This window comes from Pleurodeles waltl, chromosome 6 (assembly GCF_031143425.1).
Source record: "Pleurodeles waltl isolate 20211129_DDA chromosome 6, aPleWal1.hap1.20221129, whole genome shotgun sequence".
In the NCBI taxonomy this organism is placed as follows: Eukaryota; Metazoa; Chordata; class Amphibia; order Caudata; family Salamandridae; genus Pleurodeles; species Pleurodeles waltl.
Genome location: NC_090445.1, coordinates 1,147,487,733 through 1,147,631,911, shown reverse-complemented (window position 1 = coordinate 1,147,631,911; position 144,179 = coordinate 1,147,487,733). Strand labels below are relative to the sequence as shown.

The 144,179-nt window shown below is 46.1% G+C and overlaps 1 protein-coding gene across 1 annotated transcript; it reads right to left on the bottom strand.

The window, feature by feature from the left end:
- Positions 1-24,570: 24,570 nt before the first annotated feature.
- Positions 24,571-108,892, bottom strand: NDUFB8 (NADH:ubiquinone oxidoreductase subunit B8). The gene is made up of 5 exons (XM_069240361.1): positions 108,719-108,892; positions 104,769-104,895; positions 88,958-89,057; positions 66,930-67,085; positions 24,571-24,771 (listed from the first exon to the last, which is right to left on the bottom strand). The coding sequence occupies exons 1-5, from the start codon at positions 108,831-108,833 to the stop codon at positions 24,679-24,681; spliced, it is 591 nt and encodes a 196-aa protein (XP_069096462.1). The 5' UTR covers positions 108,834-108,892; the 3' UTR covers positions 24,571-24,678.
- Between the last annotated feature and the right edge of the window lie 35,287 nt (positions 108,893-144,179).

Below are 144,179 nucleotides of genomic sequence, written 5' to 3'. Positions count from 1 at the left end.
AAAAAAAAAAAAAAAAAAAAAAAAAAAAATTTTTTTTTTGCTCTGGCGCCTAGAGGTTTCTGCCCCCCTGGGGGTAGAAATGGCCTAAAATAAATTGCCCCCCCCCAGGGAGTGACCCTTGCCTAAGGGGTTGCTCCCCTTGCGTGAAATTCACGCAAAGAAAAAACTCCCTGGTGTCTAGTGGTTTCTGCCCCCCTTGGGGGCAGATTGGCCTCATCAAAATAGGCCAATCTGCCCCCAAGGGGGGCAGAAATGGCCTAAATATAATTTCCCCCCAAGGGGAGCGACCCTTGCCTAAGGGGTCGCTCCCCACCTAAAAAAAAGAAGAAAAAAAGTTTTTTAAATTTTTTTAAAAAAAATTATCCCTGGTGCCTAGAGGTTTCTGCCCCCCCTGGGGGCAGATCGGCCTAATAATAGGCCGATCTGCCTCCAGGGGGGGGCCGAAAAGGCCTTCCCGAAAAAATGCCCCCCCCTGGGAGCGACCCTTGCCCAAGGGGTCGCTCCCTTATGACAATTTCAGAAGAAAGAAAAAAATCCCTGGTGTCTAGTGGGGTTTCAAAAGCCGGATTGCAAGCAATCCGGGTTTTGAAACCCTCGGAGAGACTTCAAAGGGAAGGAAATACATTTTCTTCCCTTTGAAGCCCGTCCGGGCCTCCCCCACGTGATTGAAAGAGAAATGCTTAGCATTTCTCTTTCAATCGCGCTGGAAGCTCTGCTTCCAGCGCGATGGAGGAGGCCCCTGTGACTAATCAGCGCGCGCTGACGTCACAGTGGGGGGGGCGGGGGTGGAAGGGGAAGGTCTTCCCCTTCCATCCCCACCTTGGGGGGGAGGGGGGTGCACGGGGGGCGCGCTAGCGCTCCCCCAAGTTCCCCTGTGCCTTGGACGAGATGATCTCATCCAAGGCACAGGGGAACTGTAGCCTTGGACGAGATCATCTCGTCCAAGGCACAGAACAGGTTAAGGACTTTGTTAGGAAAAGAAGGTTTAGGTTCAGTCTTAGCAACCTGTTTGATTTTAGAATGAGGCAGTATGCTGAATAGTTTCCTTAACTGATTTCTGCTGCAGGCACCCTCCCCTATTGCTCTCCTTTGCATTAGTTCCTAAACTTCGCCTTATAGGCAGCACCTTTCCTCCTCAATATAGACCTTTCTTTGGTTTGACTCCGGGTGGCTTATTTAAAAGTTCTATGCAGTAAACCTTTTGTGTGATGTTTCTGATCCACTTGACTTCCCTGACCCCACCCCCCCTCCACTCCTGTGGGAAGGCCTTTAGTCTGCCCACCACTGGTGTTATGTGGTGAGGCGTCTGATAAGTGGAGTCATTTGCTGGAGGAGCTGACTCTTATGGAATGCTGTCCCCTTCTTCTGGCTCCTCACCGGAAGGGCTGTTGATGGTGTCCTGGGAATTGCCACTGCTGTTGAACACCTTGGTGTTGAGCCAGTTGCTGGAAGGACAGATGTGGGTTTGCACCTTGAAAGTTTACCCGCCCTGCGGATCTTCATGCTGGTGTTCCCCTCCATGGCTGACCATGAAACTGCAATGCCTTTGCTGTGTCATTATCCTTCTTAATTTGCTGTAGGCTGTCCCTTTAGAAGGGTGTGTTTATGATGTTTGCCTGAACTCATTTTTAAATCCAGACACACACAGCCAGGAGGACCTCCTCATAGATGTTCCAGTTACCTATTGGCTACATTTGCTTCATCCAAAGCTACTTTAATTCATGTGTTGTGCATTGCTCTATCGTCTACCAGTGCATCACCCCTCTTTTGATACTCTTCAGGGAGATGTTTCAGGAGTTCTCCAACCTCCTCCCAATGGCTATGGGCATAACGGTTTAGGAGCATGTTCGAGTTTGTGATCCTCCATTGTGTTGCAGTCCTCTCTTTCAACTTTTCAGCCCTGTGAATGTTGGTTCATTCACTAACTTTCTTGTTGTGTCCACAATGATGGATATTGCCACTGCATTGCCCTTGATGCAGACAGGATCTTTTGAGGAATGTTTACATTTCTTCTCAATCCTTGGTATTGTCACCTTGCAAGATGCTGTTTCTCTAAAGGCATCCCTCCCCTATCTAGAATGCTTGGCATCATGGGGAGGTGTTAGATTTTGCTCTAAGATGGTCTCTAAGATGAAACAAGCCTGAGTCCTCTCCTCCTCTAGTTGTAACCCGTACTTGTTCACTACAGAAGTGTACACTGTGGGTGGTGAAGGTCTAGAGGAATATGTGATGACAGCCTCTTCCAGTGAGTCTGTTTCGAGTTCTTCTCACTGTTCCTCACCGCTTTCAGCGTGTTAGAAGATCCCATAGTCCTCCATGTCCCCCTCATAGAGGAACATCTGTTCCTCTTCTTGTGGTTCAGAAGTTTTTTGGCAGGTTGAGCTCGCCGTGCTAGTCTTCCTCTTTGCTCTTTTCCCGTGGTGACCTTGAAGGGATTTTGAATTCCTTCATGGAGGCCTTGAAATCCTTCTTCTGAAGGATCGCTGTCCTTTCGGCCATGAGCCTTCTCTTCTTTCTCTTAAATTTGAAGTCCCACTTTTCAACGTTGATAGGCTTTGACGCTCTTTTCTTCTGGTCCGGTAGCTCTCTCCTCTCAATTGTATTGATCTTGAAGGCTTCTCCGAGGGGCAACCTTAATTGGAGTCTCACGATCAGATCCAAGGGGTTCTTCTTTGCACTTCAACTTTCTTTCGGTTGCTGAGTGCCTCGATGCCGACGTAGTCTTATATGACTTTGAGTCCGAAGTCTTCGGCTCGGCCCCAGAAGGATTTTTTCATTTTTTTTCAATACCTGTTGTTTTTGAGGTTCCCCATCCCTGGGTTTCTTTGTCAGCTCTTTCACCTCGATTTCGCCAACCTCTTTCAACTCTATGCCAGAGCCTTCTGCCTGGGCCACTTCTGCTTCCCTGACATTGTCTTCATCACTCCTGAGGCCTAGGTTCCTAAGCAACGGGTGGTCACATCTCTGCCTCTCTCACTTTCAAGGTTTTAGGTCTAAACTCAATGCACTCTTTACAGCTCCTGTCATGGTTCCCTGGAAGGCAGAGGTTACATATCTCATAGCTTTCTTTTTGAGCAGCCTTGTGGTAACACCGTGGGCAGAATCTAAAGGCAGTGTTCTCCATATCCCTTAGTGGCTTTCTCACTTCTTCTATGCATTCACCGACTGCATGGTCTACGACTTACCTGATCCGTTTTTTTCCCCTTGGTGATCCTTTGACATCTTTCGGTGATTTTCAGTGTTGTTTGGTTTTCACTTGTTCTTTATCTTTCTCTCCTTCCATTGACGATCCAACACTTTACCTTCTGTGGTTCCGTAGGCTCCCACAAAGCTTCAGCTATAGACCCAAAGTCTACAGCTTTCAGACCCAAAGGCAGAAAAAAAAGAATATGAAGATGGCAACCATGCACACAGGCTTTCAGAGTGCATGCCTGATGCCATAAGAGAAGGGACATAGCAGTAAATGGCTGCAGAAAATGCCCAAAGGGGAAAAAATAAAACTAACAAGATATTTTGGACCCCAAGGGGGAAGTGTAGCCTTTGACTCCCACGGCAAAAAAAATGCAAGGTTGAAAGAATTTGAGTAGCATTTTATGTCATTATTAACATGAGCATGAATCAACATATTTAGGTGCTCCCAAGATAACGACGCAGTGAAACGTGATCATGACAAAAGTCATATTTTATAGAAACAGACTAGAAAGAGAATAGTTGACGTCCGTCTCTTGGCCAACAAGCTGGCGGTGGGATTGACTTTGGAGTTTTACAACAATTCCTATGGATTCGACAAGGCAAATACAAATAGACAGATAAAATATTATTGCAGAATAGCATATTTGAACTTGGGATCAAGGGGGAATCATTGATTATGAATCGGACATATTGAAAGAAAAGCATAAAAGTGTTTTCATTTGGTGTAGTGAGGGTGCTACCTAAGAAATTATGACTTTTGTCCTATTGATGACCCTTTGTCGATTGGTTCTCTTTGTGGGTTTGAAACATCAACATTAATTCTTGTGGACTATACTTTATAATGCGATGAGTGACTTCCGGACACCTGGATTGAAGGGATCCCATTGAAGATCACTCCATATACATTTTTCAACTACAATTTGTATGTATTGTAGATAGCACTATTTTTATTTCACCTCTCACGTTTCACTGCGTCGTTATCTTGGGAGCACCTAAATATGTTGATTCATGCTTATAATTAAATAAAATGCTACTCAAATACATTCTTTCAACCTTGTGGGTACACAAGGTGTTTTTTAATTTTAAAAAAACTGTTTTGCCGTGGGAGTCAAAGGCTACACTTCCCCACTTTGGGCCAGACATTTCTTGTTAGATTTATATGCCCAGGTCCCCAGGTTTCTGGGTTTGCCTCATTTTCTTTGAATTCAGAGAGAAAAAAAGAAAGAGACTAAGAAGATTAACAAGTTTCCGGGCCCAACCACTAGATGGTGGAATAATGCACAGCACATGTATCCAGAAAAGGATTCATGCTGCAAAATCTTGAGCACCCTGAAGGTTCATACATTTTTGTTGCTTCATCCTCTCTTCTGGAAAGTTCTTAACTAACTTTGCGAAGCTGCGTTCCTCCAAGAGTTCAAAGTCCATCTTCTTGCACTCAAAAAGCCATTCAGCTGACAGCTGTGGGTTTTTACCCTTGCCTAACATTTTAGGTCCTCTGCTCAGACCTAAAGGGCATACCTCCACAACAGTTACTGTTTGTATAACCCTACCGTTTGTATAAAAAAATATAAAAAAAGTTGATTGTTTCATGGTCTGTATGAATATGGGTACCACTGCTTAAACATCTTTGATCGTATGTTCTGTAGGTTATTACCACTCCGTTGGTTGTCTCTTAAATACTGTCTGGATGCTATACCCTGCACGTCCGTTAGAAGGAACTCATGATCAATAAATACAAGTTGACACACTTGATTACATGCTTTCCAAGCTCCCAATTATACATAGATTTTCCCTTCCTGACGTTTAACATCTTAGTTTTGTAGTGGTTTATCTTACTCTTCTTAAAATACCTGTAATGCACTGAACCTGTTCTGCTCTAAGTGTACAATCCTAATACACTGCTGTCTACATGCAATAAGGATATATATATATATATATATATATATATATATATATATATATATACACACACTGCATTATTTAATTTTGGGGGAGCAGGAGGACATCATCCATCCCACTGATCTTTATATTCTTAAATGTATAGCACAAAAAAGATATGCAGCACTTAGCGACCTCACCTGTGCACACAAAATGGTACAGCAGTTATACCATCTATTTTTTTTTATCTTACTACTGCTCTGAATAGTTTAGTGGAAGGCATGGATCAAGGATATCTGGCATGCTTCGAATCCCACAGCATCAAGACTTCCTAAAGGAGTTCATGTTGACAGAACTGAAGGTCTGGGCCGGGTCCAATAATATCCACCACAGATAACCGGCCCCCTAAAACCATTGTATGACTGGACATTTGTAAGACCAAACCACAACAGATATAGAAGCCTCAATTAAAACCTGCAGATGGTGTGAAATCATCTTTTATTCAGAACACCAATTTTTTAGAAACCATTTTGTGAAAATCTTGCCTACTATGTCAAGCAAAGTTATTAAGACTATAACATTTTTACCGGGGGAACTAGAAGACTTCTGTCCCACAAGTTGGGAATGTTCTTTATTATATTTATGTATCGCTCACTACCCCTAATGAGGCATTGAAATTTACTAACATGAAATTAGCCAGCTCCTCCAAGGAAGGCTTTTACTCACGAATTAACAGTTAGGCAAAACTTAACAGAGTATATCCTAGCACACCCTGGAGTTTTTTTGCTAGTGTTTACCGATCTGATGTGAGCAGCAATTTCCCTTGAACATTGTGGTGTTTATTCTTTGATAAATCCACCAGTGTCCCTGAACTTCCTGGTTACCTTACTTAGTTGGGCTGAGAAGATACTTTCCCATAGCCTACTAGTACGTTGTGTAACAGAAGCTATACACCTAATATCTATTAGCCTAATTGTTTAGTTTAACTAGACTAGTGGTGTGGTATTGGCAAAGAGGCACTACTCTGGTTTGCCTTATTTTTACAAGCTAGAACATTTCAGATATTCTTTAAAACCATTCCACTCAACGGTCTTTCTGCTACAACGAGAAGTTCCTCTGTGGTCTTTCTTAAGTCCTATTCTTCTTAATGTTTACATTCGGATGCTGGCAGACATTGTTGAAGCCTTTGGCTTCTCCATAATTTCTTATGCTGGTGGCATACAAATCATTAGAACCCTTTCCCAAAATCCACTGTAATTGTCCCCCAGCTAAATGTGTGTCTTCTGGAGGTGGTTTTGCTACTTTGGAACCAAACCAATGTCTGGTCCCTCGTTTGTTGGTCTGCACATTTAGGTCCTTTTCTTCAATAAAAAAAAATCTAGGAGTATGGTTAGATTGAAAACTGACATTTCAAGATCAAGTAAACTATCTAGCAACCAAATGCTTCAGAAAAATCAGAGTTCTTAGGAAGATACTACCATTTCTACCCCCTTTGGCCAAGAATATCATAATTCACTATCAGGATCGCAACTTCACTCTCTGATAGTGGAGCAGTGCCGGTCCCTTTGTGGTTGACACCAATCGCATATCCATTTTCCCTGATTTCACAATAGCTGTGCAGCGACAAAGGGCTTCCTTATATGCCACAGGAAAGGAGGCTCAAAGAGCTTGGATTCAAGTATGCTCTATTGTTTACGGCTAGGCCACAAACCTACTAGGATGGGAAAACTGCATTTAAACTACTCTAGAGGAAGCTTGAGAGTAACTGAACACATATGACTCTGGGGCCACTTACAGTCAGATCCCCTGGCAACCGGGGTTTAACTGTGCAGAAATTCGTTTCACACAATGCGTGGAGGAATACGGCCTACACTGCAGTAGGTCCGCGAGCCCAAGAGGGGTGCAGTAGCCACAGTGGCAACACAGGTGCAGGGTGGCAGTGGTTGGGAAAAATGAGTTCAGTCTTCACCTACCCAAAATCACCCCGGGCTCCGCAGATGAAATAAGACCAGCAGGTTTATTTCTGTATGGTTCATTCTCGTATTCAACAAGACACCGAAATCTATGGGGGCTCACACACCCACTGATATAGCCCGGGGTCAGGGCCCTGCAAAGTATCGGATCTATGGGCCATCATCATCAATGGCATACCAGGAGCTTGGCGCGGAGTCTGCTTCTGCTGCCACACTGAGTTATATTGGGAGTTGAGCAATTTGGACATGGTGATTGTCCTGAGTGGGTACAGTTGGAGATTATTTGGTTCTTGATGGTTATTCCTTGTTCTTCCTATCATCTAAAACAAAAGCTATACCTGGGATGCTGACTGGTGGAGAGAAGGGCAGAGTAAAGCCCAGGGTGTTAGGTGAACAGAACAGATCATAATGACTAGCACGTGCTCCACTATAAAGCTTACTTACCTGGAATGTATGGGGCCTTAACTTTCCTAGTAAGAGATACAAAGTCCAGGCCTACATTAGATGACAAAAAGTACAGGTTGTCATGCTGCAGGAAATGCACCTCATCAAGGCAGAAGGTTTTGCCCTTCAAAAAAGATTTTGTGGGGGTTTACTACACATTACTCTACCTTTTCTCAAGGAGTGCTGATGTGGATCCTGCAAGGACTACCTCCTTGACCACAATTAGGGATCTATGATCCAGAAGGGCGATATATTGTACTTGGAGTTAAGCTCAGAGGGAGGGGGGATGTGGCATATTGTCAAAGCCCAGCTCACCTGAGTCCTTGTTCAGTTCTGATGGAGGTTGAAGACAATCCGACCCCACCCTGAAACTGCTTATTCCAGCACACTAGTTTTTAAAACAGTGCACTAAGAACAGAAGCTCAAGGGAAGGGGGGAAGTGGATAAAATAAAATAAAGAGACAACACCGTTCTTGCGTTTCCACTGTTGAAGTGCTGCACAAATCTGCGGCCCTTTCTGACTTCTGTAGAAACTGGTGCCTAATGAAACATAAACAAAGAACAGATAAGTACAACCTATTCCTAACTGGGTTCCTGACTATCACTTTATTTATTAGAAATTCTCTTCTAAAAGTACCTCTTGGATCCTGGTCTCTAGTTTCCAGGTTTGGAATGTGTTACTGCTCTGGGATGTGCTTTGTATTACTCTAAAGCTTCTAAAACATTAAACAAATACCGTTATCAGAATTATCAATATCAAACATTCATCTTAATATAACTAAAGCCTAAATTCTCAATAGCAGACTCACTTTTCCCATATTTCCAGAATCTTTTATAAAACAAATACTGTACTTTTACATCAAAATACAGCATGTAATTTGTGCAAGTCCTTGATTTACTGTTTGCCTTGTTGTTAATGGTTTCCACTGTTCGATTCTTAAAAGTTCCATAAAAAAAAAAAATGTTTGCTTCACAAAGTTCCGCAAAGTATTCTTGTAACAAAGAGTTTGAATCACAATGTTCGTGGAAGGTATCTTGTTTCAAATTGTCTATACACGAATCCAGAAATTGTTGTCAAAGTTCTTTCAGGTAATACAAAGTTTTGCACTTACTTGTTGCTGACAAGAGTTACTGATCAGTCTAACCTTGTCTTCTTTCTCTTTTGCAGGTTGCTTGTAGGAGAGAGGCTGAGGCAAGGAGGAACCGGAAACCGGAAGAAGGAAGAGCCAGCAGCTGCGCCCATTGAAGACAATGAAAGTCTGTAGAGAGCAGGAGTGCCAGCGCCGAGGGATCTGTTCTCAGGTAAGCGGGAGGTAGACGAGCACAAGCACTGGGTGAGGCTCGGGGGCTGTCTTTTATAGACAGGGCTGGGTGTGGTCCTCACATGCTGCACATGTTCTTGAAAGGTGTGCAGAGCTGGGTGTGGTTTGAAGAGCTGGGTGTGGTCCTCACATGCTGCACATGTTCTTGAAAGGTGTGCAGAGTTTCAGTTATTATGCAAATGAGTTGAATTAACACATGGCCTAGAGAGGAGTGTTTTAAAAGAAGCCTTGGTAAAAGTAAGGCCCAATGTATAAACAAAACAGCACATTAAACAACATACACAGAAGCCTAGGGGGGGGAAGGTGAGATAACAAGAAAGACTTTCAATAGTAAGTTTAAAAGGGAGCTATTACAGAACTCACTAATGCAGTGAGAGGGGACATGCTCTTTGCTGTGCACAAACCCTAACACATATAAACCTCTATGCTCCCAAATCAGACCAACTTGTTTTTCTAAAAATCACTGGCACCACACCTCTCCGCCCTCCTTCATCACCCCTTGGTGTTCAGCAGAGAATTGAATTACACAGCTGACTTATCCCTTGACAGGTCACACCCTCTTCTACCCACTTCACCAGCACAAGGGGGAGCAAGGGCCTTTCAAGACTGGAAATGAGTGGACCTGGTAGATGTCTGAAGAGTGCATAACCCCTAACAGAGGGAACATTCCAATTATTTGGGAACACCTGACCTTTTCCTGAGGCTAGATGTACTACTAAGCAGGAGCTCGCTCTATATCAGGGTAATACACTCTGAATACCTTGCCAAAATACACTCAGACCATAATCCATTCTTATTAGCGCCCCACTGGGAAACCCATAGGGCGCAGATACCAACTTGGAAGCTATGCACAGAGACCTTTGGAGACTGTTTTGTGGGAGCCCAGGCGACTGCTATCCGAGTTATTTTTCAGAGATTGAGGGGTATGCCTTGTCTGAACTAACCAATTGGAGGCATTTAAGATGGTGATCAGGGGCCACTGAGTTGCAGCAGCCAAAGGGGGATTCGAATGCAAATGCTGACAAATTACCCAGCAGGAACTGCTTGACCAGCTGGAAAGGGAGGGCCCGTCAGATGCCGCTGGGCACCAGCAGCTGCTGGCAGCTAAAGAGAAACTGCTAGAATCACTAGGGAGACTGAGAGTATAGAACTATTGCCAATACCTCACTAAGGCTCACAGTGAATTAGACCAGTCTGGCACTTGCTAGATTGGCTTGCTGACTACTCCTGAGGTCGCAAAAAAGACTGCCCCTTGTCAAAACTGATGGCGCTCGAATATATATCCAGGTAGATACCAATGCAGAGTTTGAAGACTATGCTTAATTCTACTGGGCCCTTAGGCACTGCATATGTATGTTCTGAATACATTTGTCCTGAACCCCTGGACCACCAGAGTGGTATGTGAGCTAGTGTTGACCCTAGGGGAGGATATTCAGGTGGAGGAGGTTTGAGGAGCTATTAATTCCTTGGCTAGGGGCAAGCCCCCGGAACGGACGGCTTGCCAATTGAGTTTTACTCCATGTACAATGAAATCCTTGCCCCCAGGATAACCAAGATCTTTAACCTTTCACAAGAGCAAGGATCACTCCCTCCCATCATAGTGATACTACTCTTATAACCTGGTAAAGAAGGGGACCTTGTTTACTCCTACAGACAACTCTCCATTATGAACGTGGATTATAAAATACTTAGCAAAGTTTTGGTCACCAGATTACAACCCCATTTTCAGGCTCTTATCCACCCAGATCAGACCGGCTTTGTTACGACCAGTAGTAAGGCCCCACACATAAGACAGCTAATACACGTTTCACATTCTCCTCCCACGACATATCCAAAGGCCATTGTGATGGCAGTAGACACTGAAAAAGTCTAGATGGAGTTGGGCAGAGGTTACCTGAAATGGACCAAACTCCTCTATACCGATCCCATCATCTGTGTGATTACCGGGACTTTCTCTTGGAAGCCTCCAGCAATGAAGTGGGCACTAGGCAAGAACACCCCTTATCACTGTCCCTCTTTACCATGGCGCGTCAAGCCTATCACTTTCACGCTCAGGCAGGGCGAATATATTGAGGTTTACCAATAGATAACATCACACTAAGTCTCCCTATTCGCAGTTGACTTGCTGCTCTATCTTCGTAGAGAGCCCCCTGACGTGGTATGAGCAGTACAAGCTCACAGAGTTTGACGCTTTGTTAGGACTGGGGGTCAACTGGAATAAATCCCAATTATACACTGTCCACGAATTTGAGGATAAGGCATGACCACCAGACATGGGGGAAACTTTACATTGAGAACCACACACCTTCCCCTACTTAGGAGTACCGGAACCCAATTGCTGTAGGGTAATGTACGAACAACCATTGCCCCACTATGTCATATTATAGTATTCTGGCATGCTCTACCGCTGCCGGTTGTGGATTGTGTTGCTTTGCCCCGCCTCGTGTACTCCTTTGCTACACTCCAGATTTAGAGTACCCCATACCATATTTCATGAAATAGACAATCTATTAGTATCCTTATGGAGCACACAACACTGTAGAATTTCCCTGGCCAAAGTTCACCTTTCTATGACAGAGGACAGCCCGCATTTCCTGATTTTGGACTTTATTATCTGGCTGCACAATTGGTGTGGGTAACTAAATGGAGGGTGGCTTGTTGGCTCTTCCACTCCCAAAGGTAAATGTGACCACATCCACACGCACATGGCTGCAAATAATTCTTCATCCGTTACACAAATCACAAGAAACTATACTAAATATCGTGATTGACAATCTTAAATATGCTTGGTCCAGGGCATTACAGAGAACATGCTTTAAATACCCCTATGCCAGAGACCTTCTACTAACGGCAGTTCTTCAGCGTTGGTGAGTCGAGGTTCTGAAATAGGCAGGCTGTGAATAATCAGCCCTTCAGAAGGAAGCATTGCGGGTCACGAGGTCCGTTGAACATGCACAGGCCTGGATTGCAGGATTTCTCTACGATTGATTGCACAGGAAGAATCATTCTCCCTTAGTAAGGGGGATAGCGAGACAAAACAGGAACCCTCGCGGGTAGGAAAAGGCTCTTAACTTTCCTGCCTTGCGCATGCGTTTTGCTTGTGAGATGCTTTAGGAGTTAGAAAAGGTTTCGGAGGCCCGTCCACGTCACGTCAGTGTCTTTCATTGGTTCGTGGGCTTGCCTGTTAAAATCTGCTTGCTTTCATTATTGGAAGGCACGCATATGTCATGCCTTTTCCGGTGGTTAGCCCTCCTCGAGCGCAGCGGCCAAGTACTGAAAATATGCGAGGCTCGCTGTTTCCCCGTCAGGTTGTGGACTACTTTTTATCTTTTGTTCGCAGCGCGATCTCGTTTGGCAGAAGTCAAGCGCTTTGCATAACATCGAACCTCGTCAAGATGGCAGTCGCACTTTAATAGTGCTCCGGACCCCTCCGTCATCCGCACAAGCAGCGCCTATCGCTTGCCCTCTCCAGCAGAAGGGAGAGGCTTCAGGGGGCCGCTGGGGGTTCCTGGAGTGCCTGGACCGTGCTCCGGGCCCCGCGGCTCGCCCAGGTGAGACGATCGCACGGAGCGGCCCGCGTCCAAAATGGCAGACCCGCTCATGAGCGTGGAGATGTCAGCGGCTGCACCGAGCCGTGTGAAAAAAATTGTGTTCTGCGGGTGAGGCGGCTCATAGGTGGGGACTCAAGCCCCCCCCCCCCCACCGAACGGGGGGAGCAACAGCAATAAATCGGCCCGGGTGGGCCTGCAGGTGGGCATAGCCCAGAAGGGGAGACGACCGCGGAGTGTCTGGCTGGCCCAGAGGAACCGAACGGGCGGCGAAGCAGAGAAATAGTGCGCCCGGGTGGGCAGAAACATAGTGTGGAGGCGGTGGTGGGACCTGGCCTCCCCCGGATTGAGGAGGGTGCTGGAGGAGGCGTGCCTTTCCGGTCAGCGGTTTTTCCCCTTCCCCGCCCCCCTGCTCCGGTTCCGTGCCGGAGGAGAGTTGCTGGACAACGGCAGGGGGGGAGGAGCAGAGCTGAAGAGAAGCCTCGCCCCCGGGGCGGGGGGGGGGGGGACACAACCAGGAAGAGGCGAGATGCCTCCATCCCCTCCCCCCTTTGTTTCGCTTGGCACAGGGGCCCATGGAGGCAAACAGAGCTGGTGGCAAGACTGGAACGCCGGGCACCCGGAGGCTCATGGAAGAGCCCCTCGCTGCTGAAAGGGGGCGACTGGCGTCAGGTCCAACCCTGGGGACTCCCACGGCCGCTGTTGGTGGTCTATGCCACGAGAGAGGAGGTCGTGACCTCAGGTTCTGAAGGGCGAACCTTGCAGTGCATATTTTGCAGGGGTGAAGATCCACTTACATAGGTGCCCACGGTCATAGAGCTGTGGCCATAGGTGGTGGTTTGGCAGGGACCTAGCCCCAAGGACTAACGGGGGCGGGTCTGTGAAGCGAGGAACAGGAACAGGCGTGACGGAAAGTCCCATTGCCTCGGTTGTAATGGGCAAAGACAGAGAGACCCGCCCGGCTGCTGCGCAGATGCGCATAGACCAGTTTGCCACGGGCCCAGGTGGAGCTCGGAAAGAAGATCAGGCGTCGAAGAGGCGGTGGGAAACAGGCGGTGACCGGCGATCTGGCGGCCATCCTTCAGGCTATTCAGGTGTCCCAGACAGCAGTGGAGGCTAAGATTGGAGAAGTAAGGGTGGATGTGGCTTTAGTTCCCCAGGACCTCCGCAATGCAACAGCCAGGATCACAGAGGCGGAGTCCAGAATCTCCACTGTGGAAGACGATCTGACTGCCCTTAAAATGCAGGTGTCAACACTAACAGCCTGCACAGCAGAACTGTATCGCAGGGCTGAAGACGCTGAAAACAGGTCCCGAGGCAACAAACTTCGGATCGTGGGCCTTTCGGAGAACACTGCGGCCTCCTCCCTGGCCCCCTTCCTGGAGGAATGGTCCCTGTCCTGGATGCCACAGGACCGCCTCACACCGTCGTTTGCGATTGAACAAGCTCACAGGGCTCTACAGGCCAGGCCTCCACCTGGCTCTCCGCCAAGGCCAGTGATTCTCCGCCTTTTCAATTTTAAAGACAGGGACGCAATATTTCAGGCGCGCACTCGAGAGGCGACTTACAATGTGAAGGAACAAAAGTCATGGTGTTCCCAGACTACACGAGGGACGTGCAGGTGCAGCGCCACTCCTTTATAGAAGTGAAACAAAAACTGAGAGCGATGGACGTGCCGTACCGCCTTCTCTTTCCTGCAAAGCTTAGGGTGGTCCACAATAACAAGACATATTTCTTTGAGACCCCGGGTACGGCCTGGACATGGTTAACAGAGGAGGTCCCGCTGGGCTCTGCTGGAGGAGAGCAGCGGCAAATCCGTGTCAAGCGACAGACGGAAAATCAAACGCAGCAACAGCGGGGCCCCTCCGGTGAACGCATTCCAGGAAGCGCAGGGAATGACGAGGCTCGCACTCCAGCTCCCCTGTGGGACCTACAAGAGAAGTATACCCCGGGCCCTCAGCGGCTGCTGAGCCCGAGAGTGCGGGGGGAGGCTCTCAGGCGGAGGACCTGGCGCAGCTGCGCCCCGAAACGGTGGAAAATACCAATCTGTCCCAGAGTCCAGTGCTGTGACTCCCTTTTGGGGGTGGAAGAGGACGAGGCCAATATGGCTCACAAACGCGATGTGGTCGCATTACGTCTGTTTATTACTTAACACTCTTTAATCCGCAGGAATGGAGGGGTACACCACAGCTCAGACAATTGGTATTTTCAACTCACTATGTTAGGGAGGGAGCTGTTTGATAAGGGCGACAGATGCTTCTTGGGGGAAGTATGGGGAGGGGTGGGAGTTGGGGGGTATGAGGGTTTTTGCCCTACCACAGGGCAGCTGTTAATGTTATCTGAAGTTAACATTGATTTGTTATCTTGCGTACCGGCAGGGGGTAGTAGAGCAAAGAGGTCATGGCAGGGAACACACACAACACAGGGGAAGTGGTATCTGTTTCAGGATATACAAGGGGAAATGAGAAAAAGGGGCGAGGTGAGCGTCCACAAACAAACGAGATGAATGGGGTTGACTCATATCATATCTTGGAACGTTAATGGTCTTCTAGATAAGATCAAACGTGCAACAGTGCTTACACATGTCCACAGACACATACCCAGTATGCTCCTGATGCAAGAAACTCACCTCCTAGGGAACCACTGCCCCTTTTTAGCCTGTAAAGGGTTCGGCAGGGTATACCACGCAGGGTTCATAAGGGGCTCGCGGGTGTGGCGATACTGCTTCACCGCTCACTTCCCATGGTGGTGGTCGAGGTATGGAGACCCACAGGGGAGTTGTGGCGATCTCAGGGACAATAGAGGGTCGCACGCTGAACGTTATTAGGGTATATGCACCTCCAAGCATGGTGCGCGGGACCCTCAGGGACCTGACTTGACTGCTGCTGGAATTACCCCCAGGGGTCACGGTGTTGGGGGGCTACTTCGATGCAGTTCCGGACCATGGGTTGGACGTGAGCGGGGTGTCATCGGCACATAGACAGGCAATGGGCGCTAGTCTATCCGGGTGGATGTCGACGGCAGGGCTCTGCGATGCTTGCAGACTATGGCATCCGCAGCGCAGACACTTTACACATATCTCAGTGGCCCGCAGTACGCAATCTAGCATTGACCTTGTGTTCATGCCGGCCACTGACTGCTGCCACCTCTCACACATTGAGATTCTGCCACTGGGGATCTCTGACCATGCGCCAATCCGGTTCATTGTGGGCCCTGCGAACTCGGTGGTGTGCCTCATGTGGCAGCTGAATGGATGGTATTTGCAAGATAAGGCTTATGTTAATCGCTTACAGGGGACACTGCCCGAGTACTTTAATATTAACAAAGGCTCGGTGGCGTCGCCTGGGACCCTATGGGCCGCGAGTAAAGCGGTACTGAGGGGAATGGCAAAGAGCCATGTCCGCGCACGGGAGCATTCCCTGACTTCCCGTGTTGCCCAGCTGGAGGTTCGGGCCTTACACTTGGAGGCGGAGCAGGAGGTCCACCCAAATGAAAGGATAACCAGACAACTCTTGCTGATACAAGAGGAGATCCGTAACCAATCTTTAGAAGCGGCTAAGCACATGTGGCGTGCATCCACAGCCCGGGTTTATGGTTGGGGAAATAAGACTGGGAAATTGCTGTACTGGCATCCCAGCAACAGACCTCCTGAATCGTCCCCGAAATTTGTAAACAGCAGGGGGAACATGTATCCAAGCTCCAAGAAGTGGCAGAGGCGTTCGCCGCATATTACAGGGTCCTGTATCAGGAGGCAGGTGCGAAGGTGCCAGGCAACTCCGATCAGTTCTTGGCAGATGTTCCTCTCCTGGCACTGTCCTTGGTGGCGGTCCGGGCATTGGAGGAACCGTTCACCGAAACGGAAATTAGAGAGGCCATTGCTGCGATGGTGGTGGGCAGGACTCCTGGGCGTGATGGGTTTCCACTAGAATATTATAAGGTGTTTCGGGACGACCTGGTGCCGCGTCTTATGGCTTTATATGCGTAGGTGGGCCACCGTGGCTCCTTCCCAGAGGGGTTGGATGTTGCCACCGTTGTCGTGTTGCCCAAGACTCAACACCCATCCCTTCATTGTGCTGATTACAGACCCATATCCCTGATTAACAGTGAAGTGAAAATTTACGCCATGATCCTCACCTCCTGCTTAAGAGGGTGATGCCCCTGCTGATACATCCAGACCAGTGTGGCTTCATGGCCGGCCACAGTACACGCCATTGTATACGACAGATTCACGTGGCCCTTGCGAGGCGTCACCGGTTGCCCCAGAATCTGGCCCTCCTATTTATAGGCTTTGAGAAGGCCTTTGACTCCATTGACTGGGGGTTCCTCTTCTTGGTACTCCAGTGGGCGGGCTTTGGGCCAAGGTTTCACCGAATGGTCCGGGCCTTGTATGCTACCCCTTCGGCGCATGTACAGGTGAATGGGACCTTATTTTCAGCCTTCACTATTCATCGGGGAACGCGCCAGGGCTGCCCCCTTTCCCCTCTCCCTATTGCTCTGGCCATCAAGCCCTTGGCACGACTGATAAGGGGAGACCCAATATATCGCGGGTGGAAGTGGGGCCCTTTGTATGAAGACAGAGTGGCCCTATATGCTGATGATGTCCTGCTGTATATGGAGAATCCTAGTGTGACGGGACCCCGAGGTTTTCATCTCCTTCGTTGTTTTGAGGAGGCCTCTGGGCTCAAAATGAACCCCGCCAAATCGGTGTTGGTCCCGCTGGCGAGGTCACGAGAATGCTTCGACTGGCAGGAGGTGGTGCCCTTGCGCCGGCTGAGTTTTAAATATCTCGGAGTATGGGTCACGTTGCTTCTGGAGCTATCCTGGGCTCTGAACCTGACGCCGCTTGTGTCTCGCATTAGGGCGGATCTCCAGCGGTGGCAAACATTGACTTTAAATGTTTTGGGTCGTGTAGCCATATATAAAATGATGGTCTTGCCGCGACTCCTATATGTGCTCCAAAATTTACCGTTTGTGATCCCTCACTCATGGTTCAGAAAATTAGAGGGAACCACTGCCTCATTTCTGTGGGGCGGTGCGAGGTACCGGGTGGAATCGCAAAGCTGTCGTAGAGGGGTGTACGATGGGGGATTGGGCATGGCCAATCCATACCTGTATTATTTGGCAACTCAACTCCTGGTCGCTCATGACTTTTTCAACGGGGATGGACGGACCCATCCTATCAGGTAGAGATGGATGCGTTGGGGTTTTCTTGTATTCTAGACTTCCTTTACAGCACACCAATTCCCCGAGTCTTAGAGCCAGTCACTAAAGCAGTCTTTATTGCATTGCATGCGGCGCTACGGCACACTGGGTGGAATAACGTTGTCACCCAGCAAACTCCAGTGTGGCAAGGTAAATAACTGAAGGAAACGGCCACACTGGGGGGCTTCACGAGGTGGGACACACTGGGCATCTCCCTGGTGGGAGACGTATGGAAAAGGAACACACTGAAGTCCTTCCAGGAATTACAGTGCGAGTTTCAGCTGTCCCCAACTCAGTTCTTTAGATACCTTCAACTCCGGCTTGCCCTAAGTACGCACCTGACTGGCAGGCACCCAATACCGGAATTCAACCCACTTGAGGCTAAACTGCTCATGGGTAGCTTGGGGAAGAAAGGTGTTTCCCAAATTTACAGAATGTTAATAAATAATGCCCCTGGGGACTTAGGCCACCTTAAGAGTGGGTGGGAGGCATGGGTGGGGCTGCTTGATGAAGCCGAATGGGCAGAGGCTTTGATGGCTCCTCGATCGCTGGCGGTGTCGGCGAGGTTGAGGGCGATACAATTCTATTTCATACACGTAGCATACTTATTTCCCGACAGATTGCATAAGATGGGCCTCCGGAGCTCTGTCCAATGGCCATGGTGCGATAGGGGCCCGGCCGATTTCTTCCACATGGTATGGTCATGTCCTGTGATATAGGTGTATTGGGGAAAGATAAATCAAGAGTTGAACAAATTACTAGGAAAGGCACAACCGTTGTCCCCAAAAATGGTCCTATTGGGTACAATGGAGGAGCTGGAGGGCTCTAGAGCGGACCGAGCATTTGTTGGAACGGCCTTACTGGTGGCAAAGAGGGACATTGCAGCTGTCTGGAGCACAGCCATGGGTCCCTCCCTCCAGAAATGGAGGCGTGGAGTGGACTGGTGCGCAGCACAAGAAAAAGTGGTGTATGAATCAAGGGGGTATCCCCACAAACATGGAAAGGTGTGGGGGAAGTGGACGGGCTTACTCATTTGAAGCTGAGCCAGTGGTTGTGTGTACCTGCATATTTGTTTTATTCCGTTAAGTAGCACTAACAATAACCCATGTGTTCTATATCAAATGGATGCATAACAGAATTGGTAATACCCACTTGCATAGGTGCAGGTTGTAATAAGTTTGTCCTTTTAAAAATGTGTTTATTAAAAAAAAAAAAAAAAACAACATCGAATCTGTTACATAGTTAATTGCACTTTTGCCGGTTACGCAGATAATTGCACTTTGCCGATAGGTTTCATTATGAGTGAACTGTAGCAGCGCGATCGTGCTGTTTTTTTTCATTCAATCTGGCAAGAAAAATCTGCTTGGGAGTTTATAACTGCTAATAGCTGTAACTTGGAGAAATGCAACCTCGAGGACAGCAGAAGTAAGTGCTGTACAACCTTGCCATACCGTGCGTTTTCATTCGAGTGCTTTTCTCCTCAACTTGTGCTGCAGATATTTCGGGGGTTCTACATATCCGCTACTGTCCTGTTGTGCAACCTGGAGTCCGGGTGCACAAAGAAAGTTAGGCTGTGTTACGTTATGTATTTCGCCATAGTGGCAACTGTTACGCCCATATTAACATTTTCATACAAACAACTGCATTTTCGTGTCATCTGAACTTTTCCCTCATGCGCTTCTGTTATACTATTTCATTACCGTGTGATAAGCACAGACAACTAGGCCAACACACCGGAGATGACCTGATCTAATAATAGAGCTTCTGGCGGGGCTCCAGGGCTCCTTAAATAATTATTTAAGTTCAATACGAGTGCTGCGCATGTCCACTTTTATGACTTGATAATTAGGCTAGCCTCTTTCAAAGCGCTTTCAGTGTTGTCAGATAAGGCAAGAATACACAAACACAACCCTGTCCGTTTTACATCTTCCTGCCTCACTCCATCTTGAACCGCAAAAGACGACCGCTGCAAATCATTTGGAACAGACATCTAACCTCTCATGCACAACCTTTATAGCAGGTGAGATGGGTACTCATTAAGAACAACACTTGATTTAGGCAGGGAGTCTTCATTTTAACTCCAAAAAGGTGTATTATTTTATCTAGCTGCGCATATTTAAAGCACTCTGTTTTCGTCCCCTTTCAGCTCTATATTCTAGAGCTTCTAGCCAGGCTCAGGGGCATCTCAGGCAGGGCTCCAGTGCCGTGTTGTGCAATCCTGGCACATGTAAGGAATGCCACTGACACGCTGTTAACCCTGCTCAGACACATATCTGCCCTAGTGGCTCACCCCTGTTCAAAAACAATTATTTGAGCAGAATACACATGCTGTACACGTCCAGTTTTATGGCTTGATCATTGGGCTAGCCTGTTTCAAAGCTCTTTTTATGTTGTCAGATAAGACAAGTAAGCACAACCACGACTCTGTCCGTTTTACATCTTCCTCTCCCACCCCATCTTGAACCGCAAAAGTCAGCCGCCGCAACTCATTTGGAATAGTCATCTAACCTCACGAGCAACCCTTATAGCAGGTTGGTGGGTGAGATGTGTACTCATTCAGAACAGCACTGAATTTAGGCGGGGAAGTCTTCATTTTTTAGCCCCAAAAAGTTGTGTTATTTTATCTAGCTGCGCATATTTACAGTTATCGTATCGCCTCAGCTCTATGTGACTTTCTCCGAGTATACCTTCCTGCTTTTATAAACCATCCTGGGGTATCCCTTTACAAACCACTTTTATCTCGTCCTTATTCAGTCTACTACTTGGTTGCAGGAAGTGGGGAAAAAAACAACTCACAACATTCACCACGTTGTGAAATGAACACAAAGGGCCAAAACGGGACGTCTCTCTTAAAATTGTGTCATCTGCTAATGACAGCTAGATGTATGTTTTTAGGTCGAGCAGAGCAGCGCACATGCGCTGCTTTTCTGACATATTTGTATGTATCTGGGCTTTTAGCAACACCCACCTCCGCCCATCACTACCACTCGTTCATGGGCTTGCACTTCAGTAATACTTTGATGACATTGGTAAATGGTTTATGTTTATCCCTCGTGGGGAGGTTTTGTTACCGCCTTGGATATCACCCCTGTTACGTGGCTAATTGCACTTTTGCCAATAAGTTTAACTGTAAGCGAACTTCTTTTTCCTTTTGTGTGTCTCCTTATAGCTGATGCTCATGGTGGCCGTAGCGCTGTGAATCGGCTCACTTATATGAAACTGTTTTACTTTTGATTTTCAAGTTATGTGGCAAAAAAAGTCTGGTTAGGAGTTTACAACGCTAGTAGCTCTAACTCAAGCAAATGCAAGACCCATTGTATTGCAAATGCTTGTTTCTCACATATTGACTTCTAGGTGGAAACCCTAACATGTTTCCTACATATTTAGTATTTCAATATATGTTTAATGGTCGTTGAAAAGTAGTTGCTTTCCCCTCCTCACTTATTCATACCAATCATTCGATATCCATTTTTAACAATGGCAGGATGATAATTCAGTCGACAGATGTTAACCTGCTTTAATTTGATTTTAGCTTTTATTCTTTTCAGCAATAGTTTTATACTCCAATGCCCACTCCCCTTTCTCCTTGGTGTTTCATTAATTCAGCCAAGGGAGCAATGACCCTGTGCTATGTTTCCTCATGGTTCTAGTGGGTCTGCTAGCGCAAACCTAATCTCCTGCCAGACACTTTTGGTGTCCAGGCACAGCCTTTCACTTTTTTTCTTCAAAGTAATTACTGATAAGAAACTAATTACCCACACCCAACCCATCTTGCTGGTTCCTCAACTCTCACCATCACAGCTCATTTTGAGACCATCCAGTCCCTCAATGCACGCAGAAACTTCTCAAACTGATAAGGAGCAAATAGTGTCAAACCAGTAGACAATCACTGTTGACACCCATCTTACTTTTTGATGCTCTCTCAAAATATGCTCAGTTGATCATAAACGGATGTAACTGTCCTCTGAAAATAAATAACATCTCAAACCTATTGAAAGTCTGGAGGAAGGTCAGAATACCAATTGCCTCAATGTACTCCCTAATGTTCAACAGAATGAGATAAAACCAATTATGTTGCAAATGCAAACTAGCTAACAGGTTGTAAGCACAAAATTAAATATCCTTATGACAAGTCTTTATCATATGACAATGTACTGACAAACATGCCACAAGACTTGACGTCATAGAAGGTTGACTCTGAGACCCAACGTTGTCCTTAACTGACCGAAAGAAACCCGAGAAAATTGAAAAGACTACTGAATGTCAAAGCCAACTGTGAAGACCTTGAAGTTAGATAATGAAATAATTTACCCCTTACTGGCACCAATGAATCCTCAGAAATAGGTAGAGTTTAAATATTTGTCGAGGCTCTAATTGACCTATTAAGCAGAATACACCACCAACCCAGCCTTCCTTGGGGTATTAGCATATGCAGCAAACTACGAGCACTAGTATACAATTGCAAAACCCACTATTATGTTATTAAGTTTACTATGGGTTCTGTTATTAATATCATTTTTGCTGTTACACAAGTAAGCCATAAGCATTCTATTCTTTGGTGAATCAGCAATGGTTGTCACTTCTTCATTTTAAATAAATGAATTTCATTACCAAAACTTGGGGCGAGATGAGTTGTGTCAATTGATTCGTGGTTGCTTCATATCAATTTTGATAAGCTTGTCTCATTAAGTGGCTTTATTTTGTTTAAAAACAAAGACACCGGGAAGATAGACTGTAGTGAAAATAATTATGTTTGACCACTGACTTTATGTTTCATCACTGTGCATATTAGTTGTTCAATGATCACCAGTAGCACATCACATTCTGTATTCTGTTTAGCTGCCTATTGGCTTTATCGTGGCGTTAGACATTGCAGTTGAGACATTGCAGATGAGCTGTGTTTTTCTACATGGTAAACCAAAGCTGTGTTTTTCGTAGATTCTCTCACCGAACACTAATCATGATAAGGAAGCACATATTTTGTGTCTTTTCGCTAGTCAGCCTTGGGAGAGACAGCCCGAAGGCCTGGCCAACCTTCGACGCTTGTTTCTTCCAACTCTGACCTACAGTAGCCAGCATGTTTTGACTATTAGGGGGAAGGGATAAAAGGTGTCCCTGGGAAGCAGTGAGGGGAATTTTCCAAGACTTCAGTCAGGAGCTGGCGTCAGCTGCATGACCTGTCTCGTATAGGTAGAAAATCTCTTTCTCGCAGATGAACAGGAGTCATCAACTTGCAGGCATAGGAAAGCTGAAGAGCAGTGATAGGCACTACAGTGATGAATTATGACTTTTATTCTTTGCTTTGAAGTTAGCTATAATACATGGGTACTCACAAACAATTTGCCTGGGGCCACAAAGTTTGGTCTGTGGTATGACCGAGGGCCGCACTGATGCTAGCAGCGTAGCGATCAAAGGGAGGAGGGGGCTCTGGATGGGAGGGGTTGTGGCGTTATGTTGGTGTAAGGGGCAGCAAAGCATATAGATCTAGTGGCTGAATCGCACAATGTGAAACCAGAAAATGTGGCATTAATCCCAGCTTTGCCTCTTTACCAAATTGTGTGATCCTAGGCAATTGTTTTATTTAACGGTCCCTTCACCTTCTCTTCATTATTGTATGTAAGAGGACCTCACAATGCATGACTTCAGTATGTGCGCTGTGCGAACCCTTCTCCTGTGTTTGATTTAATAAACTATGAAGTTGTTCATGTATAATAGCAAATCAGGCCAATCAGAGAGTGCGGCTAAGTGACTTGCCTCTTAATTCACTATTGGCATTGTTATCAAGGTGGGGGTTGAATTTATGTTTGAAATCTATTGTTCTTAAAAAATAAAAACACTTCTCCATGCACTGATATAATCTGATGTAGTAAAATGAAATGGTCCTGTGTGTAAATGAAATACACTTTTTGAATTTTTAAGAACCCTTATTATAGTTGCAGACATTTGCTTCAAGATTTCTCAAAAAATGAAAGTGTTCCTGCAGTTAAGCAGTTCAGGGCAAATTCCTAGTGTTTAAATAAAGTATTGCCTGTTGAGTCCAGTAAACAGCAGCCTAGTGCTACTGCTGCCCTGGGGGCCGCATGTAAAGGTCAAAAGGGCCGCATGCGGCCCCCGGCCCGTACTTTGAGTATCACAGATATAATATAACCACATATATTTGCTGTGCACATTGCAATTGAGAATCACTTTGATATATTTTCCTTTCATTGCTGTGACTATTTTTAAACGTGTGCCTCCAACCTACTAATCTCTCTCAGGAACCTTGTGGTGAAGTAATAATAAATGTCTTCTTTAAACTAAGAAGTGCATTCCAGAGATTGTTTTCAGCTCGGTCATTAGTGAAAGCAAAACACAGTCATGCAGTGTTCATCCGTTAATTTAGTTAGGAGACACATTAAAATGAAGCCTATGCCCTTTAGCCTCAAACAGAAACCTTCACATTGGCCTTCAGACCCCACCTTGTTACTGCAAGACAGATGCCTCTAATGTCTGTTCCTGTCGGGGTGTAGTGTTCACTATTAGTATCAAGACCTCGGAAATAAGCTAAAAAAAAAAAAAAAAAATGTTGGGCTGTTAACTATGGCTAAAAACAAATACCTGTGTTCAAGATAGAGCATGGTTACAGCATACCAAATCACAGTTCCATCTCACATGCCTTTCATAGCATATGGAAATTACCACCTCACTCGCAATTTGATAGTTAACAAAGCACTTGCAACAACTGCCCTTAGGTGTCTCCCTCTCCAGAATACAAATAAGCTCTCCTCCACTGCACGCTCCTAGAGCCACAACTACCACCACGCTAAGCCCTTACACACTGGCAACGGGTCACGGCAAAATCACAGAATGTCAAGGGAAGAACACTGACGAGTGCACTCTGTTTGCAAAGCTGTTCAACCAGTAAAATGGCTCTGTGAGGTAACCAATTTCTTAACTTGCTAAAAAGTCCGATTCAATCCTTTATTCTCCTAAAGCTGATAAATTAAGTACCTTGGAATGTACAACACATAATAGCTTGAATAAATATATTTAATTCAGATTCAGTACTGATGTATTTAAGGTAGGCACAATCTGCAGGAAACAGGTCAGTACAGAGTTTCCTTGAAACCAATGAACAACTTATATTTCGTAATGTTTCACTTCTTCTGGTGTTTTGTTGGGGTCACCACCTCTCTCCAAGTATAGGTTATTGTATGGATACTGCTTTGGTCCCTACAAAAGAAAAGATTGACAACTGGGTTAAATTCCACAAAAGGTGCATACATTTAACAGTCAAACAATGATATTTACAGTGCAATATCAGAATCACCCACGCCAGTGGCCTTTGCACCCCTAATATATCAACTTTTTTTTAAAATCAAGAATGGCTTAGAGAAAGCTTTAGCTGTTTTGCTAGCCTCAAAATTTCCAAAAATACTAACAGACACATGCAGAGGCTTTTCGTCAGCCTTGTTCTTCCATTGATTTTTTTCACATACATCATTCACATGTTGTTTCCACCCACCACAGCATACATTGTGGGTCAATGGTTGGGCCAACTTCAATCACTGCTTGCCTTGCACTGTGAGTGCCGACATTTTGCTTGATCGCTTGTGCACTGCCACCAGAAAAGGACTGCACTTAAGTGCCAAGGCTGGTGTGCCCGAAATGATAGGCCATTATTTAGTTCTATATGTTTCCATGTTTGCCGAAAAAAATAGGAGCACACTTGCCAAGGCCATGTCTACTTGCTTTGCCAGTGCACATCCTAATCTGGGAATGTCCTATCCTACTAAAATAGCACCTTGTGGTAGTTACAATATATAGTTAAGCACATTTCTCCTTGTGCCCCATCCCCAATCACCTTAACCTCCCCCAAACACACACACCCTCGACCCCACCATCTGCCCCCCCCCGTATCGCCCTACATAAGCTGTCCAACTTCTGGGCCAGACATTTCTAAACTCTAAACTCCGCATTCCAGTTTTATTGATTTTCTATCTAATCTGCTAGCACATACAAAACTGTTAGTAGGACATGGTTGGAACGCTGACTAAAATGAAGAGGACTGAGGACTAGAGTCACTTTAATATTATATATATATATATATATAAAAATATAAATATAAATATATAGGCTGAATCCTGCCTGCCACTCCACAACGCATGCGAAGACTCCAAGTATAAAGAGGTATCAGTAACGGGCAAAACACCATAAATTCAGCCAAAGATGTCAGTTAGCATGGCCTCGGTTAACAGTGCTTTCAGAAACGTGCAGCCGACCTCTATTAAAGTGAATTTTGAAAAACAACGACGCTGCTTTTTGCCTATTCTACGATCATTAATCCCCACGAGTGAAAACAATCACTGCATACTTTATTATCTGTTCTTCAAGAAATCTGCAACACATGGTTTTCAATCCTGTTTCTGGGGTGGCGCCAGATAAACAAATCAATCCTGTTTCTGGGGTGGCGCCAGATAAACAAAATGATAAACGTCCTGTAAGTATCTACATTATGGAGTTAGGAGGTATTAGAGGAACACTTTCTAGGTCCCTTCACGGTTAGCACCTGTGACTTACCAAGCATTAAGACACGGTGTAAACCCAGATGACTTTCGTCAATGTAATACACTTTAACATCACTGGAACTTAATTCTACATACCTGTAGGATTCGAGACTTTATCACATTGCAATTAGAAAATATGTGTGGTGAAGAACACCCAGAGTCTATGTTTGAAAGATTTCTTTCTGAAGACATATAGGACTGCATTCCACAAGTATAGTTTGTTTTATGTGACCACTGAGGTGTGCGGAGGTACCTCATTACATTGGGGCTGCTTAACCCCTGCGTTTTTGGTCCTGGGGTCAGCAGCCATCTAGGGAAACCTACCAAACCCAGAAATTTCTGAAAACTAGAAACCTGAGGGAGTCAAGGGAGGTGCGTGGATCCCCCAATATTTTCTTACCCCGAATCCTCCGCAAACCGAGCTAAAAAAAAAAAAAAAAAAAAAAACACATTTTTCCCCACATTTCTGTGGGTCCAAAAGGGCAGTTTGAAAAAAAAACATTTTTAGGCTGACAAGTGCAGCAGAAATTTTATCGGTATAACAGAGACAATGCTGGGTGGTAGGAATTTTGTGGATTACTGCAGATTCCGGAAGGTTCCATCACAAAAATGTGGGAAAAATGTGTGTAGGAGGCTGGCCTGGTTTGTAGTGGTACCAAGGGGTACTTACTCTCTGCACCAGGTCCAGTTATCCCTTATAAGTGTAGAAGAGGGGTCTTGCAGTTTAGGCTGATAGAAAAGGTAGCTTAGCAGAGCAGCTTAGGCTGAACTAGGAGACATGTAAAGCTCCTACTATACCACTGGTGTCATATGCACAATATCATAAGAAAACACAATACACAGATTATAAAGTACCTTTATTTTTAGTATTTTTATGACAATATGCCCAAAAGTATCTCAGTGAGTACCCTCAGTATGAGGATAGCAAATATACACAAGATATATGTACACAATACCAAAAATATGCAGTAATAGCAATAGAAAGCAATGCAAGCAATGTACAGTCACAATAGATTGCAATGAGAGCACATAGGTACAGGGGCAACACAAACCATATACTCTAGAAGTGGAATGCGAACCAAGAATGGACCCCAAACCTATGTGACCTTGTAGAGGGTCGCTGGGACTGTAAGAAAACAGTGAGGGTTAGAGAAATAGCCCACCCCAAGACCCTGAAAAGTGGGTGCAAAGTGCACCTAAGTTCCCCAAAGAGCACAGAAGTAGTGATAGGGGAATTCTGCAAGGAAGACCAACACCAGCAATGCAACAACAATGGATTTCCGGACGAGAGTACCTGTGGAACAAGGGGACCAAGTCCAAAAGTCACGATCAAGTCGGGAGTGGGCAGATGCCTAGGAAATGCCAGCTGTGGGTGCAAAGAAGCTGCCACCGGATGGTAGAAGCTGTGGATTCTGCAAGAACGAAGAGGACTAGGAACTTCCCCTTTGGAGGATGGATGTCCCACGTCGTGAAGAAGCTTGCAGAGGTGTTTCCGTGCAGAAAGACCGCAAACAAGCCTTGCTAGCGGCAAGGGTCGCGGTTAGGGTTTTTGGATGCTGCTGTGGCCCAGGAGCGACCAGGATGTAGCCAATTGCGTGAGGAGACAGCGGGGGCCTCCAGCAAGACAAAGAGCCCACTCAGAAGCAAGCAGCATCCGCAGAAGTGCCGGAACAGGCACTACGAAGAAGAGTGAACCAGAGCTCACCCGAAGTCACAAAAGAAGGTCCCACGACGCCGGAGGACAACTCAGGAGGTCGTGCACTGCAGGTTAGAGTGTCGGGGACCCAGGCTTGGCTGTGCACAAAGGAAATCCTGGAAGAGTGCACAGGAGCCGGAGCAGCTGCAAATCACGCGCTACCCAGCAATGCAGTCTAGCGTGGGGAGGCAAGGACTTACCTCCACCAAACTTGGACTGAAGAGTCACTGGACTGTGGGAGTCACTTGGACAGAGTTGCTGAGTTCCAGGGACCTCGCTCGCCGTGCTGAGAGGAGACCCAGAGGACCGGTGATGCAGTCTTTTGGTGCCTGCGGTTGCAGGTGGAAGATTCCGTTGACCCACGGGAGATTTCTTCGGAGCTTCTAGTGCAGAGAGGAGGCAGACTACCCCTACAGCATGCACCACCAGGAAAACAGTCGAGAAGGCGGCCGGATCAGCGTTACAAGGTCGCAGTAGTCGTCTTTGGTACTTTGTTGCAGTTTTGCAGGCTTCCAGAGCAGTCAGCGGTCGATTCCTTGGCAGAAGGTGAAGAGAGAGATGCAGAGGAACTCTGAGGAGCTCTTGCGTTAGTTATCTAAAGAATTCCCCAAAGCAGAGACCCTAAATAGCCAGAAAAGGAGGTTTGGCTACTTAGGAGAGAGGATAGGCTAGCAACACCTGTAGGAGCCTATCAGAAGGAGTCTCTGACGTCACCTGCTGGCACTGGCCACTCAGAGAAGTCCAGTGTGCCAGCAGCACCTCTGTTTCCAAGATGGCAGAGGTCTGGAGCACACTGGAGAAGCTCTGGGCACCTCCCAGGGGAGGTGCAGGTCAGGGGAGTGGTCACTCCCCTTTCCTTTGACCAGTTTCGCACCAGAGCAGGGCTGGGGGATCCCTGAACCAGTGTAGACTGGCTTATGCAGAAATGGGCACCATCTGTGCCCATGAAAGCATTTCCAGAGGCTGGGGGAGGCTACTCATCCCAGCCCTAACACCTTTTTCCAAAGGGAGAGGGTGTAACACCCTCTCTCTGAGGAAGTCCTTTGTTCTGCCTTCCTGGGCCAAGCCTGGCTGGACCCCAGGAGGGCAGAAACCTGTCTGAGGGGTTGGCAGCAGCAGCTGCAGTGAAACCCCGGGAAAGGCAGTTTGGCAGTACCCAGGTCTGTGCTAGAGACTCGGGGGATCATGGAATTGTCTCCCCAATGCCATGGGGTGACAATTCCATGATCTTGGACATGTTACATGGCCATGTTCGGAGTTACCATTGTGACGCTATACATATGTAGTGACATATGTATAGTGCACCCGTGTAATGGTGTCCCCGCACTCACAAAGTCCGGGGAATTTGTCCTGAACAATGTGGGGGCACCTTGGCTAGTGCCAGGGTGCCCACACACTAAGTAACTTAGCACCCAACCTTTACCAGGTAAAGGTTAGACATATAGGTGACTTATAAGTTACTTAAGTGCAGTGGTAAATGGCTGTGAAATAACGTGGACGTTATTTCACTCAGGGTGCAATGGCAGGCCTGTGTAAGAATTGTCAGGGCTCCCTATGGGTGGCAAAAGAAATGCTGCAGCCCATAGGGATCTCCTGGAACCCCAATACCCTGGGTACCTCAGTACCATATACTAGGGAATTATAAGGGTGTTCTAGTGTGCCAATGTAAATTGGTGAAATTGGTCACTAGCCTGTTAGTGACAATTTGGAAAGAAATGAGAGAGCATAACCACTGAGGTTCTGGTTAGCAGAGCCTCAGTGAGACAGTTAGTCATAACACAGGTAACACATACAGGGCACACTTATTAGCACTGGGGCCCTGGCTGGCAGGGTCCCAGTGACACATACAACTAAAACAACATATATACAGTGAAATATGGGGGTAACATGCCAGGCAAGAAGGAACTTTCCTACACAACCCCCCCCCCCAAACATAGGACAATAAGACTAGCCATGACCTGATGAGTCTTCATTGTCTAAGTGGACATATCTGGAGAGTCCATCTGCATTGGAGTGGGTATTCCCAGGTCTATGTTCCACTGTATAGTCCATTCCCTGTAGGGATATGGACCACCTCAACAATTTAGGGTTTTCACCTTTCATTTGTTTTAGCCAAAGTAGAGGTTTGTGGTCTGTCTGAACAATGAAGTGAGTGCCAAACAGGTATGGCCTCAACTTCTTCAGTGCCCAGACCACAGCAAAGGCCTCCCTCTCTATGGCAGACCAACGCTTTTCTCTAGGGGTCAACCTCCTGCTGATAAAAGCAACAGGTTGATCCTGGCCCTCAGAATTAAGTTGTGATAAGACTGCCCCTACCCCTAATTCAGATGCATCAGTTTGGACAATGAATTTTTTGGAGTAACAGGGGCTTTTCGGGACAGGTACAGAGCACATGGCCTGCTTCAGCTCCTCAAAAGCTTTCTGACAGTTAGCTGTCCACAATACCTTTTTAGGCATCTTCTTTGAAGTGAGGTCATTAAGAGGGGCTGCTATGGAGCCATAGTTCTTTATGAACCTCCTGTAGTACCCAGTGAGGCCTAAGAAGGCTCTCACTTGAGTCTGAGTTGTAGGGGGAACCCAATCTATGATAGTTTGGATTTCCCCCTGAAGTGGTGCAATCTGTTCTCCACCTACCAAGTGTCCCAGACAAACCACTTTCCCCTGCCCTATCTGGCACTTTGAAGCCTTGATAGTGAGGCCTGCCTTTTGCAGGGCCTCCAAAACTTTCCACAGGTGGACCAGGTGATCATCCCAGGTGGAGCTAAAGACAGCTATATCATCTAGATATGATGCACTAAAAGTCTCCAACCCTTGCAGGACTGTATTCACCAACCTCTGAAAAGTGGCAGGTGCATTTTTCAAACCAAAGGGCATTAATGTGAACTGGTAGTGCCCTCCAATGGTGGAAAATGCAGTTTTTGCTTTTGCATCCTCTGATAACTTGATCTGCCAATACCATGCAGTCAAATCAAAGGTGCTTAGATACTTGGCAGATGCCAGTGTATCTATTAGCTCATCTGCCCTGGGTATAGGGTGAACATCAGTTTTAGTTACCTGGTTGAGACCTCTGTAATCTACACAAAATCTCATTTCCCTTTTCCCATCTTTGGAATGAGGTTTTGGTACAAGTACCACAGGAGAGGCCCATGGACTTTCAGAGTGCTCAACCACTCCCAGTTCAAGCATTTTCTGAACTTCTTGTTTTATGCAGTCTCTGACATGGTCAGGCTGCCTATAGATCTTACTTTTGACAGGCAAGCTGTCTCCAGTATCTATAGTGTGCTCACACCAAGAAGTGGTGCCTGGCACAGTAGAAAAGAGTTCAGAAAACTGACCCAGGAGATTTATGCAGTGGTCTTTCTGCTCAGCAGTAAGACAATCTGCCAGAATTACACCTTCCACTAGAGCATCTTGTTCTGTGGAAGAGAAGAGATCAGGGAGAGGGTCACTCTCTTCTTCCTGTCCTTCATCTGTTGCCATGAGCAGGGTGAGATCAGCCCTGTCATAGTAGGGTTTCAGGCGATTGACATGGAGCACCCTAAGGGGACTCCTGGCAGTGCCTAAGTCAACCAAGTAGGTGACTTCTCCCTTTTTCTCAACAATAATGTGGGGTCCACTCCATTTTTCTTGGAGTGCTCGTGGGGCCACAGGCTCCAAGACCCGCACTTTCTGCCCTGGTTGGTACTGAATCAGAAAAACCTTCTGGTCATGCCATTGCTTTTGGAGCTCTTGGCTGGCCTGAAGGTTTTTACTGGCCTTTTTCATGTACCCAGCCATCCTAGATCTTAGGCCAAGTACATAGTCCACTATGTCTGGCTTTGGAGCTTTTAAAGGTTGTTCCCAACCCTCCTTCACAAGTGTTAGAGGACCTCTCACAGGGTGTCCAAATAGGAGTTCAAAGGGGCTGAAGCCCACTCCTTTTTGGGGTACCTCTATGTAAGCAAAAAGGAGGCAAGGTAACAGGACATCCCATCTCCTTCGGAGTTTTTCAGGGAGTCCCATTATCATTCCTTTGAGAGTTTTATTAAACCTCTCAACCAGTCCATTTGTTTGTGGATGATAGGGTGTGGTGAACTTGTATGTCACACCACATTCCTTCCACATGGCCTTTAAGTAAGCAGACATGAAATTGCTTCCCCTGTCTGATACCACCTCTTTTGGGAAGCCCACCCTGGAAAAGATTCCCAGGAGGGCCTTTGCCACTGCAGGAGCTGTAGTGGTCCTTAGATGAATTGCTTCAGGATATCTGGTGGCATGGTCCACTACCGCCAAGATAAACCTATTGCCTGAAGCAGTAGGAGGGTCAAGGGGGCCAACTAAGTCAACCCCTACCCTTTCAAAGGGAACCCCAACCACAGGTAGTGGAATAAGGGGTGCCTTTGGGGTGCCACCTGTTTTGCCACTGGCTTGACAGGTGACACAGGACTTACAAAATTCCTTTGTGTCCTCTGACATTCTTGGCCAATGAAACAAGGGAACAAGCCTGTCCCAAGTTTTCATTTGTCCCCAATGTCCAGCTAAGGGAATATTGTGGGCTAGAGTTAGGAGGAACTCTCTGTATTGCAAGGGAATGACCAATCTCCTGGCTGCTCCAGGTTTAGTGTCCCTTGCCTCAGTATACAAGAGGTTGTCCTCCCAGTAAACTCTGTGAGAGTCACTGACATCCCCATTTTGCTGTTTGACAGCTTGCTGTCTTAGACCCTCTAGTGTGGGACAGGTCTGCTGTGCCACACTCAGCTCCTCCCTGGCAGGCCCCCCTCCACCCAAAAGCTCAGCAGTGTCTGCTTCCAGCTCCTCTGGTGAAGGTTCTGCACAGGGTGGAAATTCTTCTTCCTCAGAAGTAGAATCCAGTGTAGAGGGAGGGATAGTAGGTAGTGTTTTACCTTTACTAACCCTAGCTTTAGGGAGCACTTGGTCCATTGTTCCAGGATCCAAGTCACCCTGTCCTTTTTGATTTTTGGCCTGAGCCCTTGTCAAAGCAAAAATATGCCCAGGAATGCCCAGCATTGCTGCATGAGCCTCCAACTCCACTTCTGCCCAAGCTGATGTCTCTAAATCGTTCCCTAGTAGACAGTCTACAGGTAAATCTGAGGCAACCACAACTTTCTTTGGACCAGTAACCCCCCCCCCCCCCCCACCCAAAAGCTCAGCAGTGTCTGCTTGCTTCCAGCTCCTCTGGTGAAGGTTCTGCACATGGTGGAAATTCTTCTTCCTCCGAAGTAGAATCCAGTGTAGAGGGAGGGATAGTAGGTAGTGTTTTACCTTTACTAACCCTAGCTTTAGGGAGCACTTGGTCCATTGTTCCAGGATCCAAGTCACCCTGTCCTTTTTGCTTTTTGGCCTGAGCCCTTGTCAAAGCAAAAATATGCCCAGGAATGCCCAGCATTGCTGCATGAGCCTCCAACTCCACTTCTGCCCAAGCTGATGTCTCTAAATCATTCCCTAGTAGACAGTCTACAGGTAAATCTGAGGCAACCACAACTTTCTTTGGACTAGTAACCCCCCCCCCCCCCCCCCCCCCCCCCCCCCCCAGTTGAGATTCACAACAGCCATGGGGTGGCTAAGAGTGTTGTTATGAGCATCAGTCACTTGGTACTGGTGACCAAGTAGGTGTTGTTCAGGGTGGACCAGTTTCTCTATTACCATTGTAACACTGGCACCTGTGTCCATGTAGGCCTGAACCTCAACACCATTTATTAGGGGAAGTTGCTTGTATTTATCCATATTAACGGGACAAGCAACCAAGGTGGCCAAATCAATGGCACCTTCAGAGACTAACACAGCCTCTGTGGTCTCCCTAACAAGACCAACCCCAACTAAATTACCAAAAGTGAGCCCAGCTACTCCCTTGGATTGGCTATTAGTAGGTTTGCTCCCACCACCACTGCTATTACTAGGGGCACTAGGTGTAGCAGTAGGGGTTGTAGTAGTGGGAGGCTTGGTGCTTTTCTTTTGGACAACTGGGATCAGTTGTCCAATGGCCTTTTACTTTACATAAATAGACCTGTGGTTTCTTTACTTGATTTGAAGAGGATTTGGGCCCACCACCCCCACCAGAGTGTTTTTGTGGGCCTGATGAAGACTCATTTTTAGATTTGTCCCCACCCTTGTCTGAAGACTTACCATCCTTCTTCTTGCCATCCTTGTCACCCCCTGTATGAACTTTTCTGTTCACTCTTGCTCTGACCCATTTGTCTGCCTTCTTTCCCAATTATTGGGGAGAGGTCAGATCTGAGTCCACTAGATAGTGGTGTAACAAATCAGACACACAATTATTAAGAATATGCTCTCTCAGGATTAAGTTATACAGGCTTTCATAGTCAGAAACTTTACTGCCATGTAACCACCCCTCCAAGGCCTTCACTGAATGGTCAACAAAGTCTACCCAGTCTTGTGAAGACTCCTTTTTGGTTTCTCTGAACTTGATCCTGTACTGTTCAGTGGTTAAGCCATAACCATATAGGAGTGCATTCTTAAGAACTGTAAAATCATTGGCATCACTTTCCTTAACAGTAAGGAGCCTATCCCTACCCTTTCCACTGAAAGATAGCCATAGGATAGCAGCCCACTGCCTTTGAGGGACCCCCCTGTACAACACAGGCCCCCTCAAGTGCAGCAAACCACTTGTTAATGTCATCCCCCTCCTTGTAAGGGGGAACTATCTTGTGCAGATTCCTAGAATCATGCTCTTTTACAGGATTACTATCTGTAATACTGCTGCTGCCACCATGGGGTCCAAACCCCAACCTCGGTCTTTCTTTTTCTAAGTCAAATGCTTGCCTGTCTAAATCCAGCTTCCTGAGCTTCAGTCTGGATTCTTCCACTCTCAATCTATTGAGTTCCCTTTCTAACACTCTGTCTTAAGGGTGGGTGGGTTGGGCATGCCTTGACACAGAAGAATGGTGTGAATGAACAGAGGGAGACCTGTCCCTAACAGATGGCACTCTAACAACCTGGCCTAAAGGAGTAACCTCTATACTATGATGAGAACTCACATCAGTACCAGCCCTGCTAGGTGGCCTGCTAAGGGGCAGGTTGGGAAGGTTCCCTTCTAACCCTTTTATTGGGGCTACCCCAGAATCAGAGTGTGAACCATCAGCTAATCTCTGACCAGATGTGCCAGCTATGGCCTTATCTTGTTCAATGAGCATATTAACTAACAATTCTCTTGAGGGATTCTTCCCTACCCCTAAACCTCTTTCAATGCAGAGACTCCTTGCTCCTTTCCAGCTAAGGAGGTCATAAGCAGTTCTGGTTAGATCCAGAGTTTGACCTGTACCAGACATGATAGAAAAGGTTTAAGGGACAGAAAAAGAAAGAAAAGGTTTCAGGACTTTTTAAAGAACAGAAAAAAACCTTTTTCAACTTTTAAGAACTTTTTGAAAGTTTTAGAGGTACTTTTCAGCACTTAGCAATAGAGTAAGAGAAGAAAAGCAACACTTTTTGGTTAGGTGTACATACACTGAACTTTTTTTGTATATTTTTCTCTTATGAAAAGTAAAAAATGACAAAGTGGTAAGTAGTTGCAAGTACTTATCCCACTGCTGCACAATCAATGTAGGAGGCTGGCCCGGTTTGTAGTGGTACCAAGGGGTACTTACACTCTGCACCAGGTCCAGTTATCCCTTATTAGTGTAGAAGAGGTGTCTTGCAGCTTAGGCTGATAGAAAAGGTAGCTTAGCAGAGCAGCTTAGGCTGAACTAGGTGTCGTGTAAAGCTCCTACTATACCACTGGTGTCATATGCACAATATCATAGGAAACACAATACACAGATTATAAAGTACCTTTATTTTTAGTATTTTTATGACAATATGCCCAAAAGTATCTCAGTGAGTACCCTCAGTATGAGGATAGCAAATATACACAAGATATATGTACACAATACCAAAAATATGCAGTAATAGCAATAGAAAGCAATGCAAGCAATGTACAGTCACAATAGATTGCAATGAGAGCACATAGGTACAGGGGCAACAAAAACCATATACTCTAGAAGTGGATTGCGAACCACGAATGGACCCCAAACCTATGTGACCTTGTAGAGGGTCGCTGGGACTGTAAGAAAACAGTGAGGGTTAGAAACATAGCCCACCCCAAGACCCTGAAAAGTGGGTGCAAAGTGCACCTAAGTTCCCCAAAGAGCACAGAAGTAGTGATAGGGGAATTCTGCAAGGAAGACCAACACCAGCAATGCAACAACAATGGATTTCCAGACAAGAGTACCTGTGGAACAAGGGGACCAAGTCCAAAAGTCATGATCAAGTCGGGAGTGGGCAGATGCCTAGGAAATGCCAGCTGTGGGTGCAAAGAAGCTGCCACCGGATGGTAGAAGCTGTGGATTCTGCAAGAACGAAGAGGACTAGGAACTTCCCCTTTGGAGGATGGATGTCCCACGTCGTGAAGAAGCTTGCAGAGGCGTTTCCGTGCAGAAAGACCGCAAACAAGCCTTGCTAGCTGCAAGGGTTGCGGTTAGGGTTTTTGGATGCTGCTGTGGCCCAGGAGGGACCAGGATGTCGCCAATTGCGTGAGGAGACAGAGGGGGCGTCCAGCAAGACAAAGAGCCCACTCAGAAGCAAGCAGCACCCGCAGAAGTGCCGGACAAGCACTACGAAGAAGAGTGAACCAGAGCTCACCCGAAGTCACAAAAGAAGGTCCCACGACGCCGGAGGACAACTCTGGAGGTCGTGCACTGCAGGTTAGAGTGTCGGGGACCCAGTCTTGGCTGTGCACAAAGGAAATCCTGGAAGAGTGCACAGGAGCCGGAGCAGCTGCAAATCACGCGGTACCCAGCAATGCAGTCTAGCGTGGGGAGGCAAGGACTTACCTCCACCAAACTTGGACTAAAGAGTCACTGGACTGTGGGAGTCACTTGGACAAAGTTGCTGAGTTCCAGGGACCTCGCTCGCCGTGCTGAGAGGAGACCCAGAGGACCGGTGATGCAGTCTTTTGGTGCCTGCGGTAACAGGGGGAAGATTCCGTCGACCCACGGGAGATTTCTTCGGAGCTTCTAGTGCAGAGAGGAGGCAGACTACCCCCACAGCATGCACCACCAGGAAAACAGTCGAGAAGGCGGCCGGATCAGCGTTACAAGGTCGCAGTAGTCGTCTTTACTACTTTGTTGCAGTTTTGCTGGCTTCCAGAGCAGTCAGGGGTCGATTCCTTGGCAGAAGGTGAAGAGAGATGCAGAGGAACTCTGAGGAGCTCTTGCATTCGTTATCTAAAGAATTCCCCAAAGCAGAGACCCTAAATAGCCAGAAAAGGAGGTTTGGCTACTTAGGAGAGAGGATAGGCTAGCAACACCTGTAGGAGCCTATCAGAAGGAGTCTCTGACGTCACCTGCTGGCACTGGCCACTCAGAGCAGTCTAGTGTGCCAGCAGCACGTCTGTTTTCAAGATTGCAGAGGTCTGGAGCACACTGGAGGAGCTCTGGGCACCTCCCAGGGGAGGTGCAGGTCAGGGGAGTGGTCACTCCCCTTTCCTTTGTCCAGTTTCGCGCCAGAGCAGGGCTGGGGGATCCCTGAACCGGTGTAGACTGGTTTATGCAGAAATGGGCACCATCTGTGCCCATGAAAGCATTTCCAGAGGCTGGGGGAGGCTACTCCTCCCCAGCCCTAACACCTACTTCCAAAGGGAGAGGGTGTAACACCCTCTCTCTGAGGAAGTCCTTTGTTCTGCCTTCCTGGGCCAAGCCTGGCTGGACCCCAGGAGGGCAGAAACCTGTCTGAGGGGTTGGCAGCAGCAGCAGTGAAACCCCGGGAAAGGCAGTTTGGCAGTACCCAGGTTCTGTGCTAGAGACAGGGATGCATGGAATTGTACCCCCAATACCAGAATGGTATTGGGGTGACAATTCCATGATCCTAGACATGTTACATGGCCATGTTCGGAGTTACCATTGTGACGCTACATATAGGTAGTGACCTATATGTAGTGCACGTGTGTAATGGTGTCCCCGCACTCACAAAGTCCGGGGAATTTGCCCTAAACAATGTGGGGGCACCTTGGCTAGTGCCAGGATGCCCACACACTAAGTAACGTGGCACCTAACCTTCACCAAGTGAGGGTTAGACATATAGGTGACTTATAAGTTACTTATGTGCAGTGAAAAATGGCTGTGAAATAACGTGGACATTATTTCACTCAGGCTGCAGTGGCAGTCCTGTGTACGAATTGTCTGAGCTCCCTATGGGTAGCAAAAGAAATGCTGCATCCCATAGGGATCTCCTGGAACCCCAATACCCTGGGTACCTAGGTACCATATACAAGGGAATTATAAGGGTGTTCTAGTGTGCCAATGAGAATTGGTAAAATTAGTCACTAGCCTGCAGTGACAATTTTAAAAGCACAGAGAGCATAAACACTGAGGTTCTGGTTAGCAGAGCCTCAGTGGTACAGTTAGGCACCACACAGGGAACACATATAGTCCACAAACTATGAGCACTGGGGTCCTGGCTAGCAGGATCCCAGTGACACATATCAAACACACTGACAACATAGGGTTTTCACTATGAGCACTGACTAGCAGGATCCCAGTGAGACAGTAAAAACACCCTGACATATACTCACAAACAGGCCAAAAGTGGGGGTAACAAGGCTAGAAAGAGGCTACCTTCCTACCACAGGTTTCCAGGAATGCTACTTGGACAGTCATGATACTTCTGCAGCCTCCTAATCCTGATGAATAGTGTTCTGCATAGGATTTACCTCTGTACAAAGGAAATGGAGTGTTCTGGGAAAATGCTAATTTTTTCCTCCCCAGAAAAAATCTTTCCCTATAAAAAAAAGCTCTTTCCTCAGGACGATCAGTTCTCCTTCTGGTTCTCGATGTAGGGTGTGCTGCAGCCCTTGGAAGGAGTAAAATCTCCAACTATTTCCAAGGTGGAAATGTGTCAGAGAGGAGGCTTAGAATCCACATAAATGTACACACCTGTGGCCATTATCAAAATCACTCCTCAGAATGCCCACTTTCCACCCCTTGAGTGGAATTACGAATTGCATATTTCTACCCACTTGTGTCAGGGGAATCCACATTGCAAATTCATTTATTCATGCCAGGAATCCGGCAGGCACAATTTATATCTCTCTGGCAATTACCCAATTTACACCAAAAAGACCCTTGTGAATAGGCTCCTACATCCCTAGTGATTATAGTCACATCAAGCCTTAACAATATAGTAAGGTCGACAACCAATGCTAAGCAATGGTAGCTGCTTGCCCATTTAGGCATAATGAATCTTGTTGAAAATTATTATAGTGCAATATTCTTATGCGTCTTTACCTACATACACTTCACCACAATCTCCAGATTCGCTGACAGAACGGTTAAAGCATGAATGATACAGCACAGAAATGAAGACTAGCAAGAGAAAAAGGTAAGGATTAAATGAAACAGAGGAACATTTGGATGCCCCTGCTTTAAAACATATTTAGAAGCAACTGTCTTGAAATAGACAGGAAACTAGCCTCCCGAGATCAAACGAGACAGGAACTGAGAAAGCGTTAACATGGATGCCACCTCTCAACCATATTCACTTTAATATAAAAATGGTGAAAAGCCCTGGACCCATGGGTTCAATTAGTTCAGTAAATTACTATAAACATTTTGAAGTAAACAAAGCAAATGTTCCACTACAATTGAGCACTTGCCAATATAGTGAAAGGATCTTTCTGCCAGGGGCTATAGGACAATGGACATAAGATATTCTTAATCTTTATGATAATAAAATGTCACCATAAAGAAAAAACATAAAAAATATAGTCAACCAAGAAGCAATTTGTGAGACATTTTAGTTTCTACCTGAGCTAGTGATCTTGAAAAAAAAGGAACACGTTAGCATTCATCACAACAAGTAAAAGTAGTGAAAGATGACGCTGTATAAAGCATGAAACAATTTAAAGACTACAAGAATGCAAAACTACTAAGATAAAGCACGCAAAAGATATTGGGAGCTCACAAAGAATGGGGTGAAATCCTAAACAGCTTATCTAAAAGAACAAGTTACTTACCTTCGGTAACGCTTTTTCTGGTGGATACACTGACTACCTGTGGATTACTCACCTTATGAATTCGATCCTTGCGCCAGCATCCGACGGAAAGTCTTCTTCCTAGCTGTCTACGTCGACGAGGACGTCATAATGGCACGGCTCCGCGTGACTCCGTCTGACGTCAGCGTGCCAATAAGAGGTCCCCGTCAGCGTACTAACGTCAGTTTCACCTCACTTTTTTCGTGCCTTTAAAGGAAATAGGAGTAAACCGACCATGAAAATTGATAAATAATATAGAAAGATATACACACACAAAAACCTTGATCATTTAAATAATCCATTCTTATTGAGAGCTGGAATACATAAATATATAAAATAAATAGAGAAATATCACTATATACATATAAATATACATATATAAGCGCTTTCATATATATATATATATATATAAATAAATATAAATCTAAATACTGCAAGATAAGAGTGTAACCAGGCAGGCAACGGGGAGGCGGGAGGGACCGTGAGGAATCCACAGGTAGTCAGTGTATCCACCAGAAAAAGCGTTACCGAAGGTAAGTAACTTCTTCTTCTGATGGATACAACTACCTGTGGATTCCTCACCTTATGAATAGAGTCCCAAGCAGTACCGCACTCGGTGGTGGGTGCCCACCTGATTACACTAAGAAATCTTGCAATACCGAGCGAGCAAAGTGACCGTCCCTCCTCATCTCGGAGTCTAAACAGTAATGTTTCACGAAAGTATGGAGGGACGCACAAGTTGCCGCTTTACATATATCCATCAATGGAACTCCCCTCGCCAAAGCCGAGGATGCGGATTTAGCCCTAGTAGAGTGGGCCCTGATACCTTCAGGAGGGACCTTTTTTGCCAAAGAGTAACAGATCTTTATACACAAGATAACCCACCTGGAGAGTGTCCTTCTGTACAGCTCTGCCCTTTTGTTGACCAGCATATCCAACAAACAGTTGCTCATCCAAACAAAAGTTTTTAGTTCTTTCGAGATAAAAACTCAGGGCCCTCTTAGGGTCCAACCTATGGAGTCTCTCTTCCTCTTTAGACGGGTGGGGAGGAGGATAAAAAGCAGGAAGAGTCATATTCTGCCCTAAATGAAAAGGGGTGAAAACCTTTGGCAGAAAAGCAGCCCTGGTTTTTAGAACCACTTTATCAGGGAAAAACACAGTGAAAGGGGGCTTAACGGAGAGCACCTGAAGCTCTCCAATCCTCCTAGCAGAAGTAATTGCGATCAAGAAAACCGTCTTGAAGGCTAATATCTTAATGGACATGAATGCATGGGCTCGAAAGGCGAACCCATTAAGAATGTTAAAACAATATTTAAGTCCCACTGAGGCATGTGAAAAGGAGTAGGAGGAAAGCTATTCACCAAACCCTTAAGGAACCTATGTACAATGGGAGACTTGAATAAAGACTGCTGATCCGGAAGGCAAAGAAACGCCGACAGAGCTGCCAAATAACCCTTAACTGTAGCTATAGCACAGCCTTTCTTCGCCAAACTGAGAACAAACAAAAGTACATCTGAAAGATGGGCCTTTAAAGGATCTTTTTGGTTCTCTCCACACCACAACACAAATTTTGCCCACCTTCCGGCATAAATAGACCAAGTGGAGTGTCGCCTGGACGATAGTATAACATCCACTACATCCGGTGGGAGAGAAAAAGAACTCAGGTTGCCCCATTCAATCTCCAGGCATGAAGGTGCAGGCTCTGGAGGTGGGGGTGTAGAACCTGCCCCTGCGAATGAGAGAGGAGATCTGCCCTGAGCGGGAGACGGAGTGGAGGGCACTGAGAGAGTTGAAGTAGGTCTGTATACCATGCCCTTCTCGGCCAGTCCGGTGCCACCAATATGACTTGGGCCCGGTCTTGACGAACCTTCCTCAAAACCCAAGGAATCAAGGGTATGGGGGAAACGCGTAAAACAACTGGCCGTTCCAGGACATCTGAAACGCGTCCCCCAACGCCCCTTGCATCGGATACTGGAGGCTGCCGAATAACGGGCAATGCGCGTTCTCCCGAGTGGCAAATAAATCCACCTGAGGAGTACCCCACATCTCGAAGATGTGGAGGACTAGATCCGGATGGAGACGGCACTCGTGGTCTAATGAGAAGTGACGACTGAGAACGTCCGCATGTACATTCAACACTCTGGCCAAATGATTTGCCATCAAGCAAATCTGATGGTCCTGAGCCCAGGACCAGAGTCGTAGGGCTTCTCGGCAAAGAAGATACAACCCCACTCCTCCCTGCTTGTTTATATACCACATCGCGGTAGTGTTGTCCGTCAGGATCTGAACTGACTGACCGCGAAGGGAAGGGAGGAAGGCCTTGAGCGCCAAACGTACAGCCCGCAATTCCAACAGATTGATATGCAACATCTGTTCCGCTGGAGACCAACGACCCTTGATCTCCACGTCCCCCAGATGAGCTCCCCACCCTAGAGTGGAAGCATCCGATATCACTGTAGCCACCGGAGGAGGTAGTGAAAACGGTTTTCCTTGAGAAAGGTTGCCGTCCACTGTCCACCAATGAAGAGCCGCTACAGCGTCCCTGGAGATCTTTATTGAATCCCTGAGATCTCCCTTGTGCTGGAACCACTGTCTGCGGAGACACCACTGAAGAGCCCTCATATGCCAGCGAGCATGAGTGACCAACATAATGCAAGAAGCAAACAGACCTAGCAGGCGTAAGACTTTGAGGACTGGAACTGCCGCTCCTCTTTGAAACAAAGGAATCAGTGCCTGAATGTCCCGTACCCGCTGAGGCGGGGGGTAGGCCCGAAACCTTGCCGTGTCCAATACTGCCCCTATGAACAGGAGGCGTTGAGAGGGCTCCAAGTGAGATTTGGGTACGTTCACCAAAAAACCCAGATCGAACAACAACTGCGTTGTCATTCGCAGATGAGACAACACAATCTCTGGAGACTTGGCTTTGATCAACCAATCGTCCAGGTAGGGAAAAACCGCTACCTCCCTCTTTCTGAGATGTGCTGCAACAACTGCCATCACCTTTGTGAAGACCCGGGGTGCTGAAGTAAGACCAAACGGGAGGACCGCAAACTGGTAATGTTGCGATCCGACCACAAAACGGAGATACTTCCTGTGCAACTTGACTATGGGAACATGAAAGTACGCGTCCTGCAAGTCGACAGACACCATCCAGTCTCCTTCGTTCAACACCAACAGCACCTGCGCTAGGGTCAGCATTTTGAATTTTTCCTGCTTGAGGAACAAATTCAAAATCCTCAAGTCTAGGATCGGCCTTAGACGACCGTCCACTTTGGGAATCAGGAAATACCTTAAATAACACCCCTGACCCCTTTCCTGCAACGGTACCAACTCTATAGCGCCCTTTGCCAACAGGACTACAACCTCCTGTTGCAACAACAGAAGATGTTCTTCTGAACAAAAGGAGGGACGGGGAGGGAAGGGAGGAGGAAACTCCTGAAAGGGGAGAGCAGATCCCTTTTCCACAATTCCTAGCACCCACGATTCTGTTGTAATTGACCTCCATTGCTGCAGAAAAAGACTCAATCTTCCCCCTACAGGAGAAGTGTGACTGATAAAGTGGGGGAAAACTAGGGCTGCTTCTGCTGCTGTCCACCAGAGGAGGATGAAGAAGAAGAGAGCTGCTGGGCTGGACCTCTAGCCCTACCCCTACCTCGCCCTCTGAAGGCACGATAGGGCGGGTTGGCAGGCTGTTGGGCATAAGATTGAGACCTACGAAAGGCAGAACCTCTAGCAAACCCTCGAAACCTACGAAAAGACCTGTACAATGTAGCAGAAGGGGTCTGCAAACCCAGGGACTTAGCTGTAGCCCGACAGTCCTTAAACCGTTCAAGGGCAGAGTCTGCCTTGTCCCCAAACAGCTTTTCCACATCAAATGGAAGGTCCATTAAAGTGGATTGTACATCCAACGAGAAGCCCGAAGACCTTAGCCAGGCATGCCTTCTCGTAGCCACCGATGTTCCCATGGCCCTGGCTATAGAATCCGTAGTATCCAGGCCAGATTGAATAATCTGCTGTGCAGCAGCTTGCGCATCCAAGAAAAGGGCCCCAAAAGATTTTCGCACTTCCTGTGGCAGATCTTTTGCCCTCTCCTTCGCAGAGTCCATTAGGGCATGAATGTATCTGCCTAGCACCCAAGTGGAATTGGTAGCTTTCAGGGCCATGCTGCAAGCGGAGAAAATTTTCTTCGAGGATTGCTCCATCCTCTTGGATTCTCTGTCTGTTGGAACACCAGGGAATGTACCGGGGGCAGATTTTGCAGAACATGATGCCTGAACCACCAAACTCTCCGGAGTGGGGTGACGAGATAGAAAAACTGGATCACCTGGGGCACTCCTAGGCCTTCTCACCACTGCCCTGTTCACCGCAGGAGATATCACCGGCTTTTTCCACAGGTCCATAATAGGCTCAGTCAACGCCTCATTAAAAGGCAACAAAGGGTCAGCACTGGAGGAAGAAGGATGAAGAACCTCAGTGAGCAGTTTAGTCTTAACTTCTGCCGTGGACAAAGACAAATCCAGATAGTCAGCTGCCTTCCTCACCACAGCATGGAAAGAGGCGGCCTCCTCAGTAAACTCCCCAGGAGAAGCAATGTCCTACTCCGGGGAAGTACCCAACCCACTTGCAGTGGCAAGTCCCTGGAAATCATCAGAAGGCTCTATCTCACCTTCCTCAAGCCTTGTGTATTACTCTTCCTTCAGAAGCCTCAACGCCTTCCTTCGAGATCTTAAATGCGTTTCCAGAGCCGGTGTCGACAAGGACTCCATCGACGCCATGATATCAGACCTTGAATTGGTTCCGGAAGGCTCCCGGATTCAACCGGCGCTGAAGTCGGCAGAATGTACAGAAGGAGATGGAGCCGGTCTGGATGAGGCCACCAATGGCGCCGGATGGTGCGGAGAAGGAGTCGGACGAGAAGCTGACGGATCCACAGTCCCAGACGAAGGACTCCTGCCAGGGGAAACTCCTGGCGCCGGACCACCAGGCTCTGTAGGGCAGAAGGGCATGAATGCACGGAAAAAGGAAAACTGACGTTAGTACGCCGACGGGGACCTCTTATTGGCACGCTGACGTCAGACGGAGTCACGCGGAGCCGTGCCATTAGGACGTCCTCGTCGACGTAGACAGCTAGGAAGAAGACTTTCCATCGGATGCTGGCGCAAGGATTGAATTCAGAAGGTGAGGAATCCACAGGTAGTTGTATCCATCAGAAACGACTTGCACCTTTGTTAAATATACAGCCAGTAAACGTATCTTGGCTATCTACAAGTAGATTGCAAACTAGAGGAAATCTTGAAAGCAAAGACAAAGGTTTAGTCTTTAATGTTTTTGTTCTCTTTTAATTTATCATTTATCCTTCAACTTATTTGTGGCACCTCTTTATTAACATTGTGTCTACGTATCTCAAATGTGTTGATCAGTTCCAGCTATACCACATACATTTTTCATCTAGTGAGATATTTAGGGTTAATTGTGAACCTTCACACCATGGTCATCAGAGATTGCACCCTGGTGCCTTTTCATTGAAATATATGTACGATACATCTTACCTTAAAAAATTAAAGCATAGGCTGGTCTCTTACTTGCTCCGGCTTCTGGTCTAAGAAAGGACTTTAATTCCCTAGGGTGCTCAATATCTACCAACTGTTCATTCTTCAACCTTTCACTGATCTTCTGGCATAGAACCTGATATAGCAAAGGTATGCTGATTTCCCTAAGGATATCTGTTGTCCTAAATTGTCATAAGTTGGTCAAGGAAACGACCCTGTATTTAAAAGTAATTTTGCTTGAAATCAATTCTTCCTTTACAACAAAGTTTATGTCAAATGAGTAAAGGAAAGGAGAAGCAGTCCCACTGCTGAAATGAAGCCCACTGACATCACTAGTCTTCAGGCAATTTGGAAACTTCCTCTTTCCATGAAAGCAATGGAATGTGCATCATGTTCGCAGCTGCAACATTTTTATGAATCTAACAGGTCACAAATCCCATGATTTTGGTTTTCATCCATGAAGAACACAATTAGTGATATAGCAGATGACATGGAATGGATTGCAGATGGAGAGGCAAAGCAACAGGTACCTATAATATATTAGATTTGTGCCGGATTTGAGACCAATAAGCATCTTGTACTACTGAGGAGGCTGTAAGCTGCGGTTTATAAAGGAACTGCACTCTCCCCTTGATCCTTTATAGCTACGGAATAGTCATCTATGGCACTTCCTCATCATGAATCAAGACAGACAACGGTTTGTGCAATCCAAAATGGATTAGTCTTAAGGACTCTTGGTAGAGCAGAACAGAAACTCTGGATTCTCATATTATTTGTATGTTTAAGACACACAGCTTCTGCTATTTAAGCAAGCAATTTCAGTAATGTACATTTGGTAGTTGCGGACTGGATGAATCGCAATGTCCTAAGGTGTAATCCTTGAAAAACTCAGATTCTGGGTTTCAACCACATAGAAGATGACAGAACACAATTTTACCCACTCCTGGACCCCACCCCACTCATATCAAACAAGTCTACAACCTTGAAGTTAACAATAAGGAAGACTAGTCAAACAAGCCAAGCTTCAATTCTTTTTTTATTCAGTTATATAACAATAACCATAAATCACATAAATACATAACATATAAAATACAAAACATTTAAAAAAGAATAAAAGCTCAAATATTTAAAATCTTAAAAGCTTCCAATTTAATTTACAGTCAAAATTGGAAAAATATAAATATTTAATAATTAAAAAGAATTTACACTGTTTCGCCAACTTATAGCTCCCTTTGAGAAGGACCCCACCCCGACAAACCAATACATATGGGACCATACACAACACACAAATAGGCTGGACGCTACTGCACAAAACCCTTTTTTCTCTCAGTAGGGGGAATAACAATCTTAGTCTAAACGGTGCATAAACAAATCACAAAACATGGTAAAACGTATTAGAGCCTGAAAAGACACCCAATCACATGGGCAAGTTTGTATGGATTTCAAATCATACTGGCCAAGCTGGAAGCACAAATTACTTCTAATTATTCATAATCAGAAGCGAATAATGAGTGACCTTTCCCACACATTTTGTACCATCAAAAGATACAGCTCAGTATCCCACCTGCCTCTTTAGCATTAAGAAATCCCTCACCATTGGTTTCCTTAATACCTCTGCCTCCTTTTTTCTCCCAGAATTTTTAAAAATTCTCCTTTGCCCATCATTTATCGGTACGTATTAAACATTGTAGGGCATAAAACATTTCAGGCCTACCAAGGGATGTGGTGACCTCTTTTATATATGCCAACCAGGCGATATCCAGAACTTGATCACATGCCAAACAGTGACGCAACATTTCCCTATGTAGGGAGGCACAATCATTTGACCAGATGGAAATCTCTAGCAATAGGGGCGCAATCTTAATCCCATCCTCCACGAACACCAAATTAAATTCCTCGTGTAGGCAAAACCTGGAGATATTTTGCCCCACACCCAATAACCTTCTACAGAAGTGATTTTCCTCTATCTGGGGGGCTGTGTTACCCAAACAGCCCCCGAGTGGTGCCCCATACATAAGAACCAGGGGGCATTTACGTCTATACACCTCAAGCAGAGGCTGAATAGAATAGGTTTATTTCCCACTCTTACGGCAAACTCAAAAGTAGCTCCTAAAGTAGCATTAAAACACGCACATCGCCTTGAAATGTAGGGCTTCCATGTTCCTTTTTCATCAAAAGTTACCCCTAGATAAGGAAATTCCAGCACACGGCTGATGTTTTGGTCGCTGATCTTCAAAGCACCCACTTTGCTCAGTGGCCTGCCACAGACCATAAAATGGGACTTTCTGCTGTTAGCCTCTAAGTCTAAATCAGACATAAAATCACCATACGGCTTAACCATCTTGTGGAGTCCGTTCATACTAAGGGCCATCAGCACCGCATCATCTGCATATATCAGGCTGGCAAACTCCTACCATTTATTATAGGAACATCCTTACATCTTTCCACCCGATAATTGTGCAACCATTTGTGTATAAAAGAAACTGGCGCGGGCCAAAACACACCCCTGTCTCACACCTCTTAAAATTAAAACGTTCCGTGCATTCCCCAGGAGTCCCATATCTCACGGTTGCGTTTGCCCCAGAGTTTAGGTATCGGAGCAATTTCACAATTTGGGGCTCCAAACCCATCGAGGTTAAACGTTCCCATAACTTGCTGCCGTTTACTTTGTCAAAAACAAAGCTAAGATCCATAAACGCAAGATACAGGGTACCCTTCTTTGCCTGCATGTGTTTACCGATCAACATGAGCAAGTTCAAACATTGCTCCAGAGTCCCCCAGCCCTTCTCTAAAACCATACTGCACCTTACTCAGCACATCATGCTCTCTCATCCATTCCTCAATATGCTGTAAAACAATTTGTCCCATCATTTTCATTGAAGAGTCTAAGAGTTTGATTGGGCGGTAGAATTTGGGATCACTCCGGTTTCCCTTTTTGAACATGGGGTCGATACATGCAGATTTCCAGGAGGAAGGGATTCCTGCATTCATTGCGGCATTTAAGACATTTAGCATTATAGGTGCCCACAACTGAGGAACACTTTCATCCAAGTCCATTGGGATTGTATCAGGGGCCCAGCGCTTTGTGGCTTGAGCTATCTTGCATAGCTGCAAACACTTCATGAAGTGTTTGTTCTAATGGTCAAATTTGAAGTATGACCTGCCAGCTTATGCATGTCCTCCCCTTGGGTTCCTCCCAGGAAAACCCTACAAAAATGACTCACCCACACGTCAGGGGGTATATTGCAGTCCAGGCCTTCTGGGTACCCCTGTTGACTATCTTCCAGAACAGGCTTGAGTTTTTAGTGCATGACATGCTCCAAATCCTCCCAAGCCTGCTTCTTGAGCGGTTTTCTTTCTTTCAGAGCAGATTTATACTGAGCCCGTACACTACTCACATAGGCCTTACCCTGGGCTGTGCCTTCGATGCCCTCTTCAGGGTTTACTAAACCATCCTCCCTGATGCTTAGGAATGGTCTCTTAATTTTTGGTCACAAGTTCCTTGATGGCGTCATTTAACTTATTCACCGCATCAATCACTTCCTCAGGTGAGGGGGAATCAGCCAAAAGAATCCCCGTTATTTAAATTTTGGCTCACCATCCTACCTGTGGATGCTCACCTGTCTTCAACCAATTCTCCTGCCCTGATCTTTTATTATCAAGCCTACCAGCCCACCAATCTCCGACGTGCACATGTTGCATGGAAAGTTTAGGGAGATCGTGAGGGGGTTGTGATCACTAATGTGCTGCCTCTTCACTTCTCCATCCTGGATCAGATTTCCCACTGAAGAGGACACAATGATATGATCAATTATCAACCCAGTCCCTCTCCCCACAAAAGTTGGTACCTGATTTTCACATGCAGATTCTAGGTCAAAAGTATTCTGCAAACCCAGTCTCTGTTATCCCTTAATAAGGGACCTTGCCCTTACATCCTGTATATCCTCAGGTGCAGGGCAACCATAATCCCGCTCAAAGGGATTCTGAACAGTATAATAGCCCCATATCCTTGCATTAAAGTCTGCAGATACAATTGCATGGAATTCCATACCACAGGTTTTTAACCTACCCTTCAGTATCTGCAATGCCGACAAAAGGGCCCTGATTTGGCAACCAGAATCCCATACTGCATTGCAGAAGTTTACCAAAAGGGCGTTATACTTTTTGGGGGAAAACCACCCAAATAATGAGGAGACCCTAATGTCTACAATTAATCTAATAAGCTCTAGCAATCTTAGAGATGCGAACCAGGGTGACTAAATCCCCTTTTGGGCGACAACCAGGCACCTGTTCTGCCGGAACGGCAAACCTTTGGAATCCATCCCGTACCACAGCACCTTCTGACCAGGTTTCCTAAAGTAAAATAAAATCATAGCCTGAAATAAACTTTACCCATTGCTCATCTTGCAGCTTAGTGTCATATCCTGCCACATTCCAAGAGATTAGCCGAGTCAAGGAAGACACCTCACCCAACCCTGGGGTTTTAATAGGCGACCTCCATGAAACTACCTTATTTTTTTTTTTTTTTTACCTCCTGCATTAACGGATGCACCCCCCTCATACGGTCAAATATTCTGCTCCAGGTCCCAGAGTACAATAAAACTATTTTCCACTGTAAGTGGTTGCTGACCCTCCAGCAGTTTGGGAAGGCCCCTGCCTCGGAAACCGCCTAAGGACCGGGTGTGCCTATAAAAGAAGCCTAAAGGGGCCATACCAATCTTTTCACTCGCCTGTGGATCCATGGATCGTGACATGAGCAGACGCTGGGCTAGACCTGGGTGTATATACAGTTCACTATAATACAGTCCCCTTGTCCATCCTTTTATAGGGGGCCCACCCACCCAATCCTTCTAACAAATAAAATATCCATAATGTCCTTGCAGTTAAAAGCACAGTTTTTACTCAGCCAATGTCCTGTCTTGTTCTTCAGCTGTTCAATGGATTCCCTTACACCCAGAGATAACGGTGGAACATTTGTAAGTATTACCACATAAGGGGTACAGTCAGGTGGAAGTTCCAAACGGGCGAGTGGGCGACCATTACAAAAGTGCAAATTTTGACCCCTTCTCCACTGTTGAACTGCATTCTCTCCAGTCCGGCTCCCGGATCTCCCTCGAATACCATTTCTACTAGATTCCCCTGTAGTTCTACACAAATTCACCTGGCCCGTCTTTGCATGCTTTACAAGGATGCCTGTATTTGGATGGTGCAGGGACTGCTGGGTAACACTTGCCACAATTGCTGGGTTTTCATCCAGCGGGGTTTCCTTTACCAGGATGGGGTCATTACATTCAAGATCCAAAGTCCCACACTTTTTAGGTGCAGTACATCCTCCACAACATTATTTACAGCTGCTGCCAGGGGTGATTTGAGCAATTCTACCTGGTGTACCACAGGCCGACTTCACTATCAGAAAGCTCATAAACCTCATCATTGGATGATGCTCCCTGCCAGTCACTAATTTCCAATGAAAGGCGTCTTTCTGCCAAATCTATCTCCTTTGAGACTAGCCCAACCGCTAGGGCTAGAAAGGAGTCTAAAGTTGAATGTGGTGGACCCCCTTGCTGATTCTTCACCCTTCTGCAGAGTCCTCTTCCTGTCCATCCTGCCAAATTATACAGCAACCTTTTCCATCCAATGCACTTCTCAAGCGCTAGACAGTTACAGCTTTGGGAGGGTGAGTCAGAAAACCCCTTTCAGCTATGATCTGAAAGGGATATTTGAAGTTGGCACTCACCCTGCTTTTGCCAGATGTCAGAGGGGTGTCCCAGCTCAGCCTAGCCTCTTTCAGCCGCTGACGGGTGTGGACGAGCCTGCGTATGGCCCGGGCTTTGCCCAGGCACTTTATAGCGCTCGTTGATGAGTATGAGCAGCTGTGGCACGGGAATGGCAGCCTCCTGGGGCCAGAGTGCACTCTGGGAGGTGAAATCCCTCCTTGAGAGTGTAGCGTGCCCCCAGCCCAGCTTATTTAAGTAACAAAGTGCTGTTTCCCTATTTATGATCAAATCTGCATATTTAGAAGCCTTCTCCCTATATGGTCATAAGGTCTTGGAAGTCACTACGTTTTTCCTAAAGAACACAAATTACTGCAATGGAATTTACTAGGAGGTATGCATCATTTTCTTTTGCATAATCAAGTACATTTCTGAACAATTAGGCTAACATACAGCTGCACAGAATGTATAAATGGCATCTGGTGCTTGATTTTAGAATGAGATAAGTTCTCACATCTATTTTGGACCTGAAGACCCACTTCCTACTAAAACAAAAAAAAAGCATAAAAACATTAAGTGTATTAAGCAATTAAACATTAAGCAAACAGCAGCCACTCAAGCTCTGGTTGTTTGCATTGTTCCTGTGTGCTCATGATAAATGTTTGCTGCCCAGAACAAGTAATCACATGATGTTGTATAATTTCAGGAATTTTGCATAGCTACTTTAACTTACCAAAATTACATGAGATAACACCTGCGTAACAGAAATTTCACCTGGGCTTTGATTTTACCTTTATCTTCCTATGGATGGCATAGCCAATAAAAATGACAGCTTGCACTTTGTTACGTCTGCAACAATATAATATTTTGACAGCTCTTCTGCAGCTGCATTGGTCACTAACCAAGACACATATTCACTTTTAGGGTTGAGCCTGCGAGTGCATGCGCTAGTGCATGCGTCTCGCTTATTAGGCTTTGTTGTGTACAGTAAAGGACTTGGAGGCAGTCTGTCGCTCACCATTAGTTGGCTTGCGTGGCTCTCTTCTTTATAGCCTTGTAATTTATCCACTTCAGGTCTGGCATCATTTCCGTTTCTCTTTGTGGCACAGGGACCAAGCACTGATTGATTCAACTTAATCAGTGCCTGTCTGCCTCTCCTGACGTGTTCGAGGTACTATTTTGTTCTTTTTAACTTCTAGTGCCCTGCAAACAGAAGGCTTGTGACTGGCAAAAATGTACCCAGCAGGACAAACAAAATTGCTAAGTTTTCTTCTTTACAGCTAACTTTCTTTTAATTTGCCAAGTCGTCTTTTCTCACTTCCACTCATGTTTTATTTTGTTTTTGCTCGTGAGAGCTCCTCTCAAAAGATTAACTTGCTGGCAATATTGCAATGCAACATTGTTTCTTTATTATGTGTAATTTATGAAATGATGCTTTAACACATATTTGTGCAGTGTACCCCAATCCACTCCCCTTCAATTTATCCCACTCCAATCCACCCCACTCCAATCCAATCCAATCCTTACCACTAACCCAATCCAATCCTCCCAACCCACTCCAATCTAATCTGCTCTACTCCAATTAACCCCACTAATCCAAAACAATCTGTACCACTACAAAACAAACTGCCCCACTGCAATTCAAAACAATCTGTCCCACTCCCATCTGCCCCACTTCAAACCAAAACAATCCGCCCCACTCTAATCCAAAACAATACACTCCACTCCAATACAATTCATCTTACCCCAATCCAATCCACCCCACACCAACACACACCAACCCAACCCACCCTACTTTAAACCACCTTAATAAAAGATGCCCCACTCCAATCCAAAGCAACCTGTACTACTCCAATCCACCCTACTCCAATCCAAAACAACCTACCCCACTCTAATCTGATCCACTTTAATTCAATAACCCGACCGATTCCAACCTGCCTCACTCCAATCCCACAGAGCCCACTTCAATCCAAAACAATCGTCCCCAATCCAATCCAACCCACCCAAACCCAACTCCAATCCACTCCACTAAAATCCAGTCCACCCCACCCTAATCCAGCCCATTCTACCCCACTCCAATCCAATCCAGCCCAATCTACTCCACTCCAATACACCTCACCTCAACCCAATCCACCCCACTACAATCCACTACACTGCAACCCACCCCACTCCAATCCAACCCAAAATACTCCAGTCCAACCCACCCTACTCCAAACCAATCCAACCTACCTACCTCACTCCAATCCAGTCCACTCCACCCCACTCTAATACATCTCACCCCACTCCAATCCCCCCTACTCCAGTCCAACCCATCCGACTCAAGCCCAATCCGGCCCACTGCAATCCATCCAATCCACCTCAATCAAATCCAATCCAATCGACCTATAAAACCCAGGTCCATCCCACTCCAAAACAATCCACATTAATCCAATCAACCTCACTCCAAACCACCTTAATCTACCCCACTTCAATCTAGTCCCCTCCTCCAATCAATCCACCCCACTCCAAGCCAATTCACTCCAATCCACCACAATCCCCTTTATTTCAATCCACACCATCCCAATTCTCTCCTTCCCTATCCAGCACACCACAAATCCAATCCACCACACTCAATCCAATCCTCCACCCTAATATTCCACCTCACTCCAATGCACACCACCCCAATCAGATACACCCCAATCCAATTCAGTCCAATCTACCCCACTCCTGTGCAATCCACCCCATTGCAATCTCTCCCACCCCAATCCAACTCACCCTACTCCAATCCAACCCACACAGTTTCAGTCCAAACCACCCTATTCCAGTCTAATCCACTATATTCCAATCCACCCACACCACCCAGTCCTTTCCACTCTAATACAATCAACATTAAACCACCCTACTCCAGTCCAATCCGCCTCACTCCAAACCACCTTAATCTACCCCACTTCAAGCCAGTCCACCTCCTCCAATCAATCCACCCCACTCCAATCCATTGCACTCCAGTCCAATCCACTCCATCCACCCACAATTCAGCCCACCCCACCCCTATCCAATCTACCCCAAATAATTCCACCACTCAATTCAATCTACAAGCAATCCAATCCACTACACTAATCCACCCCATTCAATCCAATCCACACCACCCCAATCAGATAAGCCCCAATCCGATTCACCCCATTCCAGTACAATCTACCCAACTCCAGTCCACCCCACTGCAATCTGTCCCATCCCAATCCAACCCACCCTACTCCAATCAAATCCACACTACTCTAGTCCATACCACCCCACTCCAGTCCATTCCACCTCAATCTCCCACCCCAGTCCATACCAGTCCAATGCAATCTAGTCCACCTCACTCCAAACCACCTTAATACACCCACTTCAATCCAGTCCACCTACTCCAATCAATCCACCACAAGCCACTCCAATCCACCCATCCCTATCGGATCCACCTATCACTATAGAATCCACCCCACCCCAATCCACCCCATTTAATCCAATCCACCTCACTCCAATTCACCCCATGTCACCCCAGATACACCCCAATCCGATTCACCCCACTCCAGTCCACTCCACTCCACCTCAAAGCAATCTACCCCAGTCCAAACCTGGTTCTATTTAAATAATGTATTTTTATAACTGACACACATGAAAGATCAATGTGTCGTAAAACATATACATAGCATATTAGTGTGTATATCTATTTATCACAGTTATTGAGGGAGGGTATAGTGACACACTTGAGGTTTGAAGTCTCTCCAGCCACTCACCAAGCTCAGCAATGGTAAAAGCATATTACACTCAGCACAGCAGCCTATGAGAGACAGATTGATATGGACAATCCAAAAAGGGAGCACCCTGTTTTACATTTCAGCTCGAAATGATAAATTCACTGACGAGCTCTGGTGAAGCACCTGTGCGCCTACTGAGTGGTACAAAAACCTGAGAATACGGTTAGGCGGCATTTCAAGCAACCCCGTCAACAACACTTTGCTCTCCGCTGATGACACCAAAAGCCAGAAACATGTGTCCGGAGATACGGCAATCGCCGCACCAACTTATGGTGAAAAACTTTCTACAACGTTATAGCACTTACTGCACCCATTTATGGTGAAAGACTTTGAAATATTATTCAAATTCATCCTAATTACTGCATTTATCATGATGCTGTGGGGCTATTTGAGCTGAAATGTAAGACAGGGTGCTCCCTTTTTAGATTGTAGATTGATATAGAGTTAGCAAGAGATAGCTGGAGAGAGAACAGAGACAGCGAGACAGAGAGAGACAGTGTGAGATAGAGATAAAGCTTGAGATAGAACAACAGACAGATAAAAATACATAACTGTTAACTATTTTATTTTGTCAAATATTGTAATTGAGGAGTTCTGGTAACATCATAAACCACAAGGCCGAAGGATGGTAATAAAGGGCCATGTTACCTGGTATATATTTTTTATATTACATATTTATTTTGAGAGACTTGGCCTGAATAGGATATTTACTTCAAAGTGCAACTAACAATGGGCACTGACAAATTTATATTTCAGATTTTTGCCCTTCATTAATACGATGTTGATAAAATAATTAACAATGTTCAGGACCATTAGGTTTATGTGAATCTCTAGAGGAGGTGTATCAGTGGATAATATGTGCTTACAACATTTGGCACAAAATTTGCAGATTTCAGGAAAATGTTAATGTGATCTTAGATGCATATAAATATCATTGCCATTAAATGTGCTTCTTAATATAATAATTTGTGCTGCATGATTTAGATAACAGAGCCACATAGTTCTAGTAACCATCACAAAGACAAAAGCTCTGCAGAAGGTTTTGGGGACTGTCATTATTATGATGAAACAAATATTTCACAGAGAACCATGAAATATTTCCCATATTTTATCATTCTCCAGTTGGGAGCCTGCGACAGTTAGCAGCCAATCCATGTCGTGCATACCAAGGACAATGGAGGTTAATAAAAATGAGTACTATAAAATAAATAATAATTCACTTAAAAATACCACAATTAAAAAGAGTTATGATTCTTGCTCAAGCGCATAAAAATTGACCTGTGAGAGTATATGTCATGCACACAACGCAAACAGTAACTTGTGTTATCTTACATACAAAAAACATATATTTGCAAATGGCACTGGAATAAAGGGACTTGGGTAGTAGTTAAACAAGTGTTATTGTATGCATTGTGTTGGTTGCATAACCCAAATTGTGAACTTCAGTGGTTTTGTATTTTGATATTGAAACATAACTCAGGTTTTTTCAGTGAATATATACACATAAAATACCATGCATATCTCATGGTCGAAGGGTTCATTCATGATTGACAGCTTGTAAAATATTGGGTATTCTATGCAAATCGGTAATTCCCTTCTCTTCAGCCATCTCTGGGGACCCATGTTTGGTTTATTCTACAAGTCTCAGCAGTGTTTGCCTAAAGAGATCTCCTCAATGAATGGAGTGTTACAACCTGGCCTAGTACAGCCAAGCCAAATTGCTAATGGGGTGCTGCAGTAATAAACTAACAAATAGAAGGAACAAATGTGAGTTTAATGAGAACACCCATGTACAACGTCTCCACAGGAAAATAATCGGAACTCAGCAGTCAAGAACACACCATAATGAGCCAAGGTGGATGCTGCAGAGTCACAAAGGTCGTATTTATATGTATTCTGCAGACTGTGGTGTCTGTTCTGTGGGGCCCAGTGGTCTTCAGGAAGGGACAGGAGACAGCCCTTGCCTGTAATGACCATTGTCCTTTCAAACCAAGTAACAAATGGGTCAGTAAAACACTCACTGGCTTTACCAATGATAGCTGCAACGTTTTTATCAAATGCCTTGTTATTATATTTTAAAAGTGGGTGGTATTATTTTTTTATGCATGTTTATACCTGTAGTTTATGCAAATCATTGTATACCTCACACTAGTTGTAACACTTCAATGTATTGAATGCTCTGCTTGCTGTATTAGGTACACAAAGGGGCCCTTACTGGGTTTTCAATAATAGATTGCATTGTATGCAGTGAGGTGCCATACACTATAGCTAGAAATAGTATAAAATTCCTCAAACAATTTTAGACCTTAACTTTCTTAATGGGGTTGGCAAATGGTAATTACAGGTATCGGGATTTGCTTACAGCTCGTGCTGCATGTTGGTCACTTGTAAAAGGATCTCCCATCAGGCACTGGGTTGCTTTTTGCACAGAGCCCAGTATCTGCCACTTCACAAGTTAACACATCTCTAACAACAGTGGTAAAGCCAATAAGTCCACATACAAAAGAGCAATTGGCAATGTATTTTGCCATGTTTTATACCAGCGTGGCTGCTGTCCAGCCACGCTGGTATACAAAAAAGTTAGTTGCGTGGAGTGGGGGAATAGAGTGTCGTCAAATGGATTTGCTGGTGTGTCATGGAGTGGAGTAGGGGGAGTAGAGTGTCGTAGAGTGGAGTAGAGTGTCGCAGAGCAGAGGGGAGTACAGTTCAGTGACAAAGTGTGGTAGAGTGGAGAGAGGTGGAATAGGGTGGAGTGATTTGGAGTGGATTGAGGTAGTGGCGTGGACTATGGGATGGATTGGACTGGAGTAGGGTAGACTGAAATTGGGTGAAATGGATTGGACTGAGGTGGATACGAGTGGGGTGCTTTAGGGGTGGGTGGTTTGGATAGGAGAGGGGTGGACTGAATTCACAGGATTGGACTGGGGTTGAGTGGACTGGGGTGGAGTTGATTAGAACGGCATAGAGTGGAGTGGATTGCAGTGGGCTGGATGGATTAGGCTGGAGTGTGGTGTGGTGGACTGAACTGGGTGGAGTGGATTAGAACGGGATAGACTGAAGATGATTGGAGTGGCTGGATTTAAATGGGTTGAAGTGGGTTGGATGGGGTGTGGAGGGTTGCAGTGGGATGGACTGCATTGCAGTGGGATGAGGTGGATTGGAGTGGAGTGAGGTGTGTTAGATTGGAATGGGGTGGACTGGAGCGATTGGAGTGGGGTGGGGTGGACTGAACTGGGATAGGGTGGATTGGATTGGGAGTATTTGTGTGGAGTAGACTGGAGTGGGGTAGGGTAGATGGATTAGAGTGCAGTGAACTGATCTGGGATGGGTGGATTGGATTGATGTAGAGTGGGGTGGACTGAAGTAGAGGGGTGGATTGGAGTTGGGTGAAGTGGATTGAAATGGGGTGGGGCAGACTGGAGGGAGGTGAATCATTTGTGGTGGGGTGAGTCATTTGTGGTGGGTTGTATTGGAATGAGGTGGAGTGGACTGAGAGAGGTGCCTTGGATTGAGTGGGGTGGATTAGGCTTGGGTAGGTTAATGTGAGGTGGATTAGATTGAGTGTGGTGGATTGGATAAGAATTTGGTGGACTGTAGTAAAGTGGGGTGAACTGGAGTGGATTGGGCAGACGGGACTGGAGTGGGTTGCATTGGAGTGGGATGGATTAGATTGGTGTGGGGTGGATTGACTGGAGGGGGTGGACTAGACTGCAATGGGGTATATCAAGGTGGTTTGGAGTGGGGTGGATTGGACAGGAGTAGGGTGGATTAATGTAGACTGGATTTGACTGAGTGGGGTGAATTAAAGTGGACTGTATTGGAGTAGAATTAATTGGGATGGCGTGGATGGACTGGAGTGAGGTGGATAGGGTAGCAGTGGACTTGATTGGAGTGAGGTGTATTGGACTGGAGTGGGGTGGATTGTAGGAAGTTGGATTGTCCTGGAGTGGGATAGATGGATTGGACTGGGGTGGGGTGGAGTGGACTGAAGTGGGATGGACTGTACTTGAAAGAGGTAGATTGGACGGGGCTGGATTGGGGTACAGTGGATTGGGGTAGAGTGAATTGGTGTGGGGTAGACTGGATTGTATTGGGTGAATTAGGATGGAGTGTGATGGACTGGTTTGGAGGGGGACGAAGTAGAGTAGGGCAGATTGTTTTGGACTGAAGAACGAGTTACTTACCTTCGGTAACGACTTTTCTGGTGGATACATTAGCTACCTGTGGATTCCTCACCTAATGAATACTCCCATTGCGCCAGCATTCGACGGAAATCTTCTTCCTAGCTTCTGCACGTCGACGAGGACGTCACCTTTGCCCATGCGAAGCCGTCTGACGTCATATAGGCAATAAGAGGTCCTCGCCGACGTCAGTACCAACATTTTTTATGTGCCTGAGAACAATAATCCATTGAGATGAAAGACAATAGCAATATTTAATGACATTGTAAACAACACATCATTGTGAGAAGTCGGTCTACTAATTTAATATATATATTTTTTATTAAAACAAGTAAATAAATATATAAACTATATATAAAAATATATATATATATACATATACACACATATATATATATATACACATATATATATACACACACATATATATATATATATATATATATATATATATATATATATATATATATATACACACATAACCTATACCAATCCTCAAAGCCAAGAGGAGCACACTCAAGAATTACTTGGTTAGACCAAACAGGCAACGGGGAGGCGGGTGGGACCGTGAGGAATCCACAGGTAGCTAATGTATCCACCAGAAAAGTCGTTACCGAAGGTAAGTAACTCGTTCTTCTGATGGATACAACTACCTGTGGATTCCTTACCTAATGAATAGAGTCCCAAAGCAGTACCGCAATCAGTGGTGGGTGCCTGAATGGTCAAACCAAGAAATCCTGCAGCACTGACTGTGCAAAATGGCCGTCCCTTCTGACCTCAGAGTCCAAACAGTAATGTTTCGCAAAAGTGTGAAGGGACAACCAAGTCGCGGCCTTGCAGATGTCGACCACAGGAACACCTCTGGCCAAGGCCGAAGTGTCCAACTTAGCTCTGGTGGAATGAGCTCTAATACCATCAGGAGGATCCTTCTTTGCTAAAGAGTAACACATTTTAATGCAAAGAACAATCCACCTGGAGAGTGTTCTCTTGTGGACTGCCTTTCCTCTCCTCTTTCCCACGTATCCGATGAAAAGCTGATCCTCCAGCCTGAAATCCTTCGTCCTGTCTATGTAAAAGCTTAGCGCTGTCTTTGGGTCCAAGCGGTGTAGTCTCTCTTCTTCCTTTGAAGGATGAGGCGGAGGATAAAACGTGGACAGAGTAATTGTCTGGGCCAAATGAAAGGGTGAAACAACCTTCGGAAGGAAAGCAGCCTTGGTCCTCAACACCACCTTATCCCCATAAAAAGTTGTATAAGGGGGTTTTACCGATAAAGCCTGCAACTCACTCATTCTCCTTGCAGATGTTATAGCAACCAGGAAAACAGTTTTAAGAACGAACAATCTTAAGGGGCAAGAATGCATAGGCTCAAAATGGGGACCCCATAAGGAAAGTTAGGACCAAGGACAAATCCCATTGAGGCAGAACGAAAGGATTTGGAGGAAATGTATTCATAAGGCCCTTCAAGAATCTAAGTACTATAGGAGATTTAAATAACGAAGGCTGGTCTGGAAGGCAAATGAAGGCTGACAAAGCAGACAAGTAACCCTTAACAGTAGCCACTGCACAACCCCTCTGTGCTAAAGACAAAGCAAAAGATAAAAAGTCTGACAAATGACCACGTAAGGGATCAATCTGTCTCTCTCCACACCATACCACAAATTTAGACCACCTATTAGCGTAGATAGATTTAGTGGAGTGTCGCCTGGCCGCTAAGATAACATCCCCTACATCAGGCGGGAGAGAAAAGGAACTCAGGTTGCCCCGCTCAATCTCCAGGCATAAAGGTGCAGACTCTGGAGGTTGGGGTGTAAAACCTGCCCCTGCGACTGCGAGAGGAGGTCTGCCCTGAGAGGGAGACTGAGCGGAGGGCACAGTGAGAGTTGGAGAAGGTCGGAATACCACACCCTCCTTGGCCAATCCGGAGCAATTAAGATTACCTGGGCCCGGTCTTGGCGAATTTTCCTCAACACTCGAGGAATCAAGGGTATGGGGGGAAACGCGTAAAGCAACTGGTCGCACCAGGTTTTCTGAAACGCGTCCCCCAACGCTCCTTGCACCGGATACTGGAGGCTGCAGAATAACGGGCAGTGTGAGTTCTCCCAGGTGGCAAACAGATCTATCCGGGGAAACCCCCACATCTGGAAGATTAGACAGACTTTATCTGGATGGAGACGCCACTCGTGGTCGGCCAAGAAACGACGACTGAGACTGTCCGCACGTACATTCAAGACTCCGGCGAGATGATTTGCTACCAAGCAAATCTGATGGTCCTTTGCCCAGGACCATAGCCGAAGAGCTTCTCTGCAGAGAAGGTACGACCCCACTCCTCCCTGTTTGTTTATATACCACATCGCAGTAGTATTCTCCATCAGGACCTGAACCGACTGACCGCGAAGGGATGGGAGGAAGGCCTTGAAGCCCGTAACTCTAACAGATTGATATGAAACATCGGTTTCTCTGGAGACCAAAGCCCTTTGATCTCCAGGTCCCCCAGATGAGCTCCCCACCCTAGAGTGGAAGCATCCGTTATGACCGTGGTCACTGGTGGAGGCTGCGTGAACGGCCTTCCCCGGGAAAGATTGTCGTCCGCAATCCACCACTTCAAATCCTTGGCAGCATCTCTGGAGATCTTGACAGAACCTTCGAGATCTCCTTTGTGTTGAGACCACTGCCTTCGGAGGCACCACTGAAGAGCCCTCATGTGCCAGCGAGCATGCGTGACCAACAGTATGCAGGAGGCAAACAGACCGAGCAGACGTAGGACCTTGAGGACTGGAATGACCGCTCCACTTTGAAACATTGGAACCAACGCCTGAATGTCTTGAATCCGCTGAGGCGGAGGAAAGGCTCGATTCAATGTTGTATCCAGTACTGCCCCTATGAACAGGAGGCGCTGAGAGGGCTCTAGGTGAGATTTGGGAACGTTCACCGAAAAGCCCAGGTCGAACAACAACTGGGTTGTCGACTGCAGATGATGCAACACAAGCTCCGTGGACTTGGCTTTGATCAACCAGTCGTCCAGGTAAGGGAATACTGCTATCCCCTTCCTTCTGAGCTCTGCCGCAACCACCGACATCACCTTTGTGAAGACTCGAGGTGCTGAAGTAAGACCAAACGGGAGGACCGCAAACTGATAGTGCTGCGACCCTACCACAAACCGGAGATACTTCCTGTGCGACTTGAGTATTGGGATATGAAAATAAGCATCCTGCAAGACGGCCGACACCATCCAATCTCCCTTGTTCAACGCCAAAAGCACCTGAGCTAGGGTCAGCATCTTGAACTTTTCCTGTTTGAGGAACCAATTCAAAATCCTCAGGTCCAGGATTGGTCTCAACCGACCATCCTTCTTGGGAATCAGGAAGTACCTTGAATAACAACCTTGACCCTTTTCCTGCTCTGGAACCAACTCCACCGCGCCCTTTAAAAGGAGGACTTGAACCTCCTGTTCTAACAACAGGAGGTGTTCTTCTGAACAATAAGATGGGTGGAGCGGGATGGGGGGCGGAAACTCCCGAAAGGGAAGGGTGTAACCTTTTCTCACAATGCTGGTAACCCAGGCATCTGATGTGATGACCTCGCACTTGTGAAGAAAATACAGTAACCTTCCCCCTACAGGAGAGGAGTGAGTGGGAATTGGTGGAAGCCTAAGGCTGCTTCCCCTGCTGCACCCCTCCAGAGGAAGAGGAAGAGGCAGAGTGCTGCTGAGAGGCTCCCCTGGTACGGACCCTACCCCTCCCTTTAAAAGATCTATAGGTGAGAGAAGAGGTAGGCTGCTGGAATTTCCCCCGAAAGGAGGAGGAGGATGAGCCACGACCAAATCCTCGAAACCTCCTAAAAAACCTGGAGGAGGCAGAAGAAGTGGCTTGTAATCCTAACGACTTAGCCGTGGCCCTGCTCTCCTTAAACCTCTCCAAGGCCGAATCTGCCTTGGCACCAAAGAGCTTGTCTCCATCAAAAGGGAGGTCCTGCAGGGTCGACTTCACATCTGATGAAAACCCTGAGTTACGAAGCCAAGCCTGTCTTCTCGTAACTACAGCTGTGCCCATCGCTCTAGCCACAGATTGGATAACCTGGGTTGCAGCACCTTGAGCGTCCGACACAAGATTCAACAGCCCTTGAGGAACCTCTGTATGCGTAGATGTTATTTCGTCCATCAGAGCATAAATGTACCACCCTAAAATACACGTAGCATTGGTGGACTTTAATGCCATGCTACATGACGAGAACACCTTTTTGGATTGCATGTCCATCTTCTTGGAGTCTCTATCCGATTGCACTGATGGAAAAGACCCAGGCGCAGACCTTGCCGAGCAGGAAGCCTGGACCACCAAGCTTTCAGGCGTTGGGTGTCTGGTAAGAAAGCCAGGGTCAGCCGGTGCAGCCCGATACCTCCTGGCCACAGACCTATTGACAGCCGAAGAAGAAACCGGCTTCTTCCAGACCTCCAACACAGGTTCCAGCAGCGCCTCGTTGAATGGCAAAAGAGGTTCTGCTGATGTAGAGGCCGGATGCAACACCTCTGTCAGCAGATTCTGCTTCGCCTCAGTCACTGGCAAAGGCAGTTCCAGGAAGTTAGCTGCCTTCTTTATAACAGCATGAAAAGTGGCCGCCTCTTCAGTATACTCCCCTGGAGATGACAAGTCCCACTCAGGAGAAGTATCAAGGCCACTAGTGGTGTCCAGCCCATGAAGACCATCACCAGAGTCTTCAATTTCTCCTTCCTCCAGGTGCTGCTGATACTCTTGTTCTTCCAGGAGACGGAGAGCACGTCTCCTCGAGTGCAGCCTCTCTTCAATCCTCGGAGTCGACATGGCGTCAGCAGATGTCGAAGAACGACGCCGATCAACGGATCCATCCGACGCCGGGTTAACAGGCGCCACAGGTAGCTTCGGCGCCGAACCAGGAGTCGGATGGAGGGAAGACTGCTTCGGAGTCGCAGACGGCCTAGACGGCGTCACTGGCCGAAACACCGAAGCCGCTGGAGTCGAAGTCTCTGGAGCCACCGGAGCCGACACCGAGCCCACGTTCCCCAGGGGGAGAAAGGGCATGAAGGGTGCTGGTCGCAGCGGAGCCGGAGCACCCAATTTGAAAGCCAAAGGACCCGAAGGCCCAGCCGGTGCGCCACCTGGAGCCATCTGCTGAAAGATGGAAAACATCGCATTTAAAAATGCGGTATTATCGGCTCCAGGGGCCGGAATAGCCGGATACTGGGGTGCCTGGATCGAAGGCGACACAGACGCCGGCCTCGACGTCTGCAATGTCGGAGAGAACATTTGAGGCTGTGGAACCTCAAATACTGAAGGCGGTTGGCCCGAAGATCCGGGCGAAGTCGGCGAGGCTGGAGAAGGCAACGGCGTCGACGGATGGGGAGTGACTGTGGGACTGACCTCCCAAGTCTTCCGACGCCGAGTCGATGGCGACCTCTCTTTACTCGACCGGCGCCGTGATTTTTGACGGCGCCGGGAGTCTCGATGACGCCGATGAGACTTCGGTGAGGAGGATTTTCGATGGTGCCTCTTCTCCTTTTTCTTCGACTTCGTCATAAAAAGTTTGGCCTCACGCTCCTTCAGGGCTTTTGGATTCATATGCTGACATGAATCACACCTGGCAACATCATGATCGGAACTTAGACACCACAAACAGTCAGAATGTGGGTCCGTTACCGACATTTTGCCCCCACACACACGACGGGGCTTAAAACCAGACTTCCTCTGAGACATAGTAACCTCAGAGAAAAAACACAGCCAAAAAACACACTGTAACTGCCGAACAGCAACAGTAGCTCCCTCGAAGATAACCGTTTCGAATGGCACGGAAAAAAGGGAACTGACGTCGGCGAGGACCTCTTATTGCCTGTATGACGTCAGACGGCGTCGCGTCGTCCTCGTTGATGTGCAGAAGCTAGGAAGAAAATTTCCGTCGAATGCTGGCGCAATGGGAGTATTCATTAGGTGAGGAATCCACAGGTAGTTGTATCCATCAGAAGTCGGTTGTTTAGGATTGGGGTGGGGCAGATGGGAGTAGGACAATGTTTTGGATTGGAGTTGGCCAGAATGGAGTAAGGCAGATTGTTTTGGGTTTGGAGTGGGGCAGATTGTTTGTGATTGGAGTGGGGCAGATTGTTTTGGATTGGAGTGGGGCAAATTGTTTTGGATTAGAGTGCGGTCAATTTAAGTGGGACAGATTGTTTTGGACTGGAGTCGGGTAGATTGTTTTGGATTAGAGTGGGACAGATTGTTTTGGATTGGAGTGGGGCAGATTGTTTTGGATTGGAGTGGGGCAGATTGTTTTGGATTGGAGTGGGGCAGATTGTTTTGGATTAGAGTGGGGCAGTTGGGAGTGGAGTGGATTTGAGTGGGGCAGATTGTTTTGGATTGGAGTGGGGCAGATTTGTTTTGGATTAGATAGGACTGGGCCACACTGGTGGACTGTATTGGTGTGCGGTGGAATGGATTGTCGTGGTGTGGACTGGGGTGAATTGGGATGGAGTGGTGTGGGGGATGAATTGGAGTGGAGCAGACTGCTTTGGATTGGAGTGAGGTGTTTGGGATTCAAGTGGGGCAGTTTAGATTGGGACAGATTGTTTTGGAGTGGTGTAGATTGTTTTGGATTGGAGTGGGGCGTATTATACTGGGGTGGGTTGGGAGGTTTGAAGTGGGGTTAGGTAGGAGGATTGGAGTGGGGGGTTGGAGAGGATTGGTGTGGGTGAGGTGGGGTGGATTGTAGTGGGGTGGATTGTAGTGGCGTGCATTGAGGTGTACTGCACAATTATGTGATTATGTGTTAAAGCATCATTTCAGAAATTGCACATAATGAAGAAACAATGTGGTTTTGCAATACTTAGAACAAGATAATTGTCATATTTTGAGGACAGCGCAAAGGAGCAAAAACAAAAGAAAATATGAGTGCAAAGTGAGAAACTTGTCAAAATAAAAGTAAGCCAGCTATGAAAAAATAAAAAATAAACTTTGCAATTTTTTTTGTCCTTCTGGGCATTTTTTTAGGACAGTCACGCACCTTCTGTTTGCTGGGCACTAAAAGTTAATAAAAGGAGAAAACAGTACCTTAATTATGTATGGAGCAGCCGACAGGCACTGATTAAGAGGAATGGAAATGATGCCAGGCCTCCAGTGATAAATTACGAGGCTCCAAAGCAGAGTGCCACACAAACCAACAAATAAGCGACAGGCGGGCTCAAAGCCTTTTATTGTACACAACAGTCTTGCAAGTGAGACGCATGCGCTAATGCATGCACGACCCTAAAAAGGCTCCTAAAAAAAAAGCAAATTTCTTCAGAGTAGATTTTCAAACTGTAGTAGCGTCTCTCAGTAGTAGATGGTTTGTGTCAGTCTCTTTAAACCAGTTTACATCCACAATTCACATGCTATCTTAAAAAACTCCGCTCAGTAGATTCCTAAAACCCTGCATGAAAAATTTACTTGCACTAAGACGAATGACCCTTTCACCTTCTGCACGCATATTTCATATCTAGACAACTTTAAGTCACATGCTAGTGTGTATTAGTCTTTCTTTGAACCATATCCCAGCAAACAATAAATGTATTCATTCGATCAACCATGTGCTTTTTACATAGCCAGCACTAATTATCACACCCAAATCATTAATGCTCCAGACAGAAACTGGAGTAAATGCATTTAATGGGTAACCTTAAGAATCTAATACTACTCCCAATAACGACTAGACTAGCCAATAACTTTGGGTTCGGGAGTAGTGTGCTAGTAGCTGTAAAAGCTTCAATGCATCGTCAGGGGTAGGTGCTATGTAAATTCAATAATAAATATTTCTCATTATCAAACTAACGTTTTCAGCAAAGTCTGGAAAATGTGCTCACACATCTGTCTGTAGGAAAAAGATGAAAAACTCACCACTGGCTGGTAAGAAGGAAACTGTTCTCCAATCCAAAACATCACAAGCATAAAACCAATGAAACCAAAAAGCTGTTTGCACATGGTGTTCCAAGAGACAGGAGTTGGAGACGTGTCCACGCGGTTCCTGATGTACATGTCAAACTGCCAGTGCATCTGAAACAAAACAATTCCACTACTTTTCAGTTTCATGGATTGCCAAATTGTTTTGCGTAGTCTTGTCGTATCATCTTTGCAATGCATTTAATCACACAAATATAACTGAAGGCAAACAAACTTAACAAGTAACATAATCTCTAACATGTTTTAAAACCAAAACAGTGCTTGCCTTAAACACACTCATTGAGTGCACTTATGCTACTTTGACACCAAGAATAGTCAAGGGCTTAACATTTGCCTTCTATTCGAATTTCAGGTAACACACAGAGAATGCAAAAGTCACATATGCAATGGGGTTATTTCACAAAGCCCTAGCCTTCACGCGCACAATTGTAAAGGTAACCACGTTCTTTTGCTAAGAGGCATATCGTTAGGCTTGTGCAAATCAAGACAGGTAGTAAAATATATATACCTTGCGTCACACAGGTTACAATTTGTGGACCACTCTCCATAAAACATAGTGCCAAATTAGATCTTCCTGGACACCTTTACTCAGTCTTCGCGTCACAGTAAAACAAACTTGTGAAAAACCTTGAGTGGACACTGGAGAGCAGTGGAAAAGCGCGGGTAGAAAAGGTACGTTTAATCACCAGCCTTTTTGTGCTCTATCCGCAGTAAATTTCTATTCATTACAAAATGTGATAGCACTACCCCCTGGTGGTGCATGCTTGAATTATTGTCAGCTTTTTGAAAATAGCGAGTATAAAGCAGTATAACGGTTCCTCCTCAGATAGAAAGAACTGCCCGTCACGGATTCGAAACCCAGCATTATCAACGCAGTTTGTCCACATTCGTAAGCTGATGTGTAATGCTTCGCTGCGTAACGACTGGCAGTATTTATACCCGTAAGGGCGACTAAGCTTGTGGTATGCACAATTTAGGGTTTTGTACAATGAAAGATGGGTAAGCACTGCCTTCGGTTGGTGAGAAAGGATGTTCTCTAAATTCAAGAACGGTGTAACATCTCTACGCATGTACGATATATAAGAACACATTTTTTTATAAAAACAGTTTCAATGTTGACAAAAATTTAAACAAGAAATTATGGTAGTAGAAAAGGCGCTCCCAATTATTCATGGCAAGATATAACTGATCGAAAACCTGAATGAAAGACAATAATAATGCATATTTTTGAAAAAGAAAAGTAAAAATAAATGGTATTCCAATTCAGTTTTGAATGGAAATCGACAGTCATTTTGAGATCTCTGTAAGCGGCCCTATCCCCTCATGCGCAGCAGACACTCAAGGAATACCTCTGATATGGAACTAGAATTACAAGTCACTATACATTATTATGGGATTCTTTCTGATATTCTTGAACGCTACATTAGAGTACAGGTTTAATCCTTACCTCATAAGCTCAAGCTCAGAAGCACACTGACAATCATGCACATAGATTGCACAGTGAAGCCTGATCTACAACAGTATTAGTTCTAGAATCTAGGTTGTGCTTTACTAAGGAGTTAAGTTTAGTTAAGAAAGGACTTATCACCAGGTACCCATCATTGCCTCTAGGGCAGTGTCTCAAACTGTGGGTCAAGGCCCATTGGTGATTTGCAAGCAGATTTTTTATGGGGTTGTGAAGTCCTGGTCTACATGTAAGTAATATTTAATATGATTAACTCCGTTTTTGCAACAGTGTAAAGGTGCTAAACAATGGCCCCCAAGTCGAGTTTTAAAACAAACCCTTTCAATTATTTATATTGGTTGCAGATGTTTTTTTGTTACTTCACAAAGCCATTTCACCAGAGATTGTGCACACTAAACATGATCATACACAACCATACCACTTTTGTATGACTTTTCACACATAAATTGAGAAATATGAATGTGGCTTAATAGGGGAACCAGTTAACGGATGCGACGGGTCAGCACACTACTCTGAAACTGCCCCACCTACATACTCCAGTGCAGTTCAACATCTGCCACTTTGATGGGTAGGTCAATATCTTGTCAATAGTCCTATATTGAAGAGCTTGGTCAAGGTTGTGGCATTTCCAACCAATTTCTTTTATTCCATTAAAAAAACCTCAAACCACCTCATGTCCATTTAAGCTAGATGGCTCACAAACGTTTGGGCTGTGGTTCCAAGAAGTGTTTTCCAAGAAGTGTGGAAATCACTACTCTAGGCTAGTGATACTGGGGTATAGCCTAGAAATGTCAACCGATAGCAAGTTATTACGCAAGTAAGAAAACAGGCTTTTTACTGGTTCGGCTCTGACTTTTTGCCCCCAATGGACTATTCACTGCTGGTGTTTGGACTCAGAGTGCACAGAGGCCTGCTGCACAGAACTCAGTGACAGAGTTCAGTCCCTTTACAAAAGGTATGTTGAACTGGGAAGTTCCCCACTGGCAAGTAATTACTTGTAAGTCTTGAGTATATGCTACCCAGGGTACTTAAGGCACTGTGTTCCCTCAGGGCTGCAGCGCTGGTTGTGCCACCCTATTTGTGCCATAAACTGGAAAGGCAGTGCCACACTGCTAATTCAACTTTGCCATTAGCAATAAGGGCAAAGCTACCCTATCCAGTATACAGAAGCCTCCATTAAGGAAAACCTATAGAGCCCTATGGCAGGGAGTTGTATTTTGTTAAGTAGGATGTTTATTTTTCATATGTCTTAGCAGCAACTGTGAGAAGGTAGCCTCTTTCTAGCCTTGTTACCCCCACTTTTGGCCTGTTTGTGAGTGTATGTCATGGTGTTTGTCACTGTTTTCACTGTCTCACTGGGATCCTGATTGCCAGGCCTCGGTGCTCATAGTGAAAACACTACGTTTTCAGTATGTTTGTTATGTGTCACTGGGATCCTGCTCGTCAGGACCCCAGTGCTCATAGGTTTGTGGCCTATATGTATGTGTCACTGGGACCCTGTCACACAGGGCCCCAGTGCTCATAGGTGTGCATGTATATGTCCCCTGTGTGGTGCCTAACTGTCTCACTGAGGCTCTGCTAACCAGAACCTCAGTGGTTATGCTCTCTCATTACTTTTAAATTGTCACTAACAGGCTAGTGACCAATTTTACCAATTTACATTGGCTTACTGGAACACCCTTATAATTCCCTAGTATATGGTACTGAGGTACCCAGGGTATTGGGGTTCCAGGAGATCCTTATGGGCTGCAGCATTTCTTTTGCCACCCATAGGGAGCTCTGACAATTCTTACACAGGCCTGCCACTGCAGCCTGAGTGAAATAACGTCCACGTTATTTCACAGCCATTTTACACTGCACTTAAGTAACTTATAAGTCCCCTATATGTCTAACCTTTACCTGGTAAAGGTTAGGTGCAAAGTTACTTAGTGTGAGGGCACCCTGGCACTAGCCAAGGTGCCCCCACATTGTTCAGAGCCAATTCCCTGAACTTTGTGAGTGCGGGGACACCATTACACGTGTGCACTACATATAGGTCACTACCTATATGTAGCTTCACCATGGTAACTCCGAATATGGCCATGTAACATGTCTATGATCATGGAATTGCCCCCTCTATGCCATCCTGGCATTGTTGGTACAATTCCATGATCCCAGTGGTCTGTAGCACAGACCTGGTACTGCCAGACTGCCCTTCCTGTGGTTTCACTGCAGCTGCTGCTGCTGCCAACCCCTCAGACAGGCAGCTGCCCTCCTGGGGTCCAGCCAGGCCTGGCCCAGGATGGCAGAACAAAGAACTTCCTCTGAGAGAGGGTGTGACACCCTCTCCCTTTGGAAAATGGTGTGAAGGCAGGGGAGGAGTAGCCTCCCCCAGCCTCTGGAAATGCTTTGTTGGGCACAGATGTGCCCAATTCTGCATAAGCCAGTCTACACCGGTTCAGGGACCCCTTAGCCCCTGCTCTGGCGCGAAACTGGACAAAGGAAAGGGGAGTGACCACTCCCCTGACCTGCACCTCCCCTGGGAGGTGTCCAGAGCTCCTCCAGTGTGCTCCAGACCTCTGCCATCTTGGAAACAGAGGTGCTGCTGGCACACTGGACTGCTCCGAGTGGCCAGTGCCACCAGGTGACGTCAGAGACTCCTGCTGATAGGCTCCTTCAGGTGTTAGTAGCCTTTCCTCTCTCCTAGGTAGCCAAACCCTCTTTTCTGGCTATTTAGGGTCTCTGTCTCTGGGGAAACTTTAGATAACGAATGCATGAGCTCAGCCGAGTTCCTCTGCATCTCCCTCTTCACCTTCTGATAAGGAATCGACCGCTGACCGCGCTGGAAGCCTGCAAACCTGCAACATAGTAGCAAAGACGACTACTGCAACTCTGTAACGCTGATCCTGCCGCCTTCTCGACTGTTTTCCTGCTTGTGCATGCTGTGGGGGTAGTCTGCCTCCTCTCTGCACCAGAAGCTCCGAAGAAATCTCCCGTGGGTCGACGGAATCTTCCCCCTGCAACCGCAGGCACCAAAAAGCTGCATTACCGGTCCCTTGGGTCTCCTCTCAGCACGACGAGCGAGGTTCCTCGAATCCAGCGACACCGTCCAAGTGACCCCCACAGTCCAGTGACTCTTCAGCCCAAGTTTGGTGGAGGTAAGTCCTTGCCTCACCTCGCTGGGCTGCATTGCTGGGAACCGCGACTTTGCAAGCTACTCCGGCCCCTGTGCACTTCCGGCGGAAATCCTTCGTGCACAGCCAAGCCTGGGTCCACGGCACTCTACCCTGCATTGCACGACTTTCTAAGTTGGTCTCCGGCGACGTGGGACTCCTTTGTGCAACTTCGGCGAGCACCGTTTCACGCATCCTCGTAGTGCCTGTTTCTGGCACTGTTCCGGGTGCTACCTGCTTCAGTGAGGGCTCTTTGTCTTGCTCGACGTCCCCTCTCTCTGCAGGTCCAATTTGCGACCTCCTGGTCCCTCCTGGGCCCCAGCAGCGTCCAAAAACGCCAAACGCACGATTTGCGTGTAGCAAGGCTTGTTGGCGTCCATCCGGCGGGAAAACACTTCTGCACGACTCTCCAAGGCGTGGGGGATCCATCCTCCAAAGGGGAAGTCTCTAGCCCTTGTCGTTCCTGCAGTATTCACAGTTCTTCAGCCTAGTAAGAGCTTCTTTGCACCAACCACTGGCATTTCTTGGGCATCTGCCCATCTCCGAGTTGCTTGTGACTTTTGGACTTGGTCCCCTTGTTCCACAGGTACCCTCAGTCAGGAATCCATCGTTGTTGCATTGCTGATTTGTGTTTTCCTTGCATTTTCCCTCTAACACGACTATTTTGTCCTTAGGGGAACTTTAGTGCACTTTGCACTCACTTTTCAGGGTCTTGGGGAGGGTTATTTTTCTAACTCTCACTATTTTCTAATAGTCCCAGCGACCCTCTACAAGGTCACATAGGTTTGGGGTCCATTCGTGGTTCGCATTCCACTTTTGGAGTATATGGTTTGTGTTGCCCCTATCCCTATGTTTCCCCATTGCATCCTATTGTAACTATACATTGTTTGCACTGTTTTCTAAGACTATACTGCATATTTTTGCTATTGTGTATATATATCTTGTGTATATTTCCTATCCTCTCACTGAGGGTACACTCTAAGATACTTTGGCATATTGTCATAAAAATAAAGTACCTTTATGTTTAGTATAACTGTGTATTGTGTTTTCTTATGATATTGTGCATATGACACTAGGTGGTACTGTAGTAGCTTCACACGTCTCCTAGTTCAGCCTGAGCTGCTCTGCTAAGCTACCATTATCTATCAGCCTAAGCTGCTAGACACCCTATACACTAATAAGGGATAACTGGGCCTGGTGCAAGGTGCAAGTACCCCTTGGTACTCACTACAAGCCAGTCCAGCCTCCTACAGCAACACTTTCAAATTGTCATTTTGCTGTGGATAAAATGAGGAGTTCCACTGGATAACATAGGGTTACCGGCTGTTTCCCCAACCCAGCTAACTCCTGAATGGGATTACGTAACTGGGCCATGTAAAGTATCAAATTAATTGTGGCATTAAATGCAACTCAATGGTCAAGTCAACATTTATGTCACTTTTAAAGTCTGCAACATTTTAGAAAGTTGCCACTCTGTGTCTGAGCTAGTCCAGTGGCCTCACAAAGGGCCTGGCACACAATCAGCTTTCTGACCGCCTAGGGAGATGTGTGAAGAAGTCCCAGGCTCAGGAACAAAGGCAGTACTTGAGGAGTGAGGTGTGACCTCCTCCCCCAAGATGGCCAGTTGGGGTGTTAGGCCAAAAGGCGAGCTACAAAGAGGAAGCCACCTTTGAAGGGCAAATGGTGATAGCACTCCCAAGCCGGCTGCCTTTTGCTCCTGTAGACAGGTTGGAGACAGACACAGATAGGGAAACGGAATGCCAGAACTGGTTTTCAAGTGGGCGTGTAGCCCTCAGATAGCCACACCTCTGGGGTGGGCTCCCATGACGACCAAGGAAGGGTTGTGCTGTCTTAGAAGGGGCAAAGATGTGGCACTCTGGTATAGCCAGGTGCCAGACCAGACAGGAACTTCGTCACTCAAGATGAGGGAACCCACAGGCCCACTGGCTAGTGACCTGCTGTCCCCTTGAGGCACTTTCCTGGGATAAATATGGCACACTAGACTTCAGTACACTGTGGATTTGGAGAAGGGACTGAAACGGGGGCATCCTGCTGGCAATGAAAGCACACAACCAGAAGCTGCACCATCTGAAGTACTCACTTGCTGCACTCTGGGCTAGTAAAGTTTGGATCGTGTCCCTGGCTCCTGGCCAAGTTGATTTCCAGCTCCAGATCAAAGAAGCGACCCAAGGTAAGACGGCTGGTCCCAAGGAACAGTACCAGGGACATTAAACCTGGAGGAGCCCAAATCGCCAAGCTGCCGCTACCAGACTTCAGGCACTTCAAGAGACTTAGCCAAACGTTACACCAGTACCTGCGGATGTGTGAGTGTTTCCTGTTCTTGGATTTGTCGCCCAAGAGAGACACTAGCCACCACCAAAGATTTGCAGCCTGACTGCTGTATCGCAAGAACTGAATGCCTGCCGCAGTAGCCCTTCTATCATTGCAAGTTTGTGGGACCCAAAGATCTGTGGCCAAAGATGTCCCACCTCACCCCTGGACCAAAGACTCACCCAAAATTGACCCCATTGACCGCACAGCATCAGGAGCATCATTAAGCATCCTTTGCCTACATCCCTCAGCATCAGAACCACTCCACTGTAGTCTATGGCGGTTGTCCTGTAAAGTTTGGATGGATGTTGCTTCAAAGACGTGAAAAGATCTGGTGGCCAGGCAACTGTCCAAAGATTAGTTACTGGCCTCCTAGACCTCTGTTCTGCTGCAATTGATCACCCAACTGGGGTCGGAGTTGCCTGACTAACTCCCAAACATTTCAAAATATTACACATTTTTGTTGGCCAATGCTTGTTTGCGGTTGATATAAAAGTTATTTAATGCTTTAAAAAAAATCATATTTGAGGAACCCTCTGGTGGATTTAGATGATCCCAAGGACACTAAAAATTCTGTAAACTATTGCTGTATTTTTATAAACTGTTGTCTATTTCTTGTTTTATGACTTTCTTATTCCGTTGTGTGGTGCTTCTTTGCTAAGCCTTACTGCTTGCAGCCACAGTGACCCATGGTTGAGCCTAAGGTTAAGTAAACGTATGTGACTGCACCCAAGATGGTATCTGGGAGGGTACTGCATGATAAGGACCCACAGCCATATCGTACAGTTCACCAAATCCTCACAATGCAATATACTAAACTAGTTATCAACTCTTTCAAGAGGCCGGAAATGTTCATAAATTACTAAAACTTTTCGACCTTACCCATGGTGTGAATTCTGTCTAGCCATTAATACAGAGAGCATTCCACATCCAAGACTAGACATGAGACGTTTTCTACTGTTGTAGAAGGACCTTGAAAACATTGGACAGGAAACAGCCTGACTGATTGAAAGAAAGAAAAAAAAAAAAAAAAATCGGCAATAAATTAAATCTGAAACTTAGAAGTCCCTATGGAGCCTTTCATAAAATTAAAGGCCAAGTAGGGTACTTCGGTACAAAGAACTTGGTGTTTCCTCACTCATCTAGTTGTCACAATACCTATTAAGAAGGCAACTGCTGGAGTACTGCTGATCTTTTATTTAGAAAGCTACAAATACAATCTTTGTTGCATCTACAAATGGTTCAGTTTTCCTTGACAGTTCCTGGTTTGCTACACTGTACGTATTTCTGGTGTGGTCGATGGTTTCAAAATATAATAGGTCCACAAGAGCAGTGTTCTGACACCACCTCCATCAATCTATTTAATTACTCATGCAATTATAATTTTTCTGCTGTTAACTGGCCTAAATCCAGGTTGAAAGGGATGAAGGTTTTGCAGAATCTTGTAACTGGTAAATAAGGATTTTTCCAAATATTTTTTTTCAAATTATGTCAGCAAACAAATTGAACTAAAGTAATCTGAGCAAAATGTATCAAGGCAAATTCTTTGTAGCAGTGGTATAATTATAGCTTTATTCTACATTAGACATGTCACTACTTAGCGGTATTAACCAGCATGGTTAGGTTATCAACAACATAAGGTGCTAACTGCTGATTTTGAAAGGTAAAAGCGTAATGAGAGAGTAACTGCCAAAAGTAACAAGGAGTTTTTTTTTTGCTGACTGTTAGAAATGGGGTTTCTGGTGGTCGGAGTATGCTAGATACACACAGAGGTAACTTGGGCTCACCCTCGGGAAGCTTGGCACAGATCAGTCAGGTTTAACTTAAGAGTTAATGTGTAAAGTATCTGTGTGAGACAGAAACACACACACAAAAAATAAACCCCAAAAAACCCACCAGTTTAAGAAAAATAGAAAGTATTTATCGGAGTAAAATAAGATCAAAATGACAAAACACTGACCAGTAGAAGTCGAGATATAAATTTTTAAAGAATAAACCAAAAATAGTGCTTAGATGTTAATATCGTTAAAGGGTACTTGAGGTCGTGTTAGACCGAGGTAAATCCAAAGTTCAGGCTGACCACAATGGAGAGCAGGCTGGCTACAGGACTCACACAGAGTCCGCTAAAAGATACTTTGGATGGAAAAAGCTTTGGTACCGATCCACACAGTGGGGTAGATGCGTCAGCGTTGAGCCTAGCGGTGATGTCCTCGGATCAGCTCTATGTTGCTGTCGCACCTCACAGTCTGGTCCTGGTTTGGGTCTTTGGTGTCTGTCAGACTGCAGGAGAACGGGGCAAGCCAGTAAGCCCTTGGAGACACTCTGGATTCAAGTGAGAGGGTCCAGTCCTTGTCCTCAGCAGGGCACTGATCATCAGGCAGCAGGGGCACCTCAGCAAAGCAGCTCCTTCAGAACAGTCAGTCAAAAAGAGCGGCAATCCATGCAGCACAACAGTCCATACTCCTGCCAGAGTTCTTCACCCCATCCCCAGTACTTACATCCAAATGTGCAATTGAAGTGGGGAGTGACTTCAAAGAAGCTCCTTGAAGTGCACAGGTCCCACTTTCATCCCAGACCGGACTTCAGACGATCAGTAGGGGGTAATCAGCCCTTTGTGTGGGGGCAGAGAACACCTCCTATTGAAGTGTTAGTGCCATCTCCCCCTCCCTCTTCCTGCCCAGGAAGAGCTATCAGATTGCAGATGACTTTTCTGTCACACCCACCCTTCCTGTGTTTGTGGCGGTCTGGAGGGAATGCACAAGTGTAGCTGTCACCTACCCCAGACGTCTATTGGAGACAGGCTACAAGGCACAAAAAGCATTACCAGCAGAGAAATGGCCACTTTCCAAAGGCAGCATTTCTAAAATAGTAATGTTAAATCCAACTATACCCATAAAGAGGATTTATTATTACCATTCCAAAGATATGAAATATGAAGCAGCTACTCCGTTCTGATTAGGAATTACACGGTAAAGGTGTATTAAGGAATTCCCAATGCTGGCCTATGAGAGGAGTAGGCCTCACAGTAGTGAAAAACAGTGACAAATGGTAGTGTAGTGTAGTGAAAAATAGTGAAAAACAACTTTGGGTGTTTTCATTACCAAAGCATGTAAAACATAAAAGTACTTTTACTTACATAGCACCTTGACCTATGGGCTACCAATGGCCTACCTTAGGGGTGACCTATGTAATAAAAGGGGAGTTTAAGGCTTGGCAAGAGGGTTTTAAATACCAAGTCAAAGTGGCAGGAAAACTGTACACACAGCCTCTGCAATGGCAGGCCGGAGACATGTTTAAGAGTTACAGAAGTGGGTGGCACAATCAATTTCACAGGACCTCCAGTAGCATTTAAATGTACAGGCCCCGGGTATATGGTATACCACTTTACAAGGGACTTATAAGTAATTTAAATATGCCTATTGTGTATACACCCATGTTACCATGTTTAGAGGAGGAGCACATGCACGTTAGCACCGGTCAGCAGTGGTAAAGTGCTTGGAATCCTACGGCCAACAAAAAGATAGAGCAAAAAGGTGACGTAAAACAGGCAAAAAGATTGAAGGAAGACCACCTTAAGGCTGACAGGTCTAACACGTGTCCCCCGCCAACTGAAAGCGGTTAGAGCTATTCAACCTCTAACAGTTCTCATCACTAAGGCAGAAAAACCTGGATAGAACATCAACATTGGCATGCTCTACCCCTGGTCTGTGTTTCACCCTAAAGTCCGTACCCAGTAAGGGAAGGGATCACCTCAACAATTTAGAATTTTCACCCCTCATTTGCATGAACCACCGGAGGTCAGCCTGAAGCAGGAAGTGAGTGCCAAACAGGTATGGCCTCAATGTCTTCAGTGCCTATACCACAGCAAATGCTTCTCTTTCCATAGCAATCTACCTCTGTTCCCTGGGGAGTGACATCCTGGAGACAAAGGTTACAGGTTGTCCAGGCCCTCTTCATTTAGTTGTGATAAAAGTGTCTCTATGCCATGTTCTGAGGCATCTGTTTGAACGATAATCTCCTTAGAGAAGTAAGGGGCCTTGAGCACAGGGGCTGTGCACATGACTTGTTTAAGGGAATCAAATGCTTTTGGCATGCCTCCATCCAAATCACATTTCTGGGCTGCTTCTTAGAAGTCAGCTCTGTCAAGGGGGCAACAATGGTGCCATACCCCGTGACAAAACTTCCGTAGTACCCGGGGAGGCCCAAGAATGCTCTGACCTCAGTCTGGGTTTTAGGGGGGGTTCAGGCATTGATAGCCTTTATCTTGGCCTGGAGGGGTTGCACGTTAACCCTGCCCACCAGGTGTCCCATGTACACCACAGACCCCTGCCCTATCTGGCACTTACTGGTCTTGATAGGCAAGCCCCTTTGTTGCAGGGCCTCAAGCACTTCCTGGTGGTGGAAGAAGTAGCACTCGCAGCTGCCACTGAAGACCGCTATGTAATCCAGATAGGTAGCTGAGAAGGCCTCCATACCAGCAAGTACCTCCTTTAACACCACCTGGAAGCTGTCAGGGGCATTATTGAGTCCAAAGGGCATTAGGCAAAATTAGTAACGGCTCTTGGGTGGAGAAGGCTGACCGCTGCTTGGCATCATCTGTTAGGGCGATCTGCCAGGACCATGATGTAAGATTAAAGGTACCCAAGTACTGGGTAGCTCCTAACTGGTCAATCAGGTCATCAGCCCGGGGTAATGGGATGAATATCTGTCTTAGTCACAGTATTTAGCCCTCTGTAATCCACACAGAACCTCAGTTCAGGTGTGGTGCCCAGGGGGGCAGCTTTTGTTACCAGAACCACAGGACTTGACCTGACCAGGGGCTACTGGAGGGTTTTATCACCCACAACTCCAGCATCTTAGAAACTTCACTCGTAATGCTGGTCCTCACCTTATCTGACAACCTGTAAGACTTATTCTTGACAGGGAGGTTCTCCCCTGTGTCCATATCATTAGTACATAGGTGCATAATCCCAGTAAAGACGGAACACAGAGAGTCAAACTATCCCAACACTTGGCAGCAGCCCCTCTGTTGTTCAGGAGTTAGAGTGGGGGAAAGAATGACTCCTTCCACCGACTCATCTTTCTCCTTGGAGTCTTAGAGGCCAGAAAGAGGGTCACTCTCTGCTTCCTCTTGCACATCTGTCACCAACAGCATGGTGAGCTCAGGCCTCTCAAAGCTGGGTTTGAGGCAACGGATCCGGAGCACCCTGTGGGGTTGCTTAGGGGCCTGAAAGTCCACCAGGTAGGTGTTCTTACAGTTCTTCTCAAACATCAAATAGGGCCCAGTCCAGCTGTCCTGGAGGTTCCCAGGTTTCACAGGCCATGCTTTCTGCCCGGACTATAACTCTACAATTGTAGAGTATTGGTCATACCACACTTCCATCACAGCCTGGATGGCTTCTGGCTTTCTTCCACAACATAGCCATTTGGTTCCTGAAGTCCAGCATGTACTTTATTACATCATGTGGAATCTTCCAGCCTTCCTTGACCAGACTCAGAGGTCTTCCAACAGGGTGTCCATACAGAAGCTCAAATGGGCTGAAGCCCTCTTTTGTGGTATCTCCCTGTAGGAAAACAACAGGCATGGCAAGAGGATATCCCACTTTTTTTGCAAGGCATCAGTTAGGCCTCTGATCATGCCAGTTCCTCTGAAGGTCCGGATCATGCCTTTCAGGGTCTTGTTGAACCTCTCAACAAGCCCATTTGTCTGTGAGTGGTAAGGAGTAGAGAACGTGTAGGTTACCTCACACTCCTTCCATAACAGCTGCATATAAGGAGACTAAGTTTGTGCCCCCGTCTTCTCCACCAGGGCATTTGCCACTGCTGGTGCAGTTGTGGTCCTCAGAGGGACTGGCTCTGGGTTCCTAGTGGCATGATCCACCAGAATCAGGATGAAGCAGTGTGGGGATCTATAGGCACACAATATTGATGCCCACCCGCTCAAAGGGTGTGCCTACGACAGGCAAGAAATAAAGGGAGGCTTTCAGCCTCTGCCTTCTCTTCCCGTTGGCCTTGCAGGTAACACACTTTCTACAGAAGTTATCTGAGGACGTTCTTATCTTGGGCCAGTACAGGTGGGGGGCAAGCCTTGCAAAGGTCTTGTCCTGGCCCAAGTGTCCTGCCAGGGGAATTTTGTGAGCCCACTCCAGTAGGAAGCCCCTGTAGCACTGGGGGATCACCAGGGCCCTTGTTGTCTCATGCGCAGGAGTCTTAGGCTCACTGTAAAAAAGGCTGTCCTCCCAGTAAATGTGATAGCTCCCAAAGACATTACCTGCTGCTTGGGCTTCTGCCTGGCGCCTCATGCCCTCAAGAGTGGGACACTCCCTTTGTGCCCTACAGAACTACTCCTTGGTTGGGCCTCATTGTACATGCAATTCAGCAAGTGTAGGCAGGTCACCAAGGAAAGCAATGTCCTCCTCAGTGAACTACGGGGCAGGCATAGGAGACACCCCATCCATCTCACTGGGGTTATATTCAGAGGCTGGTTTCCCACACCCTCTGCCTTTCCTCTTTTTAGCAGCTGGCTGGGCCTTTGTTCCAGGCTCCAGCCTTTTCTGACTCTCCACCCGCTATGGACCGTGTGGTAGCACAGATCCAATCAGTTAGACCCAACCCCTCCATATTGCCTTGAGCTCTACTTCCTTTTAGACAGTGGACTTAAGGTAATTACCCATCCAACAGTCCACAGGCATGGCAGGGCTCACAGCAACCTTCAGAAGGCCTGAAACTCCTCCTCCACTCAAATGGAACAAGTGCAGCGGGATACTGTAAGCCACTACAACTTGGTGGAATGCATTGCGAATCACCTGCTCTGAGGACACCAACTGACTCCTTACCATAGTCATGCTGGCACCTGTATCCCTCACTGGCACTTGTATCCCTCAGAGCCTCAACACCATGCTCATTGATTGTCACCCACTGCCTATACTCTGTAATATTTGAGGGCACACGGATGTTAGGAACCATCTCGCTGTCATCCGGGGATACTTGGGGAACCCCACTAACTCCCCCACATTAACAGGGACAAAATCCTCCTCCACCATCACTACAATAGCCAGCCCTGGGGTTTTCCCTCCAGTGGGAGGTGGAGCTCTTTTTGGACACTTGGGATCCCCTTTGTGAGTACTTGTAGCACTTGGGAGTTTTGGGCTCTTGACTTTTGTCAGAGTAGTTGTTCTTCTGGTGGCCAGATTGGGAGTGACAATCAGACCCTTTCTCCTGTGAGTTGTTTTGGGGGCCTTTAGAAAACTCTGTATTTTATTCTCCCTCCTTCTTCAGGTGGGAATCTTGAACACCCTTTTGGGAGTCCTCCGCTAGATGCGAGTCCCCCCCCTAGATGCTGTCATGGACACTGTGGTGCTGACCTAAATGTCTGCAAGCTTCAGCAAGCTTCCTGGGTCAGAAAGCTTACCATCTACCATGTGTTGGCGCAGTTCTGTAAAACAAAGATAAAGCAGGTGTTCCTTTAAAATCAAGTTGTACAGCCCTTCATAATTTGCTGCTTTGCTGCCCCTCATCCAGCCCTTCAGTGCCAAGCTAGCATGGTCCAAGCAATCCATCCAGCTCTATGATACAACCTTGTGACTGGCCCTGAGCCTCTCTCACTATTTTTCAGGTATCAGCCCAAACTTGTTGACTGGAAAGGCCTTTATAGCAGTGTAGAGTGTGTGCCCCCCCCCACCTCTAATATGAGTGTATCCCTCCGTACTGTGGGCATGTACCCCCCCCCCAGGCTACCACACCAGAGCGCCTCTGGAACCTTGTGCACTCTCAGCCACTTCATAGGCTGCACACAATTTGTCTACATCATCCCCCATCACACAGCAGAGCACCACATCCTTGTGTACCCGGACTCTTGACTGACCAGTAGACACCGCAGGTTTGCTGCCACCATTTCCATTGCTGGACCCTATTCACAGGGCTCTTGGGCCAACTCTTTCAAACTGAGGTCCTGTTCTAATTTCTTCACCTCCCGCTTCAAAGACAACAACATCTGGGACAGGTTACCGGAGAAGACATAGCTCCCTGGTCTGGGAATCACACCTGCTACAGGCAAGCTGTTGGCCCTTTCTACAGGAAGTTCCAGAACCACCTCAGGCTCCTGATAACAGTCATCCTCCTCCTCTGGAATTTCCTGCTCCTCCCCCTGGGATGTCATCCCCTGCAATCTGGGCCTCTGGCCCAGTCCCCAACAGCGTCCTGTACTTCCACCTTCCTGGTGAAACCCCTTGTAGACACTTGAAAGCCCTTGCAGAAATCTTTCAGCTGTTGAACACTGTAAGACTCTAACATGGCTATCTCAAACTCAATTGCTGCAGGCTAGCTGCTGCTTCTCCAGAGTGAGACATAATTTAGCAGAAAAAATCAAAAAGCCAAATCGAGGAGAATAGAGAAAAAATTGAAATGGTCATAATGTAGAGTTCTAGTGAACACCGAGTTACAATATGGTATTGTACAAACAAGTCCTATCTTCACCGCTGATCATTAATGTTAGAAATGGGGTTTCTGGTTGTAAGAGTATACTCGGTATACGCGGGACCACCACTCTAGTCAGGGTGAGTTACATACACAGTAAGGGAGAGCCTGCGCGCACTCTCTAGTAGCTTGGCACACACCAGTCAGGCTTACTTAAAGAGGCAATGTGGAAAGTATTTGTGCAAAAAACACCCCCACCCCCACAGTAAAACAGTTAAAAACCACAAAAAGACTCCACACAGGTTTAGAAAAATAGAGAGTATTTGTACGAGTAAAACAAAACCAAAAACAACAAAATATAGTCAGTAGAAGTTGAGATATATATTTCTAAAAAATAAACCAAAATTAGTGCTCAGAAGTCAATAGCACTAAAAGGTTACCGGAGGTCATGCTAGACCAGGGTAAATCCAAAGTTCAGGCCAATCGCAATGGAGGGTAGACTACTACAAGACTCATGCAGAGCTTGCTAAAAAAGTACCTTGGATGGAGCAAGCATAGGCGTCAAAGTGTAGCTGTCACCTACTCCAGACATGTACTGGAGACAGGCTGCAAGGCACACCGCAGTAAGAGCAGAGGAATGCCTACTATCTAAAAGTGGCATTTCTAAAAATGTACTGTTAAATACAATTTTACCAACTTTAGGATTTATCATTACCATTCCAAAGATATGAAACATGAGGCAACTACTCCTTTCTGATCAGGAATTGTAGCATAAAGGGCTATTAAGGAATTCCTAATGCTGGCCTATGAAAGGAGTACGCTTCATAGTAGTGAAAAACAACTTTGGGTGTTTTTCACCATCAGGACATGTAAAACTTAAAAGTACATGTCTTACCTTTTACTTACATATCACCCTGCCTATGGGCTGCCAGGGGCTTACCTTAGGAGTGACAGAAGAAATAAGGGGAGTTTAAGGCTTGGCAAGGGGTTTTAAACTGCAAATCAAAGTGGTAGGGAAACTGCACACACAGGCTCTGCAATGGCATGTTTGAGACATGTTTAAGGGCTGCTGAAGTGGGTGGTACAATCAGTGCTGCAGGCCCACTAGTAGCATTTCATTTACAGACACTAGGTATTTGGTAACCACCTAGCAAGAAACATGTATATAACATTTAATACGCCAGTTGTTCATCCACCAATGTCACTAGGTTTAGGGGAGGAGCACATGTACTTTAGCACTGGTCAGCAGTGAGAGGAGGGGGTGGAGAACACTCTAAGGCTGACCGGTCTAGTACTAACGTCTGTAAACTATCTCCGTTTGCCTTTTCAGCAGAAGTCACATCATCTTTTAGAAAGAAATCTGGAGGTCATGAGTTGGATTCTTTCAGAATCTGAGCAATATACTTTGGTTTAAGATAACATAGGAACTAGTAATGGTGTCTGGAGAATACAAGCTTGAATTTTTTTATACTTTATTTTTTTTTAGAAATATTAAGGCCTTTAGTCATTTTAGCAAATATTTTGTTTTTTCTTGCTGGACGAGTAGTATATCACCTGAATATTATTCAACAAACATTTTTGGCATAGTCCTTGCACACACGTTTTTCATCACAGCAGTTTTTGAATACATTTATTTTCAGTTCCTAGACGAAATATTTGTTACAGCATAGACAGCTTGAGTTTGTGGCTTACCTTGTTTGAATGGCAGAACATCATCTACAATATTTAAATTATTTTGCCTCAGCTGCTCAGGACTACTCTTACTACAATCAATATGCCTATAAGACACTGTAAGAGTGAGAGGAATGAAGTGATTTACCACGTTTCCAGTTTCTGTCAGGTTATCTCAATCTCTTCTTTGCAAGCAAGATGTGCAGAAGTTACACTTTTAGATGTATCACGTGGTGACAGGGCCTTGCCATGGGAATACATTTATAAGCATGCACCTGTTTATGTGTGGAAAAGATTAAATCTAGTAAGTATTCCTCAATGTCGGACTGCTGTTAGGTAGTGCAAGTTTGAAAATTGAGAGGTTATTAAGTGCTTGCCCTGACATAGTTTCAAGTTCTGGTTCAAATCTGCGAAGAGGCTGATTAAGAACTTTAAAGAGAAGAATCTGGCAAAAAGGTTTAACTTTCATGTGCAACAACCATCTCTGTGGAAGACCATTAAATGAGTATGATCTAATTCAGATATAATTTAATGTCAAGTCTCAATAAAAAGAAGATCAAAGGAATGTTGTTCAAGCATAGTCCAAAAAAAAAAAAAAAAAAAAAAAACTGTCCTGCTTTTTCTTCTCTGCAAACATTACATCATGCCCTTTATATCAATAGCTTTGCATTTAAATACAGCAATCATCTAGTTTGCACATGATTGAATACTGACTAGACCATAAAAAACAAATCACAAAATGCATGTGTGAAAAGAATTGTTGGCCTACTACCAAAATTCATTACATACCTCAGAATGACAATGTTGCAGGAATATGACAGCACCAACAGACAATATCCACATAAGAAGGTCCACTAGATAAACATGTGAGTATACCAGAACATTAAAAGCACATTTTAGAGCCCAAGAACGCGGCCAACAGGCTGTCAGGCTCAAGAAAGCAACCACACAGCAAACAGGTTTAAACAAAACACAAATATCAGAATATGTACCAATTTTAGATGACTAGCAGAATCATCAGAGTATAGGGTAGCTTTGTATACCGCAATAAAAAGAAAAATGTAAATCAGATAAAAAGGTTGTGAGAAAGTGGATTATTAGTTGGGGTGGATAGTAGTACACCACTTGTAATAATGTCACTGATCCTGTTAGGTTCAGTAAAGGTTTCAGTAATTTAAACCTGAGCTTGTCTGGTAGCTTTGACACAGAGCAGACAGGCTTAACCTAGGAAAACGTGTAAAGCATGCAGAAGTACGAAAACAGTTAAAAGTTGAAAATACAACACAATACAAATTCCAAAACAGAGAATATTTTAATGACACCACAACGTCAAACCTCCAATAAGGGGGAACCAGAGAAGTGAATTTTTAACGTTTTGGATTAAAAAACAAAAAAGCACAAAAAAGTGCAAAGCAAAAATCAAGGGCAATTGGTTGCACTAGACCGGGACAGGGTAAGAATAAAGGCGGACCGGGGGAGAGCATGTGTCAGATACAGATACGTGACATCCTGTTCAGATGTTTTTACCTCCTGACTCAGTCGACACTGGACGAAGTCACAGTGAAGCTGGTGACTTTTGGTGGGCAATTTGCACCCAAGGAAGGTCCCTTGCCTGCCTTCGCCTGGGGGACATTTGTACCTTCAGATTTAGTCACTTTTTTTGGAGATCAGAATTCTCCACCAAGGCAAGGCTGAAAGCTGTAGCCGAAGAGTGCACATACTTTCTCTATGACACTGGTGTGAAATAGGCTTGCTGCTGAGGAAAAGCTCCGAGCACAAGCAACCTGCTGAACAGCATCGCAGCTTCATTGGCTCGACTTGGCAGGTCAGTCCTGGTCTTCTTTCAGTTCTCCAAGGAAAGATCCTTGAAAAAATGTTTAAGTCCCATCTTCCAGAGTTAGACAAGGGCACCAGGATACCACTTTGAGATCAGGACTGACTCCAGGAGAAGCCACCAGCGGGTACAAGGCCAGGTCCAGTTGGAACTGGTCAGCTGGGCTCTTCAGGAAGAGGGCTTCTAAAAGCTTTTGTGTCCCTGTAGTCTAACAGGAAGTCTTCCAAGTGACCCTTAGAGTCCCCTTCTTGGTCCTTTGTACAACTGGGAGCAGGGCCAGACTTTGGGGGCCCTTCTGTCTGCCAGAGGTGCCACATTTATGCCGAATGCCAGCCTTCAGGTGGAGGAAACCTCGGACCACTCACTAACCAATGGGGTAAAAGTTTCCAGGGCTGACCCAACCCACTTCTGCAGAATGCCCTGTGTGTTTTACTGTAAATTATCCCACAGTGTCCCTCTTAATTCAACACCCAAATGGCAGAACCTTTCATCTCCTGTGCAGAGCTCCCTATGCCCGCCAAGAGGCATGGCTACGATAAAGGGCAAACCCTCACTTGCGGTTAATCAAAAGTTGTTCTGGTGGTAGCACGTCTCCCCCTGTGACTGGTGCATGGCTGGCCGGTAGGACAGTAGAGGGGGCAGGTCCAAGTGCCAGCCTGTGACAGTGTAGGCACCCTCTGAAGTTAATTAAGTTCATGGGCACAGGTTGGCCATCAAGTCTGGGAGAAACACATTTCACCACGTGGGAGGTATCAACAGTCAGGGGGTAGTGTACATTGACAGAAAGGCACATTTGGCTCAGGCAGGAAAATTACAACTTTCTATAATATTTTAATCTTTCAAACTAGTACTCTAAAAATCGGACTTTACCATAATGTTGGATTTCAAATCACTGTTAAATGAGTCCGTAAATCATTTTTCTAGCTATTTCCCAAAGTGAAGTTATGCATTATAAGGTTTTATATTGTATTCTACAGTTTTTTTTTAAATGAGAGAGCCAGCCTTACCACAGAAAAAATTACTTAGGAAACTTTTCAATGTCAGGACACTTAAAACATAAGCACACATGCACTGGTCTTCTAAATACCATGCACCCTGCTCTATGGGCAGGTGGGGCCTACTTACGGGTTACTTATAAGTATTAAAAATTAAGGTTTAGGCTTGGCAAAGGGGTCATTTTGCCAAGTATTAAAACTGTGTACCCAGGCTGCAGGGGCAGACTTGGAGACATGCTTTGCATTGTCACTTAAGTGGTGGGACAATATGTGCTGCAGTCTGCTTATGACGATTAACTTACAGGACCTGGGTACACTTTGGTACCATATACTAGGGAATGATAGTTAAGTTAAATATGCCAGTCAGGAGTGTAGGCAATTTCAACATACACAGGGGCGTGGTTAGCAGTGCCTCAGTGTGCACAATCAAAAAACTAGCAGCATCAGTCCAGACAAAAACAGAGGCGACTAGAAAAAGAGTCATTTTAAACCAAGGTAAATTTCTTCATGCCAAGTTCACAGTTTATAGTATTTTTCTAGAACGGTGCAGAACCTCTGAAATTTTAATGCTGCCAGTTTAATATCTGGCAGAAAGGCACTGTATATCAAGGATGCTTGAATGAAGTATAGCCTCCCTGGAAGGTAAGCAGAATGTTGGGAGTGACAGCGGGGTTTGTCTTTTCTGCTGAGTCCCCTGACATGGATAGCTAAGAGCTTGGCTAAAAGACTAGCCAGGCAAGATAACTGAGGCACTTAAACAGCAGGCATATGATCTGGACTCTGATGGGAGAAACCCTTGTACTTAGCACTCTTTCAGAATGGTCACACAGAAGGCACTCAAGGGCAAAATTACCGAGTTCAGCAATCAAATGCTAAAAAGGACCATCCTGCTTGGCATCCTACTGAGAAGGTCTATTTGCAACGAAGCCTCCTGGGAGACTGGATGGATAGCTGGTAGAGATGGTTATTAAGCCTCTGATGAGAACAGTTTCAAGAATGACATTTATTTAATTGATGGTTTTCTACATAACTGACCAGGCACCAACAGCTTTGCACCTCTGCACAATAGTGCATAATGATGCAACGTCATTGCACGAACAGATATAAAAGACAGTCCATGGTAAAATAATTAACAATACATTACTACCATACATTTCACTACTGTCTGATCAGAAAGAGGATATGCCTAGTGCAAGTCAAGCGTGGGTTAAGTATGATAAATAAAACAATGAAAACAAATCAAATAGTCAACTTCCAAAAATGAGGCATTAATTGCTAGCAGTTTGTCACTAGCAACAAGGAATTTATGTTGTTAAAACTACCTACATTTATTGTTGCTCAATGTGACAATTTACCTAGTGTTGTCAAGACTGTCCAAATGTCCACCCCACCCCAATCCCGACAACAGCAAGTCTTTACCATTTCAAACCCCTAGGTGGTTGTTCAAAGACGTTTCCATGTAACTAGTTCTTTTGACAGCTCTAAGGGATGGACTTGACAGTTGTATTGTTCAGATGAACGTGGTACAAGGAACATACTCACCACCCAACAGTTCAGAAAACGTGAGACTTGTAGGACTACTGGCAGAGATGTTATTAGAGACAGTGACATTTGCTTTCTATACACAGTCTACTCCCTAAAAGAAACAGTCCTGCATTATTTACATCCACCACCACTCCCAAAAATGGTACCATCTCCTGGTGAAGTGAGGCAAAATATTACATACAGATGTTGAGACCCAGGTCTTGAAGAAAGCTTATTGTAGTTGGTGGTGAGCAGCTAGTTGTCCAGGTAAGAACAAATAAAAATACACGAGACAAAGAGAGCTACCTTTACAAAGATTAATGGATCACCACAGAAGGTGCTTACAAAATAAAGATTGCGTGCCCTGGATATCCTTGGCTCAAGTGAAATAAAAGGAATCCCAGCATGTAGATCAGATTTTTATTAAGCACAACCTAAAAAGAAATTACTCAAACTATTAAAATATACGTTGGCACAAGAAAATAACAAAATTATTTCATGTTTAATGACTGCAAAGGATTAATTTGGAAAGTGATAAAAGAGGAGGTATGTGTGGTAGTAAAGAGTGTCTTGCCTACCGGCTCGCCCCAGTTCCTCCGAAGGTCCGGATGATCCCATGAATACCAAGGGTCTCTCTCCTGCTGAGATTTATCTGGTAATTTAGGGTAATCACCAAATCTGCCAGAGACAAAATAAGTAAATAAGGACATTAGCAAAGATAATGAAAGGATTACGTAACTTACCCTGCAAGCATCTGTTCGTGGCATGTAGTGCTGTAGATTCACATGCCCTGCATACTCCTGCCATCTAGCATTGGGTCAGAAGTGTGCAAGTTTTCTTTCTTTCGAAGAGGTTTCTCGAGTCACGAGCTAAAGTGACCCCTCTCGGTGATAATGGACATGAGAATCGACTCCACTGTTAAACTCCATTCTCCCCCAACCGCGGGAAAACAGTCTAAGTGTTAAAAAAAGAGATGTCCATGCATATGAAAGTATAAGAAAATACAGCAACGGCCACAGGTGTCTGGGGAGGAGGGCAGGTGCATGTGAATCTACAGCACTACATGCTCACAGGGTAAGTAACAATCCGTATGGTGGCGGTGTGGCTGTAGATGCAAATGCTCTGCATAGTCTGTAAAGCAGTGCCCTCCAGGAAGCGGTGGCAATCCTGTGGGTTTTGCACTTGTTTGAAAAAGGGTATGCAGGACTGCCTGTCCTACATTTGCCTGTTGGTGTGCTAACACACCCAACCAGTAATGTTTAGTGAAAGTGTGTGGAGCTGACCATTTAGCTACTTTATACATTTCAACTATTGGTATATTACCCAAGAAAGCCACAGATGCTCCTATTTTATGTGCAGTGTGTGCTCTAGGAGGTGTGGGCAAAGTTTTGTTTTGGTTAGCTTTGGCATAACATGTCTGAATGCACAGAATTATCCATCTTGAAATGCCCGATTTAGATATGGGCTTTCCTGTGTAAGGGGGCCAAAAAGCAACAAAGAGTTGCTTTGTTTTTCCAAAACTCTTTAGTTCTGTCAATATAATACATTAAAGCTCTTTTTACATCTAGTGTACGAAGGGCCCTTTCTGCAACTGAATCATGTTAAGGAAAGCAGACCGGTAATTCAACTGATTGGTTTAGGTGGAAAGCGGAAACTACTTGTGGAGGAAATTTTGGGCTAGTTCGAAGGTCTATCCTATCTCTCTGTAGTTGGAAGAAAGATTCCTCCAAGGTTGATGCCTGGAGCTCACTGATATGGCTAAATGAAGTGACTGCTAAGTACAACGTTAAGATTCCAAGCAGGTGCAGGGGGAACCCTGGGTGGAACTACTGTTTTAAGGCCGTCCAGGAATGTCTTAATAACTCGTACTTTGAAAATGATAAATGTTGCCTTTTTTGCAAGTAGGCAGCTGCTGCAGTTAAGTGCAGACGTATTGAAGTGTACTTTTGGTTAGAGGTCTGCAAATGGAGTAAATAGACAATGTTTTGAACAGTTGCATTGAAAGGGTCAGTGTGTTTGTCACAGCAGTAGAAAACAAATCTTTTCCAATTAGCAGCATAACATGCTCTGGTTGTCAGCTTATGTGCTTCCTTGAGAATGGTCATACATTCTGGTGGGAGATTGAAATAGCCAAATTCTAAGACTTCAGGAGCCAAAGCACAAGATGCCTGATTTCACTATGGATCTGAGTGAGAAGGTCCAGGCTTAGGAGAAGCTTCGCGTGGGGCACTACTGAGAGTGTGTGGACCATGATTGTTGAGCCCAAGTTGGAGCTACTACAATGAGGTTGAGAGACATTTTCCTGAGCTTTTGAGCCACAATCTGAAGAGAGAGAGAGAGAGAGGTGGAAAAGCTCAGGAAAATATCCCTGACCAGTTCATCCATACAGCACTGTGCTTGGATAGCAGGTGTGGGAGCATGGAAGTTAAGACTGGGCATTCTGTGATGTTTGTGGTTGCAAACAGATCTATGTGTGGAAACCCCCACCTGTGAAAGTATGGGAGGAGGACTGGGGGGGGGGGGGGGGGGGGGGGGTGTAGAATTTCCATTTGTGGACTTGTCGTCGTATCCTGCTGAAGATGCTGGTAAATTGTTGTCTGTCCCTGGGAGGTGTTCCACTAGCAGGTAAACGTTGTGACGTTTTGTCCAAAGCCAAATGTCTGAGATAGGCGTCATAACAGTAGAGAGTGTCCCCCACCCAGTTATTGTAGATAAAACATGGCTGTTATGTTGTCTAACCGGACCAAGACAACCTCACATATCAGGTGAAGTAGGAATGCTTTCAATGGCAGATGAATAGCCTGAATCTCTAGGTAATTGATGTTTGGAGTCCCAGAGTCCCTGGGAGGTCTGAGCACCCCACCCTGTGAGGGACATATCGGCTGTTGAGTGATCAGGAGAAGAGGGTCAAGGAATGGCTTCCACTTTGATAGGTTTTGTGTGTTCCACCACTGCAAAGACTGAGGAGTGCTGCTGTCTACCAACACTAGATCTTCTAAAGGACCCTGTGGATGAGACCATTGACTTCCCATACATTCTTGCAGTGGGCGCATGTGTAGACTTGCATGTGGCACTATTGCATTGCAAGATGCCATCATGACTAAAAGTTGCTGAACTGCTCGGACTGTTATGCATTGAATTGGATGAACCTGTTGCAGCAACATTGTGATGTTCTGAATCCTGACTATATTTGGGTAGGCTAACCCTAGCGGTGTGTTGAGGATAGCCCCTAGGCACGGCTGCATCTGTGAAGGTTGGAGGTGTGAGTTCTGCGTGTTTTTGGTAAACCCCAGTTGAAAAAGAAGGCACAGAGTGGCCTGAGTTTTTTGTAGGCAAAATGGAAGTCCACTGGCTTTGATGAGACAGTCGTTGAGCTATGGGAAGACATAGATGCTCTATCTGCACAGATGTTCTGCAATTACCGCCAGACATTTGGTTAACCCATGGGATCCGGAAGTGACTGAATGAAAACTCTACCAATTCAAGCTCCTCCCAATCTATAACAAACCTGAGATATTTGCAGTGAGCTGGATGGTTTGGGATGTGAAAGCAGGCATCAAGTCCAGTGCAGACAAAGTTGCACCGCTTGAACAGTGGGACCATTTGAAAATGTACTCACAGGATGTAACGATTTAACGGCCATAGGTCTAAAACAGGCCAAAGTGATCTGTCTCTTTTGGGAATCGGAACATATAGGGAGTATACTCTTGAGCCTTGTTGTTGAAAAGGGACAGCCTCTATGGCCCCTTTGTGAAGGAGAGCCTGCACTTCTTGTTTTAGCAAGTTTAAGTGTTCAGTGGAGTTTGTACTTGTGAGGTGTAATGTTTGGAGGTGTTTTGATGAGCTCCAGACAACCATGTTGGATAGTGTCCAACACCCACTGGTCTGTTATGGTTTTTCCAAGTGGGGAAGAAGTGTTGTAGTCTTCCCCGACAGGTTTTAAATAATCAGCAGGCAGGAGAAAAGAGTCACTGTTTGGAGGTGACGGGTGCGATGTGAGGGGATGCATACTTTCCATAACCGATGGAATTGTTTCCTCTATATCTGTCGCTGTAGTATCCTTGTGAAGGGGAGGTCTGATGCTGTTGCTTGTAGGGGAAGGTCGGGCATCTGACTGTGTGGTTTTGGTGTCCTGTTTGTATGCAAGTCGACGAAAGGAACCATAAGGAGCAGGGGTTTATAGCTCTCCCATTGACTTAGCAACCTATGTCCTTTTTCATCTTTTCTAACGTTTGGTCCACCTGGGCGCCAAACAGGTGTTGCTGGTCAAAATGGACATTCAGGAGCATCTGTTGCTGGCTTCAAACCAGAGGTACAGAGGTCTACGCAGCAGTATGCTTGGATTGATGCCCCTCACAGCTGTGTCTGCTGAGTCAAAGGCACACCTGATGGAATTATTTGTAATCCGTTTGCTCTCCTAAACAATTTAGTGACTTTTTCTGTACTCTTCAGGGAGATGTTTGAGGAGTTCCTCCATCACATCCCACTGGGCCCTGTCGGACCTTGTCAACAACCCTTGAGTGTTGGCAATTCACCAGTAGTTTCCTGCTTGTGCTCTAACTCTTTTCCCTGCTGCATCAATGAGTTTTGACCCCTTATCTGGTGGAGGGGCATCTGCTGCCATCTGCGAATTGGCTCTTTTACAGCCACTGGATGCTACCAGAGAGACTGGAGAAAGCGGACCCTTGATGTAAGGGGGATTTGAGGGTGCAGCTTTATACTTTTTATCCACCCCTAGTGTAATAATGCATGGCTGCACTGGATCTTTAAACATGTCCTCAAAGTGACGCAGCATCCCTTTTAACATAGGCAGATACTGACATCCCCTAGTGGTAGTGGACAGCGTCTCGAAAGGAAAATCATCCTCAGTGGGATCTTTATGGAAAGGTACCTGGTGATGTAGAGCTGCCCTTGTGATGAGTTACTGGAATGATGTTGCATCATCTTGGGATGAAAGCTTAGCGAGGTAGAGGTCTCGGTCAGTAGCCCCTAGTGGGTCAATGTCACAGCTGTCGCAAGGTTCTGTGGATTGTGGATCTGCGTCATCTACCCCTCCCCGAACGCCAGTGGAAGACTATGGGGAGCCCTGTGGAGTAAGGTTGTCTATATCACTAAAGTGAGCGATGTGGTGGTGTTAAGGGAGGCTGAGGAGCTAGTGCAGATGGAGGAGATGCAGGCAAAGCTGGCTGTAGAGGACTAGTTGCAATGCCCTTCTTTTTATGAGGTTCAGGTAGATCAATGGCCTCCCCAAAAGTAAGCTGACACTTCGATGAAGTGGGTGTTGCCTGCACTGCCTTTGCCATAATTAGACCAATAGAAGGCTGGATGTCAATATTCTTTTGCTTCCGATCGAGCCTCTCCGCCAGTCTCTAGAATTGGTACCGGTTTAGAAATGCAAGGTTTTGGTGGTGAACATGGTTGGAGCCGAGGCGGTGGAAGCCTGGGTGCTTGGAACCTATGAGGCAGTTGGTTGGCTCGGCACAGAGAAAGGTCGCCTCGGTACAGCAGCAGGAGGTTTTGGCTTAGCTTTCCGGCTTGGCCAGAGGGCGGGCATCCTTAGCAGTTGTACAGTGCCTCCTATGGTCTGTTGTCAGTGGTGGTCCGGAAGCCATAATTTCGGTCGGAACCAAATGTCTTTTAGTAAGCTGGACAGGGGCATGGGTACTCACTGCACGCTGTAAGGTCTTGCATCTGCATGCCGGACTCTATTTTGGCGTCGGATCCGGAGTCTGGAATGAAAAAGGCCTCTTCTTGCTGCTGAGGCCTTGTGCGCTTCTTCCCTTTGTTCAATATTGTGGTGACCGAAGATGGGTGTCTCTTCCAGGTCTTCGCTCTGCATTTCTTTCAGACACACTTGACGATCCCGCAAACGTTTGCTTTGACCTGAAGAACAGGCCTTACAGTTTTCTTTGTTGTGGTCTGGAGACAGACATAGGTTGCAAACCTAGAGGAGGTCAGTGTGCGGGTATCTGGCGTGGCAGGTGGGACAGAACCAAAACAGAGTCCGCTCCATTAGCAGCTCATGGTAGGTCAAATCCGATTAGATGACGCGAAGCCCCAAGGCCACAAATAAAAAAAAAGTCAAATAGACAGGTGACAGTTTTCTTCTGTTTTCGATAGGGGAGAGTGAAACGTAAACAAAAACAATACTGACGGGTGTAGAGATGAACAACAGACCGAAGGGAGCCCGAAAACACGTCCGACCCTGATGGCAGAAAGAAAAACAATCTAACAGTGAAGTTCATGCCAATGCATATTATCGCTGAGAGGAGGAGTCACTTTACGTCGTGATTCAAGAAACTTCTTCGAAGGAAAACAACTTGCACACATCCAGACCTCACACTAGGTAGCAAGAGTATGCAGAACATGTGTACCTACAGCCACAAATGCCATGGAACATATTTTTACTAGATAAACCAAGGAGAGCATTTAGACATATTTCTGATATAGTTACTCTTAGTTACACAAACTTTATTGAAAATGAAAAGTTAAAACTAAATGTTTCTACTAAAAAAAAAAAAAAAACTGCCAACTTTAGATATGTAACGAATATTCATTCATAATGACAGAGGAAGAATATCTTGTGTATATCTGCGGCTCACTCATAATACTTGTTGCTGCAGAGTGCTAAGGAAAGCGGGTACCAGGCTCTCTTATGATCAGTCCCTTTGAGATCCTCCAGATTTAACTTTCTCTCGCCTCCCCCACCCATTGCACCCTCGTGGCCACCCCGAAAGACTAGGTCTCTTGAGAACAAGTCCGTCCTATCTATACATGACGATTACCCACCTTATAAAAGGCTTGGCTATTCCATAGGAAGTGCACACTTACGATTTACTCCCAGGGCCCCTGAGACACTTGCACTGGCTTTCATGAGCCCTACCAAAACGGTACTCAAAGCTTTTGCAATTCACAACTGCATGCTTCAAACTTGAATCAAAACTCATCTGCTTCACACAGTGAATCGTTAATCAAGTCAAAGACACTGACAATCCTCAGTCAACCATCTTACAATTGCTAACAGATGAGATGGCATACTTTTAGAGGCAAAATTTAGAAGATAATGTGGATAAAATTCAGCCACACCTATAAATGACCGAGGCTTATCCAAGCTTGTCTTTCCAGTTGCCTTCTTGAATGCCTTTACCAGTTTCTCATTTGGTGTCAAATGACGGCCTCCCCAACTCCAGGTAGACATCTCACCAGGCACTTCTATTTTGTATGTTGAATATTTCACTGAGACGTACATTACACAGTCCTCCCAAAAGAGATTAAACTCTGCTAGTTCCCCATCCTAACTGTTCCACCATCCAAAATGTAATCTTGAAGGTATTTGGCCACTTCTACTTTCTCTAACAAACCATGGATAGTTTTTGAGAAAACGCTGCTTTAGGTGTGGGTCTGAACTGTTAACACCCAATTTCTGTTAATGTCGGAAATCACAGACACATTTGCACTCTGAACTTTAAACATTTCATTAACTTTTGGATATCCCACCAAATCTTTCTATTCAAATCTGTATTGTCCATGTATACATGGAATTTCTCTCCTGTATTAATTCCATCCTTTGCAGTTTTTCCAAATCTTCTTTGGTTGTCCTTGTGTACAGTCAGTAATTACTTCATCGTACCAATCTTATTTTCTGCCTTTTCTTTCAATCAATTTGGTGTACCAAACCTCTTGATTTAGCTATTAATTTTAAAACTCAGACCATTAAAAAAAACACAGCAAATTCCACCAAATGCTCGCATTCTAGTAACCTCAAAGCCTACATCAAAAACGCACTACTTACTACTCATAGGGATCCAGTTATTATTCAACTGCTTCTGGCCCAACCAACCTAAAATTTGGGGCCTAATTATGGCAATTAATATTTTCTTTTTCTACTCTGTTTCTGGTCGTAGTTTGGGTTACAGAGATTTGGACGCAAGGATTCACCTTCATTTGCCATTTCATTTGCACGTGTCCCATCAAAATTTTGCAAATACATCTGTTTCCTCCGCTGTAGCAGACCAACTGATTGGTAAAGATTCAAAAGGTAACTTCCCTTACTGTCAAAATACACTGAGGAAAGAGGTACTCTTGACTTGTTTTTATGCAGAAGGCTAATATTTATTTACCATTGCTCAGAATTACTGCCATCCACGCATTAAGTTGTTCACAAATTCATTATCTGTTAGTACTACATACAAATGGAAAGTATCTTGTTCTGAAAACTGGTACATTCTTTCCCAGAAGACAGGATTATTCTTATTTTTTTATAAACAAGCGATATGGTTTCTCTTCCACAGTGATGACACTTCATTGCCTACCACACATCCTCATATTTAGTACATTGCAGACATATATACTTTCATCCGTTTCATCACCAACAGCTACTCACTTTTTGCTTCATTTTGCTGTTTTTCTTTTTTTTGCCAACCTGCCTCACAGCTCTAATTGGCCTAATGCTGCAGTGGAACTGGATCAACCACGACCCATAAATCTTCTTACATTTCTACAGTTAGTGTGCATCAGTTTGATGACAAATTACCTCAACCTAGAACAGAGGTCTTCAAACTGTGGGGTGACCACCCTGGGGGCCCCTGACTGCATTCTGGGATGGCGGTGCAAATGCCTCTGCAAGTACTTCTAACTGAAGATGGCCTGGAAGCGTAAATGTTTACTGGGCACATTTTTTGTGTGCCTTTTTTTACGGGAAATTCCAGTTGGTTGTGATCACTGCAGATGCCTGTATGTGAGATCAGAGAGCCAAATAACTGAATCCTGATTGGCGCAGACAAGAGAAGTATATTTATACCACTGCGAGGTGCCACCCTGTAACACAAAGCACTATAAATATTTAAGTCATTGTTTTGAAAATGTATTATACACTATATAAAAAGCATAGGCATGGCAGTTTCCACAGATCCTGCCCACGTCGACCTCTGTTCTGATGTCCTTTGAAGTGAGTCTAGGATAAAGATGGCAGGGTCATATTCAGATTCACGGCCCCGATGGATAGAACCGCTGAGGACACCGAGAAATGAACCAGTACAAAGAGAAAAGGAGCAAGATCTATGCATAGTGTTGAATAGATGGTCTAGAGGAGGGGACGCTATATGAAGCAACTGTTTAGTTTACATATGGACAGAGATGGCTTCTTCAGAGGGATTCCCCGACGAAGTTAGGGGGATATTGAGGCTCACGTTTTTAAAGGGTAATCTTTACCATTGGTGTAGCAGATGATGTGCATTGAGGCCAGGGGGTTGAGGGGCCACTACACCCAAAGTATGGCTATATAATTAAGAAAAAGGGTGTGGTGGCCCAGTTTCCTAGCTTGCATTAGGGCACAGGTCTCCCCTCCTGTGCAGGCAACAAGTCCCAAACAACCTGGGGCGAAATGAGGGACATTTGCCATTTTTTTTCCTGTTAGGTCCCAGAGTACCTTTGCTGTGTTAAGTTTGCTTTGTGCCTTGATCAATGGCCCAAGGACGGGAAGATAGAAGCACATGAGTCCCCTTAGCTGGGTCAGAGATGGCAAAGGATGAAGCAATAACGAGTAGGTTGCTTGCTTTGTAAGCCAACAGCTGCAATTAGTGACGTGGGTGTAGTGGCGCTAGAGTCTAGAAGTGTGAGAGGACCACTGCATCACAATTTTGGCTGTATTACTCTACGAAAGTGGTATAGGGTCTCATCTTCCATGCTAGCATTATGGGAGAAGGCACCCTTGCTGCGAAAGGGGAGCAACATGTGGAAGTAAATTTTTGTTTCATATTGGCACTAACATTCTGTTTCAAGAAGTGGGGTGAATGAAGCAGGAGACAGCCTGCTATTTAGGGCTCCAACTCCTCATTACTGCAGCAGGTGCACTTATACTGGGGTACAGGAGAGTGATAGTCTCCCAAAACCTCAATAATAGAAGTAGTGTTTCTACTCGATTTCTGTTATTTGTTCTATGTAAGAGGCTGGCCATCTATGTAGTGTGCAAAGATAGGCACACTGTGCAGGGGTCCTGGCAACCACACGTTGGTTTACAGCAGTAAAAACTAGATCACCCAATGCTCTAATTTTTAAGGTTGCTTGCTCGAGCAGTTAGGTCAATCTTGGAGAAATACAAAGCATTTGTTGTACTCACAGCATCAATCTTGCAACTCACACACTCAAAGAAATAACTCAAGACCAATTTATATAAAATACCTCAAATTATTATATACATTTTAAGACCAAGATTATCGAAATTAGTTAAGTATTTTTTGAGATATGAATTTCTGAAGTTTAATAAAAATTGTCTTTTTGTGTGTAATTACACACCATAAGAATCAATGGAGGATCACCTTTAAAAATACATATAAAACCCACACAGTTGGTTTACAAAGTTCTTCTTTTGCAGGTTGGTTGAAGTTGTCAGTGGGCACACTGTGCCTTTTGGAGAAACTCGAGCGGCGCCCGATTCCGGCGGGAACAGTGTTGGAAGGTCTGTGGAGCAGGTGCAGGGGACCATTTGGAAAAGCACTGCACAGGTAAATTTAAAGATGATTCTTTGGGGCCCCCTTGGAGTGTTGAGGTCTCAAGGGGTGGGGGGGACCCTTAAGGCACAGCAAGTTCTTCGCTGCAGGGCACAGGGCAGCCAGGTGCAGAGTGAATCGGTGAGCCAGGAGATGTGTGCGAGGATGCCCTCAGGATCAGGAGGCAAGTTGGTTTAAGGGTCGTTTGCAGGACAACAAGGGCACTCCAGGCCTTTACTAGACCTGCAGGTCGAGTAGCTTGAATAATCTACTCGACCGAAATGTAATGTACTTGACCCAGAAATGGGTCTCAAATTGTGGGATCCTAGGCAAATATTTTATTTTACAGTCGCCTTTTTCTTCATTCTACTGAGTGCAGCTTCGAATATGTGAGTTCAGCATTTCTGCTGTAACAAAAAAAAAATTTACAAATCCTCTTCTGTTTGATTAAATACACTAAATGTTTGCTCCATGTATAATAAGTCTAGCCCATATATAGGGTACATAGGTCGCCTCTTAGGTTACTAATAGCTTTGCCATCAGCACAGGAGTGTTTCTCAGTTTATGTTTAAACACTCACTTGTAATAAATATATTACTAAAGCATGATAAAGCATGATGTGGTTGCGCACTGTCTTTTACAGACAGTACATTTCCAAGAAATGTCCAAAAACCCTCCCACTAACTTGCAGCTTTACTGATAAAACTATATAGTATTAACAAAAATCTGTGAAAAATGGATTTCAGAAAACATTTATTATTTGCACATCACCAAGTTAAGTGTTCTGACTTTTCATTCTATTAAAATATTTTTTTCATCACACATAAATAGAAGAAAAGGTCTTTCACAGCTACTGAAATATATTTTGATATGTTTGTAAAGTTGACTTAGTTATATTAAAGTTGTGTGTTGGGAAAAACCGGATACCAAACGTCTTTCATTTCACAAAGGTCAGACAGTTCACCTTACAAAATCCTGGAACTCTGCAGTCCCAAGAAAAAGTATTTGCATTGCAAGAAGACAAGCTGACTTCTGACCTCTGTCTCTGAACACAGAGCAAATGTGACAAGAATAAGATTTACAGGCATCCTAATTGATTATTCAGTTTCTGACTCAACGGAACACCTGTTCTTTGTCCTCTCCCCAGAAGGGTTGAGTGGAATCTAAAAAATGGCTGGACCTCATAAAAGATTTATCGAGCCCTGCACTCTGGCAGGAAGTCTTGGGTGTTCCTGAAGTCCTTCGGCTGGGGCTACCTCCTAGTCCTTTTTCAGCCCCGGGCTGTCCGATCCAGGGTATTGGTACGGTCTGACCATTGGAGGGTGCAGTGCTACCCAACTTGGCACACTTGCTGGGTTTGTCCTCACAGTCGTTTGTGTGTCGTTTGGTTCAGCTGCAGCTTCCGTGTCGGGAGATAGCAGCTGGTCAGTGAAGTGACCCTCACTGGCTTGTTGGTTACATGCTGTTGTACCTCCACTCTGGAGGGGGTTCAATGAGAAGCCTGGAGGTCCTCTGGGGTTCGTTAGAGTTTTTCAAATTGACCAGCAGCTCCTCAGCAGTAACTTTCAGGTCCTGAGTGCAGCAGGCAGGGTTTGGCGCCTTTTCTTTGTTGCAGCAGGTCCACAGCTCTTGTGCCTTGGATCTTCTTTTGTCCGTCAAAACTAATTTCCTTTAGGGATGCCCACTAAATACTGTATTTTGTGTGAGTTTTAGGGTCAACCTGGTAATGATCAATGGGCCAGGTACCTTAGGGTGACTACACCCACTAAAGTGACCACTGCTGTGGGAAGTGTCACTTCCCTATTCCCCGATTGGTTATTTTCCTTCCATCCAAGATGGAGGAAAATCAAATGGAGTGCTCACCTCACAGGCAACACCTTAAAATGGCTGCTTCGTTCACTCACTATGTCCCAGGTTTGGTAAGGACCCAGTGGGGGCATATTGCTCATGCAGCTATACCCTCACACATATTATGGTGCACGCTGCCTTAGGGCTGGAAGACCTGCCAGAGGGGTGTCTTATCTATAGTATATACACTGTATGGTGGACACAGGCAGTGTGCCATGTTGAGTTTGCGTTTTAGGCGTGCACCAGAACACCCAGCCTACAATGACAGTGCTGGGTGCAGCTGGATGCATGGCCCTAGAGGGTGGCACCATCAGTGATGTTGCCCGCAAGGGCCTACCCTTAACACCCTATGCCTTGGGTACCCAAGTACCTTTTACTTGGGACTTATAGTGGCAGCTAAAGGTGTATCCAATTGTGCAAATGCATCAAAACGGTTTTAGGGAAAGAGCTCTGGCCCAGGTTAGCAGGGACCTTGGGCACTAAAATTTCTAGGCTACATCATACATCAGGCAAAAAGTGGGGGCTAACCATGTCAAAAAGAGGCCTTTTCTAACATTCTACATATTTGAACTCTTATAGGTCTCTTATTTAGTGTAGACTAATAACTACAGAAAGGGCTGCCCTAAAATTATATCATAAGTTCCACCTGCTACACTCAGCTCTGCTTCGCTTGCTAAAAGCTCTAGTATCCACAAGGGCAGACACCTTTCTCCCACTGATACCAACCTTCTGCACAAATCCCATAGTGTTAGGATTTATGTGCTAAAGAGCAACTGAGTCCCGTTCCCAAATGTCCATAGCTGTGAGGTTGAGTGCAACTGTCCCCTCTTGTGTACCTTCACCCTCGTGTAACATGCTTGCTATCACGCGTGTTGCTCGGTCAAGTTCCTTCTCTTGCCAATCTCTTTGAAAAAGTCCCACCTTGTGGCACTGAAATAAAGTAACCACCTTGAACTTAGAAAGGCTTCCTTGCCTTACCTTCTCCGGATGCTTCTTTCTGGAAACACCATTACCATTCCCATGCTTCTTGTGTCCTTCTCGAGTCCAATGATAATTACCCTAGCCATTACCATACGTTTTGTAACTAGTCTGTGGAGAGCGTTTCCCTCCGTAGGGCTTAGAACTGTGCTGTTCTATCCCTCTGTGAACACTCATAGCCAAACACTTATCAGCAAACACAGCAAGTTTTGTTGGATCCCTTTCAGTCAGATCAGACAGGTACAGCACTCCTCCTTGAGTCACTCTCTCACCATCAACTGGTTAAGTGACTGAAAATCCTTGGCCAACATCCCTCTTACACACTTATTCCAATCACGCAATACACCAGGAATCCAAGTCTCAAGCCCAACACAATCTGATCTCTGGCAGTCTTGGAATCTCTGCAGGTATTGAGTTGGTTTCAACCCAAACCGCCTAGTGAGAGCTTCCTTCATCCGCTCCTAGACCATCTGGCCTGACACACGCATTCTCCTAGTGATTGCTGTCCCTTCCAATGGCATGCGTCCGATTAAGCTAGTTGCTTTAGGCACCTCATTTAAGGCCTGTGCCTTACAAGCAACGCCAAAGCTCACAAACCATTCCAAAATATCCTGACCTTCCACAAACACATGCACACAATCCTTTGGAACCTTGGCCACAACCTGGCCTGAATTGAAAGACGAGCCACTTAACCCAGAAGGAGTTGTCAATCCTGCCATCCTATGTTACGCGCTTTCAAGGGCTATCTTTCCCTTTTCAGCTATATTCCTTTTACTTCTGTTTCTCGCAATTTCTCTTCTTGAGTCCATTTTAGGCCAGTAATCAGTCTTACCTCTCAAACAGTGAGGAGGCTTGCAGTGTCTTAGTGGGTGTCCCGGCTGCCGGCACTCACGCTGCTCCGGTCCTGGTGGAACAGTCAGCTGCACACTGAAGGCAGTGCAGCACCCTGCATGCAGACTCTCTCCCCTGACCTTATGCAGGCCGTCTCCAGCAGCACTCAAAGATGCTCCGGTGCTCCTCCTGTACAATAAGTCTTATACACTCCAACATGTGCTTGGGGTGACAGCTCAAACCTCAACAATTCTTCAAAGTGGCACGACAAAGGCCCTTACCACAGCGTAATCCATACCATAGTGACCCTTCCTGGTATACAGGGTCGCCGTTAGGCTTGACACAGGCCTTAGCATGTGTTCTCAAGCAAAGTTTTCATGGTAGCCCCTCCTGGCATATGGATTTATTGAAGCAGGCGGCGCGCAGGCTTCATTCCCCTCGCACAGTACTCTGCTCACAGCTATCTTCACAGAGACACTGTCCTGACATACAGGGGGGCAGTCACTGACTAGAGTCTGCACATAGGCACTGACCCGGTGGGTGCAGCAGCCATATCCTCACACAGGAGTCGAATGGATTGGGTTCCTCCCCGGATCTACCTCCCTCCAATGCTCTCCTCTTCCTCTACAGGTGGTGGTCTTGGTTTCCGTGGGTAATATCCACTCACAAAGCAGGGTGACTAGCCCCCAGTACTGGTCAGACAAAAGTCTTGCGGAACATCCCCTCCTCATATATCCAATCTGGCAGGTGACACATTTTGGGGGCTTATCCTCCACTTCTTATAGTAATTTCTAAAGGATCTGGGTTTTTGAAGTAATAAGCATCCAGAGGGAGTGGGGAGTAGAAAAAGGAGGTACGAGGGAGGAGGAGGAAGTAGGTGGAAGGTGGGAGGAGGGGGTTGTGTGTGTGTGTGTAGACTGGAAGGAGTGAGCAATAGATCAAATGCCAGGATCACATCTGAAAGACCCACTAGAAAGGGACAGAGTAAGTTATATGCCAGTTTTGGAGTGATGTTCGATGCACACTTATATCCGACTGACTACCTCCAGCACTACTATCTCACAACGGAAAATTAACTAAACAGGAAAAAAAATGGAAAAGAGATATTTGTGAAGCGCAAATTCACCCCTGGGGCCTCTTAGTACTAGTGTTACCAAAGTTATTTAGTACTCAGATTAGGTTCAGATTAAATCGTGTGCCTTGGCTGGTAACAGATCCTCAATTTGTTCATAATGAGTTCAACCAGAGACCATGTTCCTGTGATAACTTTTCCATGCAGGATTCTATGCATTTTTTTTTTTTGCGACTGCTATAGCTCCCTGAGACAGTTATATATGTTGCCATTGCTGAGGGGGGAAAGGTTTTTATCAGGTAAAGCCTGCTTTGATCTACATACAAATGTTGTATCCATCCTCAATTTGTTATAGTGTGGGCAGTTTTTTGGCAGAGGCTCTTCAACTCAGGAAAAAACGAGGTCAAAGCTAGGGGATAAGATTGTGCTTGACTATACAGTATTTAGCAATTCTGTTTTAGGGTTTTTAGGATGTATTTAATAATATGTTTTTTTTTAACGTAATTCTCTACTTAATGTAATCTCATTATAGTGTGTGCAGCCCACATGCAAGATGTTTCATATCTCTATTTCGTTACTATGTCTAATGTGTATTTTATTTACTATTTTTAGAGGACGATGATGTACTGTCTTTTCTGTACTTGTAATGGATCTGTACTAATCCGAAATGAAGAAAAAATAAAGTAAAGGATGCATTAGTTCAGTGACAAGTCTTTGGTTTAATTAAATAATTTCCTCGAATTAAAAGAAACCTGCACATAAAATATACATTTTGCTCCTAGTTTATGAGAAAAAGATTAACTGGGGGCCTTGTTGCCCGAGTAACTTCATTAAGTTACTCAATCTATCAGTGTAGTGACAACATCATGAATTTAAGGCATCTGTTACCATTCGTAATATGCCAAAACAAGCTTAACCTCACAATGTGATTAGCCGTTGCTACAGAGGAAATTAAAAAAGCAGGTGGTTATGACGCAGGACAGACAAAATGTAAGACAAGTTCTACTACCAGCCTAAACAGCTAAACAATGGACTTCAGCAGACCATATTTTATTTTTAAAAAAAACAAGTAGAAGTTTATTATGTTGCTAAACACCGAGTGTATTTCTGGTTTGCAACACAGGTCAGCATTCGTTGTGATTTAATCACCTTATGAAAGACTCAAAATCTTACCCCATTCCATCGTCTGGATAAGGTTCATAATCTTCCACCCTCATGTTGTACTTTTTAGCTGCTGCAGCTCTTTCCTCTGGGGTCTTTGGGTAAGGACCGGGGAGCATATCCTTTGAAATTCCAGAAGCTGTTAAATTGGTCAGAATGAAACAGGAGATTAATTTATTAAATTAGAAACTTGAGTCAGTGCACTCAGGCTTTTGGAAAAGAATATGATACACTTCCACTGAAACACAGATCTACATGGTATAACTGTAAATGGCTGTTATTTGTTTTTTCTAAGGTTTGCCTAAAACCGCAACTTTAAATGATAGGAAATATAGACTAAGGTAGAATGTGAACGTAAGAAACCTGAGGACGTGATCATTACTGGAGCATTCTAGGGATACTGCACCTCTAAATATTGATAGCTTTAAAATATTTGATCACTTTACAATATTGATAGCCGTTACAAAACGGATTCACTGCTTTTCACTTTCTTTGCCCACATTAGGGACGGCGGCAGAAGTGCTTCCGCTGGCACTCCTGATCCCTCCGCCGGCGATCTGATAACATCAGCGTACATGCCAACATCATCATAACACACCGGGGAAGCGCTGGGAGCCATTTGCTTCCAGCGCGTCGAAGAAGGAATATAAGTTTTCCTCCGGGGAAGGATCGAGGAGGGCAGAGAGGCACCGGGGAAAAGGAAATAATTATTTATTTCCCCCGGTACCTCTCACAGTGCATTTCTGCTGCAGGATCGGAGGTGGGGCCGCAATCCCGCAGCGGGAATACACCCACTAGTCACCAGGGATTTTCTTTAGTTTTGAGGTGCAGCTCCTCGGACAAGGATCGCTCCCCTTTATGGAGGAAATATTTGGGCTGTTTCTGTGCCCCTGTGGGTGGGGGGCAGGCAGACTGACCATATTTGTAGGCTAATCTGCCACAAGGGGGTGGCAGGAAACCACTAACCACCAAGGAGTAAGTTATTTGCACATTGTACAACAGCCCCATGGCAAGGGTTCTTCCTCATTAGTCGGGCAATATTTTGGCCATTTTCTGTCCCGACTGGGACAGATGGGACATATTTATAGGCCCATTTGTCCTCAAGGAGGGGAGGAGGTGGTGGGTGTGGGGGAGAAACACTAGTTGCCAGGGAATAAGTTTCTCTTTGTGTGTGAACTGGAGTTTGGCTGACGTTCTACATGTACTGGTGTTCGGCTGGCTGCGTGATTACTGCCATTTGGCTTGCGGTGTGTGTCGACTGGCGTTTGGCTGATGATGTGTTTGAACTGGTGACTTTGCTGGTGGTGTGTGTGGACTGGCTTCTGTTTGCCGGTGTGTGTGTGGCTGGCATTTCGATACTGGTGTGCGTGAAGTGGTGTTTGGCTGGGGAAAGGGTCACTTTTTCAATTCAAGTCAATTTCTTGCCTTTGGTTTGTGAAACCGTGGGGGGGGGGGGAGGGGGGGTTTGGCAGATCTGACATCTGTGAAGCTGAACTGCCCCCAAGGTCAGAATGTATAGTGTTTGTTAACAACTGTTTTTTTTTCTTGTCATTATTAGCATTTGTGATCTTAATGTTTCACTTCTATTTTTTGAGTGCAAAGCTTTGGAATTCCATGCTTGTGGTTTCTGCACTGGTAGATCTGGAGTTGTGTAGTTGCGTGTGTTTGGTAAGAAAACATTTTTGTGTCATTTAATTCAAATGAGTATCATTGACCTGCATTAATGCATTTTTTCAAATGGTGTAATCATTGCAGCATATTTAGCTTCTGTTTTATTGTGTGTCAAATTCTCTTTGGGCCTGTGCAAGATGTGTATTGTGTGTAATTTTCTTTTGTTTTTCCTTTGAAGTGGGATATCGTTGGTGCTTGCTGGTTCTGTGCAGAGTAGGTGCAAGCAATCCTCAGTCTAAATGTATCAGGTAGGTGAGTTTTTAGGTCTTTGTGAGCTTTTTATTGATTGACCTTTCCAGATTACAATATGCCAGTCGTTTTACTTTCTATTTGGTAAAGCCACACTTTGTTTATTACTTATTTTACAAAATGTTTGTTATTGTTGACAGCTAACAAGCTGTGAGTTACTGGTTCAGTTTTTTTGAACTTTCAATTATTAACAGTGCGTTTCATTTTTGGGAAGCTCTTGTTAATAAAATATACATTGTGAACCTCAACCCTGTGGCATATCCAACCAGTATGCTTAAGAAACAGATAGTTGTGCAGTAATATTCGTCTTTTCTGTCTTTCGCTGCCAGGGTGTACATTGTCTGTATGGAAAATCTGCAAACTCTAGATATTTCCGTAAACTAGACACCATGGGGACTCCAGAGTGGCTCGCATGGATCCCTCAAAGTATTGGAATCTGCTGAGAGCCATAAACTACCTTCCAAACCCAAGTCCCCCAAGTCTTTTGGCACAAATGGCAACATCAACAAAAGCGGTAGCTTCAGTTGTTGGGCCTGGGTTCGGCTGCCACCCAGGAAAACCTGCCAAACCCAGGCATTTCTGAAAACTGGACCACCCCGCGGAGTACATGGTAGCGTGCCTCTTGTGGATCCCATAAAATTTCTTATGCACCATGCCACGAAAACCGCAAAATTTAACTACATACACGTGTCTTGCATTTCTGTTCCACATTCTTCCCAAAGCAAAAAGAAATCCACACTAGGCCTACCCACACAAGTGAGGTACCATTTTTTATCATGACACCGGAATGCTGGGTGGAAGGAAGTTTCTTTCATATACATAATATTTATAGAAAGAGCGGATAATAATGGAAAACATGGTCACATAATATGCACAATCAACTCATTTTTTGATTAAATCTAACTTATGTTTGACTAAATGTTACCGCTACAGACAAGTCAGAATTGACTAACTTGCACTCTGTTACTCTCAAAACGATTAAAACATGCAATATATCTTTTGTGCTAACAACATCAGTCTCTGAACATGCATGCAATTGCACTTAGTGTTTTGTAAGTGCTGATGATGTTTGCTAAATGAGCCATCTCCACAGTATAATATCTAGGGATCAGCATGTCATCCTATGTGTTTTCTCCGACAGCATTTTTAAATCGTTTTAACACCTAAACAATGTATTTTTTAATCAAACAATAATCCTTACTGTTTAACATCACAGAAAATCATATATCTAAAGAATTTTAGGCATAAAGCCTTGGTCACGGGCAAAGTAAACTGGTAAGCACAGAGAAGCAAAAGAAAATAGAAACAAAAAAGCTCACTTGACAAAAAAATAATGAAGTGAACTGCACAATAACTTGGAATATATCGGGCTCCTGTCATTATTCTGAGAAACATGGAGAGAGGGAGAGGGATAAGGATCTACCAAAATTCGTTTTCAAAAACATTGTTTACAATAATTGAAACTGCATTTATGCTTGAAATGCTACTCAGGAGCACAGAGCAGTCCGTCCATTGGTTATTGGTGTTAGTCGTGTACGCTAAAGGAAACCATTCCACACATGTACTCCAGTTCACATTGTGGTACATTAATGAAAGTCAAGCTTTTATACCTCGATGCATTACACTGAAACAATGACTGCCAAGTGTCCCTTACTAAATGTGACACATTTACCCAACCGAACTCGCTTTTGTTTAACGAAATGAAATCAGAACTCTTAGAATGCCAGGTGGACTAACGTGCAAAGACTAGCCGCAGCTTGTTTGAGATAGATAAGAAACTTTAGAAGCATTGTTCCTTCGCTTTAGTAAAGTATTTTTAATGTGAAAGGATCTGCCATTTCGCTTTAGTAAATTATTTTTAATACAAAATTGGGTACGACAGTTATAACACTGGTTGTGCTCCCGCTACTCCCCCGAAGGCTGGCCTACAAACGTGTTAAACTCAAGCTTCTTTTATCACATCGCTGAAGGTGACCCCTTCGTTCCTATGTCAGATCTTCCTTGTGGCCCCGCAGCTGCCGCCATCGACCACGATCACTCACCAGCACGAACCCCGCTTGTCTGCAGTATTCCAATAGCCCCTCTTGTCCTCAGCCCCGCTGCCACTGCCTGGAGGCTCATAGCTCGCAACCACCTAGCACTGCGGGCAGCCATCATGCCTCAACCCAGTGAGAGCGCAGGCGTCACAAGTCGTCAGTATGAGGAAGGCACAGAAACTGCGCATGCGTTATCTAACACAGACTGCACAGGCGCTCACCACCCTCCTCAGTATAGTAACTTTATTGACAGAAAGGCTTCTGCGCATACCCAGCAAAGGGTAGTGTCGGCCCAAAAAGGGGCGTGGCTATGCATGAATAGAAATCCTCACTCTTAATAAGGATTGCAAGAGCTAAGGTGTTATTTCACGGGTCAGCGCCCCTTTCTAAAGCCGAATTCATACTTTGTCAGGCAAACCCCTACTTGGTAGAACATCCGCTCCCCGTCGTAGGGTGACCACCCGTCCGTAAATTTCACGGACTGTCCGTAATTTCGCCCTGCTGTCCGTTGTCCGTGATGAAAGCTTTAACGGACGGCATTTGTCCGTAATTTTAGCCTTTCACCTAAAGGGCAACGGAGGCAGGGCGAAATTAAGGACAGAGGAGTTTCCCCAGCTGGGCTGGAAGGCAGGGGGTCTCCTGTGCTCTGAGGGGGGGGGGGGGGTAGACAGATAAGAAAAGGCCTTCTTGCCAGGGGGTCTACTTCCCTAAAGACATGCAAATGTGGGCAACTGGTAAATCTGCAAATACAAAGGGGCTTGAAAACCTTCATTGACTTTACTAAAAGGAGTCACTTGAAGTTTTCTGGTGGCAAAGATATTTCTCTCAGAGAGGTATTATAATGGCGTTCCAAGGTGAGCTGTGGAGTGTGTGGTTTTAATGGATTGTTATAATTTTTTTTATCCTAGGTATAAACTGTATGTTATTCAAATCTGTATTTGAGAAGCACTTTTTTTTTATTTAACCGTAATGTATTTGCTCAATTTTGTAGCAGCCTTTATTATGATGTAATTGTATTTTTCACACTTCTTTCAGGTACCTCTGTACCTCATAGTACTAACAAACATTGGCAATGCCAATAGGTCTCATCTACGAAAGAGTTATTGGCTTTGCTAATGTGTTTTAGTCATTAGCCATGTTATACACCAGAGTAGCTGCTGTTTAGCATGGCTTAAAGCTAGTGGCATAGTGGTGTGGAGTGGAGTAGAGTAGCATAGGAGCAGTGGCATAGAGCCTAGTGGTGCAAAGTACAGTGCAGTGCAGTGGGGTACAGTGCAGTTGTTTAGAGTGCGTTAGCGTAGAGTGCAGTGGCATGGAGTGGCATGGGACAGAGTAGAGTGGCATAGTGGTGAGAGTGTAACACTGCAGAGTAGAGTGTCAGTGCAGTGATGTAGTGTGGAGTAGAGTGGCACAGAGCAGTGGCGTAGAGTACAGTGGTACAGAGTAGAGGGCAGTGGCGTACAGTGCAGTTGTTTAGAGTGCATTGGCGCAGAGTGCAGTGGCATAGAGTGGCATGGGGTAGAGTTACATAGAGTGCAGTGGAGTAGAGTGGCATACAATAGAGTAGCAGAGAGTGCAGTAATGCAGAGTGGTGCACTGTCAGAGTGCAGAGTAGACTCATGTGGCATAGACTGTAGTGGTGTAGAGTGGTGCAGAGTGGAGTATTGTAGAGTGGTGTAGAGTAGAGTATAGTGCCTAGAGTGCAGTGGCATAGAGTAGAGTGGTGTAGAGTGCAGAGTTGCAGAGTAGAGTGTCAGTGCAGTGGTGTAGAGTGGTACAGAGAACAGTGGCATAGAGTACAGTGGTGCAGAGTAAAGGGCAGTGGAGTTGTTTAGAGTGCACTGGTGTAGAGTGCAGTTGCATAGAGTGGCATTGGGCAGAGTAGAGTGGCATAGAATGCAGTGGAATAGAGTATATTGGTGCAGAATGGAGTTGTACAGAGCAGAGTGGTGTAGAGTATAGTGGCGGCCAGTGCAGTGTTGCAGAGTGTCAGCTTGCAGTGGTGTAGAGTGCATTGAACTAGAGTGCAGTGGTCAGAGTGGTATAGAGTACAGTGGCGTAGAATAGATTGTTTCAGAGTGCAGTGCAGTTGCACAGAGTGGAGAGGTGCAGGGTAGAGTGCAGTGGATAGAATGCAGTGGCACCGAGTGCAGTGGCATAAAGTAGATTATTTCACAGTAGAGTGAGGTGGCTTAGAGTGGAGAGGTGCAGGTTAGAGTGGAGTTGCATAAAGTGGCATAGAGTGTGATGGCATAGAGTAAAGTAGTGTAGAGTGCCGTGGCATAGAGTGCAGAGGTGCAGAGTAGATTAGAATGACGTACAGTGTATTGATGTAGAGTGCAGGGGCATAGAGTTGAGTGTTACAGAGTAAAGTGCATTAGCTTAGAGTGTATTAGCTTAGAGTGCAGTGGCGTACAGTGCAGCGTTGCAGAGTGGCAGAGAGTGGAGTTGTGCGGATTAGATTGGTGTTGCCTAGACTGGAGTGGTATGGTGTGCAGATGAGCAGAGCGCAGTGGTGTAGAGAGTTGCAAAGTGCGGTGGCTTAGAGTAGAGTATTACAGAGTAGAGTAGAGAGGCATAGTGTGAAGAAGCATAGAGAGCAGTGGCATAATGTGGAGTGGTTCCGAATGGATAAGAGAACAGTGGCATGGAGTGGCGTAAAGTGGAGTGATACAGAGTAGGGTGCAATTCTGATATATTCTGAAGTCTATTTAAATGTTGTCATGTGATAGAAAAAACTATTTCCTAACCCCAGTATCCAGCAAGATTGTTGCATAAATCCTCTCACTTTGAAGTCAGAAAAAGGGAAGTAAATACTAAGTTCCCACCGAAGACAGAGCCTGACATTTGACTTTGTTCTTTGAATGCACAGCAAATATGATAAGATAAGAACAAGATTTACAGGCCTGTTTACAGAAAGGGAGCACTCGGCAGGATACTGTAAATAAGGTTTTGGCAAGGGAAGGGACGAATTCAAGCTGCAAAGCCTAAAACAAATAAAGCCAGCAAATTGAAAGCAACAAATTGTGAGTTACAAACCACAAGGCCAATGGCAAGCAACGGGCAGAATGCATTCACAAGGAAGCACTATGAATTTACTTAAAGTGACAGCTGTGGGATACTTTGTGGGGAAAGTCCAGTATTTTAGTCCATATCTTGCAGAGGTTTGGCTACATCAATCACCCAGGTAGTATGACAAGAAGACCTGGGGTGGTTTCCATGTTGCAGGATAGGTCTGTACACCCATTCTATCAGTGTGCCATCATTTCCTATGGTACAGAGCTTCTGGCACACCTCTTGTAGGGTTAGTGCTAGGTGGCAGACATGAAATAGGGCATTTAATGATTATTTAAGGTGGTTTTAAGTAAGGAGTTGACCGGGGTGAAGATGGTAGTCTGCCACAAGGGTTTGGAAATTTAATAGCTCACTGTTCAGAAACAAAGTCCCCAATTTTAAGACACCTGCAACATGCCACTGATGGAGTTGCTCTGACCACAGCCATCCTGTGCGAGTGGGAAGGCTTAGCAAAGGTAGTGCAGGAGCACAGGGTTTCTTCATGTCAGTGAGTTTACAGGTTCTAGCAAGGCAAGAGAATGCTCTGCATGATAACCCCGGATGGTGATCCGTAGAATGGTCAGTAGGAAACAATGAGCAGTGCATTAAGCCTTCCTTAAAAGTCTTTACTGATAAACCCCATCTCATGCAGGGAGGTGGGCAGAAAGCCAGTGAGCCGCCCATTGGACCTGTGCAGCTGAATAATAGCATTCTAAGTCCAGAAGACCTATCCACCCGCAGTCACAGGTAGCTTTAGAGTGGAAAGAGCTCCCGATGGCGCCGCAGCGACCAAATCAGATGTGTGGCCTGTCTGAAGAAGGAATGAAGGACGAGCAGGGGAAGGTTTGCAAAATAATACTATCATTGGGGTAGCACACCATCTTCGCTAGTGCCACGTGGCCTCTACAGAAAGCAGAAGAGAAGACCAAAAAGCAAACTGGGCTTGGAAGGACCGTTCGCTCTGCCGAGATTTTCATCCTGGAAATCAGTGTAAGAATGGTAGATATTAATCACTAGGTATCAAAAGGTAACTGGTTCCCAGTTCAATCTGAGATCTAATTGTGTATGAAGGCGAGAACAGTGCCATATGTTAAAGAAACACTAATTAAATTTTAAAATTTGTAAATTTTGTTTGGGCAATTTTCATCCAAAATATTTTGAAGATTCTATGTGTACTTGACACTTAGGGATAACCCAGATCTCTAGTTTGGCTTTTGCTCAATTTCAAAACCATATAAAGACATTGACTAAGCGGGCAATTGCCTTGCACAACCTTGCAAGGGGTCTGGCCCCTGCTCACCCTTCACAAGCACTAACAGTGGACCATTGCACCAGAAGAGTTTGCCAAGGTGGATGGGTGTTGATTGTTCAACCACTTGACAGTGCCCCTTCTGTTTTGCTCCTGTGTGCAGACAACTCCCCAGGTACCCAATACCTTCAAATAGCCTTGGTGGACCCATCTTGTCCGATTTTAGGAATTGTCCCACCTTATTCTTCTCTTCTTTATTTATCCAGTTGTTAGCAACAACCCTTTGAATTACTTGCCGTGTATCTCCCATTTGATCTCGATTTCATCCTACTCTTATTATCTTTGATTGGTAGTCAGGGCTCCCATTTCTGAGATAAATGTAGAGTCCTAAACATACACTCTAGTGCAGTGAGACTACAGACAAGTTATGGGTACATCACATCCTGACATTAGGTGTGAGACTGTCGCCCACACCATCTGCCTCTTTAAAAAAAATTAGGTTGAAAGTCCATGGGTGGTTGGGGTAAACCAGATGTTTTTGTTCAATTTGTTTAAACTAGCATAAGGTTAATTACCTTAATGTTTCCCAAACTGTTTGCCAGGGATTTTGAAATGTTCAGAAACATAATCAAAATGTTGCTGTTACTTTCTCTTCAGGAAAGATCGGGTAGATTTGGGTAGGGGTGATGGCCTTGCCGTGAAGGCATTAATTTACTACTGAACAAGGACTTAATGTGACACCTGAATGTAGCATACCAGAAGGCAATCACAAAAGGTCCACAGTAAATAAATAGTGCTATGTTAAAAAAGAGTAAATAAATGCACTGACAACATAGTGAGGCATGGCCTCTCTTGCGTGTGTCTGTAAAACTGACGTTTGTTCTTGAATTTTTGTCCTGAATTTTGACCCTTTGTCCGGAATTTTTGTCCTGAATTTTGACCCTTTGTCCTGAATTTTTTGCAGTCCTGTCCAGAATTTGCCTCAGTGCCAGGTGGTCACCCTACCGTGAACTGAACTATTCTACAATAGAGCGTGCCGCTGCGGGAGCAGTTGACATAACTGCTAGGTAGCGGTGTCATAACATTTATCAGCATTAAATTGTTTTTATTTTACATTCCTGGACTTGTAGTTTTGATTTCGTTTACTACGAAAAATGCGGATGTAGTACATGCAGTACAGGAATAGTACGGGATGGCAGAAGTGGGTAAGGTTCTTGAAAAGTGCGGCTTCTGGAACAAAGGAAGTAAACGTTCACGACACCAGCAGTCTGTGTGATCGTAATAGGAACCAGCTTTATTCTTTGAGTCCATGCATCAAATTCCTAAACCAGCCAGCAAGCCATCTCCTTCTCCCAACTGCCACTTTGCTGCTGGCCAAACATTCTAAACCCCTGCTCCCTCATATCATTCTAAGAATACATGTTACTTAGATACACATTCCAATGGACACAATACCAACAACACCTAAGACGTTGCTTAGTTACCACACCACCTTCCCCCATACCAACCTTCATATATCTTAACCTAAATTTACAACTAATTATGAACTGTCCACACAACATTGGACATCTACAATCCTACAAACTTGCACATAAATTCAGTATATTGGCTAGTGCAGAAATAGATAATCTTACTAAACACATAAAGTTGGCATGGGCAAACTTACATATAGTCCTTTAACTGTAGTGTTTTTTTTATACTTTGGTCGAGGATTTATAATACCACTTGGTCTCAATTCAGATAGAGTCCTTGAATTTGCCTCAACAGACTTACAATTCGCCACCCTATTTGAATTCCATATCTTGTGATCATTCGTCTTCACTGCGTTCCTGAATACCTTTATGACTTCAAATGGTCCCCTCAATTTAGAAGGTTTCCTTTCCTTCCATGGAGACCTTATTTTTATGTAGTCTCCCACTCTCACAACACTTTCTTTCGCAGCTTTCCATGTATCATACTGTGCCTTTCTTTTATCTTTAATTTCTCTTTCTTTCTCTTTCTCTCCAACCTTCAATATTATCAATCTTATTATCACTTCTTTTTCTCCTCTCCATCACCCATCTTGGCTCTATCTCACTACAAGGTAACCTACACTTGAACAGTTGAAATGGAGTCACTCCAGTAGTACAGTGTGGCGTCATTCAATACTCACGTATCTTTTTCTGCATCTCACCTTCCCACTCCACACCTTAAACCAGTGCTAGTTGCAAACTTTCTTTCAAAACTGTTATGAAGCGTTCCACAACCCTATTAGATTCTGGATATACAAAGGTGTTTTCTTATGTATAATATCTCTTTCCATTAAGAAAGACTCTATTGATTCGGAGGTAGACTGCACTCCATTGTCTGTGAGGATCGAAGAAGGAAAACTCTCCCTTTCAAACTGCTCCTCAAGAAAGTTAATCACATTTTTCGATTCAATTAAATTCACTACTTTGACTTCTGACCATCTCGAATACATAACAATACACACCATTACATAGCGATCAGCAGATTTTAGTCTGACAGGACCCAAAATGTCTAATGCTATGTCAACCCAAGGCCTAGTAGCTTCTTCCCTTATGACCATGGGTTGTGTCCTTAACGTTAACCCTTTGTCCGATTGCGCACACACCTAACAGTCCCACACTTCCCTCTCTACCATCACATCTACAGCTGGCCACCAGTACTGTAGGAAGTTGGCTCTGTAGGCACTATTTCAAAGTAAGGAATAGTATGCACAGAGTCCAAGGGTTCCCCTTAGAGGTAAGATAGTGGCAAAAAGAGATAATACTAATGCTCTATTTTGTGGTAGTGTGGTCGAGCAGTAGGCTTATCAAAGGAGTAGTGTTAAGCATTTGTTGTACATACACAAGCAATAAATGAGGAACACACACTCAGAGACAATTCCAGGCCCATAGGTTTTTGTATAGAAAAATATATTTTCTTAGTTTATTTTAAGAATCACAGCTTCAGATTTTACATGTAATACTTTAAATGAAAGGTATTGCAGGTAGGTACTTTAGGAACTTTGAATAATCACAATAGCATATATACTTTTCAAATAAATCACATATAGCTATTTTAAAACTAGACACTTAGTGCATTTTTCACAGTTCCTAGGGGGAGTAAGAGTTTGTTAGTTCTTGCAGGTAAGTAAACCACCTACGGGTCAGGTCAGGTGCAGAGTTCTAAGTGGTGCCCAAAACGCATAGGCTTCAATGGAGGAGGGGGTGCCCCGGTTCCAGTCTGCCAGCAGGTAAGTACCCGTGTCTTCGGAGGGCAGACCAGGGGGATTTTGTAGGGCACCGGGGGGGACACAAGTTAGCACAGAAAGTACACCCTCAGCAGCACGGGGGCGGCCGGGTGAAGTGTGCAAATACGCGTCGGGTTTGTCGTTGAAATCAATGGGAGACCAAGGGGTCTCTTCAGCGATGCAGGCAGGCAAGTGGGGGGGAGCTCCTCGGGGTAGCCACCACCTGGGCAAGGGAGAGGGCCTCCTGGGGGTCACTCCTGCACTGGAGTTCCGATCTTTCAGGTCCTGGGGGCTGGGTGCAGGGTCTTTTCCAGGCGTCGGGATCTGGGAGTCAGGCAGTCGCAGTCAGGGGGAGCCTCGGGATTCCCTCTGCAGGCGTCGCTGTGGGGGCTCAGGGGGGGGCAACTCTGGCTACTCACGGTCTCACAGTCGCCGGGGAGTCCTCCCTGAAGTGTTGTTTCTCCACAAGTCGAGCCGGGGGCGTCGGGTGCAGAGTAGCAAGTCTCACGCTTCCGGCGGGAAACGCAGTTGTTTTAAAGTTGCTCCTTTGGAAACAAAGTTGCAGTCTTGGGTGAACAGGGCCGCTGTTCTCGGGAGTTTCTTGGTCCTTCTAGAGCAGGACAGTCCTCTGAGGATTCAGAGGTCGCTGGTCCTGGGGAAAGCGTCGCTGGAGCAGTGTCTTTAGAAGGGAGGGAGACAGGCCGGTAGAGCTGGGGCCAAAGCAGTTGGTGTCTCCGTCTTCTCTGCAGGGTTTTTCAGCTGAGCAGTCCTCTTCTTCTTAGGTTGCAGGAATCTGAGTTCCTAGGTTCAGGGGAGCCCCTAAATACAGAATTTAGGGGTGTGTTTAGGTCTGGGAGGGCAGTAGCCAATGGCTACTAGCCCTGAGGGTGGCTACACCCTCTTTGTGCCTCCTCCCAAGGGGAGGGGGTCACATTCCTATCCCTATTGGGGGAATCCTCGGTCTCCAAGATGGAGGATTTCTAAAAGTCAGAGTCACCTCAGCTCAGGTTGCCTTAGGGGCTGTCCTGACTGGCCAGTGACTCCTCCTTGTTTTTCTCATTATCTCTCCTGGACTTGCCCCCAAAAGTGGGGGCTGTGTCCAGGGGGCGGGCATCTCCACTAGCTGGAATGCCCTGGGGCATTGTAACACGAAGCCTGAGCCTTTGAGGCTCACTGCTAGGTGTTACAGTTCCTGCAGTGGGGAGATGTGAAGCATCTCCACCCAGAGCAAGCTTTTGTTTCTGTCCCCAGAGAGCACAAAGGCCCTCACCACATGGGGTCAGAACCTCGTCTCTCAGCAGCAGGCTGGCAGAGACCAGTCAGTCCTGCACTGAACAATTGGGTAAAATACAGGGGGTATCTCTAAGATGCCCTCTGTGTGCATTTTTTTATAAATCCAACACTGGCATCAGTGTGGGTTTATTATTCTGAGAAGTTTGATACCAAACTTCCCAGTATTCAGTGTAGCCATTATGGAGCTGTGGAGTTCGTTTTTGACAGACTCCCAGACCATATACTCTTATGGCTACCCTGCACTTACAATGTCTAAGGTTTTTGCTTAGACACTGTAGGGGCATAGTGCTCATGCACCTATGCCCTCACCTGTGGTATAGTGCACACTGCCTTAGGGCTGTAGGGCCTGCTAGAGGGGTGACTTACCTATGCCACAGGCAGTGTGAGGTTGGCATGGCACCCTGAGGGGAATGCCATGTCGACTTAGTCATTTTATCCCCACTAGCACACACAAGCTGGCAAGCAGTGTGTCTGTGCTGAGTGAGGGGTCCCCAGGGTGGCATAAGATATGCTGCAGCCCTTAGAGACCTTCCCTGGCATCAGGGCCCTTGGTACCAGGGGTACCAGTTACAAGGGACTTACCTGGATGCCAGGGTGTGCCAATTGTGGAAACAATGGTACATTTTTAGGTGAAAGAACACTGGTGCTGGGGCCTGGTTAGCAGGGTCCCAGCACACTTCTCAGTCAAGTCAGCATCAGTATCAGGCAAAAAGTTGGGGGTAACTGCAACAGGGAGCCATTTCTTTACACAAGCCCCCCCCAGCCCACAGGCCAGGAGACTCAGCCAAAGCTGGGAGAGTCTTCCTAGTCTGTCAGGCAAGGAAGAGTAGAGGAAATAGGCTGGTTTGTTGCAGGGCCTACTCTGCCTTACATCCTCCTGTCCAGGTCATTCCCTCTGGGGGACTGACCCACTTCCACAGTGATAGGACCTAATCTGAACTGCCTCTTGTCTGTGCTTTTAATGTCTTCACCTAGTCTCTCTATTTTGGGGTTAGAGGTATCCACCTCTGCTAATCTTATTTTAGCCAGGGTCACCCCTAGCTTACCCAAAGAGGTTACCCAGAGCTTGAGTAACCCCACCATGACGAACAGGGTCAGAGGGCCTAACTTGCTATTTGGCATGGGGTCAGACCACCATGCCAAGGATAGTGCAGCCATAAAGGCTAACACCCAGCAGAGGCCACTGATAGCTGTCAGTGCCCAGAACCACACCTTTAGCTCTTCACCTACAAGGGAAGGAGCTAAGTTACAGGCTTCTTTGGGTTCAGGGTGCCTGTCTGCTGTGTAAGAGTGGGGGGTTACTACATCTTGTAGCAAACACCCTTCTTCCACTCTTTCTTCTGTTAGATGAGGAGCCACCCACTCAGGCTTAACAGTTGCCTGACTAGCCAGGACTTCTTGTGGGTCAGGATGTACTGTACCAGTGCCACTTTTGGAGTTCTCCCCTACTGGAGCAGAATCTCATTGGCTTGCTGGAACCTTGGCTAAAGGTTGTCCACCTTTCCTACTCTGTTTTCTTTTCTTTTTCTTCTGGGGCCTACTTGCAGTTACTGCAGGGGTAGCACCTCCAGAATCCTTGGGAGAGGACTGGCTCTGGACCAGTTCTTCTCTTGGGCTCTGACTAACCTCTGGGTAGTCATTTCCAAGGAGACAATCAAGGGGGAGGTCTGTACTGACTACCACCCTTCTCCAGCTAAAAGTCCCACCCACTTCTACGGGCACAAAAGCCACAGGCCTATCAGTGACCCTGTCTGGGCTAACTCTTACTCTGGCAGTCTCACCTGGGATGTACTGGTTTGAGAACACCAGCCTGTCATGCACAATAGTGTGACTGGCACAAGTGTCTCTCAGGGCAGAGGCTGGGATTCCATTCACCAGTAGGTGGTGGAAGTGTCTACTTCCCTCTGGATTCTCCAACTCACCTGTTGGGCCCTTTTTCCAGTTGAAGGCTATGAAGACCTCCTCATCTGAGGAGTCATCCCCAATGGTTACACTGGTCACCCCTGGGATTTTGCTAGGGGTTTGTTTTTGGGACAAGAAGTGTCCTTGGTGTGGTGCCCTGTCTGTCTACAGTTTTGGCACCATGCCTTAGTGGCATCCCAGTTCTTACCCTGGTACCCACCTTTGTTTTGGGTTGTGTCTTGGGGCCCACCCACCTGTTCTGGTTTTTGGAGGCCTACAGAGGACTCTTTTTCTTTGTTTCTAGTGTCACCCACTTTCTACTGGGGAGGCTTTGTAACCCCTTTCTTTTGGTCACCCCCTGTGGAAGTTTTGGTTACCCTAGTCTTGACCCAGTGGTCTGCCTTCTTTCCCAATTCTTGGGGAGAAATTGGACTTAGGTCTACCAGATACCGATGCAACTTTTCATTGAAGCAGTTACTTAAAATGTGTTCTTTCATAAAGAAATTATAAAGCCCAACATAGTCACTTCATTTCCAGTTACCCAACCATCCAGTGTTTTCACTGAGTAGTCTACAAAATCAACCCAGGTCTGGCTCGAGGATTTTTGAGCCCCCCTGAACCTAATTCTATACTCCTCAGTGGAGAATCCAAAGCCCTCAATCAGGGTACCCTTCATGAGGTCATAAGATTCTGCATTTTTTCCAGAGAGTGTGAGGAGTCTATCCCTACACTTTCCAGTGAACATTTCCCAAAGGAGAGCACCCCAGTGAGATCTGTTTACTTTTCTGGTTGCACAAGCCCTCTCAAAAGCTGTGAACCATTTGGTGATGTCATCACCATCTTCATATTTAGTTACAATCCCTTTAGGGATTTTCAACATGTCAGGAGAATCTCTGACCCTATTTATGTTGCTACCACCATTGATGGGACCAAAACTCATCTCTTGTCTTTCCCTTTCTATGGCTAGGAGCTGTCTCTCTAAAGCCAATCTTTTGGCCATCCTGGCTGGCAGGAGGTCATCTTCACTGAGGCTATCCTCAGTGATTACAGAGGTGCTGGACCCTCCTGTGAGGGAAACAGCATCTATGACTAACACAGTTGGAGCCAGGGCTTGAGGGGCCCTGATCTCCCTAATTAGGACGGGAGGGGGGGGGGGGATTCTCCTCCAAGTCACTAGCTTCATCCTCTGGGAGGTCATCCTCAGAGGGGTTGCCTTTTTCAAACTCTGCCAGCAGCTCCTGGAGCTGTATTTTGGAAGGTCTTAGGCCAACTGGTATTTTCTTTATTTTGCAGAGAGACCTTAGCTCCCTCATCTTAAGATGGAGGTAAGGGGTGATGTCGAGTTCCATCACATTCTCTTCTGCATTAGACATTATGGTGGTCATTACAACCCTGGCGGACGGTGTTAAAGCTGCGGAAATACCGCAAACAGGCCGGCAGACAAAAAAAGGGAATGACGACCCTGGCGGAAACCGCCAACAAAGACAGCCACTTTAACACATCGCCCGCCACGGCGGTACAGACAAACAGCGCAGCGGTCACCGCCAACAGACAGGCGGGAGACAATGTACCGCCCACACTATTATGACAGGCCAATCCGCCACCTTTTCCGGGGCGGATTCTCCGTGGATAAAAACACGGCGGAAACAGCTTTTGATATGGGAAAACGCTCACCTTAACACACTCCACGAGGAACGATGACTCCATGGAGCCGGAACTCCAAATCCTACCTGCCTTTGTCTTTCTGCTCCTCTACGACCAACAGCGACGTAAGCACAGAAGATACCGGTGAGTACTACATCTACGACACGGGGGAGGCAAAAGTTAGGGGGACACCCACCAAACACCCCCACCCCCACCCTCGCATATCACAACATACACACCAATGCAGTCAAAAATATCACATTAACAACCCACAATCCCCCAGGAAGAATGCTAAGACAAAGCTAATTTCGGTGAAACGTTGTAATGTGCCAATATACATGTCATACAAAAAAATACTGATATATATCTCGAAATCTGTCATATTTAAATATACAATACAAGAAGTGGTGCAGATATGTACACAACAATGTCCGTGCACCAATAGTCCAAAAATGCATGGGCGAGGCCCACAATAGATACCTGACCAAAATCCGAGAGAACACTGCCGGGGCATCAGATAGAAACACTACAGGCACCTCAGGGGGAAGGGAATGGGGGCACCTCAGCCACATGAACGCGAAGCCAGATCCACGACGGGGCTCCATGCCCATTGATGTATCCTGGGGAGTGCAAAGCCACAGTCTCACAAGTCTTTACAGTGGGTGGGTTGCCCACTGTTACATCCTGGGGAGTGCAAAGCCACAGTCTCTCAAGTCTCTACAGTGGGTGGGTTGCCCACTGTACCATCCTGGGGAGTGCAAAGCCACAGTCTCACAAGTCTTTACAGTGGGTGGGTTGCCCACTGTTACATCCTGGGGAGTGCAAATCCACAGTCTCACAAGTCTCTACAGTGGGTGGGTTGCCCACTAGACCATCCTGGGGAAAGCAAAGCTACATTTTCGCAAGTATCTGCAGTTCTCTACTGGTACTGGGTGGGACTGGTGCCCAGACAGGATGAGTCTCCCCGTGAAAGTTCATGTCCTGTCACTGTCCCAGCTGCACATGGGATAAGGATGCCTGATGTGGCGGACTCTTCATACCCACACGGTGTTTGCCTTGTTCAGCGGTCTTCACCATGCCAGTCTTTGCCCTGTTCAGCGGTCTTCACCATGGCAGTCTTGGCCCTGTTCAGCGGTGCTTTGACATGGCGGTCTTTGCCCTGTTCAGCGATGCTTACCCATGGCAGTCTTTGCCCTGTTCAGCGGTCTTCACCATGGCGGTCTTGGCCCTGTTCAGCGGTGCTTTGACATGGCGGTCTTTGCCCTGTTCAGCGATGCTTAGCCATGGCAGTCTTTGCCCTGTTCAGCGGTCTTCACCATGGCAGTCTTGGCCCTGTTCAGCGGTGCTTTGACATGGCGGTCTTGGCCCTGTTCAGCGGTGCTCTGACATGGCGGTTCGGATACTGACAGTGTGTGGCATGACGAACTCTACACTGGACATTGGTGTGTGGCATGACGATCTCCACACTGGACATTGGTGTGTGGCTTAAAGTTCCATCATTGCCCAGCGGGGCTGTGGGATCCTGGTCCCTCCTGGGCTGTGACTCCGGCGGTGGTCTCCTGACCAGTGACGATACTTGGGCCCTCCTGGGCTGTGACTCTGGCGGTGGTCTCCTGACCAGTGACGATACTTGGGCCCTCCTGGGCTGTGACCTGGCAGTGGTCTCTGGACCAGTGACGATACTTGAGCCCTCCTGGGCTGTGACTCTGGCGGGGGTCTCCTGACCAGTGACGATACTTGGGCCCTCCTGGGCTGTGACTCTGGTGGTGGTCTCCTGACCAGTGACGATACTTAAGCCCTCCTGGGCTATGACTCTGGCGGTGGTCTCCGGACCAGTGACGATACTTGGGCCCTCCTGGGCTGTGACTCTGGCGGTGGTCTCCTGACCAGTGACAATACTTGGGCCCTCCTGGGCTGTGACTCTGGCGGTGGTCTCCTGACAAGTGACGATACTTGAGCCCTCCTGGGCTGTGACACTGGCGGTGGTCTCCTGACCAGTGACGATACTTGGGCCCTCCTGGGCTGTGACTCTGGCGGTGGTCTCCTGACCAGTGACGATACTTGAGCCCTCCTGGGCTGTGACTCTGATCTCCTGACCAGTGACGATACTTGAACCCTCCTGGGCTGTGATTCTGGCGGTGGTCTCCTGACCAGTAACGATACTTGAGCCCTCCTGGGCTGTGACTCTGGCGGTGGTCTCCTGACCAGTAACGACGGTGCTGGCGGTTGTGTCTCGACCACCGGAAATGATGGCGCACTTCTCCGCCGTGACACTCACAACAGGCTGGGCAGACTTCCTCGGGACCTTCTCCACCTTCTTTGGAGTTACAGCTGACTCACCAATCGCCTTCGATCCCATTTCAGTTGTTGTCCCACCAGGAGTCTTGACACGGTCCCGTCGTCCACTCTCCAATTTTTGAGCCTTTACAGGGGGTGGGCTGCCAGTGCCTTGGCTCCGGGTCCTATTGCCTGCCCTGGTGGATGGTGCACTCCAAAAACCTGGAACACGAACCACTGGCACTGGAGGCTTTTTGGCTGAGGCGCTACGACGGGACTGATGAACTGGAGGGGGGGGGGGGGGTGGCAAACAGGTCAATTTGACATAGGGACAGTTTCTGACGGACACTGGAATGGGTAGCTGGAGGGGGTCTGGGAGTGGAGGTAGAGGAGGTGGTTGTAGGAGGTGTCACTTTAGGTGTTTTGGGTGCAGGTGCAGGTACTGGAGGCTGTCGTGAGGTGGATGGATGTTGGGTGAGTGATTGCCGGCGTTTGTGTACTTTGGGAGGGGGCGTCACAGACACACTGGGAGAGGACACAGGGGACGTGTAAATGGCAGTGGAGGTGGTGAGTGCAGGTGAGCGGCTTGGGGTGCTGGGTGTCCTGGTGCGAGTCCTAGTGCCTGTAGATGTGGTGCATGCAGGTGTGTGTGTAGACGAGACTGGGAGGGAGGAGGGAGAAGAGGAGGAGGGGGACACAGTGGAGGCAGTGGATGTTGCTGGGTCTGTATGGGTGTGATGCTTGTGTGAGTGCCTGTGGTGTGTGTGGTGCCTATGTTTGCTTGAGCTACTTTTGGGTGTTTACTTGTGTGCATGCTGGTCTGTAGGTGTGCTTGGGATGGGCTGGGGTACAGGGGATTGGGTCTGGGTGGAGGAAGTTGGAGAGGGGAGGCTGGACACAGGGACAATGGCTGCCATCAGTGCTGAGGCCAGAGATTGCAGGGTTCGCTGAAGGACAGCCTGACCAGAATGAATGCCTTCCAGGAATGCATTACCGTGTTGCAACTCTCGTTCTACACCCTGGATGGCATTCACAATGGTAGACTGCCCAACAGTGTGTGACCTGAGGAGGTTAATGGCCTCCTCACTGAGGGCAGCAGGGGAGACTGGGGCAGGGCCTGAGGTGCCTGGGGCGAAGGTGATGCCCACCCTCCTGGGTGAGCTGGCACGGGGCGAAGGCTGAGGGGCTGCTGGGAGGGCGGTGCTGGTAGGGGATGTGGCGGCTGTACCTGTAGAAGTGGGGCGCACAGATGGTGCCGCCACGACAGGGGAGCTCACATCGGCGGACGAGTCCGTGTCGCTGGTTGGTGATCCTGTGGCTGACGTGAAGCTCCCCTCGCCCTCCGTCCCACTGGTGCATTCAGAGTCTGTGGTGTGGCCCTCCATGGCCATGTGGGATGCAGCTCCCTCGTTCTCCGGTGCCACTGTACCTCCGCCTGATGATGCTGATGTACAAAAGGACAGGGAGAGCAGGAAAAGGGGGGGAGACAGAAGAATGAGAGTTTTAGTGCATGGCATACCGCTACCATTGGCGGACAAGACAGACGCAGCAGCCCCATGCATTACGCCGTGCTCCTGCCCTCTGCACATGCAATTTCTGTGATGTGGCCTTCATGGCAATGGTAGAAATCTGCGCACATGGATGGCAAAGGGGCAACTATACATCTACTTGCCTCTGTTCTGAGCTGGGGTAGAGTCCCACATGGATTACATTAAGAAGGGGCCTTGCCTACCTAACTCGCCCTGGCCTAGGGACACCCACAGCCCATCTCCCCCACCCAGACACCTCCACTGCATGCAAAGTCCACAGAATGAGGTTGTACTCACCCCCTTGTGTCTGCTGTGATGTCCTTAAGCGCCCATCCAACTCCGGGTAGGCCACCGCCAGGATCCGGAACATCAGGGGGGTCATGGTGCGACGGGCACCCCTCCCACGTTGGGAGGCCATCCCCAGCTGAGCCTCCGCCGTCTTCTTGCTGCAGCAGCGAATGTCCTCCCATCTCTTCCGGCAGTGGGTGCCCCGTCTCTGGTGGGCCCCCAGGGTCCGGACTTCCTTGGCGATGGCACGCCAAATGTCCCTCTTCTGGTGGGCGCTGACCTACATGACATGCACAAGGAAAGAGGAACAGTCATTACCTACTGCACCGTCAATGTGAGTGGGCCCCTCCCAACTCGGTCCATGTGGCCCATTCATCCCCATGCATTTTTGTTGTAAGAACTGTGCCTCCTTCGCTCTCCCACCCAGCCCTGTCCACCCAGGCCTAGCCCATCCAACGTGCTCCCTGTGTACTAACCTGTTGGTCTGGAGGACCGTAGAGTAGCATGTACTGGGGGAGGACCCCATCCACATGTTTCTCCAATTCCTGTGCAGTGAAGGCAGGGGCCCTTTCCCCAGACGCAGCAGCCATCGTCGCTTCCAGACTGAGGTCACAGCAGCACTAGCAATGTAGGTCCTCTCCTGTCGAAGGTCAGGTATCTAGTGAGTGAACAGATAGAAAATGGTGGTGACGTCCGCGGCGGTGACGTCTGCGGCGGGGCGCATCATCACCGCCAGCGCACCTGTTCATTGGCTCCTGGGACCCATAGGGTCCAATCTTAACCAATACAGCATTGCGCCGTGCTCTACGACCGCCTACCGCGACGGTGTCCAACGCCAGCACTGTTACCCCACAATTCCATTGTCCCAGTTTAGAGGTCAGGCAGCTGCCATTTCAGGGGCCCACATGGCTTCATTTACTACTGCGTCACACATACCGAGGCCTACACTCAAAACTTTTCCCGGATGGGTTAATTGTCTGTTGTAGTCTTGTGTGTGACTGTGGGTACATACCTGAAGGAATGGTGACAGTTTCTTTGCTCTTGTCCTTCTTAGGCACCGTCAGTTGAGACATATTGGAAGATGGTGGAATCCGCCGGTGTACCGACCGCTGGTGGACCTGTTGACAATGGAAGAGAGACATTTGATCGTGACCTACCGGTTCGACCGTGCCACAATCTAGGAACTATGTACCCAGTTGGAGCCAGAGCTGATGTCACCAATCCGCCATCCGACAGGAATCCCCCCTGACGTGCAGGTGCTGTCAGTGCTCCATTTCCTTGCAAGTGGGTCTTTTCAGACAACAGTGGCCATGGCATGAGGGATGTCCCAGCCTATGTTTTCCAACATGTTGTCCAGAGTGTTGTCTGCCCTGCTGAAAAATGTAAGGAGATACATCATTTTCCCTGAGGTGGAGGATTTGCCTACAGTTAAAGGTGACTTCTATGCCCTTGGACATATCCCCAACGTCATAGGTGCCATTGATGGCACCCATGTAGCTCTGGTCCCCCCCGCAGGAGTGAACAGGTGTACAGGAACAGGAAGAGTTATCATTCGATGAATGTCCAGATGGTCTGTTTGGCAGACCACTACATTTTGCAGGTAAATGCTATGTTCCCTGGCTCTGTGCATGACGCCTACATCCTGCGCAATAGCAGCATCCCTGATATGATGGGTCAACTCCAGAGGCACCGTGTATGGCTATTGGGGGACTCTGGTTAGCCGAACCTTTCCTGGCTATTGACCCCAGTGAGGAATCTCAGGACCAGGGCAGAGGAACGGTACAATGAGGCCCATGGGCGGACTAGGAGGGTTATCGAACGCACCTTCGGCCTTCTTAAGGCCAGGTTCAGGTGCCTCCATATGACAGGTGGGTCCCTATTCTACTCACCGAAGAAGGTGTGCGACATCATCATCGCCTTCTCCATGCTCCATAACTTGGCATTGCGACGCCAGGTGCCTTTTCTGCAGGAGGATGATCCAGATGACGGTGTTGTAGCAGCAGTGGAGCCTGTGGACAGTGATGAGGATGAAGCTGATGAAGAAGAAAACGACAACAGGGAGTCAGTCATACAGCAATATTTCCAGTGAGACACAGGTGAGTACGTTTTCAGGTTTAACATAACATTAACTTTCACACGTCTACCTCTATCCTGTACCTACATTTCACTCACTATTTGTTAACTGAGTTGTCCCCTTCCATTTCAGTTTCACAAATGTGGTTACCTACGTGTCAACAGCTTGCACCCTTGAAAGGCTTGTGATGTGTGACATTGGTATGTTGGCCTTCCAATTGGTAACCATTTTTGACACTGTAATTGACAATACAAAGTTCAAAATCATTGACTGACTCCTGTTTTATCAGTGTTTCAAGGGTGTTTATTTGAGTGCATAAACATGAAGGGGGGTTGTGAAATGGGGATGGGTTATGGTGGGAGAATGTCCATGGCAGAGTCCAGTCTATTAGTCTCACAGGTACATTGCACATCTGGCCATTGGAAGTGGAGCTGGGGCAGTTCCAATTTAGACAGGGTAACAAAGTGGGACAGTGGGGGGACAATCAGGGTGCTCTTATTTCCTGGCGGGGGTCTTGCCATCTTGCTCTGTCCTGTTCCTGGATCTCAGGGACCACTTTTGTGGTGGTTGTCCCTCTGCAGGCGGTGGGGTGCTGGTGTGTTAGTCCTGTGGCGGGGCGTCCTGTCCACTAGCGCCGGCGGAGGTGGTGGGCAGTTCATTGTCGTGGCTAGTGTCAGGGGCCCCTTGGAGTGCCACGGTGTCCCTCAAGGCCTTTTGAATGTCCGTCAGCACCCCTGCGATGGTGCCCAGGGCAGAGCGGATGGTCCTGAGCTCCTCCCTGAACCCCAAATACTGCTCCTCCTGCAGACGCAGGGTCTCCTGCAACTTGTCCAGGACCGTTGCCATCGTCTCCTGGGAGTGGTGGTAGGCTCCCATGATGGAGGAGAGGGCCTCGTTGAGAGTAGGTTCCCTTGGCCTGTCCTCCCTCTGTCACACAGCAGCCCTCCCAGTTCCCCTGTGTTCCTGTGCCTCCATCTCCTGGACCGTGTGCCCACTACCACTGCCCCCAGGTCCCTGTTGTTGTTGGGGTGGTGGGTTACTCTGGTTGCCCTGTAGTGGTGGACACACCGCTGATTGACCTGTCCATGGGCCCGCTGGGTGGGTGCTGTGCTGGTGTTCCCAGAGGGTGGAAGGTCGGTGTTGGGCTGTGGCTGGGCAAGGGGAACCGACTGTCCTGAGGCCCACGATGGTCCGGGCTGGTCATCAAGATCCAGTAGGGCAGAGCGGCTGTCGTCACTGTGGGCCTCTTCTGGGGGTGGAGTGGTGTTGTCTGGACCCTCTGATGTGGTGACGGTCCTTCAGGTTCCTGCGGTGGTATAAGTAAATGATTATTGCATGTGTATGTTTCATGGTGTGCAATGGTTGGGTGTGCGTGTACCCCAGTGCAGGCATTCCTGTGTGGGGGCTTGTGTGGTGATGGTTGGGGGGTGTTCTGGGTATGTGCAGTGGGCATGCTTTAGTGATGGGTATCCATGCTTAGTTGTGTCATGCAGGTCTTGGTGTTGGGAAGGGTGGTTGGTGTTATGGGTACATTAGTGAGGAGTTAGGGTGATAGGGGAGGGTGTGAGGGTGGGGGTGTGTGATAGCATGCAGGTAAGGTGCCGGATATGATAGTTAAGATTTGACTTACCAGTGTCCGTTCCTCCAACGACTCCTGCAAGGCCCTCAGGATGCAAGATGGACAAGACTTGCTCCTCCCATGTTGTTAGTTGTGGGGGAGGAGGTGGGGGTCCGCCGCCAGTCCGCTGAACCGCGATGTGGTGCCTGGATACCGTGGAACGCACCTTCCGCCTTAGGTCGTTCCACCTCTTCCTGATGTCCTCCCTATTTCTTGGATGCTGTCCCACAGCGTTGACCCTGTTGACTATTCTTTGCCATAGCTCCATCTTCCTGGCTATGGATGTGTGCTGTACCTGTGAGCCAAATAGCTGTGGCTCTACCCGTACGATTTCCTCCACCATGACCCTGAGCTCCTCTTCGGAAAAGCGGGGGTGTCTTTGGCGTGCCATGGGGTGGTGTGTGTGATGTGTGAGGTGGTGTATGTGTTGATGGTTGTGGTGAGTGCAGTGGTATGTGGTGTTTTGTGCATGGATGTTGTGTGGGTGATGGTGTAGTGTGCCTCTGTGTGATGGGGTTCTCTATTCTGTGCTGTCTCTCTCTGGCCTTCTCTCTAATTTCGGGTCGTAGGGGTTTGTGGGAGATGTGGGTGTGTGTTTTATATTGAGTTGGGTGTGTGGGAGTGGTATGTGTATGTGTATCAGGTGTGTGTATTTGGAATTGTCCAATGTGGCTGTGTTTTGTAGAAGTGTGTGTATTTTGAGCGCGGCGGTGTGTACCGCCAATGGAATACCGCGGTTGCAAGACCGCCGCGTGGATTCGTGTGTCGTAATAGCATGAGCGTGTTTCTGTTGGCGTGGAGGTGGAGGATTTGTTTCCGCATGTTTATCGCTGACCTTTGGTGTGGCGGGATTGTGTGGGTGTCTGAATTTCGGCGGATTCCGTGGTGTGTGTCATAATAGCTGTGGCGGAATTCCACGGCCGCGGCGGTGTGTTGGCGGTCTTCTGCACGGCGGTAAGCGCCTTATACCGCCAATGTTGTAATGACCCCCTATGTTTCTAAAAGTTGGAATACTTTTTAAGAATCTAAAACTATCTCTAGAACTTAATTCAAACTTTCCCAAAACTTTTAAACTCTAAAAGAAATGCTAACAGGGACTAACACAAGGCCCTAGCAGGACTTTTAAAAATTTAGAAAAATAGCTCAAATTTCAAAAATCTGTTTCTAATGACAATTTTGGGAATTTAGTAGTGTGATCAGGTATTGGCTGAGTAGTCCAGCAAATGCAAAGTCTTGTATCCCACCGCTGATCCACCAATGTAGGAAGTTGGCTCTGTAGGCACTATTTCAAAGTAAGGAATAGTATGCACAGAGTCCAAGGGTTCCCCTTAGAGGTAAGATAGTGGCAAAAAGAGATAATACTAATGCTCTATTTTGTGGTAGTGTGGTCGAGCAGTAGGCTTATCAAAGGAGTAGTGTTAAGCATTTGTTGTACATACACAAGCAATAAATGAGGAACACACACTCAGAGACAATTCCAGGCCAATAGGTTTTTGTATAGAAAAATATATTTTCTTAGTTTATTTTAAGAACCACAGGTTCAAATTTTACATGTAATACTTTAAATGAAAGGTATTGCAGGTAGGTAATTTAGAAACTTTGAATAATCACAATAGTATATATACTTTTCCAATAAATCACATATAGCTATTTTAAAACTAGACATAGTGCATTTTTCACAGTTCCTAGGGGGAGTAAGAGTTTGTTAGTTCTTGCAGGTAAGTAAACCACCTACGGGGTTCAAGTTTGGATCCAAGGTAGCCCACCGTTGGGGGTTCAGAGCAACCCCAAAGTTACCACACCAGCAGCTCAGGGCCGGTCAGGTGCAGAGTTCAAAGTGGTGCCCAAATTGCATAGGCTTCAGTGGAGGAGGGGGTGCCCCGGTTCCAGTCTGCCAGCAGGTAAGTACCCGCGTCTTCAGAGGGCAGACCAGGGGGGTTTTGTAGGGCACCGGAGGGGACACAAGTTAGCACAGAAAGTACACCCTCAGCAGCACGGGGGCGGCTGGGTGCAGTGTGCAAACACGCGTCGGGTTTGTCGTTGAAATCAATGGGAGACCAAGGGGTCTCTTCAGTGATGCAGGCAGGCAAGGGGGGGGGGGCTCCTCGGGGTAGCCACCACCTGGGCAAGGGAGAGGGCCTCCTGGGGGTCACTCCTGCACTGGAGTTCCGATCTTTCAGGTCCTGGGGGCTGCGGGTGCAGGGTCTTTTCCAGGCGTCGGGATCTGGGAGTCAGGCAGTTGCGGTCAGGGGCAGCCTTAGGATTCCCTCTGCAGGCGTCGCTGTGGGGGCTCAGGGGGGGAGCAACTCTGGCTACTCACGGTCTTGCAGTCGCTGGGGAGTCCTCCCTGAAGTGTTGTTTCTCCACAAGTCGAGCCGGGGGCGTCGGGTGCAGAGTAGCAAGTCTCACGCTTCCGGCGGGAAACGCAGTTGTTTTAAAGTTGCTCCTTTGGAAACAAAGTTGCAGTCTTGGGTGAACAGGGCCGCTGTTCTCGGGAGTTTCTTGGTCCTTCTAGAGCAGGGCAGTCCTCTGAGGATTCAGAGGTCGCTGGTCCTGGGGAAAGCGTCGCTGGAGCAGTGTCTTTAGAAGGGAGGGAGACAGGCCGGTAGAGCTGGGGCCAAAGCAGTTGGTGTCTCCGTCTTCTCTGCAGGGTTTTTCAGCTTAGCAGTCCTCTTCTTCTTAGGTTGCAGGAATCTGAGTTCCTAGGTTCAGGGGAGCCCCTAAATACAGAATTTAGGGGTGTGTTTAGGTCTGGGAGGGCAGTAGCCAATGGCTACTAGCCCTGAGGGTGGCTACACCCTCTTTGTGCCTCCTCCCAAGGGGAGGGGGTCACATTCCTATCCCTATTGGGGGAACCCTCCGTCTCCAAGTTGGAGGATTTCTAAAAGTCAGAGTCACCTCAGCTCAGGTTGCCTTAGGGGCTGTCCTGACTGGCCAGTGACTCCTCCTTGTTTTTCTCATTATCTCTCCTGGACTTGCCGCCAAAAGTGGGGGCTGTGTCCAGGGGGCAGGCATCTCCACTAGCTGGAATGCCCTGGGGCATTGTAACACGAAGCCTGAGCCTTTGAGGCTCACTGCTAGGTGTTACAGTTCCTGCAGGGGGGAGGTGTGAAGCATCTCCACCCAGAGCAGGCTTTTGTTTCTGTCCCCAGAGAGCACAAAGGCCCTCACCACATGGGGTCAGAAACTCGTCTCTCAGCAGCAGGCTGGCAGAGACCAGTCAGTCCTGCACTGAACAATTGGGTAAAATACAGGGGGTATCTCTAAGATGCCCTCTGTGTGCATTTTTTAATAAATCCAACACTGGCATCAGTGTGGGTTTATTATTCTGAGATGTGTGATACCAAACTTCCCAGTATTCAGTGTAGCCATTATGGAGCTGTGGAGTTCGTTTTTGACAGACTCCCAGACCATATACTCTTATGGCTACCCTGCCTTAGGGCTGTAGGGCCTGCTAGAGGGGTGACTTACCTATGCCACAGGAAGTGTGAGGTTGGCATGGCACCCTGAGGGGAGTGCCATGTCGACTTAGTCATTTTATCCCCACTAGCATACACAAGCTGGCAAGCAGTGTGTCTGTGCTGAGTGAGGGGTCCCCAGGGTGGCATAAGATATGCTGCAGCCCTTAGAGACCTTCCCTGGCATCAGGGCCCTTGGTACCAGGGGTACCAGTTACAAGGGACTTACCTGGATGCCAGGGTGTGCCAATTGTGGAAACAATGGTACATTTTTAGGTGAAAGAACACTGGTGCTGGGGCCTGGTTAGCAGGGTCCCAGCACACTTCTCAGTCAAGTCAGCATCAGTATCAGGCATAAAGTGGGGGTAACTGCAACAGGGAGCCATTTCTTTACAAGTACGCATTCCTTATTCTTTCCTTTGTTTTAGAGCTGCCCTTATGGCTTGCGTGAGCCTGATCTATAAGTTTCTTTCTCAAACTATGAGGTGGAACTAATTTGCTGCCTCTCACTAATACTCCATCCATGAAAGACAACTCATTTCTAACTTGCCAATAAGCCAACAACCCCTGATCAGGCTCTTGCCTTGCACCCGATCCATTTCGTTCCCTATCCAATACTTCCTATAATATGACATCTTTTGATATTTCCACCTTCCACTCCGACTCTGTATTATTCCATTCATTACCAGGCATACTCTTACTTAATCATCAATGTCAATATCTGCAAAGCAACCTCCTTCAACTATATCCTCTTCATTTCCTTTTTCTTCACACAATCTCGATAGACAATGTGCCTGAATATTCAATACTGTAGGTATATAGGGGATCACATATTCAAACTCTTGCAAAGCCACTATTCACTTCCTAATTCTATGCGAAACCATATCAATTCCTTTCTTGGTAAATACTTCTGTAAGAGGCTTGTGGTCAGTTATTATTTCAAATTTGCATCACCACAGAAACTTTCTCAGCTTCCTCACAGCCCAAAACACTCCTAAGGCCTCCTTTTCTACTACCAAGTAGTTACTTTCAGTCCCCTTCAGACATTTCAATATGAAAAGTATAATTCTGTTTTGTCCTTTCAATCTTTGAATCAAATGCCCCCCAGTCCCTTAGAACTGGCATCAGTCATTAACACAGTCTCATCATTCTCATCAAAACTTCCTAAGTCGGCTGCTTTATCTAAACTATTTCTGATGTCGTAAAACTCCCTCTCACACTGATGATTCCAAATTAAGTATTTTCCCTTCTTTAGTAACAACCTCATCCACCCAGTTCTTTCCGCGAGTCTTGGAACAAACTTATTGTAGAATTCTGCCATCCCTAGGAATTCCACCAACTCTTCCTTGTTTTGTTGGATGGGCAAATTCTTGAAGTATCCACTAGTCCAGCTTTAGGACGAATCCCCTTTGCCGAAATTTCATGATCTAAATACTCAATCATGGGAATATTGATTTTGCATTTTTCAGATCTAAGTGTTAATCCATTGATTCGTAACCTCTCCAAGATCTCGCCTATCCTCTCATCATGTTCATTTAAGTTAGCTCCAAACACCAAAAGATCATCCTGGTATATTTTCACTCCTTTTACACCCTTCAGTATTCTCTCCATAGCTCTCTGAAACACAGAGGCCGCTGAAATCAAGCCAAACGGCATTCTGAGAAACTTAAATGTGCCAAACGGTGTTATAAAGGTGGTGAGTTCTTGAGATGAGCTGTGTAAGTTTATTTGGTAGTATGCTGAGGTTAAATCAAGTGTAGAAAAGTGTTTCGCCCCATTAAGAGAGCACAACATTTCATTAATATTTGGAAGAGGATAATGCTCTACTATGACCGACTTATTTAGTTCCCTGAGATCGACACATAGCCTGGCCTCTCCACTGGCTTTCCTTGCCATCACAACCGTTGCCACCCATTCCAACGCTTCTACTTCCTGAATAATTCTATTTGTGATAAGTTTATCGATCTCATCTTTCATCTTATCTCTTACCATTAATGGGGCTTTCCTCAACCTCGCTACCTTAGGTACGGCCTCAGGCTTGAGTCTGATTTTATGTACATAATTCTTGAGACAGTCCAATTTACTACTGAATACTTCTGGAAATGTATTCACCCAACCACTCACAACCTCTGCCACGGTTTGAATTTCGGGAATATCTTTGAGTCTAACTGGTTGATCTTCATTTGGGTCTAGAAAGACACGTAGATCACGTTGATGAAACCAACAAATTAGTGAATCACCCTTCACAGAAATTTATCTCTTTGCTGGTATGATACATTCTTTAAATTCTATGCTTCCCCAAAAGTAACCTAGTAATTTAATTGGTTCTCCACCATAACCCTTTGGTTGCACATCTGGTTTCAACAACTTGACTTTCCATTTTAACTGCTGATCATAGAATGACTTCTGTATCAACGTGATCTTTGCCCCTGAATCAAACAGAATTTTGACCGGCTCTCCATTAACCAATATTGACTCTAAGGGACCATTGAAAGACCCACACCTTGTTTGTAAAATATGATATTCACATACTGCCTCTACATCACTTGTGTCATCTTCACACACAACTTCCCTTACTTTCTTAGCATCACTCTTCGTTCTGCAACACTTTGCAAGATGACCTGTCTTCCCACAAATTTTGCAAACAATCTTCCAAGCAGGACATTCTTTATTGTTGGCCATGTGACCAACACACCCACACCTGAAACATTTCCCCTCAAAGGAATTTTTTGATTTCATAAATTCAACACTTTTCCTATCATTGTACACCATTGTGTTGCTCTGTACTCTTTTAACGGTAATGCCCTCTTCTTTTCCTGGTTTGTCTGTACTGATGTTGTCACTATGGAGAACCTCAACACACTTTTTCGAGTGCTTGCATGTTGTTGCTATGACTAAAATCTCTTCCAAAGATGGATTGTCTTTTTGCAACATACTTTCTTTTGCCTTTTCTAATGGCAACCTAACATAAACTGATCTCTTAAACGTTCTTCGTAAGAGTTCCCAAATATGTAAGTCAAAGTTAGTTTCCGTAGCTCTGTTACATACTGTTCTGCTGAGTCACTTTGGCGTTGCATTCTTTTCCAAAATTGGTAACGTTCAACAACTGCAAGTCAAGTTTTTTTTATACATATTTTAAATTCATTGAGTCATGTTGAATCACCATCTGATAAATCGGGCAAATTTTCAAGTTCTTCCTGTCGTTCCCTGCCTAGACAGTGCCTTAACAGAGACGTTTTCCTTTCTGCGTTAAGAGAAGTTCCACATACTCTGGTGTAATTGTTAAAAACTTTCTTCCACTTCTGCCAAGGTATTGGAGGATCACCAGGGGATAGTAGGAAAAATGGCAGAACAGACACATTTTGCATCTTTGAAACAATTAATTGCACAGACAACTCACATCTAAAACTTTTTTATGTGGTGGACTTTGGTTATTGTGAGTAATTACCCAGGCGGAGTTGTACTTAAATCCAAATGGTCTGATCATGTCAGAGGCAGAAGCGTAAATTAAAGAGTTGGCTTGCTGTCGTCATGGAAACAAACTGTCTGCCAGAGAAGTCGTTTCAATTTTTGTTTTGGTGTACATATCACCGCATGGTGCACACTGAAAATTATGCTGTTGAGACTCAGCAGTAATGAAGCCAAACACCGGCAACAACAAAAAGAAACACCACGTTTAAACATCCTTCGGGCGTTGCGCATCGCTTGTTGTCTTCCCCGTCGTCATAGAAACACCACGTTTGAGGATCCTTCGGGCGTTGCACATAGTTTGTTGTCTTCCCCGCCATCAAGGAAACCAGCGATGCACAGTCGTCTCCCGGGGCCTTTCCTTTTGTCAGGCACTGGAGCCGATCGTGCACAACGTATTGTTGTCACAGATCACACGCGTCCCTACAGTGATCTTGTGAGGAGACCGTTTGACATGGAGGGACCTCGCGCACAACAAATGTCAGTTTAAGGTAAGAACACCTTATGAATATGTAAGTCGCTCCTCCCTGGTACTCCGCTCTTTCACCTCACGTTTCACCTCTCCTTGCTGTAGAAAATCTCCCGACTTGTGGTGTTAGGGCTTTGATAGAGTTCACGATGCTGCCTGCATGTCACTCGTCGCCTGGAACAAAGGAAGTAAACGTTCACAATACCAGCAGTCTGTGTGATCGTAACAGGAACCACCTTTATTCTTTGAGTCCATGCATCAAAGCCCTGTGCCAGCCAGCAAGCATGTCTTCTTCTCCTAACTGCAGCTTCTCTCCTGGTCGTACATCCTAAACCACCCCCCCCATCATTCTAAGAATACATGTTACTTAGATACACATTCCCATGGACATATAATACCAACAACACCTACGACATTGCTTAGTTACCACAGTTCTCACCCCTGATTATGCCAGTGATAGGGTGACCACATTTTGGGAAGATACAGGCCAGACATAAATGTAGGATTATAGACTTCACTTTTATTTTTATGTCTCCTGTCTGGGTTTTGACGTAGCCTTGTAAATGTATCTCTCTCTCTTTTCTCTCTCTCTTTCTCAGCATCGGATTGGGGCCATAAGTAGCCCGGGCACTAAAAAAAAAAAAAGTGGGCCACATTTGTGAATCACAATTGTTTGTGAAGTATTGCTTGGTTAGTATCAAGGGGCTAAATCTGGGAGAACTGTGTGTTAAATAAAGAGCTTGTGGAGTCAGTAAAATGGTAAGGACTGAAACTCCATTATTACAGTGCAGCCCACCAATTGGTCTCCTGATACTCATCATCAGTTGCATGATTCTGCCTTTGCCTATGCCTCCCCTCAAATCCATGAATCCCCTCTAGGTCATTGGGCCTCGAGGTTCCTGCTCATTCGTGGGTGTATGACACACTGTTCACAGGCTATCAAACTTTTACTGTGAGCACTGGATGTAAGAAATAGTCCAGAGCTTGGACAAAATGCAGAAGAGCTAGGCTCTCATCTAGAAAGAGGGGGAATGCTTGAATGCAAATTGTCTTTTACAAGCTCTTGATCTGCTTTTCAGAATGTAGGGCTGCTCAGTATCAAGGCACCCTAGTTTTGGCTTCACCTCATACCTCTTCATTCCACCACCCTTCACTTCCTGGATCATTAACTCACTCTTGCAAGGTCTTTTCATAAGCCCAGAGCACAAGTCGAGGATACATGCGGGTAGATGGTGTCTACCCACTATCTTCATAGGGTGCTTGTCGTCTACCCTGCGATGAGGTTGTGCCCCACAAAAATATGCAAAACATGTCCCAGTGTAATTTTCCTACGCCGGGACAAATTCAGCAGCGCCTGCACGTTGTTTGCCTCCTTTCAAGTCCATCCGGCGTCCTTTTGATAGAGTATCCTGGCTGGGAGCTGTCAGGGGCCTCACATCTAGATGCAATTGGAATAGTGGGGAAACAAAGACACACAGTTTAAGTACTTAAGAGAGGCATGGTTTTGACTTTGTCCAGTCCCTGTATATAAGACATATGCATGCACTGTAAGAATGTGATATGTGTGATGTGTTGGCCTTTCTCAGTATTTACACAAATAACCATTGACATATCACTAGTTTGTTTTATTTCTTTTATAGTGCTATAGCGCTGCTCATCCAAGCGCAGGGTGTCAGAGCACTTTACATCACATGTACACATTATACATTGACAATCAATCATATACATGTGTAAATCAATGTGCAGGATGTGACACATAAGACAGTGAGGGTTACAAAGTGTAGGACCCACATGCCCGTCCTAGTTTGCTATGCTTACTAGAAGGATTACAATTTAAGTACTACAAGAAACAAAAACATCTGTGTTGAAAGCAGCAACACAATTACCCATCTACACAAAATAAAAATCTGTCATCTGTGTGTTACATAATGTGCTGTTCAGAAGACACAATAACCCTCTATGCTACTTTGATTCAAAACTGGGACTCCACAAAACACAGATCTCTCCAGCAAATATGCAACCTCCAGAGTTATCTTACCATTAATATTATTCCCTGTGATTAAGATGGCACACCAAGATCTATGCAGCAGGTTCCTTAACCCCATAAGATATTTCAAAATGCAGGCTAAAAATACATTTGTTGCCACATTTCTTGTTGTTGTTAGTTTCTTTGTGAAGGGGTTTTAAAAAATAAGTGTAAAAAGTGAGGCCTGAATTTGCATCAGGATTGCATCACTTTTTTGGCATAACTCAGATGCAAAATCCGATTTGTTAAATATTGTAATGTGCTCAAATGCACTCTTGATACACTTGATAAACATATGAGTCAGGTCTTAAGATTAAATGTCACTTCTTGTGATGTAACTTCCAGAGAGGTCATGCGTTGTGATGCCACTACCTGTGATCCCGCGTGCGATTTCACACGCCGTGATGTCATACAAGGTGATGTCATGTGCCATGATGTCACTTGCATAGTGTCTAACTTGGTTAGTACCCCCACTTCTTTTCTTTAAGACTTGTTCCCTGAATAAGCCTTAGCCCCCAAAAAATAGTGCTTGAGCCTATTATTGGCAACCAAATGCAAAAATTCAGCACAGTGCTGGAAATATGATAAACGGACTATGATGTATTCAGTGTGGAATAATGAAGTGAGTTGCAGACACTAGTGTAATAGAGTCCGAAAGCAGAGCATTCCAGAAACAGGGAATACAAAGAGGAAAGGTGCATACAATTTGAGTTGTTATAAATGCATTCCACAGCATTTTCCGGCATTTCATGGCACTGTAACAGATATCATAAATTCAATGATCCATTTATCGACCACAGAAAGAATAGATGAGCAGGGCCTGTCCAGAGTAAAACCTGTACGACATATGAAAACACCCCGGCAGAGAGTGTAATAAAGTGAATCCACACCAGATGAAGATATATGGTAGGAGGTATTTATTACAGCCTCAACCAACAGCCAGCATATCAACTGTCATGCAGAGAACCCTGCATGACAGAACCTCAGAACAAGCTGGTTCCATGCCCAGTGTTCTGGCATGGAGCCATGTTACATCATTACACTTCTTCCTCTTTACATTAGAACAGAAATAACATGAGAACAAAAAACACATTTGAACAGAAAGAAAAAGAGGGTAGAAAGAACTACACAAAATCACGCAAATGTAAAGGAAACCTGCGTGTTCTGACACTCCTACGAGTATTATCAGACCTTAAATCAATGTCAGAGGGAATACGATAAGAAGTATCATCTCTCCTGTCAGCCAAACCACACCCCCCAAAATGTGCTACACGACTATGATTCCAGATGCGACCATCATCCGTCTTGACAGCATTTTTAAACAGCTTAATGCTAGTTTTTGGAGAGGTATATTTTGACCAATTTTGACACCCAACAGGAGCTTTGACCTTTACTTTATCTCCAACCTCAAAATTTGTAACTTTCGCATTATTCCTTTTATCAACATAAATCTTCCTTTTGCTTTGCAGAGACACTTCTTTGTCTCTCCATTCCCCAATACCATTGTTTTTCAAACCCTTCCCAGCAACCATCCAGCCAGGACACAGACAAGTATTTGGAGACCTTCCCCTGAGCAGTTCAAAAGGAGTCTTCCCCGTTGATGCATGAGGAGTGTACCTGTAAGCTGTTATACGACCCTGCAGTTCTTTTCTCCAATCTAAACAGTTTACCTTTGCTAATTGTATACTCTCCTTTAAAGTCCTGTTAAACTCTTTCCAAAGCACCATTCGCCTCTGGATGATATAACGCAATTTTTTTATGTACAATTCCACATTTTACAAAATACTCCTTCATCTGAGCAGAACAGAACTGCGGACCATTGTCAGAAAGAATAGAGTTAGGAAAACTCTCGCGTGTGAACACAGATTCTAAAAAACTGATCACAGATTGAGAAGTGATCTCTCTCACCAAACTCACCTCCACCCATCGTGAATACAAATCCAGCAACACCAACAGGTAAGGAGTCTGATGTTCTCCATGCAATGGCCCCACAATATCGATAGCTAATTCATCCCATGGACTTTTTGGTAAACTTCTACAAACCATAGGTGAACATCTTGGTTTGAGTACCTTATCACTAGCTTGACAAGGTGTACACTCCCTAACAGTACGTTCCACCATCAAATCTAATCCAGGCCACCAGAAATCCTGACGGATGCGCTCTTTGGTTTTAGAAATGCCCATATGCCCTTCATGAGCCATGTTCACGATGACTTCTCTCAAACTCAATGGGGGAATCATTCTTGTGCCCCTCATTAGAACACCATCAACAACGGCTAACTCATTCGCAACTAACGACCAAGGTTTAACCAGACTTCGAGACTTATGCTGATCCAAAAGAGACATCACAGAACACAATTCACTATCCTTTTGCAACTCATCCCTCCATTCATCTTCCTTTACAGCCCCCAGCGTAACATCACAAACTCTTATGCCACACTCAGCATCACATTGATCATTTTCATCCTGAGATTTATCATTCTCTACCACCTCCACCAATCTCGACAGACAGTCTGCCGTTACATTTGTCTTTCCCGGAATGTATTCAAACATGAAATTATACTCCTGTAAGGAAATGACCCATCTCCTGATCCTCGAGGAAATCGAGTCCAAACCCTTCTTCTCAAAAATTTCTTTCAGGGGTTTATGATCAGATCTGACTACGAAAGAAGATCCCCACACAAATTTTCTGAACTTGTTTATGGCCCAGAATATTGCCAACGCTTCCTTCTCTATAACAGAATAACATATCTCTGCCCCTTTCAAGCATCTTGAAGCACAAGCTATTAGCACCTCTTGGCCCTTCCTGATCTGAAAAAGAAGAGCACCCAGCCCCTTTATACTCGCATCAGTAACAATGAAAGTGGGATTCCCAGGTACAAAAGCTTGTAAGTTTGGTGCATTCCTGAGATCATTTTTTACTTGTTTAAATTCTGTACCACACTCTTCCGTCCAAACAAACTCTGCATTCTTACACATCAACTTCCTTAGATTTACTGTCTTATCTGCAAAATTTCGTATAAATTTGTTATAAAATTCTGCCATACCTAAGAATGAAGAAACCTCATCTTTTGTACACGGTTCTTTTAACATTTCGATAGTGTCCACCAAATCCTTTTTAGGACTCACCCCCTGCCGTGAAATATGATGACCCAAATAGTCCAGTTCAGTGACTCCAAATTTACATTTGCTTCGCCTAAGAGATAACCCAGCATCAAGCATCCTTTTAAGCACAGCATGCACCCTCTCATCATGTTCTCTCACGTTTCTCCCACATATTAATACATCATCCTGGTAGCACTTTACGCCTGAAATGCCTTTAAAAAGATCTTCCATAATCCTCTGGAATACTGAGGCCGCAGAAACCAGCCCAAACGGCATACGCAAAAACTTGAAGGCCCCCATTGGCGTAATAAAAGCCGTTAATTCTTGACACTCTTTACTCAACGGAACCTGATGGTATGCTGATGCCATATCCAGAGTGGTAAAATAGCAAGCACCATCCAACGATGATACTAATTCCTCAATATTGGGAAGTGGGAACTTGTCAACCACCACTTCTTTATTTAAGGCACGAAGATCCACACATAGACGGATTTCATTATTTGGTTTACGTGCCACAACAATGGGAGCTAACCACTCCGTTGCCTCTACAGGCTGTATAACACCAGTGGACAACAATTTATCTATCTCTTTTTGTACAGCGTCTTGGACACAAATGGGAATGCGTCTAACTTTTGCCACAACTGGTACTGCGCCCTGTTTCAACTTAATATGGTGATTGTACCCCTTTAAACACCCCAAGGTGTCACTGAACAATTCACCAAAAGCTCTCACAAACTTGTTTTCGTCACCCTCAATAGATTGTACCTGAACAGATGGATGTGCATTAGGATTGAGAATGACACCCAAGCGTGCTTGATGACTCCAGCTCAACAAATTATCACCCCTCTCAGCAACATAAATCCTAGCATCAGTGAACCTACCATTGTACTCAATGCAGTCATCAAAATAACCTAATAACTTAAATTGGCAACCCACCATAACCCGTAGGTTTAATATTAGGTTTGAACAGTTTCTTCCTTCCTTGAAAATTCTTCATAATAAAATCCTTTGAGAGAAACGTGATGTGAGAGCACGAATCAAATTTCATTTTGACTCTAACATTCCCCACCAAAACCCACTCAGAGGGATGTTCCACCTCACTCTCACTAACTTGAAAACTGACTTCCTTTATTTCTGATCTAGAATCTCTCCTATTCCTCATCCTACAATTTTTTCCAAAATGTCCTCTTTTCCCGCAAACATTACAAGTAATCCTATTAGCAGGACACTCACTTGCATTAGCCATGTGTCCAAATCTTCCACATCTGTAGCAATTTCCTTGAAAAGGTGTTGCAAACCTCCTATTCCCCTGTGTCTTTCCTGCGCTATTTTCTATTACAACACCTTTCTCACGGACACCCTCTTACTTTTTTTCCTTCTCATCTTTTTGTATGACTTGACACTCCACTTCTTGTGCTTTTACACTGACCTTGTCTTCTTTATGTGCTTTACTTAGTTCTCCAACACACTTTAACATATGCTCTTCCCTTTTTGCAATACTAACAACCTCATCCAACGGTGGCTCGTCCTTTAGCCAGAGTTCTTCCCTCACTTTATCACTGCAACACCTCAGCACAAACTGATCTCTAATCCTTTCTTCTACCAACGCCCCAAATTTACAACTTGAAGCCAACTTCCGTAAAGCCGTAATATATTCTTCAACACTCTCCTCTTTCCCTTGCTCCCGCAAACCAAAATGGTACCTTTCCATAATAGTACTAATCTTTGGCAAGTAATGTAAATCTAGTTGTCTTGCACATATTTCATATTCATTCAACCCCCTCTGATCAGCTTGCAACAATGGAGGTAGATTTTCCAACACCTCCTGTCCTTCACCCCCTAAACAATGTAACAAAAGTGCCTGCTTCCTTTCACCACTCAAATTCGTACCACACACCCTGGCATAATTCTCAAAAATCTTTTTCCATTTCTTCCACTTAATAACCGGTTCTCCTGGATCTGACAAGAAAAACGGCGGCGCCGTAACATTCTGCATACTCACAAGAGGTGTAAAACACTTCTTCCCCACAATATATTCCAAACCCTACTAGTTGCTAAAAGTACTTAAAGTCCAAAAGGTGTGCCAGTCACTGTATGTCCCAGCACGATGCCGCTATATCAAACACGGGTCTTCAGGTGTGTTTGTCACCGCAGAGACGACCTTTTCAGTTTAATTCATTTTACAACGCCCAATACTTGTATTCCACAAGTGCAATAAAGTTTCCAAAGAAATGTATATCCCCGTGACCACAAACCAATATAGTGTTCCTTATCCAGTCTCCGTCTAAGTTTCAACTTCCAATAGACCGTCGATGTTCTTCTTCGATGTCCTCCAACAATTGCGCTGTAATTTTTTTTTTTTTAAAAATAAAAAATTCCTTCTTCCTCATCTAAGATGGCCGCCACGAAACATTTGGGGGCTGATTCTAACCCCGGCGGTCTTCGACCGCCGGGGCGAGGGTCGGCGGGAGCACCGCCGACAGGCCGGCGGTGCCCCGCAGGGCATTCTGACCGCGGCGCTTTGGCCGTGGTCAGAAAGGGTAAACCGGCGGTCTCCCGCCGGTTTACCGCTGCCCTCAGAATCCCCCATGGCGGCGCAGCTTGCTGCGCCGCCATGGGGGATTCTGACCCCCCCTACCGCCATCCTGTTCATGGCGGGAAAGCCGCCATGAACAGGATGGCGGTAGGGGGGGTCGCGGGGCCCCTGGGGGCCCCTGCCGTGCCCATGCCAATGGCATGGGCACGGCAGGGGCCCCCGTAAGAGGGCCCCGCAAGGTA

Excerpts from the sequence above, each read along its gene's own strand:
- NDUFB8 (XM_069240361.1), bottom strand. The coding sequence starts at position 108,833 with ATGATGGCTGCCCGCAGTGCTAGGTGGTTGCGAGCTATGAGCCTCCAG. Across the intron at positions 89,058-104,768 it reads TATCCAGACGATGGAATGGG|ATTTGGTGATTACCCTAAAT; the intron begins GTAAGATTTTGA and ends TGTCTCTGGCAG. Across the intron at positions 24,772-66,929 it reads TTCCTTCTTACCAGCCAGTG|GGACCAAAGCAGTATCCATA; the intron begins GTGAGTTTTTCA and ends TTTCTTTTGTAG.